We start from the raw sequence: 144,179 nt of genomic DNA, 5'->3' as shown, positions 1-144,179 counted from the left end.
AGTTTTAGGACGTTATGTGACAGGAAGTTCACCTTGTTGTCCGTTTGCTGTTTTCAGTCCATTCAGGCTCACATGGGGGAGGAGCTTCTGCAGGAGTTCATCAACTTCTGTCTCAACTATATGGCAAAGATCAAACTGCCTAAAAAAAGGTAGCAGCATAACTGCACCATGATCACTTTCTAAACATGTATTTTCATCTATTGTAATAGGAAGTATTGATGTAATATCTCATGTTTAACAGGGGCACATTCATTGAATTCCGCAACGGCATGTTGAACGTCTCCCCAATCGGACGCAGCTGCTCGCAGGAAGAGAGGAAAGAGTTCTATGAGCTCGATCAGGTAGAACACATTCACTCAAGATAAATCATTTACAGCTGTACGTGTTGATATAACATGAAGTCTATGATTGAAACATGGACTTTAAACATTGAATGCATCATTTTGACTTCTGTGAGGTCCAGTAACTCACATTGAATGCAGGTTTCTGCTTCTGCTGGATGTGAAACTTGTGTGACGGAGAATCTTTTTCACTTGCTGATGTTTCATGTTATTTTTAAGCATCTTCTTCTCCCTCTTAGTGGCCATATTTCTTTGATTCTTAGCTTAACATGCATGTCCATCTGTCACTGACGGGATAGCAAGACTGTTATAATATGTACATGCAAAATGGTTTTTAGCTTAATTTATAACGCTGCCACCTAGAGGTGATTTTCAAATGCATTTTTTATTCTCTGCTTGTTTCCTGCATTTGTTTTTTTTCCTTATAACAGGAGCAGCAACGTGTGCAAATAATTTCTGTCTTGGATTTTAATTAGTTTTTCCTTTACAGAAAGAGAAGATTAGAGAGAAGTTTGTGTCTGTGTTGAAGAAGGAGTTCAAAGGAAGAGGGCTGACATTTTCAATCGGTGAGTTATGAAACTAGAAGATACCAAACCTTTGTTAGCAGCTTTTGGACTTGTGTCTTTAACCCGCCCGGTCTTAAAAACAAATACTGTTATGCCATACAGCGTGAGGTATCCGGTGACTTGTTTCTGTTTCTAAAGTGTGATGCTGTATTCGCTCTCTGCAGGAGGCCAGATCAGCTTTGATGTGTTTCCTGATGGCTGGGACAAGAGGTTCTGCCTGGGGATCGTGGAGAAGGACACCTACTCAACCATTCACTTCTTTGGAGACAAAACCAAACCTGTGAGTATGCTAACAACAGCAGCACGTAACAATCAGGCTCATGGCTTTAGCGAGTACATGCAGATTCTTTACAAGGCTTGAAACAGGTCAAACAAGCAGGTAGAGGAAGAAGATTACTTCAGAGAGGAGCTGGGGGAGGAGCTACCAAATTTTTAAGGGCAAATACACCAGATCAAATAACTTTTGATAAGAGTGGGCTGTTTGTTTTTACAAAAAATATCCCCATAAGAGAGACACCATTTGCAGAAAGAGGGTCGTGGAGCAAAAGCTCTTAAATGATCAAACAGAGGATCTGTTTATTTCACTTGGAACAGTTCTTTTATACCATGCACATCATCCTTTTTGGGCAATTAAATCACTAAGCACTTACAGCATGTGTACTAAATAAAGAACATGATCATGACAGGATGGGTGTGTGTATGTACTGTATTTGGGCAGGCAACTGGTTTCATACAGGATAGGGTGTTTTTTGAAAGCCTAAAATTATCTCTTCAAGGATACCAGACTCCATTAGAGAAACAGTAAATGAATTCTACAGGACACAGACGTTGCTGGGTTCAAACTGCCTCGATACATTTGTTTGTATTGTTCTGTGTTTTTCAAAGCTGTTTTTTTTTTCATCTCAAACACAAAACTCAGCAGATAAACCTCAACCCCTCTGTTCTGGTGGTTAAATACCTGCATGTGGTCACAAGAGTGTTGTGGCATTGAATAGTTCATGTAAATGCTGCTTCTGTTAGATGAAAGCATCTTCCTGTGAGACTGAAAATGAACTTTTCTGTAATGTTATAAGACACTTTGTTCACAATCTGAGCCTATCAGTGGCAAAAACAAGAACTTTTAATAGCAGCTAATACGGCTACTGGAGCAATTACAAAATATTTTGCACTGGTAAGTCACATAGACCCCAAAATGTGTTTAATAATAATAATAATAATAAAAATGGAATGGGTGTTAGGGATGAGGCTCAAAAAGTGAGAAAATGACTGGCACTCTCGCAGAGCCAAAAGAAAGCTGAATATTAAATAAATAATAATTAAATGTGTAATAACAGTGAGAGAGAGATATTTATAAAAATCCACTAAAGTCTGGGAACACTAAGGGAACCCTAGTGTCATCACTGCTGTTATAGAAAGGGGTGTTGTCTTGAGTCTGTGTTTGGAAGGCCAGACAATTGCAGTGAGTGTCTGCATGTTGTGCTGGTGTGAGAGTAACCACACCAGTGAAGAGGGCTGTTCACACCTGATGAAGGATCATGCTGGCTGACCATGTGGCTGACCATGTGGCTGCCCAGCACCTCCATTCATAAACATTTTCCTTTTCATCCAGTATGGTCAGAGCAGGCTGCTGTGAGTGCAGAAAACTCACCGGTTTCAAACCCAGCTACCCCGCATCGGTCTGATACTCTAATGATTCCTTACCAACAGCTTTACTTTTTATCACAGAGGTATTTTTAGCATTTGTGTTGTTAAAGGTCTGAGAGACAGATGGGCACAAGGATACAAGACTTTTTCAGGTGTGGAGTACATTAATTTTGTCCCCAATGCTGTCATTTCTTTGTGGAGGAGTGACTTTTCATGGACTTCTGCTGAGTCTCAGTTTAACTGTACATTTAAAGTAACACAGAGGCTTCACAGCAGAAATCAGAGCTTTGTCAGGTCTGTCATCTAAAGAAGAAGAAAACAGCTTTGAAACTGTTTGGTTGAATGAAGGTGATATTGATCACTCCTGATGGATTCAAAGAAGTCTGGAAATCCACTCGTTAATTTGCTTTTGCGACAGTGTTAAGTGTCTGCATCGTGTTTCTTTCTGTGCATCAGGGAGGAAATGACTACGAGATCTACAGCGACCCTCGGACCATCGGACACGAAGTCTCCTGTCCGGAGGAAACACAACGACTCTGTCAACAGCTTTTCTTCTCATGAGGAAGAGGAAAAATAAGTACTGCTGTTTTTTACTGCACCTTGAATATGAAAGGAATGAAATATGTCTAATACGATCTTACCTTGAAGTTAGTTAGAAAAAAATGATTCATAAGAATGATTCAGTGTCATGGTATCTGTAATGAAATAGTAGGGGATTCTGGGATATTTCACAAGTTTTGAAGGGGAGCTGTTATGGGTTTAAATGTGATTCACTTTTGAAAACATGCTTGTGGTCGATATTAAGTTTAATCAAATTTTTGATTGTAAAAACAAAAGTCAGCTGGGTTTCCCCCCCCGATCTTTTATTCCACTTCACCCTTATTCTGAATCTGCTTGAACATAAACCTCATGTTTCTGGATGCTACTGTGCCTCTGACGTCAGTGACACAAACACACACAGGACTTATTGATGAGCTGCTCATGTTACTGTTAGTCAAGCCAAGAGATTTGAATGCAGCTTTGTATTTCCTCACAGATATATTTGTCAGTCAAATGTGGCTTATTTCTCTTTTCATTTTATAAATTGTCTTTTACTCACATTTTAAATCAGTTTACTATCATGTTCATTTCTTATCAACACACTTAATATGTGTATGATACCTTTTAAAACTAGGAGTAGCCTCTTGGTTTTAAAAGAGCAGCCAGCTTACTTCCTTGAACCCATAATCTTTATAATGGCCAGCAGGGGGCGCCTCCACTGTCGGAAAAAAAAAACTTGTCTCAGATGACATAGTTTATGGTCTTAATCTCTAGTTTCTGTTATTTTCAGTCTATAGTTTCAATGAGGTCTCCTTTATAAAGTTTGATGTTTGTGTTACCAGCTCTATGTGATATAAGACTTCCTCAACCATGCATTGCCTTTGTTTACAGTTGGCAATGTGGGAAGTTGGAATGGACTTGTAAATTATGTCCTTGAGGAAAATTGCTGGCTGCATTTGCTACAAAAATGTTTGAAAACATACAGTATATTATAGTTAAATTGTTAGATCACAACTGATGGGAGCCTGGATTGCTCCCATCTAACTTCATTTCATCATTCTGTGTTTTAATGCAGACTTTGTTGGTTTAATGCAGACTTTGTTGTTTTAATGCAGACTTTGTTGGTTTAATGCAGACTTTGTTGTTTTAATGCAGACTTTGTTGATTGAGAAATGGTTCCATTTAGAGTAAAATAGTCAAGAAAGCTTGGTAAGTAATGCTGCAGCTTGCTAACCTAGCTGTAGCCAATAACTTGACCTCTGTCCATACATTGTTAGTCCATTGTCTTTACTTACGGTTATTTTTTAAACAATAGTCATCATTATTTATTTAAATCCTCTGAAAACCCAATGATGAAATGGTAGCCTACAGTCAACAACAAGAAAAATACAAATAAAATCAGGCAAATACTACCGGCATACCGGGTCTGCCAAGTCTGGCATGTTAGCTTAACTCAGTAATTAGCTAACTAGCAAGCCAATAAACTAGCCTGTGTTATGAACCATGGGCATAGACTGTTAAGCTTTGATAAACGTAGCATTTTTTTTTAGATCTTAAAGAACACAACATAAAACTGTAATTGAGCGTCAAAATGTAATATTCAACTTTTCCTGCTGAGTCACAGCAGACGTGTTCACAAAGTCTTGGCTGTGTCTGAAACTTCTAATTAAACATAAGGATGTTGTTTGTCAATGCATAGCACTGATTACATGTGAAGTATAAACCTGAATGAAGAATGAGCTGTAAAATATCTGTGAAATAAGAAGGGAACAAGTCTGTGATTGGACTTATAAAGTCTGTGTTCATGCTGAAAAGATGGAAGGTAATGTTGCAGTGAAAAAGTATTATCACAATTAACTTCCACTGTTTCTTTACTTAAAGCCTCAGCAAATACATTTAAATGTTAACTGACACAACAGCAAAAAATACTGCTTTCCTTCCCTGTGGGAGACAGAGGCCCTCTGGTGGTCCAAGTGTGTAATGCTGACACAGCACATTCAGTCTGCGTTTGTTTAAATTGGGCAATAAAATAAATAATTTAAATCAAACTAAACTGTATGTACTTATGGAAGCTGTTTTTATGTTTGTTGGATGCCATGTAAAGAAATACATCAGACCAGGTATATTGCATTTGCCTTCAACAGTGCATTTATTGATAGATCATTTACATGATGAATACAGAACATACACACACACACACACTGACATACACACCACAGGCTACAATGAAATTTACAAGTTTCAAAGGAGACAAGGTCAGGGCCTCCAGCTTTTAGACACCAACACTGTCTTTTTAGGTTTTTCTCCAGTTAAACACGTGTTTAAGTTTCAGTGCTTCACAGCTTTAAAGAGAGAGACTTTTCTAGATGTAACAACAAACAAATCCTGGCTCTTATTTCCTAATTTGACCAAATGAATGTGTACATGATTTCAGACTAAAATCCACGCTTTGAAAACTTGGCTACATGATAATACATTTGATAAATGATTGCCACTGCTCAACAGTGAACACAAACTGTTATTATGTTTAAGACTGTTAGCATGTGTAAGACATACAGTGTTTTCTTTGCTGTCTTTAAAGAGGGAGTTCTTGCAGCAAAAGTCCGTTTTCATAAAATACAAATACACCAACATAACCAGTATTCCCTAATATATCAGTCAGTACTTGTTCAAATATGGACTGCACTTCCAAAAACAAACTGAAATAGTATTTTAATCTCTATGGACATAAAGTTTAAGGGAATGTAAAAAGTTAAAGACACCTAAAAGGAGATCAACTTTTCATTCTTCAGTTCTTAAAGCACACATCAGTCAATCATAGTGTTCCAAGGACATTAGAAACATTGGTTATCTGACAAACTTTTCTGAGCATAAATCATGAATATTGTTGATAGACAGTTCACTGAAACAAACTAACTAATGGCTTTAAAATAATATATTGCACACAAGAAAAGAAAAAGAAAAAGTTCAGCATTTGCTTGTAAACATAAATATTTTTGTTCACATTTTGTTCTTATTCATCCCTTTTTTGATAACTACCAAGAGGTCAAAGTGGGTGAAGAAGAAGTCAGACATTAAGTCCCGCTTTGTTTTATTATCCCGTACAGTTCAGGCTAGGAAGGAGAAATGATAAAAACCCAGGGGAGTAATTCATCTGAAAAGAAGGTGTTTTCTTCAGGGTTGTGAAATGGCCATGATTCTGTGAATGTGTTACCTGTCACTTGTTTGGTGTGTCACTAATCATCGATGGAGTATATAAACCCTGTTGCATCCAAAGGGCAGTGCACTTGTAACAACATAAACAGTTTTTTAAAAGTCAAGGGAGATTTGTTGTCACTCAAACTATGGGACAAAGGTTTTAATGTAATAAACTACCTGGTAAGGTCAAGTAAACATTCAGGTTTGGGTTCAAATGATAAGAGAGGATAAAAAAAGGATATAAACAGTGATCTCTTGTATCCTGAAGACATATTTTTCACAGTCGTTCTAGCCAGTCGCAGCCCCAACAGCAGGATTAAGAACTTTATTTCGGGTGATAGCCAACTATATGTTTACCTCGTGGTGTTTTCTTTGTAGCCAGGATGTAAGCCACAATGTCACATCTGAACTAAGTATGTTGTGTTTGATCTCCAAAAAGCATAAACACTAAATACTGACCCCTAGTGGCAAACAGTGTTAAATAAAAAACAAACAGAAAAGGTACGAGAGAGGAAATAAAAAGCATCAGTGCATGACTCAGCTTTATGTCAATTTAGGTTCAGAGTAGATTTTGGCTGTTGGCTCATCACCCCCCCAGTGTTTAAACTACATTAAATATCATTTTACATTTTCCCCTGAAACGTTTTATAGCACTGTTTATCATGATGAGACTGAAGACCTGTCATGTCTAAACACCCTAAAGCTCTCAGGAAACCACTCTCTCCTTAATTACCGGTGACTTAAAATGTGATTTTCCGTCCTGTAATTTATTTGGATGTCGATCAGCTTTGTATCACACTAGAACTGTGGTATAGGACTTACCTAAACCTAAAGGGAAACACTTAAGTACTAGTAAAACATATAGTTTTCAGTAAGAGAAAGGCTGACAGAATAATATCAATGAACAGATTTTCCTTCAATTTTCTGGTTTTTGATTGGGTTGAGCAGAGATGTGTTATTTGAAGAAGTATCATAATAAATATGAACCCATGTTAAAGTTTGTAAGACTCTCTGAAGACTGTTTCCCTTACCTCATCACATTAGAGTAAAACCGTTCTAGATTTTTCTCCAATCTTTATTCAAATGAGTGGTCTCTTCATTTCAGAAATTACATTTCCAGCTTCAATTTTGGATTTGTATTGCTTTTCTTTAAAACCCTGCTTGAACTCAGATTAACTTTGCTTTTGCTCCAAAAATGGCCTCTACTCGGAGATTCGGTTTTTTTTGCCTTTTAATTGCACATGAAATGCTTCTGTGCACTTTTTTTGCGCATCGACCCTTTAAAAATGGAAGAACTCCAGAGGACTGTTTGAGTGCGTGAGCAGGGTTTTGAGGGAAAGCATGACAACATTTCATGCTCTCAAACTGAAAGACCACCCTCTTGCTTAAAGACAAGAAAAGATCCCTGTACATAATCAGGCTGCTTTCATTAACATTCATCCTTCTCAGCGTGGCAACTGTGCATTTGTTACACCGAGTACAAATTATGGAATTGTGCCTAAAAGCAGCATACACGTATAAAAAATAGCAACCTTTCTGCAAAAAAAAGGAAATTAAAAAAAGTTAAATAAAAATTCTCAAGTAGCATCCTTTAGTGCCTTCATCAAACAGCTGAACTGATAACAGCAAGGGTTCCCTTTAGACTAAAAAAAAAAAGAATAACTCCAACAGACTCAGTCAGTCAGCCAGCAGCCATCTTTACCTGCTCACAGCCTCTCCTCCAGGTGCATGAAGAAAGATTTCTTGGGGGGGGAAGAGAGAGAGACAGCCAGACAGCAGGGTTCCCCTTTTATTCCAGTCAGGCAGAAATGAAGGCGGTCTCATTTGGGTCAGAGTCCTTGCTTTCATACCCGCCACTGGACGAGCGGCTGCTGAGGTCGGCCACCCCAGACTCCAGGTCACTGCAGGCAGAGAGGTCATCGGTGTCCTGACTTTTGAGATGTGTGTACAACCCGAGAGGCAGGGTGAGTGCGGGGTCCTTGGTCTGAGCGTTCTGATTGAATGGTTTAGAGAGGGCCTGGTCGTTGTCCTGTGCACAGCTGGTGATCGGGTGTGTGTAATTGGTGGGCGGGTCCGGCCCGCAGTGTTTCTGCCACAGGTGACTAGTCCTCCTCCTCGGAACCTCGATCTTCTCCCACGTGATTGGCTTCCCCGTCAGGGCTGCAATCCTCTGCAGAGACAAGAGAGAAAGAAGACAAAACGCTTTCTTAACAGAGCTGAAAGAATTCAGTAAATCTTCACTGTGTCTGATGAGAGGTTAGTAACAGTGTTTCTAAAAAGGGGTATTACCCCCCTCCCTCCCCCATGGATGTTGAATAACTGCAAGGGTACTTCAGATTTAAAAAATGATCATCAGTCATGCCTCATATCTTACGTTTGACTACAATAAGGTCAGTGAAAAATCTAAGATTGAAAAATGGCACTTTATATTTTTCATCCAATGAATTGATGTTATTTGTTAACTATCCCATGAGTTTTGTTTGTTGTGTTTTTATTTGCACTAATAAAGTAATACAAAGAAGTGAAAAACAAAGCCAGTCAGTGTCAGGAAGGACTACAAATCAATGCTTGTCTAAAAAAAATGTGTGCAGGAAGCGGGCATAACTCATGAAGTGTTTTCTGTAACTTGAAAAAATATATTAAGTTCAGTTCAATTAGATCGAAGAAAATTTCTCCCAGGCTTTAAGGTCTGACTTTCTGGACCTGTGAAGATCTCCAACTCAGAGAGAGATGTTCTTATTGATTTTGGAGCTGTGTGCTAAATCGGGGTTATGGTGATGTCGCATTAGGGGTGTCTTTGTGAGTTGTATGCCTTGTCTGGAGCCCAGGTGATGGTGGTGGTGGTGGTGGTGGGCGGTTCCTCCTGGTGGTACCTCCTGGTGATTGGTCAGCTCCTCCTCCAGCTGCTGGGATTCCTCCCTCACTGCAGTCAGGTAGTCTGAAGGTGTCTGACGAGGGGGCGTAGATTTCTCCACGTGGTTATAAAGTCCCTTCCACATCCTGGTAACGGAGAATACAGGGGTTAGATTTTCACCTCAGGAGCTCTCTTAAGAATAAGAAGGTTTTTGAATAACTTAGTCTAGTCTTTTAAGGATTAGAAACATTAGAGAGAGCTGTTTATTCCCCCCCCCCCCCCGAGACATTGAATGTTAATTTTCGATGACTTGCACCAAACATTAACTCCTGAACTAAGAACACCATCTTTCTCAGGGAGTGAAACAATGTGGTGTCAGTGTGCTGCAGTTTCTCACTTGAAGCAGTAGGGGGTGGTATTGGGTCTCAAGACACCCTGACTCTGGCTCAGCTCGGCCTTGTAAAGAGGGTTGATGTACTCAGCCCGGTCCTTCCACAGCTGAGGCCACACAGAGTGACTCCGTTCATGAAGCCTGCAGTTAAACAATGAAGAAAACAACAAACAATAAAATGAAAAACACAATGATAAAAATCAACTATGTGATGCTCATGAAGTCAAATAATTCAGCTATAGGCTGAGTTTTCTTCAGGCATGGAGCCAAAGATGTGTTCAAAATGTCTTCATTAGTTTAGTTTTATGTAAATTACATTTTGAAAAATTAAACAGAAATGATCCACCCGCTTTGACCTGCACTTGTTTTTCTCTTGGAATGGCTACAACATTTAAATTTAAATTAACTCTTAATGTGACAGACGGAGGCTAGGAGGCTGATGTACATCTACATATCAATCAATAAATACACAATTTAAATGCATTATAGAAAATATGGAAACACAGTCATAGTGGTAATTATAACCATTACAATAATTCAATAAAACATCATAGTGTCAATGTGTGTGTGTGTGCTCATGTCTGTGCTCATGTCTGTGTCAGTACTACCTTAGGTCTCTGCGTTCCTTTTGGCAATTTCCGAGGAAGGTCCCGTACTGACAAGAGTAGACATGTGTGTGTATGGCGGTGAGGAAGCGCTCGTTGAACTCAAAGGCACACGGGAACTGCTCGGACAGCTGCCACACACACTCCAGGAACTGATCGATGACCGGGGACACCTCTTTGGGATCTCCGTCCAGGTGGGAATACCTGCAGGGACACCACTCTGTCTTCACTTTGCTCTCTAAAGTATATAGATTCTTTTTTCACAAGTGTTCAGAATCGTGAGGCTAGAAATAATCAATCTCAACTCTAAAGAGACAAAAGCAAATCTAAAAACCTAAAAGCACAACAAATGGAGACTGCATCACAATTTGTTTAAAAAAATTCTGATTTTTATAAACAAGTTCTGATTTCAAAATACAACCTAAGAAAACTTGATCAGTAACATAAAGGATCTGCTCTATCTGTACTAAACTGAATAGAAAATGTACAAAAACAAAATGACTAATAATAATGAATAAAATCCTCTTAATATAATATATTCAATATAATAATAATCCATTAAGCAAGAATCAAAAACATAATTGAACACTTAATACTATTTTTTTTATCATTTAATTAAGAAAGAGCCTTCAGTCTGGTGACATAAATAAATAAAATGGAATGAATTTGATTAAGTGAAATATAATGACAGGTCTGCAAATAATGCAGGAAGTTTATGACTCCCTTCCAGATGTAGGCCTGGGAGAAGTCATGCACTGGGTCTTATGTTTGAATGAAAATGTTGCCTCAAGTGAAAAGAGAAAAGCACTGAAAAACAAAGCTGTGAAACAGAATCTAAATGCATCACAGTGGGTAAACTCTAAAGAATTTATAAACACATCCACAGCTCTGCACAAACAAACAGGAAGAAGCCAGATTTAGTTTAAATTCAGCCGCATCTGCGCTTCATCCCACCCGCTGCTCTGCTCTCCGTCAGCCCTGATAACAGCCAGAACACAGCTTCATACTCACAGGTCGGGATATACAGACACCTGTCTAAACCTTTAAGCATCAATGAAAGATCAATGAAATGAATCAATGAAAGAGCACAAGATTCTTTTCAGGTTCTTTTGCAGAAAGACAAACTGCTGGTCTGAAGCTTGTGGACAGTAAACAGAGGGCTTCACCCCACAGCACAATAACTGATGCCAATGAAATGTCCAAAACATCTCTCTTCTTCTGCTTTATGAATAACAGTTAGTGGGAATATTGAGGTGTAGAGAAAGAACATACTGTAGGCTTGCACGCTTGCTTGAATACCACAAAATAAGTTATTTAATTTAAATCGATCGAGAGGTCTTCTTCATGTGTTAACATCCAACCTTATCACCTGAAACAGTCTGACCTAATTGCAGCATTGTTAAGCCAGTTTACTCAAAAGAAAGACTGGGTATGGTTATGCTGAACTCGCTTTGTTATATCTTTGTGTAGCCTTAGGTTTTGAAACAGGTGTCGTTAATATTTGATTTTAAAACTCTGCTGTAGGGACAGCCTGAGTATATTCACACCTAGAGCTCAACAAGCTTGTAGAATTAGTGATACACAATCTTGGCTGTTGATTGTCTATTGACTGTTTTATACTGATACTGAATGCTAAGCAACATGACGCCACACAATCAGTGCTGTGCATGTGCAGCTTTCACTAGAGGTGAGAAGGAAACGAGATCACTCTCATCAGCTACTTCCAGTGAATGTTTATTTAAACCTCTGTCCAAGCAGTGCAAGTGCAGACTTTACAATCACTGTTGAACATCTATCTGTTGTAATATTTTACTTGTCGAACTGTCTAAGACACTGGGGGTGACATTTGGCAATTATAGGAACTCATTTTATTTAAACTTTTAGAACTATGTGAAAAAGAAAAACAATTGAAGGGATTTTGGTTCTGACCCAAATGCGTTGCCCTGAAGTTTTTAAACCTATTGTTCTTTCTTCTTCTGCCTGTCACAAACTTAGACTTAGACTTTCTTTATTGTCATTCAAACTTGTACTTTACAGTGCAGATAAGAACGAAATTTCGTTGCATTTGGCTCGTTGTAGTGCAGGATAAAAACAGCAGCATGTATTTACATATAAAAAATAAAAATAAGGTGCAGATATAAATAGATATAAAAAGAAAAACTATGAGTAAAAATACTATACAGATAAATATATTGCACGTTATATTGTATTTTACAGTCCAGTGAGGGTCTGTGTCGGGGTTTGAGGGGGAATGGAGGGACAATCTCAAGCATGGTGTCATAATGTTCTTTCTGGTGTCATCAAGATTGAAAAAAACCTAACCAAAAGGGTGATCCAAATTTGAGCTCGTTTGACATTTTTGAGACTGTGAAAGATAAAATATCATGTTTCAATCTGACTTTTTCATAATGAAAAGAAGACAATGTATGTATTTAAATGTATTTAAATGGAAGATATTCCATTTGAGAGTGGTTGTTGGCCATGTTTTACAAAATAAAATGCACAAAATGATTCATATTTTCCATGTTACTAACCTGTGGGAGAATTTGTGACCAAAGGAAACCCAGTCTCTCTCTATTAGCACCTGAGAGGGAGGAGAGGAGGAGAGGAAGCAGAACAAAGAGAAGGGTGGGAGGAGAAAGAAGAAACGATTGGAAAAGAGAAAATTAGAGATAAGAACCAAGACTCTTTCAGAGTAAGAGGCGATGAGTGTTGTGCTTGTTACCATGAGTCCTTTGATGGTTCTGTAGAACGGGTCTAACAGTACACTGGCTACGGAGCAGGCCTGAGCCGTCCTGTCCCAGCCGTCTGAACAGTGAACCAACACGCTGACCCCTTCATCAGCAACTGCCTGGAGACAGAGAGAGCATTTTCATGAGTAGAATGTTGTAAATATGAACAAGAATTCAATGTGGGAATCTCTTAATTGTCATTACTGAAATGAAGATGACATTATTATTCATTTATTTAACAGAAACACAAACAATTAACATTGTGTCATATGTAAAATACAAAGTAAATGCCATGCATACATTTTTCTAGCCATTATATATATAAATATAAATACCGACTTTATAATGCAAGACAGATAAGAGACTAAAATAAGGACTCTATTCTTCCTCCTTCTACTTTTCCTCCCTCTCCTCTGCCTCTTACCCTTCTTGTGTATTATGTGTATCAGTTTCATTATTGTCTATTATTTCTAATTTGAGTGTGTAAGCAATCAAGAAAACTGTAAAAGACAGCAGCAACTTAACCCGGCATCGAAGCAGAAACAATTCCTGTGTGTGTGTGTGTGTGTGTGTGTGTGTGTGTGTGTGTGTGTGTGTGTGTGTGTGTGTGTGTGTGTGTGTGTGTGTGTGTGTGTGTGTGTGTGTGTGTGTGTGTGTGTGTGTGTGTGTGTACGCACCCTGGCTATGAAGACCCCAGCTTCGAGTACAGCTTTTATGTGTTTCAGCCAGCCGGAGTTCTCCAGACCCCACAGGAAGTCAGTCATTGATGGAGCTTTCATCTCACCCACTGCGTGAAAAGAGGAAGCGAGAGGAGATTTACTAAGACACACATACAAACAGACACACACACTTACTCATAGAGGGAAGGACAGCATCAGAATGGGTCTGTGTATGTCCTGATAGCAGCTCTGTGTTTCCATCTCAGGCTGCTTCTTCATCATCATAGACCCTTAAGAAGAAGTGGACATATACTCTGGGCCTAAAAAGTGAAGCCAATGCAGAACAGAACTGCCTTGTAAAACATTTTTTTCACTGAACAGCAGGAAGCGACTCCCCTGGTTGCAAAAACAAAGCCTATTGTGTCCGAGCCAATGAGGAATTAAGCGTACCCTTCAGTGTAGTTATTATCCAACAGACATTCTTAAATGATGGTCTCGATCTATAGCCACCGTTTTACTTAGAATGGATGATAAAGCGGGTATACTTCAGGGTGTACCTAAAATATATAGTGTTAAAGTTTTAGTTACACTAAAAGACACTCTGACGACTCAGATGTCGATTTTCTGTGAAAATAATTCTGTTTTAGCCTGTTTTTTACTTTCCAAAAGAAAACTTTAAAATATCAGATACAGTAAGCTATGGATGCACCCTGCAACTAAAGCAAGCTCTTAATTCAATAATTACTTACTCGCTTGCTTGGTACCTCATCAAACTAACATCCAACAAGAGAGTAGAGGAAATTAGATCTTCAGTCCCAGGATCTATTCTTACTGTCTGTTCCAAAGAACTGCTCCCTTTACGTGGAACACATTAAAAGAGACCTGTAACTAATGGAACTCATTGGATGCTTTTAATGTGGTTTTAAGTACAAGATGGTGATCTGGCTGTTTGCTGGTCTAACTTGTTGTTTTATGTCTTTATAATGTACTGTAGTCATGTATCCTGTTGATTGTATGTTTGTATGTATGCTCAGGGTTTGAGTAAACTTTGTCAGGTGTCCCGCCTGTCTTGATCAGAACACTCTCGAAAAAGAGCTTTTTTCATCTTAACAACCTTTTCCTTAAAAGTCAGATTAAATTAGTTGCTAACTTGAAGTCACTTGAACTTGAACTCCTCTCCAGCTCCAAGTTATCTTCAAAATATGGTCACTTCTGTCTCATAAAAACAAGATGGCAGCTTAAACCCAAACTCTAACAGATCAATGGTGGATGTGACGGTGGTTATATTCTTATATTACTTTCTTTGAACATATAAACACACGCACTATTCTCACCATCAATGATTTTCTGCTGGCTGCTCCTCATCACGTGAATGTTTTCGATGCCGATGAACTGCAGCTTGATGTTGGTGTAGTGGTCCTCGTTCTCGTAGCCTTTACCAGCAGCTCGGTTTGCCATGGCATTCAGCTGGACACAAAACAGATACAAAACAGTGTGAGAATTTCATAGCTTGCTGTTTATTTGTCTGTATTAATCAATGTGAATATACTCGATATGTGAGTAACAAAGTGTGTGTTTGTGTGTGTGTGTGTGTGTGTGTGTGTGCATGTGTGTTACCTTGGGCCTTGTGTCCACCACATAGATGAATTCACTGCCAGGGTTGGACTTCATCACAGCCTGAAGCATCATCTCGTCCTCCTGACAGCGTCCACTGAACCCTGACAGCGGCTGACTACAGCGGCACACTGCTGCCTGTGTGATCGATAAACATGATCATAATCACTTCACCTAAAGGTACGTATTACAGATCCAGTCATTTGTAAGCTTGTCTTGATGTGTTGTTCTGTGTCAGCTGTATAGTGTATGAACTGTGTGGAGACATAATAAAGGAGCAAGTCATCCTGTTTAATTGGCACAAAGATTAAAAGTAACACAAATGTTTTATCTTTTTTTTTTCAAACATATATTACTGATGAGTTGGATAACTCAGCAAAATGTAAACGACATTAAGGATGAGTTGATTGTCCTTTTATCAAATGAAACCTACAGTATGTTAGGATAAATGTCCTGTGTGGGTTTGAGTGTGACTGACCAGTGTGTCCTGGTGGAAGTAGGACAGAGCAGGAAATCGTCCTCGACTCCTGAACCTAGAGCTGCCCACGATGATGGCGGGTGTAGCTGACTTGGGAACAAACAGCTCTGATGGGTAAGTGTCACACACCTGGAAGGGTCATACACAGAGACATGCTAAGTGACAAATACATCAAAATTCATATTTAGCTTTTGTTTATCAAATATGCATTTATTGTCAGTTTGTGGCCCAACAAAGAAAAAAAAACAGTCATTTTGTGAGTATTCTTAGTGTTATTTTTGAATTCGTAATTTCCTGGAAAACAAAATGCAATAAAACAAAAGGGAAAAACGATTGTGAAGTTGTTGACTTAGTGATCTGGCTTTGAGAGGGCTGCTGTATGCTGCTCATGTAGAAGGAGGTAGCTAGTGATGAATACTTAGTCATGCTGAGGGGAGGCATTTACTATTGTATCTGTTACCTTGTATATGCCTACAGTAGAACAGATATGTAACAGCAGCTTCTGATTAAAAAGCATCTTTCTCTTTAAAAAAAGGTTTTCTTTGTATGGAGGATTAGGGATATATTTTCTGGTACTCAACATTACAATCTAAAAACCATGAACTTTCAGAGTAGACATATTTTTGTCTTGCACATGTACACTTTATAAACAAGTCAAAATATTACTGACCCTGTATTCACTGTTAGCTGCTGTATGGACCCAAAGGTTATTAGGAACTCCCATCCTCTTGTAGTCAGCCATGACGTCTATGAAGTTCCACGACTCCTCTCTCTCCTCTTTGTTCACATTGGGATTAAAGGACAGACAGTACAACTCGCTGTACTTCTCTGAGAGGAGAGGACAGGAGAGGAGAGGAGAGAAGAGGAGAGGAGAGGAAGAGGGTTTAAATGTGCTTAACACCTGGGTCCATTCAACATACATTTAACCACTTGTACACACATTCACACATACATACCTGGTCGAGACAATCTGACCAATGAGGAGTAGACGTCCATGCAGTCTCTCTCCTGTGGAATCAGGATCTGGTAGACCCGGAAGTTTTTACAGCGCAGGATCAGCTGACTTCCTGCAGGGATCGTGGGCGGCCTCTCCACACTGCTCACCATGCTGTGCAACACCTGAAACATACAGAAAAAAAACACAAACTAATTACAACCGTCTGTGATGTCAGTCAGAGCTCAAAAAAATACAACCAGCATTAACTCGTGCCGTAGCGTTGTGTAATCCGTCTTGTGATCTAACAGATTCAGGAAGGGGGAACCTCTTGGGCTTCTCTTGCATATCATGAAGAAGGAGAAGTAGACAGTAGCTATAGAAGCCTTTTTTTTAATCAACACAAGTTTAGTAGTCTTCTTTGTTGCTGCTAATCCAGCAGACACTGTCAGTGCCTGTTGGGTGAAATCTGAAACCCCCTGGATGCCTGTTTTATCTAGTCAGGTCCACAGGGATGGGGCAGTGTCCTCCACCACCTCCTGCAGGAGATTTTTAGGGGGGGGGGGGGGGGGGGGGATGGGATGGTATCTCTCCTTCCTGTCTCTGGAAATTCACATTTTTACACTGATGAGATGAAACAAGCTTTATAAAAACACTGGGACTATGATAATGTTGCCATTGTGCTCATTTCAGATCATAATCGAGTTCAAACATGACCAATTTATTATGACCCTGTCCCCATGATGACTTACATCTCATCATTAAAATTCACAGATTACTTACTATAGAGTGGTCAATATAGTGCATTATTATTATTTGATAAATCAGGCACAAGGTATCTGAGAGTTTTACTGCCAAACTAATTCTTCACTGCAGATCATATGTCACAACCACTCTTCACAGTAATAATCAATTTGGTGCTACAAATCTGTGTAACCACATGAATTTCACCCTAACAGCAGAACTTTGTCTTCACTAAATCACTTCCCTCTGTTCACTGAAGAGATCTCAGGGGAGACTGATAGTGGTGCAAAATGTAAAGTGTAAAGTTTCACCCTTTCTTTACAGCAAAACTCCATTACTAACAGTCAAGAAATATCCAAATGTTCTGTTTCTTAAAGGATGTACTGATGAATACTTGAACTCAGGTCGCATTGGAAAACAAGAGGAAACTGGTTGTTTTAGTCAGAAAGGCATGGAAGGAGGTCGGGATTCACTTTGGACTCAGTTATCAGAGATCTAGAGAAGGCTGTAGTGTGATACTGATGAAGACAAATACAGCATTCCTATTGGCTGTAGTATAAACTTTTGGGGACAATATTACTGATCAGAGTACTTTCAGTAAAAGTGTAGATTGTTACTTGAACTGCCTGACAACTTTTAAGAAATGATTCCTACATAAAAATACAGTTTTGTCAATATTACCCGTACATCCAATGTTCAAGCAGAATCAGCTGTTTGCAACACTGTTGTCTTCCCGACCTCCAGACTACATAAACCAAAACACTGAAATGACCTCACAAAACACTGGAGTTGGAGGTCAACAGCTGCTTTGACTGGTGAATTTGTTTGTAATATTACATTTTGATGAATCACAACCAGCCTTCAAATTTCAAATCAACACATTGATACACACACTATACCAGCAACCCTCTGTGTCCTGAAACATGAATTCACTGTTTTTGCCAATGGAGTCTGTAAGCTTTACAAATAGCTATACAGCAGCTGCTCCTGTTTAAAAAAGCATCTTGATTATTAACAAAAATGGCATATCTCTGCAAGCATCCTTTCTGGAATGTTGTCAGACACTTAAAGTTACATTCAGACTATTTTCATTGATACAAGTTTACTCATGTGCTTTTGACCTCAAGGATAAAGTTGCATCCACTGCAGCCTGTCCTGAGAGTAGTGTGTCACACCACCTACAGGGGATTTCCCAAAACTTTTCAGACATTTCAGTCAATAACACCGTATTACTACAACAAACAGAAATTACTTCCAGCTTACCCATGTCTCCTTGCGTGTCTCAGGGTTGTTCTCTACAAAGATGGTGTGTGTGGCAGAAAGGTAGAGAGTCCCAGTGCTGGCCTTCCTCTGGCCCGATGACCGGTCAATGAGACGCACATTTTCCACCTATAAGAGCGATCGAGGAAAAAATATCAGAGACAGAAATATTAACAGATCCCGTATGATGAATATTTTGGAAAATAATATCGCTTTGATCCCCGAGGCCTGCACACGAAGACAAATCAAATATTAACGTGTAAAAACACCTCACAGTCTTCTGCCATGACTCAGCACATAACATCCACTGAGCTCAAAATACAGTCTGTATAAAGGTCATTCAATAACTGTCTTTTATGACTATGTGTATTTAGAACAACAGGCATATATTCCTCCATTGGATGTTGACTGCAGCCTGATGAATACAAGAATTTCAAAGTCATTACCAATACTGAATTAGGAGTTGAAATGTACCTACCAATATAATGAATGATGTGATATTATGCAACTTCAGCTCTCTGTGTGTATTGTGCACAGATTTTGCACTGATACAGTCTACTGTCTGATAAAGGAATGTATATTACAAGGTTTAATGCTTCAATTCATGGGTGATTACAAATGATACTGTGATTGCTCTACTACTTTATATAAACATAAACAGATACACAATAATGTGGTAATGAGAAAGATGGGGTCAATATGAGGCCTTGTATGCTTGTGCCAGCTTTGACAGAAGAAATATGGTGGACACCAGCACACTGTTATGCTGTGTCATGTTTGGGTTATATTAGGGCTGGGAAATATATCAAGTTTTTAAGATATATCGATATATTTTCAAACAAGATAACGGGTAAGACAACATCGTTAATATGGATATAGTTTATGTTGCATTAAAATAACGGTCACCTTTTTCTCATCTCACTGATGATGACTGTCTGTCTCTCTTAACCCTGCTCCTCCTCTCTCTCTCTCTTTTATTGTATTTAAGGAACATTTTTATTCTATGATATTACTTTTTAAATTCACAAACAGGTAGTTCATTTTACCCATATACAGATTGATATATATCGAGTATCGCCATTCTGCTAAACAATATTGAGATATGAGTTTTGGTCCATATCGCCCAGCCCTATTTTTATTAGTTAACTATATCTTACTTAACTAAAGCAATGAACCCTATTCAGTGGTTGAATCCATTATCGATAATGTCAGCTTCACAGCGCTTGTTTCTATTCATGTGTGTGTGGAGCAGGAGATACATTGGTCTGGTGCCTGCACTACACAAGGTGTTTTAAATCAATGGCGCCGCAAAATATTATCCACTGTGAGTGTAATGAGATGACGTCCTGCAGGCTGTCCCATAACAGACAGGTATGTGCGTACAGTATTGATCAACACAGTGGTGTGTAAAGGGATGCGAGGGAGATGTGTTAGGGACATAATAAACCAATGTGTGCATCAGCAGGGGACAAACAAAGACAAAGCAATGTAAGAGACATGTTGAAATGGAAGCTTTGAGTCTTACCTTGGGCGTCCGGATGTGCTCCATCACTGACAACCAAAATGGAGGAGATGGAGAAAGAGGAGGGTTGTAGCCGTAACCCGTCAGCGATTAAATTCCCTGTTCCACCCGAGTAATGGAGCTGTTTCCTCTGTGGCTGCTGTCGTCGACCTGTCCTGCACAATGTCCCATGATTTACGTACCTCTGTATCCTGGGCTGGCTCGGTTTAACTGAATGAAAAGGGGTCCTACCCTGCCCGTGTATAGCGGTACCCGAGCTTTGACGGTCCCTGTCTCCGTTAGATAGTGACGTCGATAACAGCTGCGTTCATCAAGGTAACGTCATACAACACGTCCGCTCCGGTTTTCTTGTTTCAAAATAAAACATTTTCCTTAAACGTAATTAATTCTTACATTTTGTTTTACATTTTTTGACAAACGTGTACATTTTTCAGTAATTGTTGAATGCATTTTTTTGCCAAACGAAAAACAGCTGTATGTGATTTTATACTATATAGTTTATAAATTAAACCCCAAGCTTTATTTTGATAGACAAGACTGACCGTTTTTTTTTTAGAGATTTGATTCGTTCACAGCTAGTGCCAAGGATCAACCAGGACTGCGCATGTGCAAATTCCATCGTCTCCCGCCTGTCTTTGAATGCAGGAGATAGAAAAATATAAAAACTGTAAAAAGAAACAAAACATGTGATGACATTATTTTTTCTCTTTTTGGTTTAATTTCTACAGTAAAGTCGAATTCTAATTATATTATATTATATTCAATTATAATTAAATATATTATAATTATAATTATAATCTTAATTAATTATAAGTATTGACAATTCTTCAACCTCTGTCATCAAATTATCATTCATTAAAGAGGGTTTATCATAGCCTACATTTTTATGTTGTTTAATTTTAACAATTTTAAAACTTGGCTAAAATAACGTTTAGGCTATGTAGGCCCTATGCATAATTTATCTATAGAGTCTAGTGAGTGAAGGAGAACGAAGTAAGCCACGACAAAAGGTAAAGGTGAGTAATCAACTAAAATCAAGGAAGCCGTTTTATTATTCACATTTCTCATCTTCCTTGGACTCAAGCAACAGAGTGGAAAACAAACCTGAGCATTAAATAGATTTTTCCCTTCCAAGTTATTTCACCATATTTCTAAAAGATAATCTAGCTTATCTTCATTACAAAAGACACATTTCAGACATTATTACATTTGGGCCAGTAGGGTTTTTTCTTTCTTTTGTTTCAAAAGCATTGTGGATCAGAGCCATTATGTAAAATAGTTCTGCAGTCAATTGTCCCATGTTGACCCCCTCAGCCTAATTAAATAAGAGCAACTTGTGCAATTAAATATTAGGCTATTTTTTCTAGTAACTCCAGTAATCATAACAACAAAGAGGAATATCCACTTATGAACAAGTAAAGGAAACACTCCCAGAACCGGTTATGCCAGACTTGCGAAACTTTTTTAGGTTTTTGATGAGAACATGGAAAATAAAGTGCCAGAATCAGGAAGCTTGCAGTGCAGACCAGTTTCATGGACTAATATGTTAAAGTGTGAGATGCAGTTGAATTGGCAATTCAAAATTGTATCCTTTAAACTTAACAGAGCAAGATAATTATTTTTTCTTAGAAGTTAATTTTATGTGACAAAAATATCATTCTTACAAACTTATTATTTGATAGTTCACAAGTGGTTTGAGCTCTCCCATCTTGTGTCTTGTCATGAGTTTCTTAGCAGCACAGAAATCAGATGGCAGATGGAAGTCACATTGCAGAGTGACATGCTTTAGTGAGTACGACGTTGAGGTCATTATGAAACTTCTTATCATGCAATATTTCAACCCATGCCGAACAAAAACAGGAAGAAGAAGGAAAGACTGTGGACAAAGTGGTCATACAAATGTAATATTGTTTTGCTCCTTGTCCTTTTTTGTCTTTATTGCAAAGTTTAAGCAGCATTTGTTAATGGCTTTCCATGACACTAAGCAGTGATACTGATGCCTTAACTGTAATTACCAACGTGTTAATTAATGTATTTTATTCATATTTTTGTTTGTCTGATTTGAACATGTTCCTCTTTCTGGACTGTAACAAGACAAAGAATCAGAAACAGGTTTAATTCCAAGTAGATTTACACATACAAATAAGTTTTCTTGGTGTTTTTGGTGCAAAAACAAACAACATAAAAGTAGAAAGCTATAGGCCTATAGCAAACAACATACTGTTGACTTCAGTTTCACTGAATTGACCATGGAGCTAAGCTCTTTTACCCTTATCATGCTCAATTTATTAGATTTATTAAACAGTTTTATAGTCACAATTTTATAAATGCATTAATAAACTGTTAGCACAATTCCAAATGGTTCTTGGTCGCTAAATGGACCTGTGCTAACATTGTAATTGATTTAAGTCATGTACAAGTGGAGTCAGTGTTTCATTGACCACTAGATGGCAGTGTTACACGTGGAAAAAGTCTACTGACGAGGCAGGTGAGGTAAAGGTGATCTGAGCTATTTATTTTGATTCGCAGTCATCTTTAACACTCTGTGGAGGTTAAGCATCCATTAATCACACTCGGAAATAAGCAATGAAATAAATATTGAAATTAATAAATACAACCAGGTAGGCTTAAAAAAGTATAGTAAAATGGAAAATTAATATTTGGATCAAGTTTATTTTGTATTTCTATTAAAATAAATAGAATAAATAAATATTATAGCAACATAAAAATCAGTGTCAAATAAAAACTAAACTCCCCCCTCATGCTTTCTACTTTTAGATAAACAATCCTCTTTTAACCTTCCTCTTTTTTCTTTTGATCGTATTTCAGGTTTTCATTGTTAAATCGGTTGTTCCAACTTCCTACTTATTTTTGTGTGTAGCCTAAATATGATGAGGATTATGTTTTGTTAAAATTGCAATGACGCCATTAATACTTTGTTAAATAAAATTAGAATAAGTTAATAAGTACTATAAGAAAAAAAGAAATAATAACCTCAGGTGCAATAAGAGATGTAGAAAGTTAGAGACAAGAAAACATATTTATATTTTCATTTCATTGTACAGTGTTCCCCTTTGTTATTTTTTTGTATTATATCTTTGCTTTAATACAGTGTATAACTTCTGTACAGTTTATTTTAAATCACTTAGCTGTTACTACAACTTATTTATTTTTTACTTTTACTTTTTTTGTACTTTTCTACTCTTTTTTTTCTTATAATGTTATTATATTTTATATATATAATTTTAACTTTTTTTGTAGACGCTGACTCAGGGAGAAACGCCCAAGAATTCCAATGTACCTGTACTGTCCTGTACCTGTACCTGTACTGTCCTGTACCTGTGCAAATGGCAATAAACATCTATTCTATTCTATTCTATTCTAATAAAGTAGCTCGTTAAAATGCCTAAAATGTTGGAAGATGAAAAACAACTTATTTATCTAGTAGGCTAGGCTATAAAAACAGCATGAAAAATCAACCTGAGTAAATGTATCACTTACATTATGCCTTCATAGTCCCTGAACACGTGGGTAAAATGACTAATTTGATTCATTAAGTCTTAATCCACAGGTGCACGTGTATGTGTGTGTGCGTGGCTCTGTGTGTGTGTGTGTGTGTGTGTGTGTGTGTGTGTGTGTGTGTGTGTGTGTGTGTGTGTGTGTGTATGGGGGGGGCTCCGTCGTGACTCAGCTGACCAGACCTGTGGGCTGAAACAATCACTGACCATCTTAAAAAATACAAGTCAGTTTAAGAACTGCATTTGCGACCATGCCGATATCTTTGAAGTCATCTACAGAGTCTGCAGTATCCTACATGATGTGAATGCGTTAGCAGTGATCCGGGTGTTTCCAGGTGAAAGCAGCGGACAGCAGGTTGATCTTTACCGACGCAGGCTGAGCTACGATGGTGAGTTGAAGACAAACTCCATATTATCAACTCCAATTTGTCATTTTTTAAGTGTTTACATTGTCTTGTTCAATCGTTCATCAGTTTTGATAAATGCTGTTGAATCTCGAGCTTTGTGGTGACGAACTCCGTCAATAATTCACAGTGTTATGTTTGTTCGCTTAACCGTGTAAAGTAGGTACTTCATTAAAACTAACTTCACACTTTCCTGGAGTGGCCACACTGTGCTGGAAAATTCGGCATTATTGTGAAACCAAAAGCTCATAAATTTAAACTTTAAAAATGAATTTTGGTTGCTCTATATTAAATTCCTAAACAATGTAATGATAGTCTTGAAAGGTTAAAACAATTTTGTATTGTGTAAGACTAAAGCAACAGCAACACAGTCAAAACAAAAGAGTCTGAATTAAAAACCGAGCTCGGAATTTGTAGCCTACCTTGAACATTAGTGAGGTTTTCTTCCTGCAGTAGCCCGCCACATGTTTTACGGAGTTTGGCGTCACCTCCTGATCACCGCAGAAAATGACCACATTTTGGAGATGACGTTTCTCTTTTATAGTTTATTAATATAAGAGTGCATGATCAGTTTAAGCTTAGGGACTACAATGTTTTGGGAATAAAATGTGCCTTAACATACGTCAGTCTGACTGAATACTTCCAGTTACAAAAATACAATTAAGAAAATTACTGTAGGCTATGTTATTGGTGTGTGTGAGTGTGAATTGCTAAATGTGTGTACAGTTGGATTTTTAGAAAATCCTACTGTATGTGTTAAACTACTTAAACAGGCAGACTGTGTGTGTGTTTGTGTGTGGCTGTTGTTTTAAAATGCACAAACAATTCATTCATGTCAGTCTGCAGTTATGAGTGGCATTGTGCAGGAAGTACTGCTGCTGCTTGTGTGTGTGTGTGTGTGTGTGTGTGTGTGTGTGAGAGAGTGTGTGTGCGTGTGCGTTTGTGTGTCCACTGTGAGTGTCCATGCAGTGAATTGTGCCGGTGTGTTTAATGGACATTTCTGCTGCAGCAGCGTTCTGGGTGTTACATAACAGGTTGTCCTCTGCATCATCCTGCAGGGCTGCCCAGGATTAAATGAAGACTTAATGCTTCTCCTTGGCGTCGGGGAGCACTTTGTGTGTGTGTGTGTGATATGAGCGTGTACGTCTCTGCTGCTTTCACAATGAACACACTGAGTGCTGTACTTTTATATGATGGAGGATTTCTATCCAATAGGAAAAAAAAATAGTGACGTAAGACTCTTTTTGATTTCAGCCTTTGAAAAGCGACTTTGTGGCCTTGTCCATGTTTTAGATGAGGGACACTTTAGTTGAGCCAAAAGAAAATGAACGACATTATTATATTACATTATTATTAGCCTACCCTTTTCTTATTTAACATTGTGTTGATAATGTTTGATGTATAATGTCGACATACTGCACACACACAGTCTTCTAACTACTCAAAGTGTTTTCACACCGCAGGTCACACCTACACATTCACACACTGATGGTAGAGGCTGCAATGAAAAGTGTCCATCAATATTAACCTCCCATTCATACACATTCACACGCCGCCGGCGAAGCAGCGGGAGCAACTTATGTTTAAGTGTCTTGCCCAAGGACACATCAGACATGTAGCTGCAGGAGCTGGGGATCAAACCCCCGACCTTCCAGATGAGAGATGACCAACTCTACCACTGAGCCATAGCCCAAGAAGTAAGCTATGACTTCCGTTTTTACTTCAATTATCTTAAAAAAATGACATTAAATCATTACATACTTTTATGACTTCAACTGTAAAAACTCAAAGGTAGCATCTGTTGCATTTTTATTTCAACATATGTTCTGGAAAATAAAACTTGTGTAAAGGAATAAAACTCTTGATTGTGCAGCTTCTCTCCTGCACATTTATCCTCCCCTCTGTCCATTTGAGTTGATTAGCCCTCAACAGGACTCTTCGGTTGACTTCACATTCTGAAGCTATCACATTTCAAATCCCTGCTTTGAGCATGAACACTGCGTGGCTCCTCTGCAGAGAGCTGCAGCCTCTTCTGTTTACTGTGCAGAATTTGCTTTAAGAAGCTAAAAGCATCAGGTGCCAAGTTTCTGCAAGTCTAATCCAGCCACTCCTTCATTCATCAGAGTAATTGTGCAGTGAGATGAGGCTGTGCTCATGTGTACGCAAAGGTTCGTCATGATTGGCATTTTTGTGTGTGAGGTATTTAAACAGATTCCTCTGCCCGGACTTGTCGTTGGGATTCACATAGTGACATGTTGTAATTGATGGAGCTGCTATCCACAATGAATGGAGCAACACTTGTACTTATACTATTACAAAACTAGGACTGTGAACTGTCAATCCAGTAAAGTCAGGAAGGATGGTTCTAAACATTATATATGAGAACTCCAATTTTAAAGGCATTTTTCAAAAGATGTATTTTTTTTCATATGAATCCCAACTCAATACTTTATAACCACTTGACCAAATGGGGTCATTTTCAGTTACTTACCTTTCAGCGGCTAAAAAGGTACACTTGACAGAAAATCTAAATACACTTGAGAATCATTTATTTATGTTTTGTGATACTATATCAAGTCTCAAATCACCATTGAATATATTCTTGATCAATAGTTGAGTTTGGGATCAAGTGTTACTATGAACTAAAGGGGGGTCTGTGGGTCTGTACTGTAATTAACCGAGTTGTAGCATATATTTTATTTTTAATGTTCAAACATTGAAAGTTCCAAATCCAATGTTTTTTCATTGAACAGCTCTAAACAATGCTAAATGTTTCCATTTACACATGTGGGATTGTTTGCTATCAGCTTTGCTAACAGGTGTCCAAAAGCATTGAATGCAGGCTTTAAATCACTTGTATGCTTTGGCACTTTGACATGTTAGAACATGGCATAATGTAGCTCTCATTTTAATAAATCATCTTAATAGCTTTTAATTCAGCGTGTATGACGGATTGTAATTAGTTAGACTGGTTCCCACTTAAATCCATTACAATTTATGACATTTCTTCTTAGTGTGAGTCAACAAGCCGAGTCTATAAAAACAGAGGAGCGCTTGAATTTCTGGAATGAATAGTAAAAGTAAACACAGCCCAGAGTTTAAGGACTGCTACTCTTTAAATGTTATTGAGCCTTATTAGTGATAAAATGACTTCTTTTCTCGCTCCAGCGTAGCTTATAAAGCTAGAGGATAGTTTCAATTTGTCAAACGTACACCATTTGTGCCATTAAGAAAAAGACATTATAAAGTTTAGATGCGTTCTCTGCATTTGAAATGATTTAACTTGTAGCAGATGGAGGGCCCACACTCCTCACACTTTCCTCCTCAGTCTGTGGCTAGAGTCTATTTATGGGTTTTCAGTCTTTCAGACACAGAGCAGCTCTTCTCTGCAGGCCTGAGAGTTAATGTAGCTCAGTTTATGCTACCTGGAGGAGGCAGCGATTGCACATGTGAATTTATTCAACCACTGCTAGATAAGATGTTGTTTACCTAACAGTCTCTGCATTACCTTTTTAATGGCACCAATTTCATTTGTGTCTTTAATTCAGTTATTGTGAAAAAATGCAGTTTAATACAACATTCCTGTAAAAAAAGTATCACCTTCATAAAGATTTCTTCATACAGTTGTGTCAGAGAAGTATGAATTCACTTTTTTTGTTTGTTACTTATAGTAATTTATACAGCCTCTTCAAGGTGTGAATGTTGCAGCGTTTTTCTGTCTTGTTCTGTATTTAAGGTTGGAAGACTGAATGAGGGAACACTTTTGTTCTTTGAGTCTGTAGCTGAAACTGTTACCAAGGCCAGTCCATGTGTTTAAAGTGGGTGATCTAGTTAGCAGGTAATTTACAAACAGAAGCTAGCAGCTAAATCACATTAAAGTCAGAGGATGAGATCAACAACCATATAACAGAGATAGTAAATAACCATTATAGTTATAAAGCAATGCTGCACCTCAAACCAAGTCATAGATTCAGACCAGTCACTGGATGTCACTGGAAGACGTGTCCAACTCCTTCCATTGTACAAAAGGGAAGACAAAAAATGTTATTTTAAAGTTCGACCCATGTCCCATCTGTTAACATGGAGTAAGAGGAGCTTTTGATGTGTTCTGCAGCCAGTCAGTAGGGGGAGCTACAGATGTTTTGCCAATCTATTGAGAGACAGTGTTTTATTGCAATTCACTGCAGCTGTGCCACACTCACAATTCCTAGATTGCAGACTTTTTCATGCCTATTTTCACTATCTCAGCTTTCTCCTTTTGTATAATGCCATTCTGTTAGCAGAATAGCATTAAAGCAGCAGCAATGCGTACTTTTACACTTGATGGTCACATGCATTTTTGTACACCCCTGCATGCATCCTACCAACTAAACAGCAATAACATTGAACACAGTTTCGAATTGCAGGGTTTATATATCCTGTCCTAGATGTAGTACTATGTCTGATTTGGTTCCATATTGAATTTGGAAATTTAGTTTTTATGTTTTTCCAACACAAAATAGGAGGTGATTAAAATGAATGTAGAACCTTTTTTCACACATACAGAAATCTCCTGAAAAACTCTGGAGATTAGTCTACCCGGAGGTTCTTTAGGTTATATGTGAACGCAAACAGCCGCATTTTTCGTGCAGACTTTACCCAGAGTTTCTCCGGCCAGACCCCTAGTTTTTTTTCCACAGAAAGTCTGAGTGAGCTGATGTCTGAACGTGGCAGCATATACTCCGGAGATTTCAACTCGAGCCAATAGAAAGAGAATGTTGTTTATATATAGTGACTGTCTAAAGTGTCTGCACGCGACCTCTAAGATCTCCGTGCTCTAATTAAACGTCTGCATTCTGTTTTCTGTTGGTCAGTATGTTGTTCTCCTCTCTTTTGTGGAGGTTGTCATTCCATTGGATTACACATAGCATTGATATAAAGACAAATATTCTCATTATAACGTTGTGCAGCGGACTCTGTTGCTTCGGCCGCTACTTCCGCGTTGTTTATTTACGTCACATCTTACTTCAGGAAATCCCCCGATCCCCCTCCCCTCTGACAGGGAAAGTCCCCCGCTGTGAGGAGCATATGTGAACGACTAGGTCGGGAGAATCTCCGGAGAAGTCCTCCTGTAAATATCTAGATATTATCCGGAGTGCATATGTGAAAACGGCTTATGTGAAGCTATGAGCACCACAAATTAAGTACAGCCACAACATGTCTTTCTATCATTGCTATAAAACTAATAATACAAGCATCTCTCTCACTTTCAGCCGCCGTGGTCTTATACATTTACTCACTCACTGAAACAGCTGTGAATTAGCAGGAATTAACAGACGATGCTGGTGACTTTGAACTGTTTCAGTTCATTCACAATCTAAATCCACCTGATAAACAGAGCTGCTGTGGTGCATCTAAGAGCTGCTGGTGGAGACAGTGCTCTTTAAGAGACTTTGTTTATCATGACAGCTAAACAATCGCACTCCCCCCCCCCCCCACACACACACACACTTCATGTGTCAGACAGGCAGGAATTGATAACTATCTATTTCAGTCTAAGTTTCCAGAAACTACAGGGGCTGAGGTTATCTTCTGTGGACATACAACCTCAGAGTAATGTACTGTGTTTTATTGTGCATTTCTTTTACTTCTATAGAATTGTATATTTAAAGATTTTCTTCATTGCTGACTAAATGCATGGACATTGATGTGATGATAAAGTTTGTTCGATACAGCTTTGTTCTGTTCTATTATTAAATTAACATTACAGTTCAACACATTTTTATTTACAGCTCAGGAAAAAACAAGACACCACTGACAATGTTTTTCTCTTGTTCCTATTTACAGGTTTGTTTAGTTGTATTCAACATTTCTCCAACTTCCACATTTTCCTTTACTTATTTCATTTGCTGAATATAAAAGCAGGTTAAGATCACAAGATACTGTATTTGTCAGACCAACTAATATGATAAAAACTATTTAAGATTAGTTTTTAATACTAACTTAAAGATACAATATGTAAAATCCACCACCAGGGGGCTTTCAATCAACACTACAATAACAAAAGATGACATCGAGGCTAGGGGGCAATCACGGGAGTTCTCTCTATACTCCCCCTATGCCTCCCCCCAACAATACAGCAGCTTTCAGTAGCAAATCCCACTTCCTTATGTAGGCGTCTTTGACGTAACATCAGGTGTTTCCACAGCAACGATAAAGATTCTGTCTGTGATGGCGGCTCATCGTGGCGGCCGCCTCGACAAAACACATCCTGCTACAACTATACAATTACGGGAATATGTTGGAAATATTTTAGGTAATGTAAGTATGGGGTATAATAAACTTTTAATTAAGATATTTTACTTGACATTGTCATAAAATTCTACATATTGTACATTTAATTAAGAGTTCATGAATGAATAAGTGGTTTAATAAACCTCTGCTTTCATGCATCTTGGCATGTCATATTCAAGTCTCTTTTATTGCCGCTGGGTGACTTTATAATAGTCGTCTTTGTTCGATGGCTTGTGATCACCAAATCAGCACAGACACAGAATAGAAGGGTGTCATTTCACACAAATATGCTGATGTAAGGAAAAGTTAAAACACTTGTTTTCTGTTGGTTAAAAACTATTATTAGTTTGTTTTCATAACATTATTTGTGTTCTGATGAAAACTGTATCTTTTTGTTATCTCAACAGGTCGTCATTTTCTACTAACAAAATACCTACATGGATATTTGTTTTGGAAGTTGGATGGTGCATACATGCAGGAACATGTTTGAATTCTTTTATGTCTCTGTTCATGTCAATTAAGATCAGATTTGACATAAATAACATTTTAGTTTTAGGGTTTGCTTTATCTCTGAACGTGTGTGTGTTGTGTGTGTGCATGCCTGTACCTACATGTGTGGTCCTCTTAGCCTCTGCATTCTAGGAAAGCTTTAAAATTCAGCCCACGGGACCATATAAGCTTCACTTGTGGAAGGTTTTTTTGTTACGATCTAAAGTTAATCTCATTATTGTGTTCTGTCTGGGAAAATTTAAAGTCAAAGAAACATTCCATATTTGTGTTGGTTGTTGGCCAGGTTGCATGTTTATGGCTTGGATAGACAACCATCGCAAGATTGTTTTTTAGTTTTAATTTTTGTTTAGCTATGATGCATGTTGCTAAACCTTCGCAGATTTGCTGTTCCATCATGTGCAGTGAAGTTAAAGGTTTCAGGATTTACTTCACTAAGCTACATCATGTGCTGTATAATGACTTCTGGGGTTTAATAAACTTAAACCTTCGCTCATGGCAACTTTACTCCGTCCCAAATTTCTTACCATGTGCTGTATATAATGGCATTTCAAATATAAACTGCTAAGAAGTAAATCTAGATACTTTTTATTGCTGCCAAATTGGCCAAAACCTTTAAAAAATGATGATTATCTAATATCATCTGATGTAATAATTTTTTTAGTAGAACATTAGCTTTGTTTGTTTGTTTGTAGGTCACGCCTGCTTGAAAGCCTTTGGTACACAAAGTGCTGTTCTATTTGAGATTTTAAATTCGGAGGCATCTAAATGATATTATGAACAAGGTAATGCAGACTTTATGTAAAAATAACTAAAGGAATCTGTATGAAAAATCAGATTTGATATCAATTTATTTTCAGTTTTTGTAAAAATTAATTTGACCATGTGTCACATAATTATGACCTTCTGGATTATGTTTGATTATGTATTTTTTGCTAGTCTACAAATAGAGTTAGTCCATTACTGTCTTAAAAAAAGTACACGGCTTATGAACAAAGGCTACTTGTATTACGAGACGGTTGTAGGACTTCTGCAGGGCTAAAATAGTACAGAAAGAAGAACTTGAAGTCCACTTGTTTTCAAATGAATGCATCACTGTATAAAAATGCACATGATCAACACTAAAATAGATTCAAAGACGCAAAAGAGAGCACAATCCTAAAGCCTAATTTTGAAGTGGTGCAGAAAACCTACAAAATTGTCCAAAAAAATAGATCAGAATGTAGGGAAGACATTTCTGGTGCTGGGGGAGACCTCCAGACCACCAAAACAAAGCGGTTTTCAAAAAGACTAAACCTATTAGCACATTATACGAGGAAATATGTATGGTTAGCTGGTCAATAACTTGCAAATTAGTCTTTAAGATCAGTATTAAAAAAGATTGTGATAAAATTGTGGTTGTGATCCTGCCATGAAAAAATGTTGATATATTTTTCCATATCCCCCACCACTACTTCTAACTGAATCTGTGAGGTTTCAAGTTTAGTTTCTCTCCTGTGTTTTTATAAGTCGATTTCTGTTAAATTGCAACTGCTAGAAAATACCCCATTTCCTGATAAAGCTGATGCACAATAAACGCCTGTCATGGATATTTAAACTTATTTAAACATCGAGCGAGCGTGGCTTCAGCAGAGCTACGATTAGTGGTGATAATCGAAAGCGCTGCCGGGAGTAACAGTATTTCCGACCATTTTTTGACCATGAGTCACCACCACAACCCACATCTTTTAATCATGTTGGACTTTATACAGCAAGGTGTTCAAACATGCGCTCAGCAGGTAGAGCCGCTGAAATGGAGATGCTAATACATGCTGCGTACAGCTAAAGAGACACAGATTCAAGCCATTTCAGAACATAGCCTATCATTGTAAACTGACCCGAGGCGGAGCCCTGTGGGACTAATGTAGGAATGCTTTCTCTGCTTAGAGTAGAACAAGGCGATCTGGATTCAATTTATGTTGTTTGCTGTCACATTCACTCTGTTACCTTACTTTCATTTACCCGCCACAATGACTGAGCAAATCATATCATATAGCATCGTCTAGCTGACTTTGTTTATCTGCTGCTGCCGCATGTTTTTCTGTGTCGCGTCTTACCTCAGGAATCACCCGTCTTCCCCTCCCGTCTGACAGGAAAAGTCTCCCGCTGTGAGGTGCATATGTGAACAGCCGGTCAGGAGAATATCTGGAAATTATCTAGATATTTTCAGGAGTTAATCATGATTGAGTTAAATTAATTGCCAATTAAATTAAATTAAATGATTATTTGGTCGATCCATCACCCGCAACTGCCATCACCGAAATAGATAGATTGCTCTTCATACTTCTTCTTCTGCTAGTTTAGTTTGTCCAGAATTTATGCAAGACAGGTAGAGTACTAAAATCAAGGGTTAGACCACTGAACAAGCTGCAGTTTTTTTTACCAGTTGGGAATGAGCTGGTGGCTGTGTTAAAGACGTTTTGCCTTGGATTAAATCACAGTTAAATTACGAGCCCATGGTACAAAGGCTATGATCCCTGAAGTGGGCAACCCAAGTTAGACTCTGACTTACTTCACTTTGCAACATGTAATTCCCCTGTCTCTCATTTCTGTTTCCTATTGATCTACTGTCCTCTACAATTAAGGCATTTCTTATAAAAAAGAAAAAATCATCACATACAGCGTAAAACTCATGATTGGAAATGTAAACGTCTAATAGGATTTCTTGTTAACCTGCATATTAAAATATTTGATTGTTGCATTTCAGCGTTTAAGTACAGGTAAAAAGATTTCTATAAACATTAGATACCCATTTTTCCAAGATTTCTTGTTGAGAAATTGTATTTGTACAGTGTGACACCCTCCTTCCCATATCATTGTGATGGACATGAAGTGATCTATTTAACTTTACTGGGCCAGTGGATTGTTCAATCAACCGTGTTCAATAGACCACAGCTCTTTTCCAAGAGGAGCTTTTGCTGCAGGGTGTCAGTGGTGTGGGATTGCCCACTTCAATTATGCAATCATTGTATTGAATCCCAGTTTGGCTCCTACTTACTAACAGACATGGACTTGCATATAGACAAGACAACAACTCACCACAGGTTCTTCTTTAAGTTATGATTGAACAACAGACAGCTTATTTCTACATTATTAGCAGGTTAAGTCCGAGAGACTGACTAGAGATGACACACAGTTAAAGCTTTATTAATAACCCGACAGACTCTGGGCTTTTGAAAAAACAAGGCGTGCATTTTCTGCTATTTCTCTTTCTGCTCACGTCAACTGTAAACGGATATCATGATAATCCATCCCAGAAATATTGAATACGAGAAGATTGACAACAAAAATCATCCAGTAAAAATACCCAACACTATAGTGAATTGTTTCTTATCCAATCCCAATATTAACAATGTATTTTTGTTCCATTTCATTATCCATAATCCACTCGTTTGATCACTGAATGACATAAAACATCAGAGGATTCTTGTTCACAAAGCTATGAATACAGTGCTAAATGACGGCTACATAGCCAAGCTAGTGCAGTATTATTGGAGTGGTCAACACTCATCACTAGCAATGCTTTATAATGTGCATTTGGATTTACACTTAAAGGTAAAGCCTAAATGACATTGTAAGAAGGCTATTATGGATTTGGAGTTTTGCTGGTTTTGTCATATTTTTGGCCATCAACACACAGTTTTTTAATGATAATGGTAAGTTCAGTGGTTCAGTGAGATCAGGTTGCCTTTTCTTCAGCCTCACACTCTTAGGGAGTGACAGAATTAGTGCAGGAATCAGGGCCAGTGTGTCTCTGTGTATGTGTGCATAACGGTTTTACTTCTCTTTTTGTGAAAACAATCAGGGTTTTAAACCGTTTTGGCTGTAGAAAAAAATGCATTAAGAATGTTATGTAAAGGGTTTGCAACCGTTATTATGTGAATAGACTACCAGTACCAGTCTAGGGCTCGGATTAAGGCCTTTGCCAATCTACTTTGTTATTGTTAAGTCTATTGGCAGTACATATTGTAATCTTGCTCGAATTGTTCATCTTATTTGCCCAACAGGACCTCCCTCTCCTCCCTCTCCCCCTTCTACTTCTGTCGTCCTCTTCATCAGATTACATGGGCTACTTTTTACACTAAACTCATTCCCCCATTTTCTTCTTCAGTCCCTCTCTTTTCTCCCCCAGACTCCTTTAGCTAATAGAAGGGAGGGAGCTCAGTGCAGCTTTTGCAACAGCCAACCTCTGTGGACCTGGCAGTATTCGCCCCTCTCTCTTTTTTCTGGAGGTGGAGAATGCCCCTGACCAGAGTAAGGTTACCTGGCAGAGACAAGCCAGCTCTCTGTAAACACGGACTGACTGTCCACTCCCACACTAGACCTTGAAGATGGTGTGTGTATAAACATCACCCAAAGTCAAGTCCCCTCTTAGCAACTTCTTTAAAAATGTAAAATCACATTTGAAGTAATCTTGTTGATGGGGACGTCATGAGGAAATATCTATACAATTTTTTTTTTTTTTTAAAGATTTAAAGCAGATGTCCTCTGTTGGTATCATGGGAAAGTATGTGTGCATGTCAGAGTTTTTGTGCTAGTGCAGTAGTGTCATGCTTACAGACCTTGGTAGCGAGGTTTTTTATTGTATTTTATGTTCTGTAAATTTTTTTTTTAAATGACCAAAAGCTAATGTCCCCACTTGGTATCATATAGGTGTTTGTGTATGTGTTAGTGAAGGAATGTTTTCCTTTTTCTACATTGTGTCAAGAAAAAGGAGTTTGCATTGACTGAAACTGTCACACACACACAGTCTGTTTCTCGTTACTGCAGCACTAAGCAGTGTGCTCGTGTTTCAGAACCAAAAAGGGAGGTGTATCCCCCTCCCTCCCCCTCGTCTTGTCCCTCCCTCTCTCCACCGCCGTCACAGCCTGCATAGTCCTCCCTCGTTAGGGCTCACATTTACACACAGCAGAGATGGGATAAGATACTACGCATGAACGTGCAGAGCAGTGCAGTGTCGGCGCATGTGTGTGTGTGAAGAGGTGGATGAAGTGTGTGTGTGTGTGTGTGTGTGTGTGAGAGAGAGAGAGAGAGAGAGAGAAAGTGGACTGCCAGTCCTGCCAAATGCATGCCAGTGTGAAGTAACTAGAGTGAGCGAGCTGATGTAGCTTCCATGACTCTTTTCCTGGATGTTTTTTTTCAGCTGTGCAGCACGAGATAGAGACAGAAAAGTAAGTAATGCCTTTGGCAACAGTAAATCATGTGTGTGTTTTCTATAGTTGTGTGTGCATAGGTCTCCTGGAGAGCGAGTGCACTTTGAGTTATTGGCTGGTGCAAAACCAGTCAATCATTTAACACCAACTGGTACCATAGTAGATCATTTGCACAAAGATGACTTGAATTATAGCACATATAAATTCTAATCGTTTAAGATAACTTAATTTATAACATACAAATGTTCTCATATATAATAATTTAAATCATAAAAGACAATTGTAATGTGTTGATGGCATCCAAATGAGTCACATTTAAAGACAAAGCTGAGTTTCCAGTTTTTCAACTTTTTAAGACTTGCTGAGAAAACAAGTTTCTGTTATTGCTGCTTGGACATGCTCCTGAACATTGTCATATTAAAAAAAAAAAAAAAGAAAGGGAAAAAAGAGTTTTATTAAATAAAATTAAATGGTGAAGGTGCTATTGCCCAACCAAATGTTTAAAGCAGTCGTGGGGCTTTTCCCCTGATGGTTGGTTTGATGGCTTCCAGATGCTTTGTTGATATAATTGCACATGAAACTAAATCCCTCCACAATGTATGCTCGTACAGTCTCAGCATTGTTTCCCCGAGTTGCATGAAAGGGATTAGCATTAGCCTTTGTTTGAATACTGCTTGCAGAACTAAAGTTAAAAGCTCACAGTAGTCATTTTGTGAAATCAGTGTTACTTTTGCAGCTCGCCGAGAGCTGGGAAAATGTAGCTGCAAATGTTTGAAAGCAGAATATTTTTGAATATGGGAGTTTATTTCAACATCTTATATTCAAAGATTTAAATTAGAATATTTTTAAGTTGTGATCTTAAGTGTCAGACCTAAATACATTGAAGTCTTGCTGAGCTCCGGTTTTGTCACAATTGAAGGCAACCTGCTGTATGACAAGCTAAGTAAAGCATCCATTAGGTGCCCCAGCTCTACAGTGGAGCTAACAGTCCAAAAGGGATGTATAAACAACACCACGGATGACATAACCTGATGAAGTTTAGCAGTCGGAGTGGAGGCGTCGCTGGTATCAGAGGAGGCTCAGTCTGTATAGACATGATGAAACAGCTTTCATACATATAACAGGCCACATAGAGGCATAGAGAGAAGCTTTGCCGAAGCAGTTTTAGAAACTTTGAGGAGATGTTTGTGAAGATTTTAAGCCCCAAGTTTCCCAGATTTATTTACTTTGCAAAAAACCATCACATTTTGACCTGTCATGAGCAGAGTGAGTTAAGTGAGGTCGTTTGTTGCAGGATTTTTGGTTCATGAAGTGAAATGACTACAGCTCGGAGTCGGACTGTGGTAACATTTCTGACCATGTATGGACAGATCATGTGGTTGGCTCCTGTATTTCTGTATATTTCATCCTTTAAAAGCCTTTCTGCAGCGGTCTTCAGAGAGGAGAATCATACTGGGAAATGTTTTAACCGTTTGGACCTCATATCAATACCAAAACATATTCAGTACCAAAATAAGCGTATTACTTGTGATGTTATTGATGACAAACCTCCCTAGTAGGGACTCCCTTTTTTGTTTAAATTATTTTCAGGTCGCAATAAATAATGGGTATTAAAAGTTTCAGGTTTGTCCAGTCGACCGAACAGTCGCTAATGGCTGCAACATAATCCTTTTGGGTAAAAAAAATAAAAATAAAGCACATCAATGCTTGTAAGTTTAAAGTCCAAAATGAGTAATCATTCACTGCAATGTTTCCAGTTATTGATCCATAAAGGATGTGATAGTGTCAGAGCTGGAGTGGGACAGCTAGCTAGTTATATAATGGCTCCAATCCACCATGGCTGTTGGACCCCAGAACCAGTTCTGATTGCCCTGGTAGCGATCCAATCTGCTCCACCCAGCACCTTCATTGTTACTCTCCATTGGCATCACTTTCATTGCTCTGAAGCTTTCTGTGTCAGAAGTAACTCAACAGATTACTTACAGTTTCTCTTGTCAAACATTGACGTTTGTTGTGTTTTTAGCTGCTTTAAAGGTGTAAAATGGCGTTCATATAATACACCGACATGATGGTGATGGTGTCAGTTTCTCTTGAGTCGTCACTGTCATATCATCACTTTTGTGTGTGTGTGTAAGTATATAGTTCTTTACGTCATCTGGACACACACACACACACAGTCAGCAGTGTCACATTTCCTGATTTGACCTTGCACAGTGTTTGTGTCACTCCAGAATACGATAAATAAAATGTTTTGTTATGTCACACACACACACACGCACACACACTCGCAGTATCTTCACTCAGAATGACTCAGCAGTCGTTTTATTTCCATGGCAACCATTTCTACTGCGTTGGGGATGTCCTCTCTCTGTGTGATGCAGCAATATAATGGTAATAGTACAAGATAATAGTACAGATGCCTCTCAATGTGTTAATAATCAGCTTGTGTTGTCGGCCTGGGTTGTGCTATGTCCTTTGTGCGCGTATTGTGTTCAGTGATGCGCATGTGTGTGTTGCTGTAATTTGATGCAGTGGTGATGCTCTGCCAAGTGTGTGTATGAGGGAAAGGTGAGCCTGCAGTCTCCTGCCTGTTAACAAGCTCCCTGATTGGCTGTTTGCCCGAAACAAAAAACCATCAGCACAGAGCTGCAGGCTTTTTTTTTCAATCATGAATAAAGCAAATGGGTTCAGATCACATTCAGTTCAGCAGATATAGATTATGGATTTTTCTTCATAACAAAAAAGCATGGAGATATTGTGGTATTCTGTCAGTTCATTGGGCAGTTTTTGTCCATGCCTTCCATTGCTTGCAGAATGACCGGAATTGGCCGATTTTCAGGCTGTCAGTCGGTGACTGGCTGATTCTGAGCTGATCTCAGACTCATTAGTACAAGTTTTTCATGCTATGTCAGAATTTGGAAATTTGAATCATCAAAAATTTGAATCATTATCATTGATAATTCAGATCTGAGTTCCAGGGTCTCTCCTGTTGGATGTAACCACCAAGACTTCTTAGTCAGCTTGTTAGTCAGGCCTGCCCTGCGCAGAACAAGCACCCCCCCCCCCCCCCCCACAACCCCAACTAATCAGACTGGTTTCTTTTATAAATATTACTTAGGAGTAATGAACATCCACTGTTTCCGACTAATAGACTTAACCTGGGCATTACACTAGGCATATCTACGATGGGGGGACCACTGGGCCTGAAAGAAAATTCTGCTGCGGGCCCAACTTTGGCCGTGAGCTGCCCTGTTGTTGGTAATGAACTGGACAGCAAGAAATCATTTTTTTAAGAGCATCAAAACAGTAAGGCTGAGATGCAAAATTCAGATATTGATTTATCAGATTAATTTCTATGTAGCAGAAAACTCCCACAATGTTACTAAAAAAAACAACAGCCCTAATTAAACATAACTTTAAGCTTGACTATAAATTGACAGTTTGGTTGGTTATTCAAATGTACCCACATTATGTTTTTATTTATAAAGAATTGAGCTTTAGAAACCAAAGTGTTTTCTTTTACAAAGCTGTAACCATGTTTATTTCTGCTTTTTGAACTTTGACATTTTAACATCGGGCTACAAGGGGATTAATCACTTTTGGAGAGAGCATCTAGTGGCCATTTGCAGTACTGCAGTTGCAGTGAACCTCAGCTGTGTGCGTAAACTCAATCTTTTGTCTGCCTTGGTTGATGGTGTCTCCTAGAATAGAGCGTACAAGATAAAGTGAAGTGCTCAAATAGCTTCAATGAATGCCTAAAAACAAATTATGATTCAGATGTTTGATTACATTTCTACATGACAACTGAGACCTAACAAAATGAATCACAATCTTCCATTTACTTTTAGAAAACTAAAAGCTACCCTTTGTTAAATGTTGCATGTTTTACAGCAGTGGTGGCTGCGAGGCTCATATCTCTGCAATGTCTACTTGATATGAATTAACTGGCTTCACAGATTTCGCAGGAATTATTCAACCCCACTGTCAGTGTGTGTGCCAGTTAACATCCAAAGCAACGAGAGAATGAACCAAGCAGGGCTTCCCCCAAAGACTTGAAATCACCAGAGTAGAGACCCAAGTCAAGTCACATTATGTCACATGAGTACCACCCTTTCTTTTAACTCTGTCATTGTACACAGAACAATGTCGGATCAGCAGCACTGCAAGATGTTAACTTAAACATCCCTAATCTCAAAATGATGCAATTTGTTCACAAGGTTTAACAACTCCCTCTTTTTCAGTCGTTTGGACTGAACCTTCAAATGGTGTCACCACAAAAAGCTTCCAGTGCTGTCAGCTGTATCTGGCACCGCCACTCTGAGGTTTATCTCACACGCACGCACACACGCCCATGTAAATCCCCTCAATCTTATCACAGAGTCAGGTTAGTGGCCTGACTTTGATTTATTGTGAAGGACTACAAGGCCACAGTGAAAATCTTTGACTCAGGAGGCTCTGATGTTTGAGTTCTGACACAAACTATGTTAATCTATTGTTTGATGTTATACACATCAAATGTTTGTAAGGCATGTTTTCATCTGATACATTAAATGTTCTTAAATGAAGAGAAATGTGATAAATAAATGTGGAAATTCAAAGAAAATTAAAAAGGAATAGTTAATATGTTTTGCCTGTATAGGGGCAGGCCTGTATGGCTGCTAAACATGCTAGGAGGAGTTAATCTTGCAAAGGATCCCTGGATATGGCTACTTGGACCAATCGTTTTACTACAAATTCACCTTTTTGAGCCTTTAAAGGCCCCAAAAAGTCTGAATACATCAATTAAGAAACAACATACACCTGTTAAGAAAGGAAATGATGTAGAAAAGGAAATGAAGAAAGGACTTTAAGACTCCAATGTAAGACTTTGTTGTTATTCTCTCCCTGGGCTCTGAGTCCTTGAACAGCTGTAAACAATAAGATACCCCCCCCCAGCAAAGATAGGTTTGTTGTGTAAGAAAGTGTGGTTTTCATTATTTTCATTTTCCTTATTCTCTCTGTATGCAAGCCCAAGGGCTGCCCCCCTGAACAAAACAAACACCCCCTCCAGAGCTTCAGAGCCTCGGGAGGGGTGGCAAGTTGATTGCCAAGAATATCTGTAGTGAGTTTCACTTCAGAGCTCTTGTATGTATTTTAAAGTTAGTGTCAATGTAAGCCGTACTTAACCAAGTTTTCTTGTGTAAACTTTTTCACAATCAAAAAAACACGTTACTAAGTGAATAATGAAAAGACAAAACAAAGAAGTACTAGTTTATAACTCAAGTATTAACAATGAGGACACCTACTGGTACTCTAAGAATAGTTAGATTCTCGTATTTTTAACTGACGTTATTATTAGTGGGTATTTCTACACTTGGATATTGCACAATAATGAATGAACTTTTGAGTGGCTCAGCCTGCTGCTAAACAGATCTGGACTACAACTCAGCTCTTTTCTTTCTGTTTTTAAAAACAGCCATTTACGACTTAGTTCTGCTAGTGACCAAACTATAGCTTAGCATTAGCAACAGGGGCGGTCTCTCTCTTTCCTTTGGTCTCCTACTTGATGTGTCAGTTGTTAGCTACTTTTTATCCTCTCACGGTCACAGTGGTAAATGCGAGGCTTGGTGATTTTGAAAATGCATATCTGCTCTATAGAAATTGAAAGAGCCCATATTCTGCCCTTTTAGGGGTTCATATATTTAATCTATGTACCTACTTTTGTACGTTCACAATAGCTAAAGTCTGAAAAAAGTGTCTGTTTTCATGTCCTTGCTCCCTCTCCGCTCTGAGTCCGTCAGCTACACTCTGCTGAGCCCACACTGGTAGACCCCACGTGGGCCAAGTCTGATCTGATTGGTCTGCCGATCCGCTCTGTCATTATTGGTCAGTTGCTCAGCACGGTTCTCGGAAATGTCCCGCCTCTTTTACCATATTGGGAATGCAGCCACTGGCTCCGTCCGAGGGGAGCATAAACATGAGCACCTTAGCACTACTGTGCTACCGCAGGCTACAGCATATCGTGGGCGTGCTACAGAAGTTAACGGGCGTGCAACATGAGCTGCAGGGCTTGCCACAACGAGCCAATGGGCTTAGATCAGTGATCTCACACTGACAATGACGTCGGACTGACACATTTTTATCCAGGGGGGCTAGAACCGAGTGTTATATGCAGCTAATGCTACAGCTAACAGGAGGACGTAGGAGAAGCCGCGTTTCTGTGGATTTTGAATTTTTGCACATAGATGTGCCTAAACATGCACAGGACACTTGGAAAACACACTAAAGAGCATATAAAACCAGAAAAAGCAGAATATGGGACCATTAATTATTACCTGCCATAACTAGCTCCCGTTAGCTGGTACAGAGCAGCCTGATGACATGTAGCTGTCTGCCAGTCAGCCGCCCCCTGTGGAGCTGAAAGTCCAAAAGTCTGGGTGGCTTTGTGACCGTCAGAGGAAGGATGGTACTAAACTGATACTTCTGCTTCAAATCTACGCCATAGCGTACACTGTAGGTTCTTTTAGCCCTGTACCTAAAGAAATGCCTAATAGCCTGATGTGCACCTCCCATACAATGTTAATGGATTAAGCCTGAGTGATGTCATCTATCTGTTAAAGGTTCATTGGCGGCAGCCCCCATGTTGGAAAATCTTACTTTCAGTCAACTTGATGACAAGCTGAGCGCCGCCTCCTGACAAACCGTTACACTGCGCTCACCCCTGCTGCTTAATCACAATCAGAATCTAGTCTTATTGCCAAGTACATTCACACATACAAGGAATTTGTCTTGGTGTATTGGTGCAGAAACCGTTAACAATTAATATTAATCCTCTACAACTCCAGCGTTATGTGCTTGGGTTTCAGTCACCATGGTAACCTGTGCATAAACAAGCAACTGAAAATTGGCGATATAGCAATCTTAGAAATCTTCCATGTAGCATTTGTTGGTGAAGTATCGCAGAGCTACACAGACACACCAACTCAAAAGTATGTAGTATGTAGGCCACTATAGCCTCTATGAGTAGCCTCTATGAGTAGCCTCTATGGTGTAGCCTCTATGGTGTAGCCTCTATGAGTAGCCTCTATGGTGTAGCCTCTATGGTGTAGCCTCTATGGTGTAGCCTCTATGAGTAGCCTCTATGGTGTAGCCTCTATGAGTAGCCTCTATGGTGTAGCCTCTATGGTGTAGCTTCTATGGTGTAGCCTCTATGGTGTAGCCTCTATGGTGTAGCTTCTATGGTGTAGCCTCTATGGTGTAGCCTCTATGAGTAGCCTCTATGGTGTAGCCTCTATGAGTAGCCTCTATGAGTAGCCTCTATGGTGTAGCCTCTATGGTGTAGCCTCTATGGTGTAGCCTCTATGAGTAGCCTCTATGGTGTAGCCTCTATGAGTAGCCTCTATGAGTAGCCTCTATGGTGTAGCCTCTATGGTGTAGCCTCTATGGTGTAGCCTCTATGAGTAGCCTCTATGGTGTAGCCTCTATGAGTAGCCTCTATGAGTAGCCTCTATGAGTAGCCTCTATGGCATCAATTTCCAGGAGTATAGACCAGGAGTAAGCTGAGGAAAACCCTGTCCGCCAACACTCAAAGTAGTTGCTCTATTTGAAACATTCAGCAATTTTCTTAATTTTGTTATACGTGTTCTTCTCATCGTGCAAAATCAGATTTCTTGATGCCAAATGCTTCAAAGCTGTTAGTAAATATTTGATGTATTGCATTTTCTTTATTCATCTGTATTTGTTATTTCTTAATCTAAGAGGGAAACATTTAGAATTTCTAAAATCAAATGGAAAGACATCTGTTGGTTTATTCTCACAGAATAGGTCAGCTTGAGCACTAAAATCAGGAATAAAATACTATAATAGATGAATGAATTTGAATGCACTTTAAATGCCTCCTGTTTACAGGCCTCCTTTTGTAATTGTCGAACAGTGCCTCTTTAATCTCGTTTTCACTCGTGTCGCTCTCTTCCTATTCTTGTTTCCTCTCTTCCTCTCTGTCCAGCTCTGATCAGAGCCTGTTTGACAAGCGTGTCTTAATGCACAGCGGTATCCAACCGCTCAACAATAGTCATTAAACTTGTGGATTAGCCCTGTTATTCACTTCAGACTAACTCACTCACACGCTTGGCCCCAGTGAGGCCCCGCAGGCCGACAAGGAAGCCGATCGTAACAGGAACGGATGAGATGTTTGGCTGGTGAAGGGCAGCTCACACGTTTTTTTTTTTTTTAAAGCTCACAAGTTTAAGCCACAGAGAGTCGTTTCATTTGTCAAGGCTTCATGTCAGCTCGCTCTGCCTGACAGTATTTTGGGCAAGGTTTTGCTCTGTACATTTACATGCACACTTAAAGGTCCCATATTCTGCTTTTTCTGGTTTTATATGCTCTTTAGTGTGTTTTCCAAGTGTCCTGTGCATGTTTAGGTACATCTATGTACAAAAATTCAAAGTCCGTGAAAACACAGCTTCTCCTACATCCTCCTGTTAGCTGTAGCATTAGCTGCATGTAACGCTCGGTTCTAGCCCCCCTCAAAATAAATTTGTCAGTGTGACGTCTTGTCAGTGTGAGATCACTGATCTAAGCCCATTGGCTCGTTGTAGCAAGCCCTGCAGCTCATGTTTTACGCCCACGATATGCTATAGCCTGCGGTAGCACAGTAGTGCTAAGGTGCTCATGTTTATGCTACCCTCGGAGGCAAAGTGGCTGCATTCCCAATATGTTAAAAGGGGCGTGACATTTCCGAGAACCGTGCTGAGTGACTGACCAATTACGGCAGAGCCGACAGGCCGACCAATCAGATCAGACTTGGCACAGGTGGGGACTCTGAACGTGGGCACTTCAGAGCCTTAGAGAGAGAGTCAGAAGCGAGCCGGTGCATGGAGCGGCAGTACATGAAAACAGACACTTTAGAACTTTAGCTATTGTGAACATACTTCAGTAGGTACATAGATTAAATATATGAACCCCAAAAACCTCTAGCTACTGTACGGTTAAAGCTTGATTCTGACATTCATTTGGTCTACAGAAGTTGTCCCATTATACAAGAATCAATTTATTGATGGAAGTATATGTACGTGACAATATACCCTCTTTCAAGTACTGTTGGGATTCTTCCAGTTGACCTTGTTAACAAACAGGGACAACTTTACAGCTCTGTTCATTTCGAACATATTCTACACTTTTCTTTTGGTACTGATGCTATCCCTCTAGCTTATGCAGAAGTCTTTTGTTTTACATCTTGGAGACAACAAAGCTGTATGTGAGAGAAGATGCTTCGACCTGTGAAACAACTTTCAGATGTTTATTTATTTTAGCGTAAGTGTTCTCCTTCATGTTTCCCGTTGGTAGTGTTTCCCTCGTCCTCGCGTTTTTCTTACAGCCTTACTCTGAATGATCGCTGCCTGTTTTTGAGCCAGCCTTTAGCCTACTCCCGATTTGTCTTACAGCTGTTTTTGCCTTGTTGTGTACTGAATGTTGGACTTCTTTAAAACAATTACTCTTTTGAACGCTCCCTCTGAGTCTACATGTTCATCCATAGTGTGCTTATCTTTGTGTCAGGAATCAAATTCAAAACTGTTTACAATTCTGTAGGAATTAGATTTTTAAAATGTTGTGGCTAACAGTTTGGAGATGACATTAAGAAGTTGATTGTGAACTGAAGCAGAAAATGCAATAAGAGGAGGTTGATTAATTGTTTGACTTCTTCCGAACCCCTGAGCACATAAATAAATTTGGGCTACAAAGTCTTGTGACTGATTAATTTTAAATCCAAAGTTTACCTCTATTGTACCTCCATTCATTGGGATTATTTGCATACAAAGCATGAAAAGGTCTTTTGGTACATGGGACTGAATCCTTCTGCAAAGTCTGGTTCATTTTCATGCATGGGAGGGAAGGTTTCTTGCCCCCCCCACACTGACCTTTTTGCTGTGAGTTTGAGTTGTGATGTTTGTAGACGGTCTGAAAAAGCCCTGTGAATGCCTGAGGGCGGCCATTGCTTTGTTTCCAGACAAAATATTTTTTCATAGATAGAACAGGCCAGCTCACCTGAAAGGAATTCATCTCAAGTGGAGGCCCAGCAGCTCCAAAGTCTCTATTATTGTTGTTTTGATCTTTGAATCACATTGATTTGTTGTTTTGTGCTTCAATGAAAACACCTGTACACAAATAGAACAAACAAAAATAGTCTGGTACAAGTGCAGTGCCTAGCTGTTATGTTGGTTTGCCAGTGTGATATTATTTTTGCTCAGAACATGTCCTTGCAGAAACAATATTATGAGTTATTTTAGAAATTGTATCATTGGGTGCTGGTGGTGCAAAGTGCATGTGCCCCATGTAAGGAGGCAATAGTCCTCAAAGCAGGCGGTCAGGGTTCGAATCCGACCTGTGGCTCCTTTCCCGCATGTCATTCCCCACTCTCTCTCTCTCCCTGATTTACAACTCTATCTACTGTTCTATTTCCCCAACAAAGGCACAAAAAGCCCCAAAATTAATTGAATGATTAATATATTCATTCATTCAGTTGTATCTTGCTTGCAACACTCTACATGAAGGACTGCGCCTTCTGTTAAACATCTGACATTTGCGGACATCACCACTGTCATTGGCCACATCCTGGATGGTTACAAGTCCCTCACCCCTCCCTCCCCCCCACCATACTGAACAGCCCATAGTCTGCTGTGGACTCCTTCAGGTTCATGGGATTCACAATCTCTCGGGGACCTGAAGTGGTGCTCCAGCATGAACACTATTGAGAAGATGGGCCCAGCAGAGAGCGTTCTCTGTGAATCCCTGGAGGGTCTGATAAAACGATCTGTTAAAGGAAGCAGCCTTCTGGTACAGAGCGCCTGATGATCTGATGAATCTTTGATACTGGCAGTGACTCAGGTCAGTTGTGTGTCTGCTCCCGGGAGGTGAAGCTGACACAGAAGTCTGCAGGTCAGTCAGACTGCATTGGCAGTGTTAATATTTAATTTAGGCAGGCTGCCTGCCACCTTCACCTCAGAATACCACACAGTAGATGCTGGTAGGATTTAAATGAACTCTTTACAGTAGGGAATGGATTCTAATTGAAGCCAAATCCATTGGCTTTCCCTCCTGGACGTTTATTCATCGATGGGCCACCAATAGCTGCACTGAACTCCTCTTTATTCAGTTGACTTGGATCTTATCTACCTCTGCCAAACACTAAGTCACGCAACAACACACTTACTCTAAAATAGAACTGGGTGTTGGTGTAATCCGGGTTTGCAAGCTAGCAAATGGGAAAGTGGTGGTTTTGTAAGTCGTATTTAAGACAACTCTACAGCTCTGTACACTTCACACAAACTCAATGCTCAGTGATCTCTGAAGACAGATGACAACAGGACTTCTGCTGCGCCGCGCTCTTAGGCAATTTGAGTTCCCAAAGCCTAGCGCAGGGACTGTGGAGCATGTGCAGAACGCCTAGACCAATTTGGGTCCGATTAGGGTGTTTATATGAAAGAGACGAGCTGACCACGTTATGAAGATGTGTTAGTCCGTCTTTGAGAAACCATTTAGTACCATTTCAGTCGGACTCGCATGTTTACATTCATTTTAAATTCTGTAACATGTACAGCCGTCTCCAGATTTAATCCATCGTTTTTTCTTTATTAGTGAATTTTCTGTGGATCTGTTGGGTCTCTCACATTTTCAGCATTGTGCACATGGATTGAATGAATCTTAGTGTTGGCCAGGTCTTCAGTAAAGTGGTTTGTTACAGGTGTCTTCAGGTGTCCTGTTTCAGTGAGGCAATGTTTTCCGGATCACTCGTCCTCCTTCCTCCTCTCTTTCCAATCCGTCTGTGTGTCTACCTGAATGCACGTTAACTGTGTGTGGCACAGGGGCCCTGCTGTCATTACCGGATAATAGGAGAGAGAGCGCTGTCCTGGATCTGATCGCCTTTATTTAGCTGCTCCTCTCCTTTCTCTTTGTCCCTGACCTACATACACACACACACACACACACACACACACACACACACACACACACACACACACACACACACACACACACACACACACACACACACACACACACACACACACACACACACACACACACACACACACACACACACACACACACACACACACACACACACACACTGCAGATGTCAGGCACACTCTTTTAGACAAACATACGACAGATATTTGACCCTCCTGCAATGAAAAAGGTTTTGATTTCTGGTATTTTAATGATATTGCTGTTTAAATGTTTCAGCTTAAAATGAAATCAAACCATCAGTCGTCTATTTGAATGTCTTACTTAGGACGCTTTTTGTTTGGAATTAAGTTTAGAAGAAGTTTGTTAAACCAACGATTATTTTAAGAGCGTGATAACATATCATAAGCTACAAAAGACTTTAAGAATTTGTACAAACGTTGTCACCTCAGTGAACATTCTGTTTTTCCCTCTCAAAAAACAGAATATTTAAGCTAATACATTTTTTTTCTGTCATTTAACCTTTAATGCATGTTTTACAGTCACATTTTTAAAGGTTTGTGTTTATTATTTTATATATGTTAAAGAATCGCTCGCAGCACTAATATTTCAGCACCAGTAGAAAAAGTTTGAAATCATATAAAGTTTCCTTCTTATGAGTCTGTCTCTATTTCAGACAAAATGCAGCTTGTAAGAAATAAACAGTGAATATTCATCTAAAGCTGCATGCTAGCTCTTAATGCTAATCTGGTTTAAGTAATGGTCTAAACTGTTGGCAGAAAACCTGAAGCACTGTAACAGGAGAGCAGCTCCTCTTTTTTCCCCTTTAATTATCCAAAAAGGCACGATTGTGAAAAAAATATTAAGTCTAGAGTATATTGTAGGCAATAATAAAGTATAATATTAAAATGTTTTATGGAGCTCTACGTATTCTTTTCAAATGAATTGAATCTTAATGATGGGCTTCATATGCCATCATTAAGATTAATGCCAAATACAACATGTTAAGAAAAGTCTCAATTACTCAAACTGGTCCTTCAACTTGTTTCACTGAAGATTATTGAGGCTGTTCATCATTAGAAACACTTCCTTGGATGTATTACAGTATTCCTTGTTGTTGCACAAGTACTGCAAGTTCTTAGTTTTAGCCTGCAGGGGGCAGCATTTCTTAACTCTTTCACTTTAAGTCTGCAGGTTGAGGGTTGTCCCTGCAGCAAACAAACTGTCAGCTGAGCCAGAGGAAATCTAAAACATTTATCAAACTAATACCGACTAAAATGTATATTTATTAAGATTATTTTGAGTCTTGCACAACTTAAACATTTGACTTCAGCAGCCGACTGATCTGTCACAGGAGGAACACATGACGTCATGTCACTGAATATTTCACTGAATGTCTTTTTACTTACCACATTGAAGGGTAAAAATGAAAATAAATACGTATAAAGGTAACATTTATTCCTTATATCATTCAGGATGTCTTTACAAATAGAATAATTGAATAAAAAAATATTTGAATGAATGTGTTTCTTTTTCCCCCCGCTTTTTAAAATGAAAAAAACAACAACTACAAAACGTTTCCATTCATTTTACCATTCTTAAATAATGTTTAGAGAAAGAGTGCAACATATTTTGAAGTTATGTGAATCCCCAAGATTAAATGAATCTAGTTGTGTATTTTTATTGAAGTAAACATTTAAGGGCGATTATCATGACACACCTGACCTGGTGGATCTTGTGTCCTTAAACTAAGTCTTGGTTGTTTTCTTTTCCACCCTCATCTTTCATGTATCTCTTTAACATTCCTAATCGAAGAAATGCAATAACGTGTCCAAAATAATGTTAAGAAATGACATAAGACCTTGTGTGGTGACTTTTGGGGCAAACAGCGTCACTTGTCCTTTGAGGCTAAGTTTAAAAGCCGATGGGCTAAAAGCATTAACAAGATTAAAAACACAACATTAAGCCTGAATTGAATCAGCAGGTTTAGTGAGATTATAACATCTTCAAGCAGACTGCTGTCCAATGTGAATGAGTAGAGTTGTAAGTGCATAGTTTCCAGTCAGTTCTCAACAGGAGGTTTGTGTACAGGAGGATATGAAAGAGGCTATAGCTTCTGGGAAGAAGCTGTATTTGTGCAAACATTACATTTTCTTCTTTTCTCTATTTCCAGATTACGTCGACAGCCTGTCCTTTAAATGAGGAATATTTTCTTCATGTATCAAACGAGGATCCTGGCCTTTGAAGGAAGACTTTTTTAAAGTTCTGCACTCGCAAGAACAAGAGGATTGTTTTTTCTCTCCAAGATATGATGCAACCTTTAAAACCTAAACCTGAGACTCTGTGACGTACTAAAAGATTGAACAAAAAATATAGAAGCTGAAATAAATGCAATACATTACTACTATTGACATTTTGTCAGATGTCAATGAAAAGAGTATAAAGAAGACATTTTTGTGCGAACCCAAAAAAAAGGAAACGAAAGGTGGACCTTCTTCCTGACTCAGACATGAGTGTTTCACGGCCTTCTGAGGGTTTCTCTGGCCGGGGGAAAACTGGATCCAGCATGAGGCTCCCTCTCCACAGCGCAGGAGATCACAATGGAAACGCTTTCCCAATTTCCTCCTCCTCCTCCTCCTCTTCCTCCTCCTTTCTGGGGGAGTTGTCTCCTGAGTCCCTGCGGAGTCTGAGCAGTCTCAGCGGGGGCCGGACCGACAGCCCTCTGGATTATGACATGTTCGAGGTCACTCTGGTGACCACAGTGATGACCAAAGCGGATGAAATGACGGGTGTTGTCGTTTCAAAGTGGGCGCCTGAGGAAGAGGAGGAGGAGGAGGAAGAGGAGGGGGAGAGGAGTGAAGTGGATAACAGCGAGGATTACTCTGCAGGTAAGATGCAAACAGCAGCAGAGGTGACAGAATCCAACGATAACTCTGTGTCCATTTACCTGGACGCAGACGGTGGCGAGTCACAGTACGACACCTGTAACAACAAAATGATGCTCGCCCTGACGCTAATGGCGAATAGCGGAAGTGAAAGCAGCGAGAAGAGAAGGCACGGCTCCTCAACGCCTGACTCTGAAGCAACAGAAATCCCTGCAGATGATGATGACGATTATGACGATGAAGAGGAAAGTTTATTTCTCTCTGTGAGTTCTGACGTCGGTGTGCGGAGAAGCAGCATGACATTCACAAGCCTCACAGCTTGTGAGCTCCAGGTGGAGGGGACTGCGTTTGAGAGTGTTGCTGAATGTGAGAGGTCAGAGACGGGGTTAGAAGAGCCCGACGTGGTCTCTCCTCTCTGTACTGAGCCTCTTCCATCTGAGGCTTCAAATGAAACCATTCAGAGTCCAGCTCCAGAGGTTCATGAAGTCACATCACCTCCAACTGAGGAAGCTGAAAGATGTGAAGTATCCACCAAAAAAACCCAACTGAACACCAGAGCAGCAAAAACCAAACCAACAAATACAACTTCAAATGCTCCAAAAACAGCAACATCCACAGCGGCCATAAGATCCAGTCAGGAGGCAAAGAGAGTCTCCAGACCGGATCTAACGAATGTAAAGGCCAAAGTGGGGTCTCGCTTGAACACGTCTCCTACTAAAACACCAATCAAGGTACTGTGGTGTCACTGAACTGTTGACCAGCCTTCTTCAAAAGAAGCATTGAAAAAGGATAAATACACTTTTTAAGTATGAAGAAAAATAAAAAACCCAATTAAAATACAAAACAAGCACAAGCTTATTTCATTAAATGTTTTTTTTCTAAGATAGTGTAAATATAGAAAAATTTATACTCTACCACACATTGGAAATGACTTTACTCTGGCTTTACTGTGGCTTAAAGCGTTGGTGTGTGATGGATTATTTATTTTCTAATTGTATGTTCATATTCGGGTACAGTAATGAGGTTTTGAATTATTTTACATTTTTCCACTTAATTTCATGCCTGCATAGTACTTTTCATATTCTTCTTTTTTATTTGACGGCCTAGCTCTAATTAAAGGCTTTATATGTGATTTTTTGATCCAGCAGATGTCGCCCTTGAGCACCAGCATGAAACCAAAACAACTTGCGCTGCATTGTTGTGTTAGCATGCTAATGCTAGCGATCTTTATTATGCTCGTATCTTCACACTGCATGTAAATTTACCTGAAATGAGCGTGATCTAGAAACACAGTTAAGCAGTGAGTACAGTATGTTATTCTTCTTTTCTCTAGTCCCTCAATTAAACAACTTTTATACACGAGGGGAGGAGTCAGCCGGCCGTCCTGGCGATGTAAACAAACTGAAGATAGAACTCTGAAAACATCACAGACAGTGGGACTCATTGTAGACAGTCATGACTCACAGAGTTATTTTCAGAGGATATACTTGATTTCTATTATATTTAAGTGTGAAAAATCACATAGAAAGCCTTTAATCTGGCTTCTCATTTTGAAAATATTGCATAGAAAGCATGATAAAAAAGTGTTTGCAAGCTAAACTCCTGACGATGAACAACACAAGTTTCAGGCCTCTTTTTGTGCATGCACAATGTTTTTAAATGAGGCCTTTGGCCTCGATCTTCCTCTTCAAAACCCATAGGAGACCTAACATTTTGTATAAATACAACCTATTTAGTAATATATGAATTCATGAAACTCTATTGAAATACATGTAGATAAAGATATATGGAAATAAATACGACAATAAATGAAGATGGGTGTCAAATATCTGAAGCATATTTTCTAATCATTCTCCAAAAAGTATAATTTAATTATTACTTTGCATATTTCTTAATTTAACGTTTGATTGATTACTTTTTATGTTTACACATGGAAGTTTATTTTCTTTTTTTGCCCTCCTATGACTTCATGGTTCTCTGTCTAACTTCTTTAATTTCTCTTCTATCAGCAGAACAAATCTGCTCCAGCCAACTTGAAGAGAGTAGCTCCCAGGAAGGATGAAAAACTTAAAGAGGAGGGCGAGAAAAAACAAAGATCGTCAGCAGGTCCAGTCAGAGTTGCTGGCGTGATGAAATCCGTCAGAGATAAAAGCAGCAGCCTCAAAAGCAACCAAAGGACAACGTCTAGTGACTCCGCTCAGCCGGAGAAGAAGAGTGTGCCCATCAGTCAAAAACTGTCTGCCTCTACCAGCTCTCTGGGGTCTGAGGAAGGACCCCCAGGCCCCCACAGGAGGGCTGTCCAGGAAGTGCCTGATAATGAAGGTGTGGGGACTAAAAACAAGATGAAAGATTCTCATGGAGAGTCTGCAGTGGAGAAACAGAGGACTCCTATCAGGGTGAGTACTGTGAGCCTGTTCTGGTGTGTTCAGACTCTTTATGAGGAGAAAGAACTTTATTTGTAGAGCACCTTTTAAAATGTGCTTGGACAAACATTAAACCACGATAGGCAGCTGAACAGAACCCGAACACCAGATAAAGATGAAGTTAAATCCAAAGGACAAAAGCTGTAAAACACAGTGAGAGGAAACAAAGAATAAAAAGAGATGATAATATAAGAAAGAGGAAAAGGAAAGCACATTGAAAGATTAACAAAAGACAGTTGTTCATCCTCTGATATCTGCTTCTACCCCATTCTTGCATTTCAGGTTATAAACTGTGTCTCTATTCACAGATTCTGCTTGAAAATGCACACAAATATTGGTATCTGAAGCATTCAGGTTTACATTAGTAGTCTGAGAATAATGTGTGGAGAGAAAAGGTGCAGAGCAATTTCATATTACATTCCTTAATCCGATTTGCTTTAACCCGATGTCAATTCAGCTTCGAACTTCAAATCGAACTGTAAACAATGCAGCGTAATAAAGCAGGTCTTGATCAGAGGTTCCTTTTATTGTTCTGGAAGCCACGATAAGTTTGCTCTCACGTCCAAAAACGTTCATAAACGTCAGACATTAAGACGGGTTCAGAGATCTGACACACTGTAAACCATTCCAGTCCTGGTGTGGACCAAATCTGGAAATTCCACCCTCACCCCACCAGCTCAGGTGCGCATAGCATGAGTATCATATCTTCTTCACTTGTTTTATATAAGCTGGGTTTACACTCTTCATGCCTCATATGTCTTTAATAGCTGCTGACATAATAATATGATGTCATTTTTTTTTTATACAATTGCCAACGAGGCTGCATGAACAGTTCTGGCTCGAGTGGCAGGTTATGCAACGGAGTCGTTGTGAAACAGAGGTGTTACCTTCCCTGGGAACACTTTATACGTGACATAACCTGTGTTTGGAGGCAATTATTGGATTAAGAGTTCAATTAAAAAAAGTGTCTCCAGTATTTTCTTTTATGACGTGCCCTGGTTAGAAATGTATTCAATACTTTTATTTCTTAACTTCCAGCTCTGCAGATAACATGAAAAAAAAACAATACAGGCATGATACTTTGTCAGTATCATTTAGGAGATGTCAGGAAGGTTGGCGTTATGTCAAGAATGAAACAGACTGATGATGCACATGTCAGAAGAGTGAGATTTAGTGATCTGATGCTCTGAGCCTTTTGTTATTTAGCATATTTGACACACAGTACAGACTGTACAGTTGCTTAAAGTGTGTTTTAATTACAGGAGTGGTACATGTGCAGTGTGCGTGTCTCTGGTATGTGTTTTTTAAAGATCCAGTAAGAAGGTGACAGGTTTCAAACCTGCCCCAGCGTATTCTCTCACAGGCAGCCTCAAGGGCTTTGTGTCAGCACAGGTGAACTGCTCACACATGTACAGCAACAAACACCTACACTAATGTAAATACAGGCTGTTTCTTTGCATCAGACTATTTTAGAAAATTGGCTTCTAAAAGTCAACACTTTAAGTTATCCATCCAGAAAGCTAAACGACTTACAAAACGGACAAGAAAAGGAAACTCGACGGCACAGCAGAGGCGTCTAGTGAATGTGAGGCTTAATGAAAGAAAGAGAACCAGACAACAATACCGCATCTTGACAGCAGTTTAAGAGCAGCAGAGATTTTTCATTCAATGCAGTGTTTCCCCTAGGTTTACAGCTTTTGGGTGGGGGACACACGCCGACACAAACACTTGAAGGAATCTTGGTGTTCATGCGTTGCTTTTAATGACAGATGTCCTTTTCTATCGTAAAGGTATCCTTAATTGACTTCTTCCCCTGATGTCCGATTCTATCCACTATCATATCTCTACAATAAAGGCACAAAAAGCCCCCCCCCCAAAAAAAAATATAGACCGCCCCCCTAATATAATGGTAGGGGAAACACTGCAATAAGGAAAGTCTGATTATGTAAATTGCAGACACATTTATATTCATAATTTACAGTACAGTCATACAGGGCTTTGGTTGAAAAGAAGTTGTGATTTTAAGTTTATCATGGCCTGAGGTTCAGTTATCTTTGCACAGAGCAGCTGGTAGAAACATCCTTCAAAAGGACACGTTTTACTCTTTTTACTCTTTTTACTCTGCGACTTCATATCAGAGCCTGGACTTTATAACCAGCACTTCTTTCCCCCTCACTTCTTCTACAAAAGTACCTCTATTTCAGTAAAAGAATGCGAGTGCTTTGCAACCTCTGCAGAGTGGTGACGAGGAACAACAGTTCAAAGTTTGACTCTGAAATCTCTTCCACAGACGTCAGACCCTCATCCACAAACTGGCTCCATGTGTGCTGGCGTTTAAAGAGCCAGAGGGGGAGAAACGTGTGTGTGGGGGGGGGACACTAAAGCGAAAGGAGGGAAAATTGGCCTGGTCTGAGTTGGGATCCTCAGGGGGAATGTACAACACAATAGCAACTTTTTTTTTTACCCACTTGTGGCTGCAGCACACTCCCAGTTTTTTCTCCTCCCTCTCTTTCCTTCTCTCTCTTATTCTCCTCCCCCCTCTTGTCTCAACACTCTCTCTCTCCCTCACTCCTCCCCTCTGCTCCTTCACCGCCTCCCTTGCTTCCCCCATTCCACATTTGTGACTCTGAGTGGGGTATGGCTAACACCATGGTCTCGGTGCGCAGCTCCGAGCTGGGGCCCCTGGGCTGGGACGCTGTCACTAAACGTCAGCTCTTCCTGCAGAAAGTCTCATCCAAGCTGGGGCCCAATGCCAGGCAGCAAGGGGGTAAGGGGACCTCTGGACAGTCTCTACCTCCTCCAGGGTCAGGGACTGGACCTCCCGGGACCAGACAGACCCAAAGTGAAGGCTCCACGCTGAAGGAAGGAGGACAGAGCGGCGGGGGAGGATCTCCAACCAGACGGAGGCCGAGTCACAGTCAGAGTCCGGGTGAGTCTATCTGGTCTTAGCGGACACGTTTACTTCATGAAACCTGAATGTAAACACACAGCGGCTCAGATGCAGCATGCAGTGTGGGCATGTTTCGTCAGCTTCTCTGTCTGTGTACATCTGTGTGTGTGTGTGTGTGTGTGTGTGTTTGTGTGCCTCTGTGTGTGTTGAAGAAAAAGTGTTCTGTCTTTGCAGCAGACTCAGGAAATGAGCAGGCTGACACTGCAGTTAAAATGCCTTCCACATACCTCTACACCGCTCACATGTACTCATACACACACACACACACACACACACACACACACACACACACACACACACACACACTCACACTCACACTCACAGAAAAAACACACTGTTTTGGATGCTCAAGAACACACTGTTGGATGATTTCCACACTTGGTCACATACAGGGAGCAAGTTGTTGACAGGCAGGCATTTACTGCTTGTGTGTGTGTGTGTGTGTGTGTGTGTGTGTGTGTGTGTGTGTGTAAGTATGTGTGTGTGTGTGAGATTTTCCTCATGTTAGAATCTCAGCTGCAGTGTTGCATAAGAGCAGAGTTTCTTGGTCTACATCAACACAACCTATTAAAAACTTTGCTGGACACTCAGACTGTGCGTGTGTGTGTGTGTGTGTTTGCAGAGTCATTTGACTCTACACCTTGTTTGTTTTCAGGGGATGTTTGAGAACACGAGTAACAGTTTTCTCTTTAACCACATGAAAACAGTCGAGGCTGCGGCTCTCGATCGGTTGTTTCATGTCCTCTTTTTTAAAACATTGAAATGAAAACACAAGGGGCTCGAGCTGTCATTCATTTTGCGGCAGAGTGCTTCAGTTTTTCATACTATCACTTTCTGTGGTCATCATGACATTGTTACACACAGTTAAAAAACGTGTGCAGGGGCGGGTTCTGACAGTTCAGGCAGAAATCGTCCTCTCTGTAAATACCTTTTTTTTGGACTCAATTTCAAGATTTGAATGACTAATTATAGTTTGTTGACTTTAACAACCTCTTTGATTGGGATGTGCAGATTTCTTGATTAAACTGCAATTGAATAAGAAAATGATACCATAACTACAGCAACACTGTGGTTTTGTTGCAGATTAAAGTATCAAAACACTTCAGCAGAACTTTAGTCAGACAAATTAGAATATCTCAAAGTAGGAGTATATACTCTATATATATATATATGTATATGTAAAAATGTTTTTGTCTGACATTCAGACATTTGTTCTTGATCAACATGTTTTGGTTGTTAATACAGCAAAATCCCAGAAGACGTTTCTATTATTGATTTTTTTAAACTTTGTGTTTGTGTTGAGAATGGTGACATGAAGACGGAGTGTTTGCCGTTAGGACAGTTAGCATCCAGACATTGTGTTTGTAAATATAGTCTCTAACACTGGTGACGAAAACACTCAACTTATCTCCTCTCTGGTGTCCTGTAATTCCACTCCTGTCTGTAAAGAAGTGTGTGTGCACTGTGTGCGTGCGTGCGTGCGTGCGTGCGTGTACTCTGTGTGGAACTTGACCGTGGTTTTCCACAATCACTGAGCTGCAGTGTGTCATTTACATAGAGGAACTTCTGTGTCTCTGTGGATGAAAAGTATATTTGTGCTATGGGGACTTTTAAAATACATGAAAACCCTGTTAGTCTGACTGAAAGCGTACTGCGTCAATTTTCTTGAAATCCAACTAATGCACATTGTCAATGCGTCTCTGGGTCATTGTACTCTTGCATATTTACACCTCAGTCTGCCTGACCCTCAAAGGCATTCTGTCCACGCTCCCCAGTCTTCACCGGGCTTTGACCTGGAAGTTGACACTTCGACATACAACCAGTTTGCAGCTTGCTGACTTGTTTGTGGATTGTTTGGTATGTGACGTAATAAGTCAACTGGATGGTCCAGTAACCCATCACCACCTAACTTAACGCAGTCAGTTCTCTGCTGGTGCTTGTATACTGTGACAAGGAGTCCAACTAACTGTCCTAATCCAGCTCGAACTGAAGCTCGACTTGACTGTGCTGTCGTCAGCTCACAATGACTGAACTGTAGTGTGTCATTATAGAGCCGGAAAAGCTTCTGCACATTTTTTCTGTGTGCGTGTGTGTGTGTAAAACCAGATCTTTCTCTTGATAAAGGTCACATTCTGCTGGACAAAAGCTTGTCTGTCCTCTCTGCAGGAACAAACGGACGCCTCTTGACTTCTCTCCATTAAAAAGACTTCTTTGAGTGTGTGTGTGTGTGTGTGTGTGTGTGTGTGTGTGTGTGTGGGGCATAGAGCCGTTTTGAATATGCATTGATTACGTCTTTACACATCTTTTCCGTTACAGGTTAAGTGGACATGCTCAGTGTTTTTATCTCTGCTCTGATGTGCTGGTCTTTGTAAACAGAGCGGAGTCAACCTCACTTATAGATTATTATTTATCACGGGGCTCAGCTGAAGTCACATTCTGCTCTAGCAATGCAACTCTTTTCAACAGATGGTCTACCTGGTTCGATATATGTTATCTGTTAAAAAGCTTAGCATGCTACAGTTGTATGATACAACACAAGTATCTAAAATACATCTAATCCAGCCTTACATGTATGATCTACAAAAACAATCATCTTCATAGCCCTGAAAATAAATGAACTCGTTTCACACCAAAATGAATTCTTGTTTGCAACTCTAAAACAGAATCCCACAGAACATGCTCCTTTGCTGCAGCAAGCAACTGCTGAGGTAGTAATGGAGACCTAATGTCAGGCACACACTGTAGGATACTCGGCATCACAAACAAACAGGAGCATTATTAGGAAGATAAACAACAACAACAACAAATATTCCATGTCATTCCAGCCAACGTTTTCGACGAGTTTCATGTCCTGTTTTTAACGAGTTCTAAGTCTTAATGTAGCTACCCAGTGTTTTGTTATTTCATGTTTTTGTTAAAAAAAGAAATGTTTTGTGGCGGCTTTTGTTTAAAAAGCTGACAGAAGATCTGTAGTTTTTTAAAAGGTTCTGTCCTTTTTAACAATTAAAGAGTATTTAAAAACAGAGGTAGTATTGTTTCAAAGCACATGGTATTGAAAAGTGTGACAGGTCACACACTGAGGGACATGTTTAAGATAGTTCTTGTGTTAATATAAAAACTGTAGATGGACTAGACCAGATGGATCAAATCGTTGTCTTGTTGCATGTGTTTGTCTGGTCTTGTAGGCATAATGTCATGACACAAGAAAGTCTGACTTAAGACAGCTCAGACTGAGTGTTATCACCTTCTTACACCAAACACATGAGATGACTGGAGCGCCAAAAAAACTCCTTCAATAGTTGTTAGTGAAAATGAAATAGCTTGAAATATAAATACAAAACATCTGAGGGAACACTTAAAGGTCCCATATTATGCTTGTTCTGGTTTTATATGCTCTTTAGTGTGTTTTCCAAGTGTCCTGTGCATGTTTAGGTACATCTGTGTGCAAAAATTTAAAGTCCGCGAAAACGCAGCTTCTCCTACGTCCTCCTGTTAGCTGTAGCATTAGCTGCATGTAACGCTCAGTTCTAGCCCCCCTCGAAAAAAAAATTGTCAGTGTGAAGTCTTGTCAGTGTGAGATCACTGATCTAAGCCCATTGGCTCGTTGTAGCAAGCCCAGCAGCTCATGTTGCAGGCCCACGATATGCTGTAGCCTGCGGTAGCACAGTAGTGCTAAGGTGCTAATGTTTTTATTCCCATCGGAGCCAAAGTGGCTGCATTCCCAATATGTTAAAAGGGGCGGGACATTTCTGAGAACCGTGCTGAGCGACTGACCAATTACGGCAGAGCCGACGACCAATCAGATCAGACTAGGCACAGGTGGGGACTCTGAACGTGGGCACTTCAGAGCCTTAGAGAGAGAGTCAGAAGCGAGCCGGTGCATGGAGCGGCAGTACATGAAAACAGACACTTTAGAACTTTAGCTATTGTGAACATACTTTAGTAGGTACATAGATTAAATATATGAACCCCAAAAAGGGCATAATATGACCTCTTTAACATCATTTCAGGTACAAAGTTTCCCTTGTACCTTCCAGCCATGCAAATCAGAATCACCGTCTTGTTAGAGCTCAGCAGAGATCTCATCGGTGACTTTCTTTAACAAAACAAAACATGGAAGGAAAACAAAGAAGAGGAGTATTCATGAAAGACAAGACGTGACTGTGTTCTCTGCTGCTGTTTGTTTGGAGTCAGATGTTAGTTTACAATCAGGTTATATGCTGCATTCAGGTGCTCCTCAGACGGTCCATGTTTCTGAGTTTTGAAGTCTTTCGTCCGACTTCAGTGTGTTCACGTGCTTTCAGTTCAGAAAGTCTGAATGTTGTAACGATGACAGCGTGGAGGCTACGAAGAAGACGTGTGAATATCTCTTTCACAAGTTCTATTTAAGCAAAAAGTCGATGTGCAATACTTGAATTCATCAAAACTCTCTTAAAATGAACAAAAACTATTTTACCCCCCCATGTTGATAATGAATGACGTCAACTGGGCAAGTCGGGCGCCTAATTCTTTCCCCAGTTTCCGAGTTGTTGTCTCGACTTGAGCAGGCAAACTCTTTTTTTCCCGACGTGTCCGACACCACATGAATGCAGCAAAAGTCCTGGATAACAAAAGGAATGTGGTCATTTAAAGGCAGAGAGCTGTGTGTGTGTGTGTGCGTGTGTGCGTGTGTGCGTGCGTGCGTGCGTGCGTGCGTGCGTGCGTGCGTGCGTGCGTGTGTGTGTTGCACGACGCAGTGAGCTCTTACCTAATAATGTATCGAAGGTAAGAGACTCCAGCTGCTGGCTTTTCATCAGAACTGAAACCAAACGAAGCCAGATGTTTCCTGCTGGCTGCCTTCACAGTACAAGTTTTACTGCTGTTCTACCTCCACCAACAAAGACTGTGTGTTTGAGCGTGTGCGTGAGTGTGTGTGTTAATGTGAGGTAATGTAATTGCGGTGAACACATGTAATCTCTTTTCCCTCTCTTTTTAAAACAAGCCCTCTTTTCTTCACAGTTCTTTGTGCTTTCTGACTCCCCCACCTCTCTTTGCCACACAGAACTCGAGTTTGTAGAGAGTGGAGGTCAAATCTGATTGAAACTTTAATGATCTCTGGGGATAAACAAGGTCGTAGCAGCACAATGAGATTCAAATAACAGCAAATTGTTGGCTGTAAACATACAAAGCCCCCAGTATTTCAAACCTTTGCCTTATTCTTAAGTCTTGGGGTCTAAATGATTGAAATCCATTCAACTTTATGTACCTATCAAAGTGCTTGTTGTTGTCACTGACAGGCTCATATTGCTATTCTAAGTGTGTGACTACAGCACAGAGAGGATCCCGTAAGAGATGCGCCTTTAAGTTGAGGTGTGAGATTTTATTTTAAACCAGTAACGGCCTTTTCATTCCTCTTTTCAACATCACCTGACTCCATTGGTAGAAGCAGAAATGTATGCCACAGAATACAGCAGTCGTTGATCTACTTTGTCAAAACTTGTTTGTCTTCTTTTCATGTTTTTGTGTTTAGAACAAATCCTCTTCTCTGCAGATCTGAACTAAGCTTTGAGAACTCCACAGTCACAAAATAACACAACAGTCAAACTGACCAAAACAACACAAGCAAGTTAGGCGATCTGAGGGGTAAAATTATGTTTTTATCAATGAAACCTGGTAGCTGAGGACAGAGTGATATAATGGTAAATGGACTTGTATAGCAGTCTTGTAGTCTTCTTTACACGGCAGGTCACACCTACACATTCATACACTGATGGTAGTGACCATCAGAGGTAACTACCGGTAATCACATTCATATACATTCATATGCTACAGGGGGTTAAAGTGTCTTACTCAAGGACACATCGGACATGTAGCTGCAGGAGCTGGGGATTGAACCCCAAACCTTCTGGTAATGAGATGACTGACTACCAACTGAGCAACAGTAGCTCGCGGTGATTTGGCCTTAAAGAAACCCATAATGACTCAACAACATGGTCTTTTTATTATACTTTCTGTAACATTGACAGACACTCAGAATAACAATCTGAACCTGTCAGCTGCAAAAAAATAAAAACAAATTGTAGATGTAATTTGATTGGGGGGATTTCCATGCAGTGGCTCCATACCATTTCCAAACCTTTGTGCCTACACTTCTTTTAGAGCCCTTAAATATGTGTAAATGATTAAAATTAGCACAGTTGATGAATGAGGAGGGGGTAGTAGCTTGTGTATCTACTCAGTATATTGTTTGGACTAAATGTGGTCCTGTAGGTACCTCCTCCACTCGGCTTTAAAAATAGTGTGAAGATTTATTTCTAATGTCTAATATTAGATGATACGCCTGTGCATGTTTCAGATAGAGGAGCTGTGATTGGAGGTCCTGTCAATGCTGAAGTCTTACTTGTATGTGAAGTATTCAGTCCATCTGTCATACATGTGTCTGATCTTTAGGTCTGTCTGGTCGGTCAAAAATTTTTTTTTAGCAGAAGATAACCTTTTTGTTTCAACATAGATTTACAACAACAAAAAAAATCATCAGTCTTAAATGTGTTTTTTTTGTAATGAAATCGGGGAGAGATACAGAAGGGAATGACATGCAAGAAAGGGGACATGGCTGGGAATCAAACCCGGACCGCCCACTTCGAGGGCAATAGCCTCTGTACATGGGGCGTGTATACTAACCACTAGGCTTCTGGCGCCCCTGTTATCTGTTTTTTTTTTTTTTTTTTGTTGAGTTGTCATTTTCTTAACTGATGGTCCACAAGTGCAACATTTCTTCACCCTTGCTTTGCAATATTAAGATGCTCTGTGATGTGTCGTTTTATATCAACTGTAAAATTTAGCTTTGAGTGACTTAAAGATATAAAACAAATATTATTCTGCTGTTTACTGTAGGTGCTGTGTTTCTCTCTTTTATGAGAAAAATCGATTGATAAACTCTCCAGGTCTACCAACAAAAGTGTGCGGAGAAAACTGAATATACAGTACAGTACGTAAGACATGGAGGAAGACCAGCCATTTTATTAGTACCCCCCAACACAGAAATGGTCTAAAGTCATCTGAAGGGATCTAACCCCGGTTCCATAAGGACCTGGTTCTACATTTTTTCCAAATAAATAATTTATTATGGGCTACTGCTGCTGGGGGACAGTAACCTCCAGGTGTGCTCTTAGATTATCTGGAGAAAAAAAGGACTGTGAAGCCATCCCCTCAGTGTTTTGAATCAGCAGGTGATGTAACCTAATGTTATGTCACATTATATAACATCAGACACTCTCCACTCTATATCCATTAAATATTCATTAAAACACCATGCACCTATCAGCTGTCAGTAATGATCACACTCCACATGTGACCAGTCAAGTAAAAGACAGGTGACCAAAATGTACCTCCAACATGAAATGTTTCACATGTTGTGATATTTCAGTTTAAAATGTATACACAATACAGAAGACCAATAACTGTAAATTATTGTTTATTTATATTTTAAGCTTTTTTCTTCTTTTACCCATGTTTTATTACATTGCAGCTACTCCTAACCTTTTCCTATGATAGTTTTTGTATCTGCTCTCTTGTCGTCTGTAACTCAGCAGCAGTCGATGTGTTTTCAGAGGAATACAATGATTGAATAAATGAGGTAACTTGTATTCCACATCCTGACAGAAACAGTACCACCTGAAACTTTAAGCTCTACTGTAACTATATTTAAGTCTTTGCAGCTAATTGAGGAGGTACGGTTAAAATAATCGAGTGAAAAAATGATAAGTCAGCGCTATTAAACACAAGTGTCACAGCCCAGGCTCAGTGAGCTGGACGAGGAGGGAGACCACAAAGTTTTAAAGGGATTTTAAGAATAATTTATTGAAACTTAGACAAGCAGGAGTCAGGGAATTGACAGCAGGAGGAGCGCTGACACAGTCAGGGGTCGTCACAAAAGTAACAGTGTCAGTAGGGAAAGGGTTTCTACTCAACACTTGTCCCCTTACATCTGGTGAGGAAACTTTGGAAACTGATGCTCCCTCTCATTGCATCCAGCTAAGACAGTGTTCATGTCCATCGATGGACTTCATAACTTTAAGACAAGAAGAAAATCATGTTGCACTTTTTTTCTATGCATGGTAGCAATAATGATGTATGAAGACAAGTAGGACTGTCAGGACCTCCCTGCTCAGCTGGAGATCAGGTTGCAAGTTCGAATCTGTAAAAAACGTAAAACAAGCATGAGAAGTAAGTTCTATGCCTTGGAAGGCATGTTTGAAAGTCAATAAATATGACTTGAATCAACTGTTACACAGTTAATAATTGTTGTTCATGAAATGAAATATGTATTTGTTGTAAAGGCTGTGGGATGAAAAGAAAAGATGGTTGAGATATAAAAGATGCTTGCTCTAAATCTTTTATTTTATGTCCCTCACTGATACTTTTTTGTCTTCACCTCACACGCTCAACTCAAAAGCTCTTTCTGAACACACACGCACACACAGATCCTAAGCTCCTCGTGTCCCTCCTCTGGTGTGAAGAGGACGGCGTCACAGCTCTCAGAGGAATTAATCCTCCTTTGGTTTTAGAGAGGAATGTGTGATTCAGAGTCATACTCCACATTTCAACAACTGGAGAAGAGCCACATGTTCCTGAAAAATGTTCACATCCTCATGGTTTCAGCAAAGGTTTTATTTTCTTCTTTTATTCATATATATTTAAATACACTAAATTCAGTTATTTTTCAGAAAGGTTCAGCCCAGTGAGAACTTTTTTTTCCAAGTGTCAATGTAAGGAATGATGATTGTATCGGCATTTCTCTGAAGTTGTTTCATGGGGCTGTGTAATATCCCAACTATGCATGGATGCAATTTCAACACATTAGATTTCTTTATGGGCTGTGTGATGTTATCAAAACGTATCTGAGACGTTGTAAAGAGAGAGCAGACTGTATTATATGGGATACAACTTTTTTTTTTAAATCACCATTTCTGTGTGTGATTGTGATCAACATAAATCAAAATTTCTGTTAAAAAAACACATATTTTTTCATCAGTAGAAAAATGTTCACTGGGAGGTCTTATAATTTGATTTATTTTGTCCAAAGAATGTAACTGAGCAACTCGCTGACTGCTGGTTGAACGTTTTTTTTGTGACTAGATTCACTCAGTAAGGCCAAATCCTCTAGAGTATGAAATAGAAAGAGTTGAGAGTTTAAGTTGAAGTTTACTTCTTCCTTCACTCACAGTAACACATGTACAGAAACGACAGTAGTCATACAATTTAGCTGTGTGTTTGGGTCTTGCTGCTCCTGTTGTCTCGACATTAAGATACTTTTATTGTGAAACCAGGAAGTTACACTATCCTGATCTCAAGGAGTACAGTGACTTAGCACTGAGTCACTTTGTGTTTGTCGTTGGGGCTAGAACGTCACAGTCAAGTATTAGTGACAGGTAAAAGGCGTGAACATGTAACAAACTCAACATGACTTGTATTTAACTATTGTGCAGCTTCAGGTGAGCTGAAGGAACACTAAAGAGGGCGTCCGTGCTGCGATGTCAGCTCATCCCCTAAATGTACAGAACATAAATTTAACAGTTTTTGAAAACAAAGGGTAACCTTAACATGTAACTTTGAGGCCTTTTCTACAACCCCACGTAGATCAACATCAACGATCATTGATATTATTTTCTGTCTTGTGTTTGGCAAAGGACTAAAAAGCTGAAATATGAGTGAAAAGATTTTGAGCATAAAAACTACTATCCTGCATTTTGGTGAATTCTCTTTTTGTCCCTTTTCTGTCTTGAGTTTTCAGCGTACTAAAGAGTTTACAGACGGGTGTAATCGGAGTGACGGACGGGTAGCCTTCCTGTAACCATAGTAACTCACTGTTGCCAGCCTTCGTTCAAAGAGAGGAGAGAGAGAGCCAACAGAGTATACTCTGATCATTATGTATAAGAAGTAATAACAACAATTTCCTGATTAGATACTTCATGGCTTATGGCAGCTTTTGGAACAGAAACATACAAAAACTGGGCCAATCAAAATACTTTTTACCCTTCCACATAGCTTTGTCGATAGATGTTGGCTGACATATTCTTGTTATGTTACTTGGGAGTACAGCACACAAACAAACAAGACAGATCATCCCTGTTCCTGAAATCAGCAGTTGGGTTCAAGCTGAGCATCAGCCATCCTCCTGATAGATAAACAAATCACATCCCTGTGTGTGGTTTCTGTAAAGGGGATTGAAGTTAATATTTTCTGTTTTTATCTCCTCTCTCTCAGGTCTCCCCAAACCTCGTACAGTAGCAGAGAAAGCATCCACAGCAGCTTCCCCTAGTCCCACTACGACCAACTACAAACCGACAACCAATCAGCAGCCAGCGCCAGGGACGGGTGGCAGACCTGCCGCACCGCCCGCCGCATCAAAACTTCCTGTTAAAGGATTAACAACAAGTCTCAGCTCCTCCTCACTGGGAAGCAACGAGAACAATGGAGGCACAAAAGGTGAGGCGGTGGGAAATGTGTGTATAAGAACACGCACGCACGCACGCACACACACATTGTATCATTGGAGGAGGTTTTCTTTGGTGTGGTTTCCCTTTCCCTGCTGACTTAACTTCCCTCTTGTTCCACTGTGTGTGAGTCAAACACACAAGCACACACACGCACACACAGTCCCACATGAACAGTCCTCTGACATTGATAAAGACTCTTGTAAAAACAAGCTGTTGGAGGGAAATATACAGTCAGATCCTCTCTGCACACTCTGTGAGATTTCAGAGAGTGTGTGTGTGTGTGTGTCTGTGTTTCTGTGTGTGTGTGTGTGTGTGTGTGTGATCATGCATGCACAGAAATCTGCCCACTTCCTCTGTGGAGGTCAAGGAGCACATCTAGTCAGGATTCAGAACACAGGGTGTGTGTGTGTGTGTGTGTGTGTAGAATCTGTCTTTAATCTATTATATCTCATTAGTATCATATTAAGTTTGAACCAAAACTAAAAAATCTGTGCGAGTCAAAACAAGCATTTCTGAGTTTAACATGTGTCACAACTATAAACTGAACTTCTTACTGCCCTTTTGTTCTCTTACCTTCACACCCACACACACACCTCTCCTCTCTTCTCTTTTCTGCTGCCAGCTGTGTTTCTTGTTTTGTTTCTGCTCTTTAACAACATTCACCAGCAGTACACTTTTTTTAGTTTTTAAAAAAGGTTTATTTTTGGACAGTGGATACAGTCAGAAATCAGGGAGTGGGGAATGACATGTGGGAGGACAACAGCCTCCGTACATCGGGCACTGCCAGTTTTTAAAGCTGCTCTAATAACACAACTTGCTTTTTTAAAAATGTTTCACTTGTTATTCCGATATCACATCAGGTAAACCATGTGTGTTGAGGCTTATTGTTGAACAGCGTAGCATGTCATAACAATGATCCTTATGCATGATAACATCAGGAGTGAGCAGCTGCAGAAAACATATTCAAGCAACGCCATTAGAAGCTTCACTTTTAACACTGCACTCCAGTTGCTGCATTTTATGGTCCAGAAAAGGACTACCAAATTACAAGTGCTTGTAATGGGAGTGGAGACTACATACTTTTGTCCACAGGGGGCGCAAACATCCACAGCATCGGGACCTCTGCTGGGATTAAGTTTAAACACAAACTAGAGCTTTTATCCAAATAAAAGGCATGATTGGGTTAACTGATATTATCCGAATAAGTAAAACCATCTGATTTCAATATTTGATCAAATGGTGTAGTTTTGAATCTGGTCACATTACTTTAGATCACACACCACCTGTCATGTATTTAATATAATATTTTAAAGAACCTACACACAGCTCTGTAAACATGTTTATACCTGTTCTTTAGTGCGTAACACGGGTCAGGTAAACATACAAAAAAATGTTGTTTAAAACCTTTTTTTTTTTTTTTTTTTACTTTTTTACTTCACTTTTTTTTTTTTTTTTTGAGAAAAACAATACTTCTGAAAATTTTGATCTGTAAGAAAAAGGCCCTTTCTCTGCCACTCTTTTGGACTGAATATATTGTTACCATGGAAACCCAATGTTTGGTTCTGAGAGAGCTTGGAGATGTTAAACTTTTCACCTGCTGTTTAACGTCTTTGAGAGTTAGTCTGATCTGATGTTAGACTGGATTACTGAAGTGAAGCTAGCAGCAGAATGAAGCACAGAGATATAAGTCAAGATGAATCAGACTCTTAAACTACACATACAAACAACTGGATGCAGGAAAAAAAAGGAACACTTAAACAAGAAAAGAGGAAGGCGGGAAAAAAAGTAATCAAGTTTTACTTGATTTACGGTCATGACAATTCTTTGATTTCAGTTCCATAATATTAATTCCAGTCAGTGTTCCACTCTGTACTGCATGCTTATATGTAATGATATCACCTTATAACATTACCACACATTTTTCTATTTAGAGCCCGGCCTGGCTGATTATAAATGGAGTCATATGAGTGTCATAAAAATAAGTGAATCTTTAAAAAGAATGTTAATGTGGAAAAAACCCTGTGAGATTATATAAAGGGGAATTACGAAACCAATTAACAGGAAAATAGGATTATATGAATAGAATATAGATACATAGTTAAAGGTTTTTTTGTACGTTGTTGTGCTTCTGGATGGCAGGCCAAAAAAAGGATCGACAACCAGGATGCAGGTTTGTCGGCTGAACTAGAAATATATTTGGGCAAACGACAGACACACACAAAATGATGATCATGAGGAATGTGCTCCTTCCTCTCGGCCTGGACATTTGACCATTAGAGACAGTATACTATGCTCCATAACAATATCAATGATTTGCCTACCTTTCATGGGTTTCTTGTTAACCTGACGTTTCAAAAAAGCTGACCCATCAAACAGCAAACCCATGGTCTTGGGTTTTGTAAAAAATGTATGTTTCCTCTTTCTTGATTCTTCCAGGACCAACAGGGACAAAGCCAGATGAGCGACCCAGCAGGAGCACTCTCCCTGAGGGCAGCCAGAGTGCAGCAAAGCCCCTCGTCTCCACCAGCACCAGTACTCCCAGTGAAGCAGCTCCCAGTACAAACAGTGGAGTCACTGCAGCTCCAAAACTTCCTGCCATGAGGAGCAGAGCTCTGTCTCTGCAGGCCAGGTCCCCTGCTACAGGTGAGCCACATAAATATCCTTCACAACAAAGCACATCTACATTTCACCCTGTTGACTTTTTATTCTTTTAGTTTTATTTAAGAATCAATTGTTCGTATTGCATTTATAAAAAGGAAATTCTTTTTTGGCTGAATCATTAGGTTTTAAAGAGACAACACTCTTCATTAAAGTCGAGCTGATCAGATGTTTGATTAAGATAAACTCTGCAGAATTCACTCATTACAGCAGCTCAACAGTCAGAGAGAATAAATATTACCAACCATAATAAAAACAAAAATAGAAAAATAAAACTATATTTAAAACACTAAGACCTTTTACTGCTATACAAATGAACATGGTGTGATTACTAATTGCACTTAAATGGTCCCCACAGGGTGTGCTGCTTTATGTTATGATTAAAACTCAACACTAAAGCGTAGGATTTTAATCCTGCAGAGATGAAATGGAACTGTTTGTGCAATAAGAAGTATTACATACATTTATAAAGTTGTAATGCTCTTCTCGGTTGTTTTAATATAATGAATAATAAGTGTTCTTATACAGCAGTGGAGATGTGAAGCTTTTACTAATCTAACTGTGTGTTTTTAAAATGGAACAGAATGAGAGTTTAATGTTTTAAAGCTGTGAACAACTTTGCAATTTCCCTTTCATTTCTAAACTGGATAGCGGGTTAGATTCTAAAAAAACATCTGACTTGAGTACTTTGCATGGGAGGGAAAACAAGACAGCTGTTGCATGTTGCCTCTTGTCTGGGTCACAAACCGGATAATACACACTGGATGAGTGCAATAACAAAATATAGCAGAGAACAAGGGAAAGACGGCCAATGATAAAAAGATGGACAACAACTTCTTGGTCATGATCCGGCTTCTCTGACTTCAAGTATCTGTCTTAGTAAATCCAGCTAAGTGTTGCTTTCATTTCAAAGTGACAAGCCCCTCTGTAGAACTTATACGATGGACTTCTTCTGCATCCTCTCTCCAGGTCTGAAGGCCCCGTCTGTCACCAACTACATCACGGCAAAGACGTCAGCCACCAGTCAAACGGCAGCCAAGACGCCTTCTGCCGCCGGGCAGTCGCTCGTGAAGCAGGCATCCCAGAATCCCTTGCAGAGGAGGGGCTCGGCGAGACTCAGTCGACTGAACAGCACAGGTGAGGGAACAAGAGAATATGAAATGTTTGTGTGTTTTGGTGAGGAGAGATGTTTGTGTGTAAAGTGCTTCAGGTATGTTCGGCAGTAATCCCAGGATTTTTGGCAACTGTTGCCACGGAAACCTTCCCGCGTTATCACAGCGTTCTGTGTGTGATGTGTGAGCTTTGATGTGTGTGGGAGCAACTTCAGTCAAATCACCTCAAGCTTTACATTTTTTTCTTTCTTTCTTTCTTTCTTTCTCTTCTTCTTGTGACATTCTTATTGGCTCTGATTTTCAATAAGGTGTTGGAATGATTTGTCCCTTCAGTGTCTCATAAGAACCAGTATTCCCACCTCGTTGTCCTGCAACAGCGCTGTTTGTGTGATGTTGTTTTACACGTAGTGTTTCTGCAACGCTGTAATGTACTGTGAAATCACAGACTGGGACACCAATATAACGCCATAGCTAAATCAATATGAAAGAAACTAAGATGCCCAGTAATAGCAGAGGTTCGATTCTGCGGGATTGCAATCTGACCATACTCCTGGACTTGGTCGTGTCATCCATCATCTTTGATTTCCTCAGCATCAGTATTTTTTAAATCTAAGACTCTGCAATCTCTTCTGCGCTCCCACCTCCCTTAACTAGACCGAAACCCAGCAGATATTTTCAATTCTAGAAAATGAAAGGATTGTCCGTCCTAGAATTGCTTCAAACTGCCGGGAGTTCATAAATAAAGTGTTTTTCTACTAATATTATCTGTAGTTTTTTTAGATGCACAAGTATCAGAGAGAGGTGGCCAACACTCAAGTCCGGGTATCTCTGTCCATATTGGAGAATAAAAGCTGGAATTGAAAAATCTCGAGAAGTCAGTTATATGAAGTAAGGGTCATTTGAGACAAACTAAAAATGTCACCTGCTTGGCAAATGTTTAAGGACTTACATACACTTCTATTTGACAGGCACCTCTCAACAGGAAGTCAATGAATACCAACAGACTACCAGTCTCACTGTACAGATTAAATATATAAATATACATTAAACATCCTAGGGCCTCTTGTTAACACGCAGCCACAACAGCTCTTGAGACACCTTTAGAGTTGACTCTATTTAAGAAAAATAATATTCCAGATACGCAAGAAACAAAAACATGTCCTGACATAGGAATCACATCTTTTATGAAGTATTGCTGGTGTCCTACATGTAGACCATGTGAAGCTGAGCCCAGTGGACACAACCCCCCTCCCTCCATGTGGTGTCTCTGTCTCGGAGGCTGGTCCTGGAAGAAGTTCCTTTAAGGACCGCATGGAGCCAGCGCTCAGTCATGCTATCATGGCCACACACACACACACACACACACACACACACACACACACACACACACTCTCACATAAGCGCCACACATCAGAAACTCCACTCATGCATTTGATTCATGCTCCTCCCTCTGTCATTCACACACACCGCAGCAACCCTCAGGCGACAGTGGTTAGCAGCGAGGGCCCCAGTGGCTTTCTTGAACTCTTCTCGTCTGTCTTTAACATGAACTTTATTGACTTGACTCACACATATGCACATAAAAACACAAACATACACCACTCTGATTGTCCCATGAATAGTCTTTAAACTCTGGGAGTTTAGCTTTTAAAAGTCTGAATTAAAGTTCAGATTTCTGATTTTTTTTTTTTTTAAACTGGCTGTTACAATAGTTGTTATTTAATGATTGAAGCTATTCAAACACATTTTTCTAAACCTACACCATACCCAGTAAAACTTAAATGTGTACACAACAGAGAATGCAATACGATTTGAGCCGTGTTAAAACTTTTAGTCCCGGGAGCTACTCTTTAATGATATCTATTTTAACATAAACTACATCAGCAGAAAGGCCTTTGCTTATTTTAACTAATAAAACCTCTCTCTCTTCTAAAAACAAAACTGAAGCTTAATTATTAATTTGACACCAGAGCACTGTATATGTCACAATTTAGGAAGTAACATGAAAGGCGAAGCCGTCTCCTGACATTCGATGAGCTAAAACATTAGCTCATTTTAACTAGTGCTCAAACCAATGCTGTTTACTGCAGCTTCACACATTCTTTTTATTCTTACTACTTTTAGTTTTATAGTTTTACATTTTAATTTATGGCCATTTAAGTTGTTAATGTCTGATGTTTTTTTTAATGTATTTCTGTGTCTAAAGTTTCTTTTGTAATGAACTTGCGTCCCGTCGTACATAATGAAAGTTGCCTCATATTAGGTTTAAATATATTAATGGGGTTTACATTATAACAAACTCCTGTCATTAAATTGTAATAGAAATGAAAAGCAAACACAGCTTTAATAATGTTTTTAAAAAAGAATCAGGATTGAGGATTGTTATTAAGAGGAACCTCAAAGACTGACTGCACACATGTGGAGAGAAATACAAATGTTGTTGAAACCCTGGATGTAAGACAGTATGTTACAATGAAACAACAGAACAAGAGAAATAAAAATGAAGTTCCTCTGCAGCAGTCAGTTATAAAATAAAAAAAAGAATGAGCTTAAGAAGAACAGATTAGCTCTTTGTATAAAACAAAGACGTCTTTTCACTGAGCGCATGTGTTTAGATGACTAGCTTCGATACGACACCTGCTACTGAGGGATGAAGCAGACGTGTGTGTGTGTGTGTGTGTGAGTGAGAGAGAGAGAGGCTCCTCCCACCCTTGCAGGATTTCTTCTTCATCGGGGTCCTTTCATCACATCTAACCTTGACATGATTCATCTTTGACTCTCTCTCTCCTGTTTACATGGACCCAGAGCAGGCTGAGCGAGGGAGCTGATGATGGAGAGAGAGTGAGAGCGAGTGAGAGGGAGTGAGAGGCTGAGTGAAGAAGATAGAGAGAGGGAGGGAGATTATTTAAATCCCACCCACTCCCCCTCCTCCTCCTCCCCTGCAGCATCCCTCCCTCCCTCCCTGCCTGCCTTTCTGTGTGTGTGAGAGCATGTGTGTTTGTGTGTTTGTGTGTTTGTGTGTGCGGCACTGACATAGAGGGAGTGTGTAGATGCATGTCTTTGTGTGTTTGTGTAACAGCACTCAAACGCACACACACCTCGCAGATGTGTGTAACGGCAGAGAGGGAGGACTTATCATCAGCAGTGTCCATGGTTTTCTCTCGCCCCTCCCTCCCTCACAGTACGACCTCTCTCTTATTTCCCTCCATCTTTACCGTTGGATGATTTACTACCACTTGGTCGACGGGGAAGCACGCAGCTTTTTTGGCGCCATTTTCTCTTCTTCTTCTATTTGCATCAACAGAAACTGGCTTTTCTTATTTTTTTTGTTTCCTACTCTTAAGCAGCTTGATGGACTCCCCCCCTTTTTTGTTTATTTAATGCTTTCATTTATCTCCCTCGAGTTAAAAATTTGATTTAAAATCCAGTTTTTGTCCCTTTTTTTTTTTCTGACTTTCTGGAGGATTTCTTGGAGATGTGAAGCAGGAATTTCAACAGCAACAACCTCTAAGACCGTTTCTCTCTTTTTCTTATACGGAAGTAACATCGCTGGTGAAAGAACATTGGAACACTTTCATATCCCAGAGAGTTAAGACTTCATGAAATATCGTGTATCATTTTTGTTCAAGACCACTACCGGTGTGTTAGGATATATTGGATATCATTTCCTGCCAGTGAGAGTGGCAACACTGGGAATCCTGACCAAAAGAAGTCACACTGTCGTTTCCTTCATCCCTGGGTTCTTGTGGAAGGAGCAGAGAAAGAGCTGAAATCTAAAGTTTTTTTTACACACCAAAAACCCACGTTGTGAAGAGTTTTGGATTACAATCAGAGACGATGTTATGGTCTCCCAGACTGTCGCTGTCCAACTTCCACGTGAAGCTCACGGCCAAAGGACTTTTCCGAAACCTGCAGCTGCTGTCAGGATGCAGGAAGAACACCATGGTTTTCCACGCAGGTCTGGATGTTTCCCCAACACCTCCACAATCCTCCCATCTTCATCCAACCATCAATAGTTTAATTTTCTAAACACATCCATCTTTTCACATGTTGATCAAAACAAAGGTTCATGCTGACCCATTTACACCAACCCCTCTCATCCATCCATCATCTTTCCCCAGTTCATCTTCCAAACACCTTCCCTCGTCCTCCATAGATACACGTGGCAGGGTGGGGTTTAAATGGGAGGCTACCACACCCTGGTAGAGGAGAAATGTGTTTTTAAAGACTAATTCTGAAAGTATAATGTTTGTAATGTTTTCTTTAATAGCTCTCCCTTTTTTTTTTGGATCAGGAAAAATATGAGAAAAAAGAAAAAAAATTATAATGATGCTGTCTTCAATTTTGTGCAGCAAAATGAGCAGGATGGTACTGTGAAAACTACCGAGCTGCGCCTCGTGCATCCGTCTGCCTTACCAAAATAAAGTACTTGATTTTTTTTGGGGCTTTTTGCACCTTTTCTAATTACTACCCTCCTTGAAATATTCTGATGGGTGTGGCTGCCTTTAAATAAAGCTTAACATTTTGCTTCCTTGGCCTTTTTAAAAAATTTATTTAAAAAGCTTCTTCTTCAAACGCCACCTAATCTTCTCACCCCCCCCCCCCCCCCCTTTCCCCACTCCTCCTCCTCCTCCTCCTGTTTTCCTGCACGGCGTTGGCGGCCATTGTTGCCTCCGTCTCTCCTCCACTGTGGGGGCTTTCAGTATAGTATGCAAACCGGCTTCCACAGCCACCACGCACGTCTCTGCTTACAATGGGGCCATTAGTTGTCTTGTGTGTACACAAGTCTGTGTGTGTGTGTGTGTGTGTGTGTGTGTGTGTGTGTGTGTGTGTGTGTGTGTGTGTGTGTGTGTGTGTGTGTGTGTGTGTGTGTGTGTGTGTGTGTGTGTGTGTGTGTGTGTGTGTGTGTGTGTGTGTGTGTGTGTGTGTGTGTGTGTGTGTGTGTGTGTGTGTGTGTGTGTGTGTGTGTGTGTGTGTGTGTGTGTGTGTGTGTGTGTGTGTGTGTGTGTGTGTGTGTGTGTGTGTGTGTGTGTGTGTGTGTGTGTGTGTGTGTGTGTAAGCTTTCTGCACGAGTGCCTGAGCAGTGGCGTGATGAATCGCCATGGCTGCAGGCTCCTTCACAGGCGCGATACCCTCGCCCAATGGGGGCTCCGATCACGTGACTGGCACACAAACACAAACCAGAAATAGAAGCATCATTGAAAGGCTTCTCTCTGTTCTCAAAGCATTCTGGGTAACATGGCAGAAGTCTTTGTTTTTATTTCTTTTACACAGGATGAAGCCCATGAAGCTTCACACTCCTGAGTCACTCTGAATGTTTGTGTCTTTATGCAGTTCAGAAAAGTCTTAACAGAGATGATGTCATGAGGATCAGCTAAACAAACAGGACCCATGCTGCCTCTTTTCTGATACTTCAGTTAGAACACTGTCCATGTAGTACACCATGTACTTCATCATGTTGTCACAAATATAACACAACAGCTAACTTAAATACATTAGAATTTCTCTTTGTCTTCTTCTTTTACTTCTTTTTGTTCCTCGTCTTCATCTTTTTCGTATTTGTCTTCATTTTTGTTTTATTTTTAATATTTGTCCTCTTAGCATTTGTCTTCCTCATCTTCTTCATTTTCATTGTAGCTATTTTTCTTCTTCACCATTTTTTTCATTTAGTTCATGTAGTAATTTTCTCCTTGTGTGTCTCGTTCCTTTCCTTATACTGTACCAATAATTCCTTTTTCATCTTAGTATTTTTTTTTCTTCTGTCTTACTTGTCATTTTTTCCCGGTGTTCCTTCTTGTCCCATTCCATTCATTTCTTCTTTTGATTCTTCTTCCTCTTCTTCATGTTCTTCCCTTCTCTTTCTTGTCGTTCTCCACCAGCATGTTTCTCAAATTCTTCTCCAAACTCATCTTCTCGTCCTTATATTTTCTTGTTTTCATCTTCTTAGATGTTCGTCCTCATGTTCATCTTCTGCTAAGTGTTTTGTTTTCTTTGTGCTTTTCTTCATCCCCATGTTATCGTTGCGCATGCCGTTCTATATTTCTATGTCGGCCCAGTCCTCTGTTTGTTTTCTTCTCCTTCTCTGCCATGTCATTTTGATCTTCTTTCTTTCTTCTCTCTTTGTATTTGTAATGTTTAGAACAGCCAGGTTTACACTGATTGACATCAGCTCAGTATGTGTTTGATGGTCTCATAACTGTGAGTGGCTTTATTTATGTTTTGTACAATGTGTTAGTTATCTGAGCTGAAGATCTCTCTGCCCTCACCGAGACCATCAAGGTCAATAAGATTCAAAGTTCTTTTCAACCAGGACCGACAGCCGACGATCTCCTTAAGTCCTGAAGAGGGAGAACTGAAGCTGTGACAGTAGAGTTTTGTTGTGCATGGATTGAACATTAGTGTTCAGTGTTAGCATTGGTTTAGCTGCTTTGCTAGCTCTGCAGTCTCACATGAAAACAAACTAAGGCAGTGAACCAGAGCTGAATATTTAAACCCCTCAGAAAAGCTGATTCAGTGTTTTTAAGACGTTTTGCCAGACACGTGCTGTGTCAGAGGCTTACAGTAAGTCAAGAAAAATCATCCACTGCCAGACACTTAATCAGAGTTCTGATCAGTGAGGATACAAGATGTAGAAAGTATTTCACATGTGGGATGTGCATGTGAAAGTGATGAAGCGGGGGCAGATGTCAAACAGAGACCCCAGAGAGTGGAACACTGTTTAAAAGGAGCAGAGAAGTTGAGACAGATTTTCTTCAGCTTGGCGTTTGTTCTAACTTGTGTGTTTGTCAGCTTCATTACACCTCTGGGTTTATACTCAGCAGCATTCATTTCTTACATGTGTCTCAGCTCAATTACTGTCAAATCCTTCTTAATATCTGACAAACCACTTTATTCTTTGAAGGTCTTGGTTCGCTTGTTTGTTCAGCTGCGAATGATCTACAAATCAGCTCACTTTCTGCAGGCTGTGTTTTTTCTTGTGTGGTCGCTGCTCACAGAATCATGTTCCTCCCTCTTCTTTTATTCAGCTCAGCCTCCTCACTCTGCCATCATGATGTTCCTCTCTGACTGTATTCCCCGCAGGCCCATCTGAGCCGAGCAGCACGTGTTTGGCTGCAGCGTGTTTGCTCCGTCTGAGCTCCACAGACCCACTTCCCTGCTGCCTGCCATCGCTTTGAAATATAGGTTACAGCAGGCTTTAGTCACCACATGTGCGCGTCTGCACACACACACACACACACACACACACACACACTCGCGCACAGCGGTTCAGCTGAGGCTGGCCACTCGTGCAAGCTTTAATCTGATGTGGAGGTTTCTGTTTTTCTCCTCAGTTTGAGGGCATTAGGGGCTGATTCTGCTGGAATGGTTTCATAGATTTGAGCTGCGGTTCACTCTAATGCTAGTGAAACTAGGTAGAGATGTTCTCTTTGCCGATCAAGGACAGACATGTGCTGTTTATGTTTCATCCACATCTCTGATCCACATTCAGACAGATCTAGAAATCTCATTATGACTCTGAGGCCAGAATCTGCTTGGTTTTTCACTCAAACAGGCGGTGGTTGAATCGGTCGACATGACCTGAGCATTAATGTCACAGCAGATGGAAGTATGTATCTATAGATACTTTATTGATCCTGAGGTAAATTCAGGCATCCAGTACAAGTTTATAAGCCACATGACATGAAACATCTCACAACCCCCCCCCCCCCCCCCTCAGCTGCTCCATTATGGGGTCAACAATGCTGGCTTGTTGGAAGTGAGAGCAGCTAAAGGGACATAACATCCATGGTATTGGAAAAAGCGCTTCACTGTGAGTGACGTGCAAGAAGTTAAAAGTAAAAACAAAAGAAAAACAAGACAGGTGGTTTTATAACCCCTCTCCTCTGCAGTGTTACCCATTCATAAGGTCATCTGGAGCCACTGGGTTTGTTTGTGACTGTCAGGTCAATTTGAGGCGAGCCTTTCAAATGTGGCCCAAAATAAAATGCAAATGAGAGAGGTTTTCTAGGGAGAGCATAGCAATGAGACTTTAGACCTTTTAAAGCGCAGACGGATTTAAAGACCTCTTAGATGGATTAGTGTTTGGCACTGTTTTTAAGATGGACAAAAATCAAATGAGGAAAAGCTACATGTCAGGTGCAGTAACATCCAACAAAAGAAAACACTCAGCCAGCAGGATGTGTTAAGAGTTAACATCAAGCATGGTATGGATGTTTATCTCATCTTGCTACCTGACAGACCCACAGGTGTCAGGCTGACGGCCTGTAGACCAGAGGTGCTGCTGAACTCAATAAAAGTCTTTGAAAACATGACAAACAACCCTAAAGAGATGCAAAGCAACTATAAATATATACTTAAAACAAAGATGCACTAAAAAAAAGAATAAAGAGACACAATGTCCTGCAAAGATACAGAAACAACTACAGTGAGGCAAAAGACATCAAAGAGATGCAACACAACCACAGAGATGAAGTAAAAACTACAAAGATGCAAAGGACTACAAATAGACCTGAAAACTAAAGAAATGAAGCACCACAATGAGAAATCAAAAAGACAGTAAAGATGTACTTAAGCATAACACAGGTTTTCAAAGGACAAAAAATGGACACATGACTACAAAGAAATTCAACTCAACCACAGAGAACTCAAAACAGTGCATAAATATCCATAAACAGACACAAAGGATTACATAACAAATGAGCCTCAAATGATATCAGCATTATACAACGAGGTAGAAACTGCAAAAAAAAAAAAAAAAATAGAGATGCGTAGGACAGAAAAGAGAGACATACAAATGACTACAAAAACATGTAAAAGGACTACAAATGAACACAAAATAACCATCAGGACAATTCGACTGCTACAATGACAGATGTCAATAGACAGCATGGGTCCATTGTCTCATTGTTTATTCAACATTTAATATTAAACACATCCCTTTTTTTATTTTCTACATAAAGACTTCATTGTACATTGTTTAAAATACTGACAGCTGTGTCAAGACCTCTTCACTGCTCCTTTTGAAACTCCAGTTTGCATCTTTATACTGGAAAGAAACCAGTAACCAGTAACAGTTGATCCAGTTTTGTTCATAACACAGTACAAACACCAAGCTGTCTCTGTTTCTTAGTCCTGTTGGATGATATGTTAGACGGGTGTTAGAAAAAAGAACTCACAGGTTGTTGCTAGGTGACAGGATGATCTAGTTTTCAATGAAAACGGGTCAAATACTGGACGTATACACTTGTGAACAGTGACATGTTCTCGCTCTTGTTTCCATGGAGACGGTGATGTGGGGGCTGCATCTCCAGTGTAGCGATGATAAAAATCTATGTTTGTCCCTTCTCCTCAGCAACATGTTTCCAGCCCTTTAGTGTGATTCAGTGAAAGTCTCTGCTCATGTCCTCCATCCATCCTTAAACATCAGCGCCTGCTTATCCTCTCTCGTCAGCTCTGTAGTCGTGTTGCATCTCAGTCTAGTTGTGTTGTTGAGAGTCTGCAGCTGAGTGGAGAGGGTACATGGTACAGTTCCAAACATGAACACAAAATGATACCTATACTGTTTGGGTCTGTTATAGAATAATATCCATCGGTATGAAGGTCTTCTAGAAAAAACAGTGTTTTTGTCCAATACAAAGAAATAGAAATTATAAATTTTATTGTCCTCAAAAGGAATGTCATCTCGGACTCACAGACATCCTGAGCACTATGTCATCGTGTGTGTGTGTGTGTGTGTGTGTGTGTGTGTGTGTGTGTGTGTGTGTGTGTGTGTGTGTGTGTGTGTGTGTGTGTGTGTGTTGAGCTGTGCTGTCCTTGTGTGTCCTGCTGTGCTGGCACACTTTTTTGTTCTGCAAACACACATACAGTAATCCGTTAATCTGACTCTGAGAAGGTGGTGTTTGATCAGACCTGGCCGTGCAGTGAGCTCACAGGTTTCTGCTCCAATCGGCTGTGATACGTTTTTAATACCATTTTCATACTCAGAAGTATGGAATCATCTGCAATTAAAACAAAAGTATAGATAGGAAAAAAAAAACAATAGTTAAAATATATATTTTTTTTTAAATGTAATTCAATTGGTGTAGATATTGCATGTTCTTATTCTAAACTTCTTTTGTTTTTATCTCTTTCACAGATTTAGATATTTATTTTTATTTGTATATAATCGTATTTTATCCACTTATTTTTTTAAGTATTTATTCCGAGTTGCATTCCTCTTTTAAATTGCAGATTTGTTTTCTGATTATTATGTAGATTCATCATTTTTAAAATCACTTGTATATGTTTGAACACACAACATGTCAGTCTTGTGGAAACACTGGGTGTTATATGTAAGTGTGGTTGGTTGAACACTTCCATGAGGAGCTCTGTCAATGAGCGAAAGTAAAAACTTTTTATGTTTTCTAAAAAGAAAAGCCCCCACTCCTCCTACACTGACCCTTTTTTATCCTTCCTCTCTTCCTGTCTGGTAAAAGATGATCTGATGGAAAACAAAGCAGTCAGTCATTAAGTGTGATCATAAGACTGTACCAAAAAGATGGCTGAAATTATTATTGGCTAGACTGACACAAAAGTTCCTACAGCACATGTTTTACAGATTCTTCTGATTGATAATGGAGGCCATCTTTCTGTGTACTGAAGGAGTATCTCATGACACACTTCTGGCTGCTTTCCTCATGTGACGTGATGTGCATGCTAATAGTGTTGTTTCTCTCTCAGTCTGGGCTCAGCAGCTCTGCATGACTGCTCTGCAGACTCCAGGTACAAACCCTCATCACCTGTACTCACACACCACATGTGTTACTAAGGGCAGCTCCTGTGCAGTTCCAGTAGTAAACATATTAAAGAGGGGTATCTTTACAACCTGAGCCTGATTTAATTTGATATATTTTTTTTTTTTACTTTTTGGATTTACTCCAGTCTATTGTTTCAGCCTGACTGTTACGGCTGCAATGTAATCCCCTGAGATTATTGTGGGGATTAAAGAAGGTCTATTAAAAGTTCTTTGTTCAGCGCTAACAGGCTCAGATTGTTATCTAAATGTCTTACAACAATGAAGACGATATCCCCCCACTGAAAGAAGTTGCAATTGAGGTAGGATGCTTTTTTTAAACAGGATAAAGAAACTGTGACGTCGCTCAAGACTCCAAATGACAAAAACATCACTGTTTTTAAATCAGTTGCTTTGTTTGTGAGTTTGATAAATATTGAATTGGATTTAATTGAAGTAGTTGTGTCATCCAAAAGTCACACAATAACACAAACTCACTCAGTAGCAGAGGCAGCGGGTGACCAGAGAGTGATGTAAGGGTTAGAGGAGGGGTCTAACCTCGACAAAAACAAGTCTATATCTGGTGGGATTCTTTCCATAACATGAACATCTAGAATAACAATCCGAGCCTTTTAGTGTCACACTGAAACATTTTAATTGGACTTAATAATCAGACGCAGAACTCTGGAGTCAAACGTTTTGTTCCTCTCAAAAGTTAAAGTTAAATATGCAAAAATAAAGCCCAGGTTCAGAATATGAGGATTCCCCTTTACATAAAGTTTTATAATAATATGAAATAAAACAGATATTTAACCATATTTGTTGAAGAAAATACATATACGTTCATAAAACTATTTAATTAATGGTGTTCATTGGTGTTCCAATGTGATAAATCCAATCTGAGGCATAGATTTATTCAACATGTTCTCACCTCCCTCTCGTTTCTGCACATTTTCACACATTGCATAAACCATTAGAACATTATGTTCTGCTTATACGGGAATTCAGATTTGATTTAAGTCGTCACACACTCCAGCTGTGTATAAGTGATGAATCTGTGGTTTCAGTGATCAACTCGTCTGTACAAAAAGTAAAAGTGACTCCTGCTTGTCCTTCAGCGTGTGACAGCTGATGTTCTTTAGAGCGATCAGGATGTTTGTTTCTGTCAATTGTTGACTCATTAATTAGAACCTGTGTGTGTGTGTGTGTGTGTGTGGGGGGGGGGGGGGGGGTGATTGACAACGTTAAACGTCTAATCCCTCTCCTGCTGAACATCACAGCAGTTGAAATCCATTTCAATTAAATTCAACCTTTCTTTTTCCTGACCTGTGGGATCTGTTCTCTCACACACACACACACACACACACACACACACACACACACACACACACACACACACACACACACACACACACACACACACACACACACACCAGCATGTTGTGCTCGCTGGTTGCCAGTAGGTGGCAGCGTCTTTAAAGAAGTCATTAAAGGCTCAGGGCGATGTTGACCTTTCTGAGCAGCAACACTCAAACACAGATCAGAGCTTTTCTTCAGTGGATTCTGGATTTTAAATGAATATTTTGAGTAAGGTTTGTAATAAATGGACAAATACACAGCCTACACTACTCCCTAATGGTCTGAGTATTTAATATTATTTACAGACACTTTATTTCACAAAAAAAACTCAATACAGCTTAAAAAAAATGATCGTACCAAATGTATCACTCTATTTAAAGTTGCCAAGTTATGGAGGACAGTTTTGGCATCAAAAAAATTAAAATTCATTGTTACTTGTTGTCTTTGAAAACCTTTTTCATGAATTGTTGAGTTATTCAGAAGCCTGTGAGCCGGTGTGATTTGTCAGTCCGTCTATCTGTGGGGGAGGATGGACTGTCAGATGTCTCTGTTGCTCTTGATGAGCTGAAGTGTGATTTTAGTAGATATTATTCTGTCTCTTTCATTTGTCAAGTCAATGTTAGCTGACAGGGTTGGTAGCATTATAGTCTGGTATAAAGAGGGTTTCTTGTATTTTCTAACCTGGGCCGCATATTTACTTATTTAATGATCTGAATCAAGAGACAAATGTTTGTTTCTACCTCAATACTAGTCCAACAGAATTACAGAAAGTATCCAGAGAAACACTAGAACAACAAACAGTCTTTTCTCTCTTCAAAGTCACCATTGACTCCATTGACAGTGGAGTCAAGTTGAGTTTATTTTTTCCCTTGCATTGATACAAGTTTCCCTAAAAGATTAGTTTTAAGTGATATCATTTTTGAATGAAGCATTTAAAACACCAAAGTCACAGGTGACCTTGTAGTTGACTTGGCAGATCATGTGTACTGAGCTGCAGCTCTGGCTTGATTCCAAACCTCGGCTCTTTGATTGAGGTCATCCTCTCTCTCTTCCTGGTGCTTCCTGTCTATCCTCAGGTTAAGAGCCAACAGAAGAAGAGATGGCCCAAACATCACATCACCCAAATCTAAAACCCTCCCACAAAAAAAACTAACCAGCAATACATTGGCAACTACTTTGTTTTGTGAGGTCAAATTATTGTTGTCAATGTCAATTAGGTCTGGTGGGTTTGAAGAGATTGATGTAACTACTCAACAAAAAGGTCTAGCTCTGCAGGGATCCTTTCTGTAATAATGTCAGAGAGTTTGAAGAGAGAATGTGAGCCTGAACCTGCAGTAACAACACTGTTTTTTGTGGATGTAATTTGATCAGGCCCTTATTCCCTAACATAAATGATGTTGCAGCCATTACAGCCTGTTTCAAAGCTGCAGGCTGAACCAGTCTACCAGTGCACTCAAGACTTTTTGTACCTTTTACTCTTTAACTCTCCAAGTATTTGAATTTCCCTTTTAAGGTTTTATTCCTCAAGATTTGAACACCGTATCTTCCAGTCAGCGAGTGATGCTGAATGATGACAGCCAGCAAATGAAAAGCTGGACGGGTGGAAGGAAAACACTAGAGAGAGAGAGAGAGAGATAGATAGAGGCTGAGAGAGAGAGTGTAAGATGTTGTACAGAGAGGACAGGAGAGCTCTCTAATTGCTTTGTGTCTGGTAATGCACTCCTTAATGCACATTCAGGATCCACACACACACACACACACATGCACACACACACATACACAGAGACTGGCTATCATCACCACACAATCCCATGATGCATCAGTCTCCTACAGTCAGCAGGGCGTGTTCTCGTTTACCCGATGAGCGAATGTACGAGTTGTGTGCAGGCTGTTTGTGTTTTTCTTGTTGTTGTGGTGTTTATATGATTTATCCTGTTTTTTTAAAGTTATTTTCACACATCTTTTTGTTTGTTTGTGTATGAAGAGGTCGAGTGAGTGGTTGTAGTTTTATGTTTAGACCCTGCTGTGGTGTGTTTCGTCCTCTTTGTTGATGGGCTGACTGAGTGTTCTGTGTGTGTGTTTGTGTGTACGTGATACCATGTTGAATGTTAGACCTGCCACCCACACACTCAGATGTCGCCGTTCTCTTGCAGTGGACAAAAACAAACCTCGGGAGGCTCCTGCAAGACCCATAAACACCAGCAGCGGCTCACAGGGAGCAGAGCCTGCAGGAGGAAACAACCAGAACCATCAGCAAACTCCACCAGAGGTAGGTTTCTTCTTCTTCAAATTGTGAAATGCAGATTCAGCTCTGTTGTGTGTGAGACATTTCACAAGGAGACATTACTGAGTAAGATCTGATAGATGAGACATAGAGACAGAGTGTCCTTTGACAGGAAGCTTTGACACAAAATTCAATTTGCTTTAAATGATTTGTCTCCATCCTTGTTAATCCTGCACCACTGGTTTTCACTCCCATTTATTAGTATAACAATATATCTCTCTTCTAGTTTAGATTTCTAAAATGTGTAAGGATTCGCGGCATAAGATAGGACACTAAAATCCTGGAATTCTCCTGTAGACATGCTGAGCAGTATAGTATTGTTATACTACAATAAAAAATGTCCTCCTCAGGGCATCAGATGGCCTAGCGGGTAGGTTGTGTCCCAAGTATGGAGGTTGTTGTCCTCCAATGGTTTGGCCTGGGTTCCAGTCTGACCCATTGTTCATTTCTGGGCGTCATTTCCCGCTCTCTCTCTCTTTCTCTGTCCCTGATATCCAACTGTGTCCCCCCAAAAAATGAGTCCTTTCAATTGGTGTCCCTGTATATGTGATATATGATGTGATGTTTTCTTTATTTGTAGGTACCAGAAGTGGTGAAAGCTAACACACCAGTGACACCAGTACCTGCCGCTGATACCACCACCACCACTACCACCGGTTCAGGAACCACCGGAGCCTCTGGTCTGGGGTTCAAAGCCAGAACAGGGTCACGGTCCAGCCCCAGAACTGGATCCCGACTGCAGACTTCATCAAGGCCGGTCTCAGCCGGAGCTGTTGTTGCGGGGGATGGGGCGGTGCAGACTAAACCAAACCAGAGCAAAGAGCAGGCAGAGAAGAAGAACCAGGCCATCAACCAACTGAGGAAGCTGCTCATCCAGGGGAACAAGAAGGTGGAGGCTCTGGCTACAGTCATCCAACATCTCTTCACTGAGGTACACCACCTACAGTGTTTATACTAAAGTTAACCAATCAGAAAACACCCCCTCTCCAAATGGATGAAAAATATTTTTTTTAAGTTTTTTTTTTTTTATGTTGTATTGTATGTTATTATAACTTTATATGATAATAATAATAATTAGTGGTTCACATTACTTACTATAATGATCTGCTATAAGTTCAGGTTTTATATTATTTCATATCAAGAATTCCTGCTGGTAATTTTAGAGTTTATTTCTTTTTTCTCTCTGTAGTGAGTCAGGAGTCAGGGCAGAAGTAGATCTGGACATTTATTTGAGTAACTTTTTATTATAGAATATTTTGAATCCAGCCTGTACCTTGTACTTCCTTTAAGTGTTTCTCTCTCTGGATAATCAAACCCTTTTATCTATATGGTCGATTATTAATATTACTTAGTGCTAAAGGATCCTTTACTCTCCACTCTAAAGGCATATGAGTTGGATGTGTTTGAACATGTAAAAGCTCTAGTGCAGCTTCAAAGGGCCAAACAAGGGGAAACAATCAGTTATCAGCACACCATCCTCCCCCTTTGGCAGGACAAAACCAAGCCTATAATTAAAGCGTCGCTCTGTTGTTGGTGTTGATATGGAGGTGTTGCTTTTTAAGGAGCGTGATGAGATAGTTTGCAGAGGAGGAGAGGGCTGATAATGGCTGTTTTTGGGCGGATGTTTAGAGGCAGACATGTCTGAGTGAACAAGAGTTGCTATTGACAACAACCACAACAACAATGTGTCATGATGACGTGGAAACATCCTGAGAGTGAGTGAGTGAGTGAGTGAGTGAGGAGCTGCTCATTATTTCAGATTATTGTGTGTTTGTTTGAGACTGCAGTAGGTTTTTCTGATTGTGAGTGACTGTTAAAAGTACAGATGGGGAGGTTAGAGACCGCCTTATGTATATGCTTATGACACATCTCTCAAAATGCTTTCTCAGGTGTGACAGGTTTCAGTCAGACTCACCAGCTCTCTAATCTTGTTTTTCATGGTAAAGATGAACATTTTTAAGTATGAGAGTAGTTCAGTTTTGAATAAATAAAGTGGAAATTTGAGTATCAAATATTTTTACATTGTCTGTCAAGATTTAATTCTGATGTTTTGGTCGTATATTTATGCCAGGCTAAAAACAACAATAACAAATAACATCAAAGTGTTCAAAAATTCTCTGATGTTTTTCTTTGTATGTCCGACACTTGAACTGAAAGTTTAACTTTATTCCCCACATTTGGACATATTCCCTTCAGTTTCCAAATTCCAGAAACAAATGCTGTCTTCACACATGCACTCCTGAAAAATTGTCATAGAATTTCAGAACACATGTCGCTAAGAGTGTGAAATTATCTCTGTGCACGACAATAACAGCAGTGGTATGATATAATACATCAACTCTGCACTCACACAGCTTAGCTGCCCCTAGCTTAGCTCAGTAACCTACTAAAATCCTTTATTTCATTATGATTCATTATACTAATTTGAAAATTAACTCGTGAACTTCATTAATGTATGAATATAACGACAACTGTGTCTAAAGATACTAAAAAAGTGGTCGGCTGGAAATGTTTTCATGTTTGATTGTGAGTCAGCATTTATGGAAAAAATCTGAAAAAGTGCATCAAATAGGCTCCCAGAGAAGTTTGGTGTGATGACACTGAAAATAAATAAAACATAAAGACATTTTAAATGTGTGAATGTCCTTTTGGTTAACTTAATGAAATAAATAATAATACAATCTTGACTTAGGCATTGTAGATTCAAGTAATGACAGACACTGTATTTAGTTATCTTAGGACTGAAGTCAGTTTATACTGGAGTGGGCTGGTTTATCCCAGGCTGAGGGCAGCTGCTGATTGGTCCATTCAGGCACCAGGATGTGTCAATGAAAGAGTCCCGGACATCGAAGGCTGCTAAATGAATATTTGCTCTCTGATTAGTGGGATGAGTGATTTTCTATTTTCGGAGTCATAATGCCAAGGTAAATAAAATATCAAACACAGACACGCTAGTGGAGCCACAATAGCTTTCATTAAGCAGGGAACACTTTAACAAATAGGTAAACCCTCTGAGACTCTAATCCTCTGTGTGAACCAATCTGTGAATATAAATCCATCATCACTCTTTTCTTCTTTTTATTTTTCATCTCTTCTTTTTGTCTGAACTGTTTGGTTTCTCTCTTGCCTTACTTTGTGATAGCTCATTAATTCATTTTTATTTTTTATCCCTGTTTTGTGACTTTTCTTTTTAATAACTCAAAGTTGATATGAATCGTCAACATAACTTGCTCCAACAGATTCTGTCCAGTTAATAACACAACTAAAGGTCATAAACTTCATTATTTATGTTAGGAAATCGAACCCAGGGCATGCAAACTAACCACTAGGCCACCGGAGCCCGTCTTCATCCTTTTTTAATTTTCACTTTAAGTTTATTTTTCTCTTAAAAGTTTTGTATTTTGTACAGAACGTCTCTAAATTGATACTTCAAACAGCATTTTCTTTACAGTTATATTTCTGCAGGAATAAGATCGACTTCCTGAAGGAAAAGAATCAGAGGCAAACTGTTACAATGTTAAACATATGAAGTAAAATCTTTAAAATCATAAAAAGAACCTGATGTCCTGTCAGTTGGAAAATTTGCACAAGATTGAATATGTTTTATTTATTGTTAGCTTATGCTGTTAGCCGTGTAGCTAGCTGTGTGTCATTCTGAGTGAAAGTGGCTCCTTATCTTTGTGTGTGTGTGTGTGTGTGTGTGTGTGTGTGTGTGTGTGTGTGTGTGTGTGTGTGTGTGTGTGTGTGTGTGTGTGTGTGTGTGTGTGTGTGTGTGTGTGTGTGTGTGTGTGTGTGTGTGTGTGTGTGTGTGTGTGTGTGTGTGTGTGTGTGTGTGTGTGTGTGTGTGTGTGTGTGTGTGTGTGACCATAAACGCCTTTTTATAAGTAGTTATTTAGCACCACCTGAGAGAGTGTGCAGATGTTCACAGAGCCGCAGCCTGCCTGGTTATTGATTAGACTGAAGGCATGCTTTGCTGTAAAGGGGGGGGGGGGTGTGGAGGAATGCAGCAGCTGCAGTTTGAGCCCTGCAGCTCTTTGACTTGTGCCTCTGAGATAATGTGTGCATGTTTTTATCTGAAGCAGGAATACCAAAGTTATCTTATCTGTGCTGCTAAAGGTGACGGGTGAAAATAAACTGCTCCCTCCATTGACAGTCTGCTTTCCCCCTGAGGCTGGGGAGGGGGCTCTTTTTTTAGGAAGGGTGGAGGTTTTAATATGGGTGGGTAATTTCATCCTTAAATTCCATTCTTAAAACTAGTGCTTGTTTGTTCTTTTCACTTTGACTTCTTTGTCTGTGATTGGGTCATGTGAATGGCATCAGTGATAGCAGCAGGTTTCTATAAATGAACCTACCAGCCTAGATTAGAATAATGGAGGATTTATACAACAACAACAACCACAACAAAAAAACAACCCAGACATACTGAAAGTCAAGTCAAAAATAACACAGTCTCTTTGAGCTGGGTTTTATTTTACTTTTCAATCAGCAGACGGCAGAGTTGACCACATATCACATGATGGAAGAATAGCTTCTCGCTGTGCTGGATCTAATGGGGATCCAAATAAACAAACAAACTAGTTTGAGTATCGTCCGTCAGGTATTCACAACTATGCCAGACAACTCGTTGATCCGATAATAAAAACCATTAATCTACAGAAAAAACAAGAGGACAATAAACATCCAAGAACAATGTGGTGCTAGCATGCAGTGTTGTAAGATGAACATGAAAACATTTCCCCATCAGTATTCTTCCACCTGTAATATTTATAGTTTTCACTGCAAATGTCAGAGGATTACTTGGTTTCAGTTATTACTTAAGTCTTTGTGTCAAAACAATTATCAGGAAGGAAGAAACATCTCCAGCAGACAGACAACAAAAGTAATTATAGACAAAAACTCAGCCAGAACACTGTGGAACATGAAATGATGATGATGTGATAATAATACACTGATGATACCCTTATGACCACATCATGATAATAATGATATTACTCAATGACTCTGTACACTGAAGATACAATCATATGATAACAATATGATGACCATAGCAAAGTAATAGATTACAATCAGATCGTTGTATGATAACTATATAATACAATACCTTTATAATAACAATACGATCAGAATAACAATTCAACATACCAAGATAACTAACAACAACAAAAACAACATGATAATGATAAGAGACGTTACTGATGTGATAAAAATAGAATAACAATACGTTAATGATTCAACAATGGGCTCAGAGAACCGTATGATGAATGTTGTGAAAACATCATGATAACTACATGATAACAATAAATTAGCAATACGATATTGTTAAGATACCTAGACAATAATGATATGATACTGATATGACCATCACATGATAAGAATACATGAGAAGTACGAGAACAATGGGTTAAGATGCTAAAATAATGATGTAATAATAACGATATGATAAGGACATGATAGTGATAATGATTCACCTAAAAGTCCCCGTGGATTCATTTGTTCATGATTGAATACTGTACACACTTGACTTTACTCTCAGTTGTATTCATTAAACGTAAATAATAATAAAATGTATGTAAAGGTGTTTTCCAAAAATGCTATTTGAAGACTCTAGTGGGCGCTCTGTGAAACATGTGTGTGTTGACTCTTCTCTTTAGTGCTTTACATTTTTACATGTCTAACAAATAACGTCCTCAGGTGAACTGAACTGGTTCAACGGATAAGTGGAAGGTGTTACATGTGAAGTTACATAAACTTTAGACAGAATGGAATCAAAGGCGACAAAAAGTCAGATAGCAGTTTAAAGTGAGGACGAACAGAGCCACGAGTTAAATACAGATGGGCTCGTTTTGTTTGTGGTAACGACTGAGATAGGAATAAAGATATGAAGAGAGGAAGGAGGCGCAGAAATAACTCGCATTCTTCTAATGCTCAGTACTCAGGCAGGAGGAGGAGGAGGAGGAGGAGGAGGAGGAGGAGACACAGAGGGAAGGAGGAGGACAGGGAGCTCTGTGGTGAACAGGTAGAGAGTGGGAGGAGGGGCAGAGAGAGCAGAGAGAGAGAGAGAGAGAGAGAGAGCGAGCGAGCAGAGAGAGAGCAGAGAGAGAGAGAGAGAGAGAGAGAGAGAGAGAAAGAGAGAGAGTGTCCCGTCTAGTAGGAGGGCAGAAAGAGAGAGTGTGGGAGCGTGTGTGTGTGTTCTGTGGAGCTTGTGTCGTTCTTTGGTAATCGAGCGAGGAAGGATTTACTGACAGGAGAGAGGAGCTCAGTGTTTTTTTGTGGTTCTGTGTGCGTTTGTGTTCACTGAGACATGGGCTCCTCGGCCAGCAAAGCGCACGCAAAGCCGAGGAAAGCCCTCCCTCAGCACCGCAAGAAGAAACGCAAGGTGTGTGTTTGTGTCATCTTCTCTTTTGTTTCTCTTCTCTTTCTGTTGTTTTCAAGTGAAAGCTGTGATAATCTCTCTTAGCAGACGTCCGGGGATTAAAGGGAGGGAGTTTACCTTAAGGTCACTTTACAGGATTTTTGCCAAGTGTATTTTAAAAACCCTGATTGACACGTTGATCACATTAGCTGCTGGTTTTCAGCCCAATTGGCCTTCTTATTGACGGACCTTGGATGCCACTGAAGTTATGACATAACATTCCTCATGCTGAGTTATTTCTTTGACTCATCCGTCATATATCTGCAGATTAACATCTCCCTTTTGGAAAACAGGCGGCCAATATTACAAGCTGTTTTTTTTTTTTAAACCTTTTGCTCTCTTTGTTGCCTCCGTCTCTGCTTTTTCACTTAACTGACCCCTCAGACAACAGATGGACTTTATGGCTCTGGGTGTGTGGTAGTGTGTGTGTTGATGTTGTGTATTTCCATTGTAAAGCTGCTGCTATGTGATGTGTGAAAGTGTGTTTTTGCTATTTGAGTAAATGTTGTTGTATTCGCTGTACACGGTGTTAACTTCTCCTCATCAGGTCCGTGTCGTTTTCAGGTGTAAAGGTCTGATAGTTTGTGTATGTGTGGTAAAAAAATGAAGGAAATAAAATGTTTAAAGAGCTTCTCTTATTACCTTTAATCTGAGTATGAATGTAGAAACATGGGATAGACATTAGCTTCACGTTATCATGGTCACTTGTTGTGGTGGGAATATTTCTATTGTTAATATTATTTTCCAGATATTTGTTTTATTTTTTTGCATAAAGCTCTGAAAACTAATTAGGTTGTGTCCCTAAGAGCAGGTTTAGATGAATGTTGTTTTTGTTCAATGTTTCAAGACGAGATAGAACTCGGCCAGCCCGTGTCTATAAACTTTAGTAAATATATTATCTACAGTATGTATGTGCTCACAAGAAATGTACAAAAGTTCCCTGTAGTCAAAGGATTATTCTAGTATTTTTAAACTGTCGCCCTACACTTTTTATATAGCTCTTAATAACTGGTAAGTCACTAACAACATTCAATGTGGGATCCTGCAGAGTTAACACATTTTTCTTTAGTTGCTTCTTGAGAGTATAAACAGCTTTTCCATTTCTGTCTTGGAAGCCAAACAAACTCATTGTCTTGTTTTGTTTTACAGAAGTATTTGATTGGCTATATAGCATTGGTTTTGAAAAAAAACTTAAAGATGAATTTATGATGATCTTTTTTGGTGACCAGCGTAACAAACGACTGTAGCCTCTGTATATAAGGACGCCTGCTCTACCAGCTGAGCTCAATCAGCACCTCAAACCATTTCTTTTCAACCCACAACAGGACAAACCAACCCCCTTTTAGATCAACATTAACTTTACTGTCCCACAAAGTGAGAAACTTGTCTTGGCTTCTTCACCCATTCTGCAGCCATAAAAAGACACTATTCAACAGCATTAACATTAAACATATAACACTGAATATTAATAAATAATGTCAAAAAAGATATAGTTACCATCAGGTTCTAGAAATACCAGTTCAAAAAGCACAAAGAGAAATCTTCATCAGGTGCCTGTCCTGCATTATTAGCCAGGCAGCAGCTCGTACTCAGCATGTAGAACATGGGATGGGTCACTGACAATCTACGGCAGAGTGAGACCAGAAACCTCTTTATTTACATCAGTTTTTGTTTCATAAGACATTTTGATCATTTCTAGTGCACTGAGTATCAATTCTATATGAAATGAAAATGCCTATAAGTCGTCACTTTACAATAGTGCTCTACTTATATGTTCACTATTTGATGCTTGAACAAAAATCTATATTTTACCTAAATGGTCGTAGTTTTGTGTTTCACCTAACACACCATAATCCCTCACAGTGTGTTCTGAACACTAAATCATTTTTGGACACAGCCTCGGTGTTAATTTTCTTCTTCTGTTCTTTGCAGCGTGAAGAGTCCATGAAGCAGAAGAAGGAGCTGTCACTGGAGCTGGCAAACCTCCGAGATGAGCTGGGTACGATTTTTACACATCAACATCCACACACACCCATAAACCACCAAATGCTAATTCATACATGTGCTTGCCCTCTCTCTCTCTGTGTTTCCCTCTCTCTCTCTCTCTCTCTCTAGTGTATTTGCATGATGCACATACACACATACAAAGCTTATCATATGGCCGGGTCAACTGCCATTCAAAACCTAGTGTTATTTCTGTTGTCGTACTGAGCTGCAGCTGCTCCTCGCTGCACATTACACTGGTGTTTTTATCCTGCCAAGAGGATCACTAGATTATACAAGTGCATCAGTAAGTTGTTAGATTTACAGTTCTGAGACATTAGTGTGATCAGAAGTCTGTGTTTGATTGACTTTGTTGCTGTCTCTGATTTGCATTTGGAGTTAAATCTGTTTTTTTGCACATACAAGGAATTTGACTTTGTGTTTACAAGGAATTTGTATTTTTGTCTTTTTTTATCTTTGTGTTTTGGTGCAAAACAGTTAACAAAAGAAATAAGGCAAAAAAATAGCAAGAACTTCAATAAAATCAAATGAAATGCTTTAGTAACGTGCCTCACCCTGCAGCTGTTGAATTGGCTTTAATGTGTGCGTAATTAAAGTCTGATCATTAAAAGCTGCTGTATTTGCCACAGGCAGGCTCCTAATGTTATTTTGAATGTCTGGTTAAAAAGCCATTATGTCACTCTCTTCTCACTTACCAGACTCCATTGACAACACAGTGAGGAGTTGCTAATAGCTTTCTTGAATGCTTAGTTAGTTAGTGTTAGTTTGTGACTTTGGATCAATGCACCATTACATTAAAAAGACAAAGCGATCTGAGCAGCAGTACTCCGGGAACTCAAGAATTCTGCTTGTAAAATTAGTACTTTCATCAATGGAATCTGGTGCCTTTTAAAGACAGCGATGGAAACCCAATCAAAAAGTAATAATAGAATGTTTTCAAATACTCTAAAAACCAAACACACTTGATAACTCTTTAAGAGAAACAAGTCTAGCAGTGTGAGTATCAACAGTAGCACTGAAAAGCGGCAGCCCTTCATCTCCGGTAAAACCACTTCAGAGGAAAGTGTTTACAGCCAGTACAGCAGACCAGTGAGCAGTAAACTATAATAATGCATGTTGTCACCTGGCACTACCTGTGACTTCTCAGAAAACAATTACGGAACAGTTTCCATGTGTCATTTTTGAGTGTGTGTTCTGGGTGTGTGTGTTTGAGGTATGTGTGTGTGTTTGAGGTGTGCTCTGCTGTGTTTGGCAGTCGGCCATGTTACTATAACTGAGACAAAACACGTGTTCAAGCTTAATAGTTACAAAACAATACAGACAGGAGAGACGGAGGTGACACCTCAGACATACATGAGATATTTCAGAATTATGTCTTGTAAGTTGATCTTAAAGCAGTGGATGTTTTCAGGATCATTCACTTTCAGATACAATTCAGTTCACAATCTTTTACAATGACTCTTTTTTGCATATGTGTGTCTAACTAGGATTTTTGGAAAATTTCCCAAAATGTTCAGTGTGATCTGCATGTGTTCACACAGCAGATAATATATAGAAAATAAGAGCAGGGGGGGGATTAATGTTAATAATAATGGTGTTAATAATCTGGTTAATTCTCCTTCTTTTCCACTCATTCATTGATACTGTGAACATGTCCAGTTACTTGTAGCAGTGATATATAAAGGCGAAATTCTGTCCTTTGTGTCAGACTCTGTCGCTCAGTCTGCCATCTTGGATTTTCACGGTGTCTTTATTACATCATGTCTTGATGTCCCCCCTGAGACTCTCCCATATGACAAGGAAACTTCAGGATGTGAGGTACATTAAGCGTGTCATTAAGATATTGGGGACAGGCCGTCCTGCACATTATCTAGAAATGTTCAGGAGTGCATGCATGTGTGACAACAGCTCAGGAGACGATGTATTCACAGAGGGTTCTTCTCATCAAAACGAACATTAATGAAAACGGATAAAAACCACATTCAAATAAGTTTTGTGTAAAAACACATTTTTTTCTCCTACAACACTCTGGAGTAAGGATTTAGGGGCCCTAGCCGAGCTGCTGTTTACATTAGCTGCTTTCTTTCAGTCTAGGGATACATTTACCTTTTCAAACTACTAAAAGTGATGAGTTTTGCTGAGTAAGAAAGCCTCCAGCTGGAAATGTTTTAATATCTACTGGTTTCCAACCTTTAAACTTCAGACTGACTGGATGTTAGCACGGTTTTACTGCCGTGTGATTGGCTGCTAGTTTTGTAGATATTGAGGTAAAGTGCCAAAGTTATCATTGTTATCTACAAACATTTTATGGGCATGTTGTCACAGGACCCTTTTTGACCTGAACACACACACACACACACACACACACACACACACACACACACACACACACACACACACACACACACACACACACACACACACACACACACACACACACACACATACACACAAACACACTGGGCACTTATATTTCTTAAGTTTGTCCTTTATATTTGTATGTCTATGTGTGTGATTTATAACCAGTTTGTTTTATTTCAAAATAAAACTAAAATAATACAAATTAAAAATAACCACACAACTGTGATTCCTTCAGAAGTGAGAGGATCACCGCACATTTGCTCTGGATGCCATGTTATATCTGGCCTCCATGTACACACACTCAAACTACCTGCACACACACAAATACTTGCTGTGGAAAAGCACATGCTGTTCACCATCACTTGCTCTCTCTCTCTCTCTCTCTCTCTCTCTCTCCCCCCCACCTCCCCCCTCCACTTTCCCTCCATCCGTCACTCTGAGCAGCAGTGACTATAATCTTTTCTTTTACTGCGTTTGACCTTTGGCTCGTCTCTTTACACACAGAGTCGAGGAATGTCAGCGATGTATAGACCCCTGCTGTCACAACACACACACACACACACACACACACACACACACACACTGTCTTCACCGTCTTCTAGTCAAACTGAACAGGATCAGCCTGTTTGTGGGACTTTGACTGTGTCTGGCTGTTTAATAGTTTTCTTGTGAAGATTTGCAGCACAGAGTTACTCTGATAGAAATGCCAAGGCCTCCGTTTTATTTTATCTTCTTATGAAGTCCTTTCTGGGATTATTTTCTGATGCTTCATATCCCTGAAATCTTGACAAACTGCTAAAAGGTCAATAAACTTTAACAATCAAATTATTTACATTTTTACATCAATAAGAGAAATTGAAAAAGTTAACATGTTTTTTGCCATTGTGGCATTTTTGGGATTCCTTTAGAGAGTTTCCTCTACCACCACATACGTCCTCTGAAATGAACATTTGGAGTTTAGTCTTCTACCGTCAGAAGGAATGAATAGATTTCTTAAGAAGTTCGGCGTGAGAGAGATTTACTCTCAAACAGATGAGCAGCTTAAAGTCTCTTCTGACATGATGGATGTTTGCAAATAAAGGACATATTTGCTCCTGAGGCGCTTTAAACCTGAACCTGTCACTATGTGCTGAGTGAATGTTTTTACTGTTTTCTATCAGTGACAGGAGAAACAATGTACAATTACACAGATTCCTTTAAGGCTAAACTGTCAGGTGCTTTTAGTTATCGTGGTTGCACTGACAGTAAATCTTGCTGTATCTTGAATTGGGACCTCCCATTAGTACACTGCTGTCTTTTACACTGTGCTAATCCAAGTTCTGTTAAAATGCACAGTGTACAAAGTGTGCTTGTCTCAAACCTAACATAGCGGTTGTGTACTTTCTGGTCAATTGCGGCATTCTTCTTCTGTGGCTTACTTTATGTAATCTTGATCGTACCGTGACTAATAAAACTAAAAACAAATGCCACTGTAAGTTCCCTGTGTGTGCCCCGTGTTTAACACAAATTGAATGTTCTCCCCATGCGATACAAACACAATTTGTGGTCCAGGGTAGGAGGTTTCCTGGGTTTCACACTTCATATTTTAAGTCTGAAGTATACAGCATTTGAGTTCTAATCCTGGCTGCATTTTGCCTTATAGATCCGTTTAAAACCTTTTTATGCACACAGCATGACAAACGAAAGTAAAGCAGAACATTCCCAGTGTCTGAAGGATAAAAAAAGAAAGCCACCTCAAACCCCGCTGACTATAGATTGGGTAGAACATGTTTATACTGAGTAGAAGGCAGAGTGGCGGGGGGGGGAACCCCTGGAATGATGTCATTATTTTGCACTAACACCTGCCATGCACCTGCTGTTTCAGTGTGTGTGTCGTCCGGTCAGTGACAGAGAACAAGTTTAGGTCTTACTGTCTCTCAGCTGTCGTTGGCTTTTTGTCTCCGTCACCACTGCGACAGGCGGCGCTTACCCTCGCTCTGTAGAGCTCCATTCAGGGGGAAACAACACGTGCCCCAGCTACAGCCAGCTGTTACCACACATTTATATCACAGACAGAGTCGATGTGTGTGTGTATTTTTGATGTGGTGAGACTTTTCCCAAAAGCAGCGAGATGTCTTTTGTTATTTCAGGTGTTCTCTTAGTCACCTGGATATCATCCCGAGATATTTCAAATTGTAAATGGACCTTAATCAAAGTAGCGTGTGATGACAGAGGGAGTGACGGAGGGGAGCGAGCGTGTGCTTGTGAGGATTTGAATAAGTCATGAAAGGAATGAGTCTTCTGCATACTTGTGAGCTGACTTGCAGATGTTTCCAGGGTCGGGTCTGGAGTAGGAGCAGCATAACTGGAATGAGACTGTCTCTCTCTCTCTCTCTCTCTCTCACACACACACACACACACACACACACACACACACACACACACACACACACACACACACACACACACACACACACACAGTCTGTTGTTCATTACCAGTTCAGACTCTGACTGCACCAGGCGTATCAGCACTGACATATGATGGTATGTTTGTGATGTTGTGTGTTTTAAAAAGACACTGAAACAATAGACGCTCAAAATAGAAGTTTCAACATGGCTCCACTTGTGCCCTACAATATATTTAGTTTTATGTGTAAAACAGCTGATGTCCAACCTTCTGACCTATTTTGTCTTCATTTTTTTTTTTCTTTGCAACAATCCCAACCTGCATTTCAAACACAAGGGTATAAAACAACACTGATACACTTACTGTATGTGGGGATGTTTTGTTTTGTGACTTTAAAATCAAATGAAATGCAGAGTTTTGTTTGTTCATTCCTGCTTTTTACAGGAATGAACAAACTAATAAATACAATTGCAGATCTTTTAACCCAGGTTCTATATTGAGGTCAAAATCATGACTATAGCAGTTTTTAAATTAGACTCCCTGGCTTACACACTCACAAAATACTTTGACTCATAACCTCTGAATATTAACTTTATCATCATATTCTTGACAATTAACAGTCTCAGAAAACATTGAACCAATTAGACGAGGTGGCTACATGGCTCATGTCATTGAATCATTGTAACACATTTCAAATCAAATTTTTACGGAAAAAGAAAGAAAGAAAAGATTGAAAAGATTCACATTTCTGAACCTGACTTGCATTTTGTGTTTCCTGGTCCTACACTGTTCACTGGTTAAGTAACACCTTTGAATAGTGCGTGCAAGATAATGGTAACAGTTAAATCACACTACAGTCTTAAAGTACCCGACATCATTGATTCAGAAATCTGCATCATTTTTTTATTAATATCTCCTAAAACTCTTTGAGGGAGGGATCTCATTGACGCGGGTGAAGAGTAAAATAGTGCAACACATCACAGCTGATAACGGTTTGAATCACGTGATCTGGTAATCGATGGTTAATGTGCCATCTTTGTGTCAAATAAATGTACTACTGCTACACCCCTGTGCAGTCTCAGTGAAAAGAAGCCGTGTTTGAGTAATGCCTGTAGGCACCCTGGAGATCTGCTGTACACATAGGAAGACGATTCAGTATTAAAAAAATGTTTTTACGCTTGACCCTGAGAAACAGGTCATGTTGACAACTCATCATGTGTGGTTGCTTTGTATCAAACAGTGCTTCAACTTTTCTCCTCTCCCTCTCACCTTGTCTGTGTTTATCCAGGAAGTATCAGCTGGTGGTTACAACAAACAACATGACAGATAAAGTAAAGAATAAAAACACAAAGATTGTTTTATAATCTTTAATAAAAGAATAGAACACAATCGATTGTAAATTAAAACACTGTTTAAAATCAAAGCTCGGCTATTAGCTATGGAATTGTTGGAGTTATGAGGTCATCTTTTTGAAGCATATTCAAAGCATGTGTAACACAGAAACAGAAAGTCATCCTTCATAACTCTGCAGGCTGAGCCATGATTTCATATTTTCTAACAGTGATTTTAGTCCAGAGTCCAGGTCTTAGGGGTATTTCATTTAAAAACTTCAAACGAACTTTCCCTCTCTTTCTTCTTCTCTCCTTTCAGTGGCGTCAGCTCAGTGGTGCAAGCATCTGCAGAAGGAGAAAGAGGAGGTGCGTGCCAGCCTGGAGGAGGCCCTGAAGAGGCTGGAGGAGCAGCACAAGGGGGAGCTGGTGCAGCTGGAGGACAGGTGTGCCATTCACTCATACCTTAGACACTTTAAACTATAAATACAAAATATTTACATGAATGTTGTTTGTCAAGTCTGCATAGGTTATGTTTTTGTCTGCTTGTAAGAGTCTCATTTTCTCTTCTTCTGTGTCAGATTGAGGAGTTTTTACCAAACAGAGTGGGACAAAGTCCACCAGACGTACCAGGAGGAGGCCGACAAGTGCCGCCTGCTGATGGAGCAGCAGGTCAGAACACACACACACACACACACACACACACACACACACACACACACACACACACACACACACACACACTCTTGTGTGTTACAGTCACTTCTGTTGTGTGTACACACGAACAAGTATGAGCCCGTTAGTCTCGTTAAAACCGTTCCTCATCCTGCGCATCAGCCATAAAATCAAGTTTTATTATGAGAAAATGATGCAACAGGTGACAGAAACAATATAAAAAATTGGCTATAGTTGATAGATATGTGCTGCTGTACAGCTAACATGGCTGCAGGCATTTTTTCATAGCTTTCTTGCTACGGTAGGATCAGTTTTAAATGCTGTCAGTGTGTGTTTGAACAAATGTGAGGCTGCTTCTACATTCATACTTTTATATCAAATCTATGTCTGACGTAAAATATTCTAATTTTAGAGGAGTGCTTTGGAAATATTTTCAGCCCTTACTAAAACGCTGGAAAATACAGAACACATGAAAACTCCCACAGCTGGAGTGACCGTGGTTTTTATTCTTCATGTAGGTGGACGAGCTGAGGAGCCGACAAGAAACGGAGAGGAAGAACCAGGAAGTGAGTCACAGCAAGAACATGGAGTCCGTAAAACTGGAGTATGAAACATCTATAGGAGGTGTGTGTACAACAAATACACAACAGTCACAGCTCAGCATGACAGTATGAACACATGGACTCAAGTGACAATTTAAAGAGAGAGTTGTAGAAAAAAAAAAGCCATTTGTTATTTTAAGTCAGTATTATCATTTAGTAAGTTTTCATTGTTTAACATCAGTAACATAATGGAGTTTGGATTGTGTTTTTTTTGCATGTTATTTCTGTCCTTATTTTATATTTCATCATCATTATTATTGTCTGTTTAATCAGTCTTCTTCATTCCTATATTATTATGTTTTTTTTAATCTGACTGGTTTAGCTATGATCAAAATATTCCCCCAGTAATCACAATTGTATTTTCAATATTTATATTGTTTCATTTTTTTATCTTGATAAAGTCTTCATTATTGATTTATTCAGTTAACTATGTTGCTGTTGTTTGTAATGCAACAGTCAAGTATTTGTGAAACATTTTGGGATCACAGGTTACTTCTAGAGGAACAATATGAGTTACCCTGATCGAGTCATTGTTTTGTTGCTGTCGGTGATAACCTGTGCTTTTGTGTGTGTTGTTATTTCGCAGAGCTGAAAAGGATTCATCACACAGATCTGGAGAATCTTCAGAAAGCGGTGAAGGAGACTGAAGCGTCGCTCACTGTGAGAGACTTTTATTTATTCAAATGAGCGCTCAAATAAATCAGCTGTAATGTCTCTTTGGAACAAACTGAAACTCACTTTGTGTTGGCCTCACAGTTCAGTAAAACAAATATCAAGACCTAGAAATGGACTGTTGTTTACCATCAATTTAACCGTTAAGTAAAAAAGCCTCAGTAAGCAGAGTTTTTAAAGAGTGACACACACTGCAGCTTGTTAAAGGTTGTGCTTGTGCCCAAATAAAAACCAACCTTTCCGGTTTTGTTAGAAAAAAATGCAGTTGTTGAATAATCAGAATCAGTACTGGACTCTGCATGTCGGGCTGAGTGCAGTCAGACAGAATAGCCTTCTTGAGTGGTACCGACTATCTTGGAAACATGCCTGCCAAATTCTCTGAATCTTAACGGCAGCAGAACAATAACAGTTATTTTCAGATTTCTGCAGGAAGTCTTTTTTTATCAAGTAGGCTATCAAGAACTTGCTACAGTTTTGTGAGATTTGTGAGAAAAAAACAACACAAAACCAAAAACAATAACTTCTCTGTTCTTCTTTGTCATCCTAACAGGAGAAAGTATCGGAGCTGTCGGCAGAAAAGGATGCTCTGAACGAGAAGCTGAAAGCAGAAGAGGAGAGGAGGAGACACATACTCAGCGACAAGAATCTGGTACATCTCGTTGCTGCTCTCGTACTACTTTTCTCTCACTGTGACTCCAGACTCAAACTCAAAAACACAAAAACAAAAAAGTGGTTGTTTTGTTGATTAACAGCCCAAACAAGAGACTGAAAACTGTCAATCAAAAAAAGTCCTGACATTAGGGGTCATGTGAGGTCATGTGAGCAGTTTTTGATAGACATTCTCACAATACATCAAGATAAACAACCAGAATTGCATCTTTCCTACCATTAATGCCATAAAATATATTACAAACAAGCAGCCATTAGTGAGGTAAAGGGGAGAGGAAGGTGGTGTTCTTCGTTTATTATTGTTATTTTTGGATCACATTTAACAGCAACCAAGGTAGCAACTACTTTTCCTGGGGTCAACACGTTACCATGACATTAAAATGCAAAGCAGTTACATTCTTAGAATTGCAAGGTGAAATAGAAAATAAATCATTGTGATAATAATAAATATAAAATAACCTAACCAAAAAATCTAGTCTTGCTTTCCCAGCATGCTTTGTTAGTAGCTTTTGGCGCGCACCAGGATCTTCCATTCAAAGAAAATGATTAATTATTCAGCAAATAAACTTTGTAGCCCGCTTGTTTTTAATGAAAAGACAAAATGTGAGCTGGGCAATGCTCTGATGTATCCACACGTTCAGAAGGGAAACACCTCTGTGGTACTGAAAACCCAGAGTTCACCCTGAAGTCACCTCGACAACCGCAAATACTGCTTCCTGGTGTAACCTGGTTTTGTGTGCGTGTGTTTGTGCAGAAGGACTCCCACACGGTGTACCTGGAGCAGGAGCTGGAGAGTCTCAAGGTGGTGCTGGAGATCAAGAACACCCAACTGCACCAGAAGGACAAGAAGCTGATGGAGATGAACAAACTGGTAAGAAGCAAGATCGGTCTATTAAATCATTTTCATCATCTAAGAGAACTATTGACCTGCTGTGGTCTTTAATGTGGTTATGAGTCACATTTTATGGGTAAAAATAATATTAATAATAATAATAATAATAATATATGTAATATACTGATGCTTGGCTTTTTGCGTGCGCTGTATGTCTCAGGTGGAGACTAACGTGAAGCTAGAGGAGTGTTTGAATAAGGTCCAACAGGAGAACGAGGACTACAGGGCCAGGATGGACAAACACGCAGCTCTCTCCAGGTACGTACTCCTGCTGCAGCTTGTGTGTACCTGTGAATTATCTGTCAGCTTTCCTGAGACTCCATCAGTCTTGGGTTCATATTTAGATCAGACCTGTTAAGATGTGTTCAAACCAAAAGTGAATAAATACAAAATCAATGTAAAAATGGGTTAGGGTAGAATTTCATGAACCAATATGATTTTTTTAAATTCAAAATAATATATATGTATTTTTTGATTTATGACACAATTCCAACACTGGTAGATTTTTATTGATTTATACCGCATAACCTTTCAGATTTTAGGGATTAGGCATTTCAAAATACTTCAAGATGACATCACAATAAGCAGAAGAGTGAATTCATTCATGGGCTGACTTCCACAGTCAGTTCTCACTGTCCAAACATTGCACTGTGATTCTGACCCCCCTCAGTGCGTCTCCCTGCAGCCCTCTGTAACAGCTCTCTGTCTCCCCCTGCAGGCAACTGTCCACAGAGCAGGCCAAACTCCAGCAGACGCTGCAGAAGGAGTCCAAGGTCAACAAGCGTCTGTCCATGGAGAACGAGGAGCTACTGTGGAAACTGCACAACGGAGACCTGCTCGCCAGTCCCAGCCGCCGTCTGTCACCCACCTCACCCTTCGGCTCACCCCGGAACTCTGCCTCCTTCCCCACAGCTGCACCCGTATCGCCGAGATAACCCCGACAAACGATGAACAGCATCCCATCCCTCTGCTCATTGACCTCTTGACACGAAGACTTCCGTCTCAGCGGTGTCGTTGGATGTTGGTGTTGAACTTGTAATTAAGAAAAGAAATTATATTAAAGACTCTTATTTTGAAAGTGAAATGACATTGCAGTGGCACCGATGCACTTAAGTGTGAGCGTGGGACTAGCCTTGCGCTCTATCAAGAGCCTGTTCTCCTACAAACTTTTCTTCTTTTTCTGAAGAAAACCTAAACAACAGGCACATCTCAGGGTCTGTACATATCGCCTCACTCTCGTTGTGACTATCCTTAAACGTTTTATTTTGGTTGTTATGTTGTAAAGTTAAAGCTCAGCTCATCCTGATCTCTCATTATAGCCTTTTTTGAAGGCGCAGGGTGAGAACAAACCTTGGATTTGAGGCGTTTGTGGAAACAGACTCTGAGTTGTTTGGGTTTGGTGAATCATAAGGCAAAAAAGAAGAGGTACTTTTGGTGGAGTAGCATGGATTATTATTTTTTTTGCCTTTTTCCTTCTTTTAAAGAGGACGTTATTTCTCCCCAAAGAGCGAGGCTCAATCATGGATCTGCTTTGTATCTCTGGATGAAGCATAAGGACTTGATGTGCTCCTGTTGGAAGAAACGAGAACAAATATTCAGTTTGTTGATCCAAGGAACTTTCCTGAATTACTGACATGAACCTTTGATCCAATGGATGTCTGTTCCTTCTGTGAGCTCCTCACAACCTCTACCTTAATCTACTTTGTGGAATGTAATCACCCTTGGATGTTAAATCTGAGCAGGCCAGTGCAGACTCACACACACACACACACACACACACACACATCTTCTCAGAGCCAAATATGCAGTTTATTTAAGTGTTCATCCCCCTCCTCGGCTCTTATATCCCTTCATCTCTTTTTAGTAAAGACATACAACCCCACACATCCTCTGAAAACGCCTTGTGCCCAAAGAGAAATAAGACAAAGTTGAACCAATGACTGATCATTTATTTATCCGTCTTTGCTTTGGGTCACTTATTCAATCATCAGTGATCGTTTCCACAGAGAAATCTCCCTTAAACCAACACTCTGGTTTGACTAATCCCAACAAATAAAACTCTGTGTGTCTGGTGTTCATCCTGGAAACCTCAGATGTACCCGTATTGCCTCAGTGTACCATGTTCTGCTTTACTTTGGACACAGAATAAATACAGTATGAAATATGATTAATGAAACATTGTTTTATTACTTCAGTGAAATGCAATGGTACAGACTTTTTCAAAAAGTCCAACAGAAGAATTACAGGAAAGAGTTGGGTTAGAATGTTTTGTTTGTGCCAGGTCAATATTTATTCATAAACTGGCTCCTCCTTCTTTTTTACATATCGACTTATAGGTGACTTTAAGGTCGGCAGCTGTAAGACATACATTCTGTTATAATTTCCTTTCATTACCCTGACAGGCTCAGATAGTTACTCAAAGTTTTTAAGAGCATTACAGAAGAGTTAACAACAGAGAAAGAACTTCTGATACTTTTTATCTAGACACAGCGGTTAATTTGCTCTCCTCACTGTTACCAAACATCTTAGACAAAACAGATGTTTTATCTTTTACAATTAAAAGCTGGAGTTTCTTGTCTTCTGTTGCTGAAGTTTTACGTTTTTATTTGTAATTGTACTAGTGTGTGACTACAGTGATAGTGTTAGTTCTGATCCAGCACAAACAAACCATTTCAGATAGAGGTGGATCAGGGACCTCAGTGTCCTGCTCAAATCAGTCTGTCAGTGGAGCCTGTTGGCTTTAATGAGATCAATCTAATGGCTCTTACAGGAACATTTCGGGATTCTTTCTGTCATCTTTTCAGAGAGTTTTAACAAACATCTGAGCCTGTCTGAGTATAGAAAGACAGTAACGTATAGTAGTAGTCCCTTAATGACTTTATATGCAATTTTTTGATCCAGCAGATGTCGCCCTTGAGCACCAGCATGAAACCAAAACAACTCGCGCTGCATTGTTGTGTTAGCATGCTAATGCTAGCGATCTTTATTATGCTCGTATCTTCACACTGCATGTAAATTTACCTGAAATGAGCGTGATCTAGAAACACAGTTAAGCAGTGAGTACAGTATGTTATTCTTCTTTTCTCTAGTCCCTCAATTAAACAACTTTTATACACGAGGGGAGGAGCCACACTCATTGTAGACAGTCATGACTCACAGTTATCTTTAGAGGATATATTTGATTTCTGCTACAGTTTAGTGTGAAAAATCACATATTCTGCCTTTAATCAGGCATATTTTAAAAGATTACATTGAAGCTATTACAACAGGCTTTGAAGCTGGAGACAAAAGAAATCCATCTACTAGAGCAATTCCAAAACTTCTGTCCCCTTTTAGTTATTAGGACCCCAAAATATAGGGTCTAACAGTGAAAATGGAGCCGGGGCAAGAAACAAAAACTGAATAACCATTTAAGTAAAAACTGTAAACAAAAGGAAAAAAGAGCTTTCCAGTAGGAGATACTTGTTGCCTCCCCGCTTGTTGTTAGCCTACTAGCCTTGAGGAAGATAAGATAATCCTTTATTTATCCCAAAACGGGGAAATTTACAAGATCATCAACCTTGTTGCCTCCTGCTTTGCCGGGGTCAAGTTCCCCGGGTAATGAGGGGATGACTGGCGGCGGATGTTCGAGGTCAGCAGCTCGTACCATCATGACGACAGATTTGATGGAGTACCACCATCCGTGCCAGGTGTACCACACCACCCCGTCATCGGCCATCGCTTTGTATGGTCCATTGTAGTAATGACCATTCAGGTTGCCCGAATCACACCTGTGGGCAGGAAAGAGAAGAATCTTAGCTACATGTACTCTATTTATGAAACACATATATTAAACATATATTAAATTCTCCTGTATTAGTCCATTACCTGCTGAACCACCAGCCCGACCTGCTGTGTCTGATACATCTGACATCCTCATTCTCAACATCACCAGCAGCATCATTCAGGTGGTCATAGGTGCTGAATTTGACCCCGTTTGACCCCATGCCTGGACCGGTCCATTTTTGCTCAGCAGTAGGGGGGCCATTGGTGTCAGCCAGGGCATTCCCAGCAGTCCCAGTGTACTCCCCCAGATGTAACTGGTACTGGTCCTTTAAATCAGCAAGGGAGTAAAACCATTTAAAATCTGTCAATTTACAAAAGAGTTTCGGTTTGTTTCAACTTGTATGTGTTTCTTCTTCTCACAGTGTCATTCCACCATGAACAAGCTTTCAACTGCTTAATAGTAGACCTCATTAAAAGTGGAATTATAATAAACAAAACACGTTTCACAGTTTCACGCCTGCTGAGGTTTGGTTCCCAATAGAGCAGCGCCACTGCAACATGAGAATAGGAAAGATGGAGGGATGATGAAGACAAGAGGAAGAGAAAAGAAAAGGGCAGGGTGAGGCAGAGGTCTGAACAGAAGAAGAAGACATGGAGAGCACCTGAAGGAACCTGGAGCCAGACGTCCTAGCTCTTATCGAAGCAAAGGTCATAAACACAAAGAACATACATAGTCTAAATAAGAACCTGGCTGTTTTGGGAAATGAAAAGAGGGCAAGGTTAAAGATATCAGGGAAGAAAGTGACGAGAGGATGATGAGCTGTTATTAAAGGATAGAAAAAGATAGCAATAGAATATAGACAGACAGAATTCACCTTTACAACAATGTATAAAATTCATTAGGCATGAGAAGTTTCTTCAAATGTAAATAATCGATATCATAAATCAAGCACAAGGAGTCTGTTTTTTTGCAGTAATTCCTTAAAAAAAGTCAACCCAGACAGAAATGCCAAATGAAAAATTTATCCAACGGATGAATCTTTCACCGGTTAATCATAAATTCAATACAAACATTGAGGTAAAAGCTTGAACAAAGTAGTTTTATATAAACAGCACTGAGTTTATATTTATGTGAGAGAAGCTCACATCAACTGTTTGTGCATGAAGCAGTCACAGAACATATCAAATACTGAGTATGTATCATACTGTGAGTCAGCTATTAATTCTCCTTCATACTACAGGTGTAGTGAAAAAAAGAAGAAATAAGGAAGAAGGTCAAATAAGTAAATACATTTAAAAAAAAACAAACAAACAAACAAACAAACAAGCCTCAAGTGGCTTAAAACAATGAGATCTGGTAACCCTGACCTTAACAAGACGGTACAGTCTTAATGACTCTTTTCATTTTAAGATTTTTTTCTATTTTCTTTTCATCGTCTCATATTTACCTTTTCCTCGCCAACTTTGAAGTTTTTGTATTCTGCAAAGCGCTGATTCCCCTCAAAGTCTTCCATGTTGATAAGCAGGTCATAGTCTCCTAAAAGGTACAGAGTTACACACCACACACACACACACACACACACACACACACACCACACACACACACACACACACACACACACACACACACACACACACACACACACACACACACACACACACACACACACACACACACACACACACACACACACACACACACACACACACACACACACACACACACACACACACACACACACACACACACACACACACACAACCAACCTTTAATGTATGAGAATGAGAAACACACACACAGACACACTCTCTCTCTCTCTCTCACACACACCTTGTGAGGTGAGATAGTGCAGAGCTTCATTGCCCAGCCAGAATTCTCCATTAGGAGAAAATAAATCACCAAAGCCATTCTTGTACTCCACCCACGCCCTGCACACAAACACAGAGGGGGATGTGCTGATTAGACATCGCACACATCAGGTCAGTATGCATTTTAATGTGTGTTGAACTGACATGTACGCACCTGTCAAAGCTCTCCTTGCCATCTCTCCTCCTCTGGAAGACTGTCCACCCTCCTCCATTGTTCATGTCACAGTAGACGCTCAGAGCGGTGGAAGAGCCGTCTGGACGTATCACATACAGCCCGCTAGCCACATTACCATCTGCGAACACCTCGGAGCAGTCTGAACACAACGGCACAGAGATACATAGGTAAATAAATCAGCTAGTTTAACACACAGAAACACAAGCTTAATATTTCTGTGAGAGTCTGAGTCTATTTTTTTTACCTATAGCATTGAAGCATCTACAGGCAGCTTGAATTGCTGACTTACCAATAAAATACTGACCACTGATAGGATGATTTAAAAGGAGTCTGGTCCAATGTCACCATGTGTTTCCAAGAAATAGGTGAGAGTAGAAAATAAGCCAATTTGACTCATATCCACGACTAATTTGGGCAGGACTCCTCTATGTTCTACACTGACCTTTTTCAATGTGGTTCTAAATTTGACATATTTTAGGGTCTAAATGAGTAGAGGTAGAAAAAAGCTTGTGAGTTGCTTCAGCTAGAAGGCTGCAAAAAAAAAGTCAATAATTGCTGCAATTTAATCAATGAGGGCTATTATTCAACAAAATAATACCTCCACCAATACGTTTTGTTTTGGCCACTGACTGGCTCAGATTGTTTTTGTCTGTTTTGACAAAAATAACAGAGAGATTAATAAGCAAAATACCTTTTTTTGAAACCACAAATGATTCTTTCCATCTACTGTATGTCTTTAAAGCCACCATATTCCATAAAACAAAAACAGTCATTTTACCCCTCTGAACAAGGGAGTTGCTTGTCTTCTGCTGCGACGATTGGAAGTTTTTTTTTGTTATTGTGCCTTATTGGTGTTGATTTGTTTGCCTTGTTTTAACACAAGTTATCTACTGGAACAATTCCAAACCTTTGTATCCATTAGTCATTAAGACCAAGCTTGTTGTCTTGAGCAAACTGCTGTTTGGGTGTAATGTACTGTTTTATGGTCAGTTGGACTCTACCTCTGTAGAGGTTGTCAGGGCCCAGGTGAGAGTTGGGTATGTGCTCCAGCTGCTGGGCCTGGCTCTGTTGGAGCTCCTGGATGTAGTGATGCTGGTCGTTGATGACCTCCCTCAGTCCCTGGATCTCGGCTTCCAGTCGGACCACTTTCTCTTCACATGGCACTGGGGCCTGGAAAGAAAGGAAAAAGTAAATACAAGAACAGTAACACAGAGGATTACATTTAGAATCAGATCTATCCACCCTTCAGTATGTTTGATGTTGAGAGGCCACAACTATTTCTTTATCAGCCAATATTCAATTTATTTTCCTGGGTATATTTTAAAATAGGATTTCATTTGTTAAAACACATGTTCTGCTTAAATGTGTTAAATTCTTTCTAGTTTTGAAACACTCTCAAACCAAAAGTAGTAGGAACAGAATAAAGGGTCAAGATGAAACTAAAGCTACAAAACTTTTTCATGTTTAGATAAAAGAGTCCTGGTTGGCTTTGACTCTGGAGTCTAAACATGACAGAATGCATACTCTGCTTTCTGTTTTTTCTTCATAGTTTTAACAGTGACTAAAATCCTTGTGCCTCACATTCTTTCTAATAAATTGATGATGCTGAGCAATAGGGATTTTTTTTTCTTTTCAATCCTTATATAGTTTTAAAATGACTCCTTCACTTCTCAACAGCAAATTCTTTGCAAGACAAATAGTTCCAGAAAAAAAAACCGAGCTGCAAAACATAGTAGATAAAAAAAACAGTTGAAAAAGTCACAAAAAACAATAAATATTTGATGGTATCAATTTATTGAATGTGAGGATTTGACGGTTTTGCTTTTGTCATTTTTACAGTAAATAAATCTGGTTCTACACACTGTGGGAAATTTGATAAGCGATAGAAGGAAAACAGTTTCACATAACCTCTTTTGAGATCAGATCTGCCTCAAAACATGCACACATACTCCAAAAACCACCTGCATGAAAGAATGTTACAGCTTCATAGCTTATTAGGATAAAAATACAATTATTCTGAATGTCTTACCGCCAGGGAGGCAGCCAGGTGGAGCAGAAGGGCCACCAATGTCCTCAGCATTCCCATCATCACAGATCTGCAGGGTGTCTGAATCAAACTGTCTGTGAAGTCTCAATCAGACTTCTCTTCTCTCCTTGGCCTGACCAAATGTTTGAAGTTGTGGGAAACTCTGCTGATTTTCTCTCTGTTGTGTTCTCTGTCTAGAGATGATCACACTGTAAACTGACTGACTTTATGAATTAGCCTCCATCTAGTGGTTGGAGAACTAATTCACAAAGGTTGGTTAGAATCATAAAATAATCCCAAAGCAACAACTTAATTGTCCGTATAATAATTATCTGAATGTACGATAAAAAGTTAGAACTGTATTGATGTAAATTAAGGAAAATTTGAAAAAAAGAGAATGGTCTATACTTTCACAAACCTGTACATGACAAATATTGAAAAAAAATTAAACTCTGAAGTCCATAAACAAAAAAAGGTGCAAAATAATTAAATGAATGGCAAATATTGTTTGAAATACTAGTTAGATTTTTTTTTAACTGTTAAGGAAAATCAATTTCTGTGATTACTTTTTTATTGGTTTCTGTATGTTGTGTAATTAGACAATAAGTAAATGAATAAACATGGCAGTACAGAAATTAGTAAAAGCAAAATTGTAGTCCAAGATTTGACAAATTATTTATTCATTTCAGCAAACACAAATAAAATAACACATTTGCATTTTATTAACACTTTGTCCTTAGGGTTAGTCCTGTAAAAATGAAATGCAGCAATAAATGTATACATCAATTCTGGGGTTTACGTATTGCTATTGTATCCCATGTTAATTCATTTAATTTAAATTAGCGATCTAATTTTTTTCTGTGCAAGGGGAATGACCTCTGTGAACCTCCATAGATTATGATAAATCGGTTTTCATTTTATTTTGTATTTATTATTAACTTCCCTATTTTTTCTTATAACATTCCATAATCTCACCTGACCTTCGTTAAAATCTATCACCCAATCAGAGCTCAACCCACTTATCAGAAACATCCGATACACAAGGTCAATTCCTCTTACCTCATCCAACTCATGCTGGCACGAGAGGGCGAAATTGTTTGTTTGTCCAAGACGGAAAAACAATTAGATGAATTAGCACTCAGCGGTCAGGTTTTTGAATGTGACCACTCCTTGATCGAGATGGCGAGCTAACCCAGCTAGATCAACTCAAAACCCCTACAAGTGTGGTAGGATTACGACAACATTCTGGATCACGGATCATCTGAAAAGTTTAATAATAAATCATTTTATGAGAACATGCACAGAAAAAAGTAAAACATGCCTTTAAATGCACAGAGGCTGGCTTGATAACTGTTGGAAATATTTGAGATAATGTAATTGGCCTACTCAATGATAAAATATACATTTTTAATTAATTTAGATATTTGAATGTAAACATTGTCATTAAATTCTACAAATTCTACCTTTAAATTATTTACAGGTTAAAGGGGTCATATTATGCTTTTTCTGGTTTTATATGCTCTTTAGTGTGTTCTCCAAGTTTCCTTTGTGTCACGGATCGAGAAAACCCACCCAGATGCAGAATTAACAAAAATTATTTTATTAAACAAAAAGGCAAATAAAAGCTCACTTCACAAATCCAATCAGGAGAAAACAAAGAGCCACGAGTAAACTGACATACTAACCGACAAACGACATACAATGAACTGACACAGAAGGGAAGAAACACTGAGACTAAATAGACACAGGGGTAATCAAACACAGGTGAGACTAATGACACAGGTGAAGACAATGAGGGCAATCACACTGGAGGGAAACACACAGAGGAAGGAATGGACACAAGACAAGAAACACTGAGGACTAGAACTACAACATAAAATCAAGAAACACTAAGATACACAGAGAACTCAAGAAAGTAACAAAAACACACTAGAACATAAAGAAACACTAAACACTGAAAAACAAAACAAAAAAAGACCAAATCATGACACTGTGTATGTTTAGGCACAGCTAAGTGCAAAAATTCAAAGTCCGCGGAAACGCGGCTTCTCCTACATCCTCCTGTTAGCTGTAGCATTAGCTGCATGTAACGCTCGGTTCTAGCCCACCTCGATAAAGATTTGTCAGTGTGAAGTCTTGTCAGTGTGAGATCACTGATCTAAGCCCATTGGCTTGTTGTGGCAAGCCCAGCAGCTCATGTTGTACGCCCACGATATGCCGTAGCCTGCGGTAGCACAGTAGTGCTAAGGTGCTAATGTTTTTATTCCCATCGGAGCCAAAGTGGCTGCATTCCCAATATGGTAAAAGGGGCGTGACTTTTCCGAGAACCGTGCTGAGCGATTGAAGAGCCGACAGGCCGACCAATCAGATCAGACTTGGCACACGTGGGGACTCTGAACGTGGGCACTTCAGAGCCTTAGAGAGAGAGTCAGAAGTGAGCCGGTGCATGGAGCGGCAGTACATGAAAACAGACACTTTAGAACTTTAGCTATTGTGAACATACTTTAGTAGGTACATAGATTAAATATATGAACCCCAAAAAGGGCATAATATGACCTCTTTAATAGTCAACATGTTTAACTTTAAAAGATAAAATACAAACAACAATACAGTAACAGTGGCATGATGAGTTACAATTCGATATGCCAAACAAATTCATTAAGTGATACACTGATTTACTTTTATTAATCTGAATCTCCCTCATCCTCATTCTCTTTTGTAGACTTTTCTTTTCCTCCTTGCATTTTTTTCCTTTCCAATAGATGCCTTTTGTTTACCTTTGATGTTTCTTTCTGCTCATGTGGACTCAATTCCTCCTCCACACTTCCATTCTCATTTCCTATCTTTTCTGTTTTCTCCTTTTCTGAAAAGTCACTCGTCGCTTTGGATAAAAGCATCTGCTAAGTGAATTGTAGAAAAGAGCGTTCTCTTTACTTTTGACAAAAGTGTCTTCTCCTGCTCCTCCTAGAGGGAATTCCTGACTGGTGTGTCTGTTAGAATTGCAGTGGATCTCCTTCTTTTTCTTGTAGCTTTCTTTCAAGGCCCTGCTTTTGGGAATGGCCTCACCAAGACAGGTGAAAAGTCCTCGAGGAACAAGGCAGATGTTCCCGCAGCAGGCTAGTTGGAGACATTGGAAGGCCCAAGCATAAAGGTAGAAGCAGAGAAAGACCTGGGAGTCGGAACATCTGAGGCAATGTTGAGTGGCATAGAAGAAATTGCACTAGAGGCAAAGAAGGAAGCCCCAGGTGCAGACAAGATGGAGGGTGTCCCAGGGAGTGGAGGAAGGCCCGACTGCAGCCAAGGTGAATGTGACTGAAGGTTGTGCAGTGTAAGGCACTGGGGAAGTGATGGGGTCATGTGCAGTGGCAGAAGGTGATGCAGTGACAGGCACTGTGGAGGTGTTGGATGATGGTTCAACAGAGGTGTTTGACAGTGACTGATTGCTCACTGGTCACACCTGTACAAAACCTCTTATTCAGTACGACACAGACAGCTCTGAACATAAAAATAAAAAAAATATATATTGTTCTCCGACTCAGGTCACTTGTTTTTCACAGGCCAGTCAGATCTGTGCTCTTTTTGTCACAGCATATTTCTCAGGCATGGTTGGAAGCGATGATGGACTGTGGTGGATTACCGATGTGGCCGCAATAAACAACGTGGTTACGTGGGGCCACAGAAGAGCAGCTTCCAAAACCGCTACCTGCAGCCAACGCTCCAACCAGCATTGTAAATGCTACCGACGCTCCTATGTGCCTGTCACGCGTGCAACTCAAAGGTATTAGCAACTACAAAGAGCCAGGCTTTAAGCCTCAATTATTTTCACAATGATAATTACAAAACAAGTACCCCAAGTACAACACACAAAAGTGATGTACAGAGTTAGTGAATAGAATTAAAACCACAAGTAAACCACCTAATTTAAAAAAAAACCCATTAATTTTCATCAAAAATGTCAAAAGAACTTTGAGAAGTCAGAAAAAAATCAGACCAGTAGCTGAGGTCAGCGAGGATGTCCTGTCTGTAGGTCTCAACAACAGCCACAAATGTCACACCTGGTTATCACAGCAAAAATGTTCTTCCCCAACACCAAAATTAAAGTACCTGTAATAAATTTTTCTGAAAGATTAGAGAGAGATAAAAAAAATATACCTAATATACTCTTTCAGGCGGGCACCACAGCTGAAGCCGTACTAGACCACTGGTTGGATCAGTTAAATATGTGAAGGGGAGTAAGGTCTTAAACGACCATCCCCACAACCATCCAATGTCACGGTGCTCTGCTCCTCATACCGCCTGAAACGGATAGAATGGTTTTAGAAAGAGGGCTGACCTTCAGACCGACCCCCTGACTGACTGGAGCTCTGCAAAGATTTACAGATACTATATCACAGACAGCTAAAACTACTAGATCAAGTTATTTATGAAACGGATTTCACAAGGTTACCTTTCACAGAGCCTTCAACCTGGAAGTCTAAATTAGAGACCCTCTCGGAATCAACACGGTTTTTTAATCAGACAAGGATGAGATGGCCTTTGCTCAATTCCAGATCCCTTCTGTCAGAACACTTGGAATCTAGAATCATGAGGGACCAGAGACAAGCCCTCACAGCTTTAAGCAAGCTAGATAACATCATCATTAAACTGGCTGACAAAGGGGGGTCAAATCGTGCTCCAGGACAGGCAGGCGTATATTATGGAAGCAAATAGACAGCTTGAGAACAGGAACTATTACATCCCTCTTCAAAATCTATGCAGACTGAAACACAAGACATGATTAAACCTGTATGAGCTAAAATACATCACTTTTAAACATTTGCTTAACTATCAGGTCCCCAAAATCCCAGAGCCAGATATATCTGCTGCCTAAAATTCATAAAGACCCCGAGATGTGGTCTGTCCCTTTCAGGACACCCCCGGGTAGACCAATCATTAGTGACTGCGGGTCCTACCGCTGGCTCAGAATCCCCCAAGCTATATCAAGGACACGTATCTTTTCTTAAGTAAACTGAACACGTTACAGCTTCCTGCGAACACTTTTCTTGTTAGCATCGATGTAGACTCACTATATATCGATACAGAGTTGGGTCAGGAGGGCTTTTTCACGGACGCATCGACCCGACCGTCCGGACGACGAAATCCTTAGACTACTGGGCCCGTATTCACAAAGCCTCTTGAGTACGAAGAGTTGCTCCTAGTGACAAAATTCTAAGAAAATTCTTAGAATTGTGACATTTTCTAAGAACTTCCCCTCAAAGTACTAGATCCTAGTAAAGATGAAAGTTATTCACAAGGTGTCTTAGACCTTAAGAGAGCTCCTAAGGTGTCAACTGTTAAGAGTAGTGAGGAGGACTTTTAACAGGCTTCTTAAGAGGAGAAAATGGAGAAATGTTCTGCCAACAGGACATGAACAATATTTTTGACTCATAGTTGGGTAGAATAGACAAAAACAATTTGTGCAGACATTTCAAGCCAACAGGGACTTTTTCCAGTGCAAAGTGAGACATGCGTGTTGAGCTTCTCTACATGTGCTCACCTCCACAGGTGCATCCAATCACTAATTAAGACCCTTTACCTGCTGATGTAACGATCAGCATGTGAAGAAGCTGCTGCACAAGTGGTCATGTGATTTCAAACATTTTGTGGGCTTTACACTTTTAAAGTACATAATGTCTGACTAGATTCTAGGTTTGGCTTTTTATCTCCATTTTATTGGATCAACCAGTCACAGCTAAAAAAAAGTTTCTGTCCATTCCTTGCTCAGAGTTGCTCCTAAATCACTCCTAGGCTAAGACTCCTTCCTCTCAAAGAGGATTCTCAGAATGTTTGTGAATACGGGCCCTGGAGATTATGCTAACTCGTAACGATTTTAAATTCAACAATATGTTATTTCAACCCCATTTAAAATACCTGCGGGCCAACCGAGTGTGAGTGACTGTGGTTCTGGTATCAATCGGTAAGCTCAGATTCACCCCAGCTATGTGAAGGACAAGTACAACTTTGTTCACTGGATTAACAGTACCAGCAAACACATTTAATTTATTTGATAGATGTAGACTCTATGTATACATATAGATCACGACCTCGGCTCCAGGCTGTCAGGAAAGCCTTTCAAATGTCTCCCCAGAGAGACAGACCAGATGAGGAGATCCTCCAAAAACACAAATGGCGTGCGCACTGTTATGTGCCTGTTTGACATCATGAAGACTACCTGAATGCCATACATCCCCTAACTACTGATCTACAAAAACCAGAGTCAAGCTCCTCCCTACTCTCTCTCAATCTGCAGTCAGGACCAGCTACCATTTCTCACTTCCTCTGAGTTTAAATTGAATCTTGTAAGGAATAAATATGACTTTTTGCTGATCATGTGTTTGACTCCTTTATGTTGCGTCCCCTGAACAACTCTTTTCAAAGTTGAGAAACATCTCTCAGCTTCAGCTGTTGTCATGGGAGTAGTTATGAGGATGTTCAACAGACTCAGAATGTCTCCTGGAGGTTGTAGCTCATGTACAGCAGCCCTTGAATTCAGGATTCCTATAGATCAGAGACAGTTCTGTTTTGAGCTTTGCCTTTTTCAGCATGGGGTATGCCTCAACAGCAAATGAATCACAGTACCATGCTTTGAATTGAAAGCTCCAATATTTGGAAAAACAATTAATTTTACATGAGAGTTGATGAGAGACCTCTGGGGCGAATTTCAACCTGACTGAAATCGCCCCATACCATTTGAAGCACGACTTTAGTCTGATTGGACAATGACATTTTTGGCAGATCAAAGGTCTAGAACACTGGTAAGGTCTGCTGCTGTGATAGAATTGGTTTAAGAAATTCCCTCATCAGGTAGTGTGTCGCCCCAATACACAATCCACCCATTGGTGGGAGATAGATTAATGTAATAGTTATTACTATAGCTGTATCATTTCTGCATAATCTTTTTAATTTGAACTGTATTTTTTTATGCAGTAAACTGATATAGGAAAATCATGATGCATTGAGAATTGTTTGATTTCTCTGTTTGATTATATACCTCTGTATTCTCTTTCTGTTCCCAGGAGAGCTGATAGGTATTGACTACCTGTGCTGACAGTCAGGATGGGAAATGCAGGATGTAGACCCTGATATAGAGGAGAGAGTAACTGCTGGAGGATGTGGCTGCTGAGGAGGAGCCAGAGGATGAGGGTTTTGAAGATGGCAGACATGACCCCACAATTGACATTCTCTGTAAAACCCTCAGCCAGTCTAGCCACCCAGCTCACACCACCAGCAAGACCTCTGTCCCCCCCTGTCATGATTTGGTATTATTTAGTTTTGTATTTCAGTGTTTAGTGTTTCTTTATGTTCTGTGTGTCTGTGTGTTTCATGATTTAGTTTGTAGTTGTCCTCAGTGTTTCTTGTTTTGTATTCCTGCCTCTGTGTTTCCCTCCGTGTTGATTACCCTCATTGTCTTCACCTGTGTTTGATTACCCCGTGTCCATTTAGGTAATCCTGCATCTGGCTCCTCCTCTTAGTTTTCTCGATCCATAACAGAATGAACTGACCATACCATGGACCCAGCAGGATTATTTTCTTTGGAATTGCGTGAGGTTACTTATAACCTCACATGCCTAAAAAATGACTTGAGATATGCTTGCTGTAGCAAGGAGAGACTGGCAGCCATTTCCACGGCTCAAGAGGAAATTCTTTCAAGACCATGGCTCAAACACTTACTCCCTGAGTGGACTAGAGACTTTTTCTCTACGCCTGCTTCACAGTCCTATACCTCTGAGCCTGTTCGTCCTTAGCAGCCGGTGAACCAACCCAGGCCTCTTCATCCATGTGTTCCTGTTCCTGTTACAGCAGAGCTGTGCCTGTACCTGCTGAGCTGCGTCTGACTCCCCTGTCTCCGTGGGAGGTCCTGCACACTTCTGTGTCCTTGTTGAACGTCCTGCTGAGTCTGCCTATTTCTGTGACTCTGCTGACTCCGCCTACTACTGTATCTTCGTGGGAGGCATGGCCTCTCACTGGTCCCCTGTCGTCTGGTCGGCCTCCCGGCCGCCCCCCACCCCGAACTGATCTCAGTGTTTAGTCGGCCTCCTGGCCGTCCGCCTGAAGGTCCGGAACATTCTGAATGTTTAGAATAATTATATTTTACAGGCTGTTGATAAGCACAACAGGCCAGTGATGGACAGGGTGGACAGAATGACAGAGTACCTGGTTGGGCTCAGAAATGAGACAGTCCTCACCCTCAGCAACCAGCACCATTTTGTCCGTGTGGCAAAATCTCCTGCCCTTTGACCAGCAGCGGGTGGTCTATGCAGCTAGGTACCAGGAGAGGCTGAAAATGGGGTACTTCAGGTCTCCAAAAAATAAGATGAAATTCATCCCTGGTGCGGAGAGCATGAGGCGCTGTGTCCTGGGGTCAAGTGGATCACCTGCACAGTGGCCTGACTGTTGTCAGCTTGTGGAGGCCATCTTTGTCAGGCTCTGTCAGCTCCACAAGAGCCCAAAGAAAAAAGGAAAGGGCAGCCTGACAAGATGGTCTCTCATGCTGAAGGACTATCGGAAGGTTAGGCAGCTGGTGAGGGATAATGGAACCCTAATGAAGGACACCACTCTCCAGCTTTATGACATGAACCAGACCACCCTCACACAGTGGCATAATCAGAGAGTGAAGAGGCAGTCCTGCCTGCCCCTCTTCCTGTAGCCCCTGTGCCTCTGCCACCAGCTCTAGGGCGCCCCACCTTTGTCCCTCAGCATATCTACAATCTGCCCAAATCCACTGCAGGACAGGCACTTTTAAAAAGAAAGCATGCTGCGCCACACAGTGCTGCTCCAGCTACTGTCCGGCCAAAGGTGCCCATTCAGAGGCAGTTATTTCCCCTGCCTGCACCTCTGCTTACAGCTGCTCCTGCCAAGGCCCTTGTAAACCCTACCCTTGCCCAAAGCCCCTTGTAGGTAATGTTTGCTGTCCCCCCTGCTGGCCCTCTTCCCCCCTCCACCCCTACAATCGACAGGTGGACCATAATAAATGCAACAAAGACAGTAGCCACAGGCAATTTCACGGTTACATTTATTGCCCCACTTCCGCAGGGATGCCACGAGGAAGAAATGATGCATCATTCTCCCCTTCTGTCTGTCTCTGTTTCAATTCCAAATTGTTTAGTAGTCAAGATTTTAAATATGTCCCTTTAACTTAAATTTTTTAATAAATGTGTGTTTCTGCTACAATTCTTTCATTTGACTTGTTTCTTGGAGTGATTCAGAAACACAATATTACAATAATATTTCCTATTTTTTTTAGTAAGAAATAATGTCTTACAGAAAAATAAACACAATATCAATTTCTTACACATGAGTGCTTAAAAGAATCAAGTATTGATTTAATTCAACATAAATATGGATAATTGTTTTCTTATTTCCAATTACTTTTTCATCCGAACAATCCAAAACACTCTGGCTGAAGTTTGTTTGGGTCCAGGCAGGGTTCGTACCGCCGACCTTCCGATCCAAACTTCCCTTAATGAAAACTAGAAATATTCCTCATTTTGGGTAATTTCTGAAATGTTATGAAAAAAAGTAACTTTTGACTTGGAGAAGGGCCATTCAGAGATCTTTTTTCTCCTTCCCCCTTCTTTCCTCTTTCTCCTCCACGCTATACAGATTATTGTTCCCCAGCTTCACCCCAAGTTATACTCTGGTTGGCAATGGAAATCTAATACCAAGTTCTTTGTTGGTGTTTATATATACACACAGACAGCTAGAGAAAACGCAGGGAGAACCTCTCACTACCTCTGAAGGTGAGATGATGAGTCAGCACAGAGCACTGGAGACTCATTATATAAAAGCTCTGGAAGCGACTAGTGATCAGAATTCAAATGAAAATGCATTAGAAGAAATGCTTTATAAGTTTCAGAATATGGGTGTATTATTTGACTATTATTATTATTAATAATAAAATGATTAATTTATCTAATTTGCATTTTAGTTTTCAACTACAAAAATGCACAGTCTTTGACTAAATTAAAATGAAGAATATGACATTTGCTTTTTCAATTTCAAAAAATGTCCTGCTAAATTTGTATCATAATTTATATGAAATTGTTCATTTTAAAATGAAAATGCAGTAAAAGAAACATGTTTTAATTTTCAGAATATAGGTGCATTATTGGACCTATATTTAAAATTAATATTCAGTCATCCAATTTGCATTATACTTTCGCTCTGTATGTATGCATATTGTATGCCATAATTCAAGGTCTTTGGCTTTTCTTTTTCAAACTTGACATGCTAAAAAGTTCTCATAATTCAAACCAACTCGAAAATGAAATGGCAAAGTGGACGGCGCAGGAAAGTGACGTCAGACTTCAGCTCCCAGGCAGAACCGTAATATGTACAGTCTATGGGCAGAACGTGCACGATAGGTGGTGGGGTGAATCTTTAACGCTGGTACAAGCTCCAAACTAGATGTTGCCCTAATTTTGGAGTTGAATATTCTTTTAATACCTACAAAACAATCTCTGAAAGGGAGAGAGAGCTCATGCAGACAGTTGAGAGGGAGAGTGTGTGCCATTACACACAGAGGAGGCGAGACATTTGTGCACAGAGCTGGACTGAATTTTCAGTGTGACGTTTGTTAGCTGTTGACGTTTTAAATGTTTGAAACCTGTTTGAGCTAAGTATTACTAATAATTAGTACTGATGATTTTTACATTATTTACTAATACAGCCTGTGAATTTGCGTAGGGACTTTATCATTTAGAATGACTTTTCTCATTTAGAATGACTTTTCTGAAGTGAAAACTGTCAACATGTCATTCAGAGAGCGTGAGGGAAACAGATGCACACCACGATTCTACGTAGTTCTCTTCAGTTGATTTTGAGCGATTATTGTGAATGCTCTGCTGTGCCTGATACTCTGTACATTTTTTAAGTATTCCGTGACTTTTTGTCTCCTCCTACCCCGCCACAGTAGTGGCATGGTGTCATGCGTGAGACTTGGCAGCTCTGGTTATAAAGCTGCTGCGTCATGCTCGCTGAAAGTTCAGTCTGCGGTGAAAAAAACACTCAGATCGCCACCTGTTTCATAGTGGGAACTTAAATCTGCACCAGCGTTAAAGATTCACCCCGCCACCTATGGTACTGCGCGTTCTGCTTGGGAGCTGAAGTCTGACGTCACTTTCCGTCCTCTTTGCCATTTTCCTTTTCGAGTTGGTTTGAATTATGAGAACTTTTTAGCACGTCAAGTTTGAAAAAGAAAAGCCAGAGACCTTTTCATTTTCACTTGAATTATGTCATACAATATGCATATATAATGCAAATTGGATGACTCAAGTCCTATTAATTTTAAATATAGGTCAAATAATGCACCTATATTCTGAAAATGAAAACGTGTTTCTGTTACTGCGTTTTCGTTTTAGAATTATCATTTTAATTTGAATTATGATCCAAATTTAGCAGGGCATTTTTTGAAATTGAAAACTAAAATGCAAATTCAATAAATTAGTAATTTTATTTGAGTCAAATAATACACCCATATCCTGAAAATTAAAAAGCATTTCTGTTAGTTCATTTTCAAATTAGCTTTTCAATTCTGATCACTAGTCGCTTCCATATATAGTGAGTTAGATGAAGTGGACCATCTAATTCTATAATACACTAATTCAGTAAAATTAAAAAACAATTTTGGACACTACTTGGCTCAATCGCCATCCACCGACAGTGCCATCATTATTGAAACGTGCCGTTTAACAACGATAATTAAGAGCATACATTTCATTGATAACTGAAATTATACTGACTGTTTTCAAAAAACATTTATAATGAATAAATATAAAATGTTAATTTTCTTAATATATAATAAAACATTTGTGCTCACAGACTCTGGTCTGTTGCCTGTAATCATCTTTAGGCAGTCCTTTAATCTTTAACAGATCAAAGACTTCAATAAATCACCCCAAATATGAAATCTTTGTGTTTCTGTGTTCACACTGTTCCCTCCAGTCATTCCTATGAGAGCAGGCAAGCCACTTTATGCTCGTGAAAAAATCTTCAAACCACATTGCATTGATGGTATGTTTCTCGGATAGTGACCATCAGCTATACACTACTTTTCCCAACTTTACAATAAATGAACTATATTGGGTATGATGACGCTCACTCAGAATTCAGACACCACTACAAAATGGCATGTTCACTTCTCTACATAGTGAATAGGGAGTGAATTTGGACACAGCCAGAGACTAAATACTGGGGGCAATCAGACACAGGTGTGACAGACAAGACACAGGTGAAACTGATGAGTGCAATCAGAGAGGTAGGGAATAGGACTAGACAAAAAAAAAAAAAAGGAAATTCAAGCTAAACTCTAAAAAAAACAACCAGAAAAAACAGAAACTCGTGACATGTACATTAATATTGATCCCAGGATGACATAATATTGGTGCCCAGTCTGTGAATTTCCATTGCATTTTGGCGTTGCAGAAGCACGTCACAATGGGGGCTCCACATAGACACACAGTCAGACACGCAGGCAAACACAGCGCTGCACTAAATCCCTCTCACCTGTGTAACGCCTGTGACTAACTCCGAAGACGGTACAGAGGGTGGATCACTTCATCCCAAATTACAGATTGAAGGCGAAACGGGGCATGGAGGGGGGGCTGAGTGAATAATTGCACTGAATTTGTTGGTAATGTGGCAGGGCGCCAGGGATTAATCAACTGATGGTAAATACTGGGTTAAGCCAATCAACCTTCTCACAATCTTAGATTCTATTTATCAAAATGTTAAATAAAAAAAATATACATTTAACCTTCTTTCACTGTGTATAGATGAAGGCAGGCTGCAGGGCAACAGTTTGACGGCCTGCATGAAAAGATGTATTAATGTCCCACAGTGGCTGACTTAAAGCCCCAATTTGTAACTTTCCAGTTTTGGTGCGCTTTGGCGCCAACAGCAGGTCTCTGACTGCAACTGCACTGTCGCAAAACGGTTACGCTTCCTGTCTGAAACAACGTGCATTTGTTGACAAGTAGAGAGTGAGGAGACGCTGAGAAGATAAAGAACCATGTCGACTCAAAAGGTACAGTATTATTAACAGATTTTGATAAAACCTGAATGTCTGCAGTCCGTTGTTTGTTATGAGTATGTGTATTAAAATGTTACCATGATATCTATAGGTGCAGAGAAAAGTTGGACTACCTGCGAAGAAAGTACCGTGATAGCCTCAGAAACAATAAGAAGACCAGCTCAGACCCCATTAAGTGTCCCTATTTTGATGAAGTGGACGCTGTTCTAGGTCAAATTCATTGACACATCCAGTCTAACGTTACCTAACCTAAGTTACAGTAGTAGCCATAAAATGTTGTCTGGTCACGCTGGTCAGCTAGCTAGCAAGTAGTTTGTTAGCAATTTCACTAACGTGTATGGAAATGCAACTTGTTGATCTGTAGCAGAGTACATAGCTTTACTTTTGTTTTCAATTATGTTTTGATGTTGCCAACCTCTGAACAATCCAGGAGACATCAGGATGGATAACGGGGATTTCAGAAGATGAATCTGAGTGTTGTAAGTGCAACAACATATATTGTACATTTTTCATAGATAAGTTGGCAGTTACACCCAGAGAATAACAGTAAAGCCACTGAAGAGCAGCCAAGTCGCTGCTCTTCTTTAAGAATAAAACCATCTTCCCATCTGCACATATTTTCATATCTTTAATTTCACTGTTTATAACACATTGCGTTTATGCTTTTCTAGACAGACCGCTTAAAAAAAGAGAAAAAAAGGGGCATAAATTAAGAGTATACTCAGTTTTCCAGGCACCACTACACCAATGGCTATACTGTATTATTAATTTATATGTAGATGTAAAGTCATTTTTTCTTTCAAATTTAAAAGCTGATTTTGCTCTTGAGTGAAAGTTGAAGAAATCAGATGGTTAATTATGGTATAATGGTATAATACTTTATTGTCAGAATATGACGAATTACGTGACGCCCAGGCCTACTTGAAGTAGAACACTGTACTATCCTTTTCTATTTATAGTAGTAGATAGGATATCTCACTGGGGCAATGACAGGGATGTGTGTGCCAGCACACATGGGGAATCCCGTCTTCTTCTCATAACCTGTTATGATGGCTTGGACTTCTGGGACAGTTTTTGGCCTCTTCACAAAAACCCTCCTGAGTTTGCTTAGTGTCTCACACACCTCCCAGAAGATGTTACAGGCTGTGCTGGCTCCAATACCAAACAGGTTTGCGACATCCTGGAGTTCAACATTATATTACTTGCAAGCTTGTAGATGGTAACTGCAACCCTCTTCTCTAAAGGTACTGGATCCAACATGTTTGTAGTTTGGGGGTTGACGTATGGGCGCAGCTGGTCACAAAGGATATTGATGGCCTCTTTGGGCATTCTGAAGTTGACGTACCAATCTTTCTTAAGGAATTTCTGGAGCACTTCTGTTTCCAGGAAAGCATGCCCTCGCTCCCGTGGTGTTCTCTCAATATACCATGCATTTACTATAAAAGGGAGGGAAGGCAGTCAGTACAAACACACTGTCATTTTGCAGTGTTGACTTTTTCTGCACATTTCTAAGGCACAGGGTTCATGTAAATTGGTGTTTTGAAGGTGGCTACAGGGACGAAAAAAATTAACATTCAATTCATTTAATTCAGTGGTAGGCCTACATTTTATTGCAAATGAAAGTACTGAAAAAATGTTGGCATAAGAACAGTGTCATTTCCAACCTATTAAGAAATCTTAAGGGATAACATAATGATTTGAAATGTAACTAAACCCAGTCCTGACTGACACACACTGTCACCGACCACAACTTTAAAAGTACTAGAAAACAGACGGCTGTCAATATTGCTTGTATTTGCCATCAGGAAGGTAAGGTAACAGCTAATTAATAACTTGATAATAGCATGTGTGATGAAAGATAAAGCAACAAATATTGTTAACATTAAAAAGCCCTTTTTATCCCCTATTATTGATTTGTCTGGTCTCTGTGTGTAATAATGCTTGTATAACCTCAACCCTGTAATGCAGTTTTTTTTCAGGACAACCTGGGCTATCAGAATATGCATTTTTTTGAGGAAGTCACGAGAAATAATGATAAATAGAACATACTTTTACGTACAAACCATATATCACACCATAAGGCAGGATTGGTAACCTTTTAAATGTCTCATTTCATTTTACAATATTTGTAGGTTTTTTTAGTGCACCGTTTTTTACTACTGCTGCTAAAACACATTCTACAATAATCAAAAAATCAAAAACTTTTAGTCTATTATATTGTTGGCTATATTATATGGAAGCGATTAGTGATCAGAATTCAAATGATAAAGCTAATTTGTAAATTAAAACACATTAACAGAAATTCTTTTTAATTTTCAGAATGAGTGTATTATTTGACTCAAAAACAAAAATGATGACTAATTTATCTAATTTGAATTTTAGTTTTCATCTTCAAAAACTAAATTAAAGTGAAGAAAATTACATTTGCTGCCTTTTCATTTTCAAAAAATTCCCATCTAAATTTAAGTCATAATTCAAATGAAAAAGCTCATTTTAAAATGAAAATGCAGTAACAGAAACACATTTTAATTTTCAGAATATAGGTGCTTTATTTGACCTATATTCAAAATTAACATTCAGTCATCCAATTTGCATTATACTTTTGCTCTCTATGTATGCATATTGTATGACATAATTCAAATGAAAACGAAAAGGGCTTTGGCTTTTCTTTTTCAAACTTGTGCTAAAAAGTGATCATAATTCAAACCAACCCAGAAAATTAAATGGCAAAGTGGACGGCGCAGGAAAGTGACGTCAGACTTCACCCATATTCTGAAAATTAAAAAGCATTTCTGTTAATGGATTTTAATTTTCAAATTAGCTTTATCATTTGAATTCTGATTACTAATTGCTATGCAATTTGATAAAAACACTGCAAAAAAAGAGACACCAAAATAATGAGAGGAAACTTTTTTTTATTGATGCTTGTCCTCCTCTCTGCAACTGGGTTTGTTTCCCTGACACAGAAAATCATTGAACACACACACGCCACATGCACGAATGAATGAACAGGTTGTTGCCACAATGCAGGTCGGATTGAAAACACTGGCAAAAAACAACAAGGCTGTCTATGGGCATGACAAACTATATACAAAAGTAACTGCAGAACTCCGTAACAGTTGCAGTGGCGAACAAACAAACAGATGAACATATGCCGCGGCACCTAATGGCCAACTACCACCAGACGCGGGGCCCGTCCGTGAGGTTTTCATTTTATTTAATGTGTGTGCTTCCACTGGGTCCGCTGTGCTGTGGCAGTCCATTGCCCTCGGCAGCAGATACGCTGGACTTCTATTTTTGCCGGATGCCGAAGCCCGACTCATCAATTTAGCACAGAAAAGAACAAGCGGGACGGGAAGTCAAACACAGATACAACATTAAAACATCTGGTTAATTTTCAAAATGAAACACTTCATTTTGACGGTTCAGAAAAATGACCGTTGGTGTGTTTGTTTATATCGAGTTTTATACCACATACATGGTATTATCTCATGCTGTTGCGAGTGTTTGTTTTCCTTCCTTCTGTTTTCTGTTTTTTTCTCTTGCAGTGTGTGTGCAGTGGAGGGTGTGACTGGCTGAGCTGGAACGAGGAGCACCTGAATCTCATCAGGTTATCAATCAGGCCTGAAAGACAGATCGAGCCTCACCTCCTTGCTTTGGATTTCTGTTTGGCCTTGCTGTTTTTTGAGTTCTCCTACACCAGCCCGTCCTCTATTGCCACCAACTGCCTTAAGCCTTTTATTTTGCTACAATTTAATTAAAACGTCTTAAAGACTGACTTTTGTTTCCGTGTTCTGCATTATGGGGTCCAAACCCTTAAACTCAAACGTAACACCACCAGCTTCATCACCACACTCTCTCCCAGACGTTGATGAGCTGGTCTCGTGTCGTCTTTGCCGAGGTATGGGAAAACATTCAAAAAGTATTTGGTCTCCACATCTGCAGCTAACCAGAACTTAATGTCAAATTTGTCTGGCTTATTCGCCATATATATAGTGTAAAGCGGCACCGTGCTTTGGTGGGGAACAGCTGCTTGTCCACAGTGATGCACGCCCCAGGTTTGTAGCAGGCAATGCTGTTGCTGACAAATCTCCACTTCATCTCTCAAGGTAAACTGTCATCAATTAAATTCTTGTCATTCAAAATATATTATTTTCCCGTACTTAGATTGTTCATTGTGGTTAGTTTGACTGAATATATACAGGGTAAACGATCGCTAGCTAGTTAAAGAACTTTGTCATCCAAGTTTAGCGTTAATTCGACAGTGTTGAATAACTTGACGGTAAAAAGCCGGCCAGTCACCTTGGTTAACACAGAGGATATCTTCATTCACTAAAATGATGGTTGCTGCCAGAGTCAGAGACGTGCAAGTTATGTTTGTATCATCATCATCCATAGCTATCTTTAGATGGGAGAGATTGGCTTCAGGCTGAGTCCTGCATCGGGCCACTTCATCTAAAACAGAATACTCATTCTAATTCTATATAACTAACTTAGTTATAAATAAATAGAATCGCCCTATTTAACGAGCTTAATGCGAAAAGCAGATGTATTAGTAAAACATAATGCAGAGTTTTGTTGTGCTAAGCTAAATGAAAATAATTGTGTTTATCAATAGATTTCATAATAGCCACAACTGAATAACAGAAAAACTGAGCGGGAACCAGAGAATGAGTGGAATTTACCCCCACAAACATGTGGCTGTGGTTTCCACACTAAGAAGGTTTTTTTAAACTTGACATCAAATTGTTGTGTGCACATTTTTGTTGTTGTGTCGTTTGCTTGAAATTACTTCAAAAGTTTCTGTACATCTTTAGCCTTCCAGCTCAGTCCCTGTCACCCCATTTCCTCGTACCACTATTGGCACTGGTCAAGGGCAAGGCCCTTCAAGCACTGCTGCTGCCTCCTGCTCTCCATCAGCATCTGCTGGACTTGTGCAGAGTCCTAAAAGGCCTGCTTTGAATTTGGCTATGGTAAATCTTAATTCTGTATGTGGACTGTGGATGCTGTAAGAAGGATGGGGAGGAGACCAAGCTAAAAGCCCGATTTGGTGGATGGCCAGATGTTGTGGCCAAGCTGGACATTTACCATTTCATGCGCCGGTTGGCATCAGGATGCACCAAGGATGCCCATCCCCTTTACCCCCATCTTCATGGCTCGTCTGTCCTGCTGCATATTTGAGTGGGATGCAGGTGATGTCGCCTTGCTGCGCCGGGTCAAGAAGGAACAGCGGAAACGGGAGGGGGTTCCTGGCATCATTGATGACCTTGTGAACCAGAACATTAGGAAGAGTGAGTTGGCACTCTACTGCAGAAGGAGGACAAGAGGAGAGAAGGAGATCTCAATGATTGACCTCCTTTTGCACAAGCTTATGGGGGAGAAGGGCAGTGACTTCCTTGGTGTGCCACTCCTGGACAGGGATAGGATGGCGAACATCTGGGAACAGGAGAAGAAGCATGCCAAGTGCATCCAGGATGAGCGAAGTGTTCCTCTCTACACAGTGACAGGATCATCCACCAAGGAGGGCATCATCCTCACCACCTACAGGTGTGCCAGGGGCTCAACGTCACTGGAGTCCTTCCACTGCCACCTGGCCAGGTTCATTCCAGGTCAGTTTCAAATAAGTATAACCTAGCTCTTTGACAAAGTATTTAGCATAAAACATTGTAACCTGACATTGTACAAATAGCTCCCTGTATGAATTTAAAATATGTTGTTTTTATTTTAAGGAACGAGTGCCAACAGTCTGAATTTTCAGCTGTACCTCCTGGAAGGCCTGAACAGGTGGAACCAGGACCGTGGTGCTGCGGCGCTGGCTGTCAAACCTCCCTCACTCCTCACCTACTCAGGGAACCTTTTGCGCTGTGTCAACACCTTCAGTGTCAAAGGGCTTGGAAGGAAACTTGCCCCCTCCTTCCAACCCCCTGCAGTGTATACTGGTGTGTGTGACTTTCCCATCATAATTAATGTTTTTATTTCATACCTTTTAGATATCATTACTGAGTGAGTTTGATAATAAAGTTTAACAGCTAACTCAGAGTAGGGCTATTGAAAATAATAATTTTTCCGATGCATCGCGATGCAGACATGAACGATTCTGCATCGATGCAGTGAGGGGACGTAATCGATTATTATTATTATTATATAATATAATATTAACGTTAATATAATTAACGTTAAACTTGGCAGGCCTCGTCTTTATTCCATAGACACAAGCGTAGCGAGCTAGATCACAACTGCAACAGCTTTATGGCAGCCGACGGTAACACTGAAGGGACAAATTACTGCAAAAAGCAATAGCAAAAAAACAAGGAACATGGCGGAGAGTGGCCAAATTCAAAAGCAGCCAATAAAAAAACGCTCCTGGTATGTTGAAAGCGGACATCTGGGCTCATTACGGATTTTACGAACTCACTGGAAAGCACGAACTTGACAAGACACACGCTGTGTGTAAGATATGTCGCTCAAAAAGTCAAATACCATGGAAATAACACCAATCTGAGAAACCACGTTAGCCGTTTCCACCCAGAGAAGCTAATGCCTGGTACTGCTACTGGAATAGCGGACCAAGCCCAACCAAAGATAGTTGTGGTCGCTTTCATAGCGAAGGATCTACGGCCTTTTTCGGTCATGGAGAACCCAGGGTTTCGCCACATGGTATAGACTTTGGAGCCACGGTATAAGCTACCATCACGCAGCCACTTCACAGAAAATGTTATACCTGCACTGTACAACGACACCAAAGCTAAGATAATAGCGTCAATGAGCCAGGCTAGTCGTGTAGCCATAACATGTGATTCATGGACTTCTGTCGTGACGGAGTCCTATTTAACAGTTAGGGCACATTACATAAGTGAGGACTGGCAGATTTTGTCTCGTGTTGCAAACAAGAGCCGTGTATGAATCTCACACGGGCGCTCATCTGGCAGAGCTACTATCTCATGTTGTTGATGAATGGCAGCTGTCAGACAAAGACATAGTACTGGTGACAGACAACGCGGCTAACATGATCGTTGCAACTCAAGTTGGGAAGTTCCCTCATGTCAAATGTTTTGCCCATGCACTTAAAGTGGCCACGCTCTCCAGGCTTCTGGGCAGAGTCGGAAAAATATCAACAATCACAAGCTTATAACTGATGCTGCCACAAGGTGGAACAGCGCATGCGACATGGTTGAGAGGTTCTTGGAACAACAGCACAACTATAAATTGCCCCAATGTACAGCAGGATAGGCGCTGTTTAAAAGAAAAAATGCTGCGCCACACAGTGCTGCTCCAGCTACTGTCCGGCCAAAGGTGCCCATTCAGAGGCAGTTATTTCCCCTGCCTGCACCTCTGCCTACAGCTGCTCCTGCCCTTGTAAACCCTACCCCTGCCCAAAGCCCCTTGTTGGTAATGTTTGCTGTCCCCTCTCCCAGGCCTATCACCCCTGCTGGCCCTCTTCCCTCTCCACCCCCTTCCCAGAGGCCCTACAATCGACAGGTGGACCATAATAAATGCAGCAAATGTCATCAGCCCTGCAACAAAGACCACAGGCAATTTCACGGTTACATTTATTGCCCCACTTCTGCAGGGATGCCACTGGAGCAGTGGCTGGAAGACATGAGGAAAAGGGCCGAGAAGTCTGTCTCTTCACATTTTAGTCTGTCCTTAGTAATTTAAAGATGAAAAATTGTTTAATTGAAGAATATGCAACTTTTTGATCTAAAAACAGTTACGTGGAATTCAAATAAGCAGTACAGCAAGTTTTTTCTTCTTTCTCTATTCCCTGAATTAAAGAACCTTTATATGTAAGGGGATGAGTCGGCCGGCCGTCCCGTCCATGTAAATACGCTGTAGACAGGGTCCGAAATTAACACCCGCGAAGCGCCAAATGCGGGTAGATTTTCCGTTTGGCGAGTACTTTTCAGAGGGCTATCCGCCACAGTGCGGATAAATGTTTTATCAAAAAGTCATAGAAACTATGCTGTAAGTATTTATTGCGTTTGCTGTAGCTGCAGCTACTTTTCCCTGCTCCTCTCTCTGCTGTCATGACTGTCTGTGAGCATCGCGGGACACGCTGAGACACACCAACATACACTGCAGCGCAAAAGCACGCACGCACGCACGCACACACACACCGGAGCGCCAGTCACAACACGCACCTGTTTACTTCTAGTGCTGAAGTGCTGGTAAAAAAATATGTTTGGCCGGTGAGTCAGAAAGTTAATTTCGGACCCTAGCTGTAGATACTGCAAGGAAAACATCGCCCACAGTGGGACTGGAGTGTCACACTCATTGTAGACAGTCATGACTCACAGAGTCTGCTGCAGGCCTCAAATCTCAAGTTCAGAGAAGTAAAATCTACAGCATTAGGCCGTGTTCACACTTGACTTCTTTTTTCAACTGCCAGCGCTTTTTTTTATATACAAGCCTATGGAAAAATTAAAAAGTATGATGCATTTTCAAAAAGCACTGCGCCCGACGCTTTTTGCAGTTGAATTATTTCAACTTTTCAGAAAAGCGCTGGGTGAAGTCAAGCGCCTTTCTGACAGCTGACCAATCAGGACGAGTAGTAACCTACGTCCCTAGTTACCTGTGCCCAAAAACTGCAAACTTCCACCAGATATGTGTGCATTGCGTGTCCGCTCCGGTCTGTTACGGCTCCGTGCACCCTCATCCGTCAACACCCACCGGCTGCGTTCTCAGTCTGCAGCACGGAGAGCACAGCCGGACAGCTGGAGTATGAAGACAAAGGAGTTTCCGCCGTAATTTTACAGATTCACTCGCGACAGCACAAGATAATACTTTGTTCGTGGTATAAAACTCAATAAAAACCTTATAAACAAACACACAAACGGTTGTTTTTCTGAACCGTCAAAACGGAGTGTTTTATTCGGATGTTTTAATGTTGTATCGGTATCTGACTTCCCGTCCCGTTAGTTCTTTTCTGTGCTAAATTGATGCGTTGTGCTCCGGCGCGGTTGCACCGTAGGCTAGAACCCGTTAAGGTTACAGAACACTCGCGCATAAGCGCTCAAAAAGCGCTGAAAGCAGCATTTTTTTCTGATAAAAGAAGTCCAGTGTGAACACGGCCTTAGTCTGTTTGAGGCTCCATGTCTAAAACACCAAATGTGTCATTATTCTAAAGGAAATGTCCTAAAAGAGCTGCTAGCTGTACTTATTTCAGTGGTGGATTGATCCACAATTGGTGATACTGGTGAGAATTTGTCATCTTCACAAAGGGTAAGTAGAGAGTAGCTTCCAGAGGGAGAAATCTGAAGCTGACTTACATTATTTTTTATCAGGTTATTTAGTTATTTTCAGAGGATATACTTGATACCTGCTACATTTTAATGTGAAATGTGCCTTTTACTTTAATGTTTTTTAATTGAAATATTTCAATAAATGTGTGCTTCTGCTCCAATTCTTTAATTTGACTTATTTCTTAGTAATTTGACACAGTAATATAAAAATATTACGATTACAACAATATTTGCTATTTTTTAGTAAGTAAAGTCTTATATCTGAAACAATTAGATGACTTATGTCAATACCACTTAACTTCTGAGAGCGAATGAACAAACAAACACAATATCACTTTCTTACACATTGTGAATGCTAAACAAAATCAAGTATTGATTTAATTCAACATAAATATGGATAATTGTTTTCTTATTTAAAATTACTTTTTCGTTTGTTTTGGTCCAGGCAGGGTTCGAACCCTCGTCCTTCGGATCCAATCTTCCCCTATTATCCCCCATATGAAAACTAGAAATATTCATCATTTTGAGTAATTTCTGAAATTTTATGAAAAATAATGACTTGGAGTAACTTTTGACTTGCAGAAGGGCCATTAAGAATTCTTCTTTCTTGCTCTTTTTTCTCTCATTTTCCTCCTTCCCCCTTCTTTCCTCTTTCTTCCCCACCCTATACAGTCTGCTGTTCCCCAGCTTCTGCCCCACCAACTGGAGTCAATGGACTTGTTCTGCCCAATGATCAAATCCCCTCCAGGGTAAAAACACAACTTAAGAAACACGAGTGCAAGGGAGTGCAGTCTTAAATAAGGAGTGGGCAGGTGAATTCAATCTAATTAATTAGTGACAGAGTGCAATCCAATCAAGGGGGAGAGGAGAGCGTGAGAAACCATGGCCCTTTCCGAATTGTCACTGTTCAGTATGCAGTACGTACTATTCAGTATGGAGTTTCAGTATACTGAACTTTCGTGGTCATTCAGTATGCATTTTTTGAGTCCGCGCAGTATACTGAACATTAAAGTATGGATACTAACTTCCGGGTTTCATGCAGTATGGATCGGATGCGTGCTTTCAGGAAATTAATTGTCTTTTACCACCCACAATGCTGTGCGAAATTAAACGTAAATCGTCACGTCACGTGCGCTTCCAAATCAAAACAAATGAGCGTGGATTAATTTAATCAATTTTTAATCTTAATTTAAAGTCCCGACTGAAATCACTTCTTTAAATTAACAACAGACAATATAACAAATATCTGCATTATTATAAAACCTTTCCCCCTCTATTCAAATAATGATTTAACTATTTAAATGTGTCTTTATTGGTTTATTTTATATTCTTTATATTACTGTCTTTCATTTGTATTTTTCTTTATGTACTGTATGTTATTTAATCTTTTACTTGATTTACTTTGTGATATTGTTTTTTGTTTACCTGACTGTATATGCGCATTACTCTTCTTGAGTAAAGCTAAACAAAAAAACAAAAAAAAACAACTGGTGGATGCGGCCGGTTCGAGAAACGTAAATGACGTAATTTCCATACTGAATGAATCAGAAGAAGTAGGCACAAATATCTGCCTACTGTGTGCATACTGAATAGTAGGTACTAACAGTATGCAGCACGGATAGTACGTACTGCATACTGCCTACTGAAAGATTGAGTATGTACTTGGCAATTCGGATACGGCCCAGGGGTGCGTTCGAATTGTCCCTCCTATCTCCTTTCACTATCCACTTTACCTTAACCCCAGAAGCATTTAAGTGGAGGCCATGATAAGAGCCGTTCGAATTCTCTAAAAGTTAAGGGAAGGTGGGTCAATGCTTCCTTTATAACCTCCTTTAGCATAGGATACACTGGACCATCCTTTACCAAAGGAGATGAGATATGACGCCTCACAATTCCTTGCGGCCGCAACATTTAAAGCGAGTCGTGCATCCGACCGTTCACGGAAATGAACGATGATCGTAAAGTGACACAGATCATGTAAAGGATAAAAAGATAAGAGACATTTTTATCAGATCATGTTTTAGTCAACGTATTTCATTCACTTAAGAATGCTTTGTGCAGTTTTACATTTGTATTCTTAAAACATTATGTGTAGGTTATATCTTGCATTAATGTGACAATTGATTTCATACAGTCATATTTATGTTGATGTTGATTTCTGATTGGACAGGAAGGGGATGGTTTCACTTTTGTTACTTGTAGCCTGGTAGTCTATATTTCTTTTATTTCAATCCCAACCTTGTGGTAATTAGGATTATTTCACCGGTAAGAAGCCACAGGGGAAAGTTTTTTAGATGCGTTTTTTGTAGTCCATTTTCGGAACATTGTAGTTTCAACACGGCAGACCCACGTCATTAACCTCCGCCGGCCCGTCACATTTAATGACGTCGCCTAGTGGAAATGTGGTCGGATTGTCAGAGCAACGAGATCACCTTTCCCTAAGTCCTTTATGAATTCTCCTAACATCCTTCCTTAACCTCATGACGTTTTCGCAGGGTTAAGGTAAAGTGGATAGTGAAAGGAGATAGGAGGGACAATTCGAACGCACCCCAGGAAGTGTACTAAAGGAGGTGCAGTAGGAAAAGAGAGGAAGTGAGAGGAAACAAAATAGTGAACAAATGGTGATCTTTACTACAGTTTTATAGTAATGTTTTATAAATGTAATTAATGTTGTTAATTTTATTGTTATTAGTGTTATCAATGTTATTAATATGAATGTTTTATAAATCAACTGAATAAACTTGTTTTGATGAATTGATGTAAAGTTGTACGTCGTCATTTATTAGGTAGGCCCAAGGGGCAACCTCCGGTCTCGAAAAATGAAGCCTATGCGGAAGTACAAAAAACTGCAGTTCCTCGAGGTTCCGCTTGAGGCTGGCTGCAGAAGCGCCGGAAGTGCCATAAGCCCACAGCCAAAAAAGCCCGTTTTTACCACAGGAATCAACATGTTTACAGCCTGGTTCAAAAAACGAGATGTATCTGAGAAGTTGACGGCCCCTTATCCTCACACTGTGGGGGGGGGGTGAATTTTTTTATAACTCATCGGATTTTATTCTATTAAGGAAAACGACTATGCCCATATTTGGTTGTGTCAGATTTGATTGACAGCTCTGCGCGCTGCATCTGTCTGTCAGGTCAGCAGGTCAGGAGGCTAACAGCTTGATCTGTCTGATTTCTCCTCTTTCTTACTTCGTTTGGAGAGTTTGTTTAACACATATCTGACAACATACATGGCTTGCTGTGCGGTTAACAGACCATCCAACAAGTTGATGCTTCAGTTTTCTTCGGTAAGTGATAAAGTAGTGTTATATTTACTGCTTACTCGTGTTTATATTTACGGACCTAGCTTGTTTAGCGTTAGCTTGTAAACCAGTCGGCTAACTGTGTAGCTCATTATTTACATTATTTACATTATTTACATTATTTACATTATTTACGGTCAATGGTTTAGAAATGTTTGTTGTTAAGATGTTGTTGTTGAAAATAGTGAGTTTGTGTGATGTTAGAAGCTAAAGGTTCACCTCGGTGGTTATCTGACGTTATGATGAATGTTATACTCCACGATACGTAAATGTGGACATTAAAAAACAAACTTTGTGTAGTAATTATCCGTCAGTAACATAAACTGAACTGAACCTAATCTGCTGTGTAGGTTATAGAGGATGACATTAACGTTACATGGTTGATGTAGTGTCTTAAGGTTTGAGCAAACTATTAACAAATAAAAAAAACTTCACTTTGTAAGAGCATCTGTAACCATTAAGAACTATATTAATAACCATATTAATTTTCACTGAACTCATACACAGAATATAGCTGTAGAAATATAAAATATAAATAACATATGGAATGAAAATAAGATATAAAGCACATAGATATAAAGTATAAGAAATAGTTTGAAGAATACAGCCATGTACTGAGCTCATGTTAATAATAAATGAGTTACTGTATGTTCTGTACTAAAGCACAGAGAGTTGGGACCTGTTAATGATTGAAATAATTCAGGTTATATTTGTTTCATGTTAAGATGAAGTACTATCCACAATAAACTGCTTAATTTTTCCTCACAAAATCTGAGACAATTTGATGTGGAATATCATTGTGTGAGTGAGAGAGCTGAAAACAGCATGATTACAATAATGTTTATCTTCTTAACTTTGAATAGATGTTGATTACCTGAATACTGGACCTTTGTTGTCTGGGTAGTACACTGTTGAATTTATAAATGTGCTCTTACACACAGATGAATACAGAAAAATAGATGAGAACAAAAAAAATGATTTAATGAATAACTGATTTTTTCTCTCTTTCTTTGCCATCCTGAAGACCCCTCACTAAAAGTCCATGTTCTCCTGGATCCATGTCACATGCTCAAGCTTCTTCTGAATGACTTTTCAACAGTTGAAGTTCTGGTGAGAGAAGATGGCCAGCAGATAAGACAGCAGTACATGAAGGAGCTCCACAAGCTTCAGGAGGAGGGGGAGGGTTTGCACCTTGGAAGACTGTATTCATGCTGTTCAAATAAAACTAGATCTCCTCCAAACAACTTGCAATCAAACTATTTTCTTCCCATTTTAAAACCCTTTGTCCAGTTTAGATGGGAGAAGTTGATATTATGTGATATTGATCTGGGAAGACTACATTTCTAAATCATTTTTAACTGTGTTTTTATTCACAAGTTATTGATCTTATTTACTCTCCACGTATCTTGATTTAAGAATGGGGCTGTGTTTAAGGGCAAATTTTTGCAATGACTCTGTTCCATCCCACTTTCAGAAATGAACTACATTAGTATTTATCAAAAGAATAAGAAGTTGTGTAAAAGTAGACTTCCTTCCCTAAGCTATTGAGTTGAGCATTAATCTGAAATGTATACTCATAAGTAGACATAAAGGAGTGCATTTATATAGAAATATTTATTTAATCTGAAAAACAACATTAAAAAAGTCTGTTTTTACAGCAGAGATGAACATGTTTACAGCTTGGTACAAAACAAACAAATAGGTGTGATTAGCTCATGTCTCGATGGACACACACTGTACGGGGGGGTGAATGTTTTGATGACTCATCAGTTTTGATTTGATGAAGGATAAGAATTATTCACAATAAGGTGTGTAGCTGACCAGCTTGACAGGTGGGCGCGGTGTAACGGTTTGTCAAAAGGCTTAAAACCCGTCTCAGCTCTCAGTCTGTGGGTGACATCACTCAGGCCATCCGGGGGAGACCTCCCTCACAGCAAGCTGTTGAAGAGAAGCAACCGAAGTCCACCCCAGAAGAACCAACAAATACAGATGTTGTTGAAGCTCAGGTTTCTTCCTCTGTCTCTGCAGCTCTCTGGGCACCTCGACGGACCAGTCACCCATAATCCACACTGTGTCTATAGGAGAAATACAAAGGTGTTCAATTAATGCCTCAGACAAGACAAAATGTACAGTTAACTACATGTGACAGCTCAGGGTGTTTTTTTGTTATGAGCCACATCTGCAGGAATAATATTGAACAAGGTAGCTGCAACTCATCATAATAGATGCCAGTCTTAAACACTATTTTTTCTAATACTTAAAGTTTTTGGTGTGAAGCTGATACTGTCCACAGACTCCATGACTTCACGGGGTTCAATAGAAAACAAATGTCTTATAATAAATACTAAATAATTATTTTTCAATTGTCATGTTCACCTCATCGCATCAGTAGATATAAGACACAGACATTCCTCGTTGTCAGAACAGTAACATGAACTGTATGCTTTGTAATATTGATTTCTTCTGGAAGTCTCATATTTATTTACAGTTTATAGATAAAACTTTGTTAATGTATTTCTCTGCTAACACTGACAAAGTCTAACTTCTCTAACAAATAACTCATAAACATAATTGTATATTTAAAAAAGTGTAGTTTTAAGACTTTAATTAAATATTTGTGTTGAATATAATTCGTTTTAACTGTGTTGTAGAAAAGTTAAATGTTAACTTACTGTTTGTAGAGTTTTCTCAGGATGAGCAGGAATAGTTGATGATAGCAGCCTAGCTGTTAGCTATGCTGTCAAGTGGACTGCTAACGGTGAGCTGAATGGGCGGAGCTAAGTCCCGCCGGTCCCGCCTTACTGCTGTTGCTAGGTTGATCCGAAGTTAGGTTGAGACTGCAAATCCAATATGGATGCGGCCGTCGATTGGACTCATTTTCTGTCACAGACGGGTCAGGGTTCGTCCAGTAATATTTACAGTCTATGGGTAGGCCTCAATACCAGTGTTTTAATAAAATGGGACTTGGATGATATTTGATGACAATTATCCTTGCTGTAGATAAAGCAGGATATGTATTTTTGATGTGTTAAGTAATTTTCTGTGGTTGAAAAGCCATTGAAACGTTGATTTTTAGTTATGATTTCAACGTTGTTTCAATATTAATGAAGGGGGCAAAAGTGACGTTGATACAACATCAGATTTCAATGTTGATTCAACGATATTAACGTTGACACATTAACGTTAATTAAACGTTGTTTTAATGTGACTTTTATAGTTGTTACAGCGTTTAATGTTAATACAGGTGTTTTACTATATTGTAGTTTGTGTAGTGAAATATATCAATTACATTCACTGCATCATAACAAGGGTATTATTATAATCAGAGATGTTGCTGTGACACTATGGTTGTGAGGAGTGTAGTTCTTTTCCATGTTTCTTCTTAAAAGCTTTATATGTGATTTTTTGATCCAGCAGATGTCGCCCTTGAGCACCAGAATGAAACCAAAACAACTTGTGCTGCATTGCTGTGTTAGCATGCTAATGATAGTGATCTTTATTATGCTCGTATCTTCACACTGCATGTAAATTTACCTGAAATGAGCGTGATCTAGAAACACAGTTAAGCAGTGAGTACAGTATGTTATTCTTCTTTTCTCTAGTCCCTCAATTAAACAACTTTTATACACGAGGGGAGGAGCCAGCCGGCCAACAAACTGAAAATATAACTCTGAAAACATCACAGACAGTGGGACTCTGGTGTTACACCCATTGTAGACAGTCATGACTCACAGAGTTATTTTCAGAGGATATACTTGATTTATATTATATTTAAGTGTGAAAAATCATATAAAGCCTTTAAAAAGAGGTTGCTATCATACCAACTTGTGTGTTCTACATGAGCATACACCATCGTTTCACACTCAGGTAGCTCATGGTAAGTCTACCTTGGATAGTTAACTTATGATATACTTAATTCGTGCTTGCTTGAACCACACTGTTGAGCCCTATAGTATGAGCACTTACAGAGGCTGCCTGATGCCAGACCCTGGTAAATGTAAATGTATACAGTGGGGCCTGCACAATGACATTTCAACGTATGCACAAGGACGATTACAGAGTGATAAAGGAACAGCACACCAACACTTTACAGCCTACAACACCAAAACTCGGATAAAACACAAAGCCAGACAACTTCCACCAGCTAAATATTGGGAGCAGTGTACAAGTATTAAGGGGGGGGGGGGATTTGAAATATCAAAGCATGATTTTTATGCTGTATTAGTAGAGCATAATAATGAAACTTATTATTAATTAATTATTAATTATCTGTGTGTGTTATTTTAATAAAAGGTTTCGAAGCCGTTACGTTAACCGTGAGAAAATCTCGTAAAGGTACATTACAGATTGGACGAAAAATGCGACTCCGGTGGGACTCGAACCCACAACCTTTGAATCACTCCTCAAGTGTCTGACTAGAAGTCCAATGCGCTATCCATTGCGCCACGGAGCCACCTGTTGCACTTGCTAGCGCTTAGCATATTTAACCTTGTTATATGAAGTCAATCAGCTACTGGCTAGAGTTATGATAAGAGTTTTGATATTTAAACCACGACTTTATATCACGGCGTCACAATTGTTCACTAAGCCGTCAAAGAAGTTGGCAACCGAACACCTCCTTTCCGTTCGAGCCACTTATTTAAATATTATATGGATGGTTGTGGTTGCTTATTTTTTTAAATGTTTAGCGGTGTGTGTCGGTCTCTTTTACTTGCCTTTTGATGACTGAAGCTCCAGGATAGAAGCTGAAAACTGAAGCGTATTCTTTTGATAACACTCACTGTGTCAAGCAGTAAACGCAAACCCGTGACGACTTCCTCTTTGGCTGTGTATGCCTTCAAAATAAAAGCACAAATGTGTGAACGCGTCAACTATTAAAAGTCATCTTTACTTGTTGGCCTTGATTTTTTCTTTCTCTGCAAAGGAAAACTGCAGGGAGATAATACATTGAAGAGACACCAAAGAGACATATTCAAGATGGATTCGAACCAGCGCCGACAGAACAAAGACTTAATGTTGAACGATCATGTGGCGCCCCCTATCGTCCTAATTCATCCATCACTCCATCTGTTTAGTGTAGAGATTAAGTAAAAACAAATATACTCCACTTCGGCTGTAACATTAAACTGGCTTTATATCTAAAAGGTCTCTGCTATGATTTTAGAGTGACACAGTAAGTAGACATAGCATAGCTTAGACACAGATTGACACACAATAGGCCTACATCATTTAATTAAACAGTGAATTAGTTTAAAATGTGCCTGCGTAAGAATAGTTAGTAGGCTAAAGAAGGTCTCGTTGATATGCGATGTTTTTTTGTTTTTTTTTTTACTGTTTTTTGTTTGAGTAACTTGATATAGGAGTTTTTGATGCCTGGTCTTATTTTTTGCAGACTGTTGCTGATGGATCTGTTGGAGCAGATATATTTTATCCTGGAAAAACAAACAAACCGGAAGTCGTTGTGGAGATTTCGTTTTTATGACCAAAGGCCAAATTTGTTTCTGGGATTATTATCGTAATTGACTGCCTGACCGTCGCCATTATAAGACTCCCTGAGTGAATCGCACAGTTAACATATTTTTTAATATACATGTTGCGTGTGGTTTATTTGGACGTCCCCGTAATCAGCTAATGGGTTAGGGTTAGGGTTAGGGTTAGGGTTACGCCATAAATGTACGTGTGTTCAAATCATTTTTCCATTTTCGCTCTCAGAAGAGCCCGGATAGCTCAGTCGGTAGAGCATCAGACTTTTAATCTGAGGGTCCAGGGTTCAAGTCCCTGTTCGGGCGTCAGTCTTTTTGTGATCCAGACAAGCTCAACATTGGAGCCCAGTGGTAACAAAACGTCTCTTTTCATCCCACGTCGTCAGATAATTTACTCTGTGAACACTTCTTTGGCGTCTCGTTCAGCGTTTGTTTTCTTCGTGTTAAAGGCTGAATCAGACGGTAATTTGATAAGTAAAAGTAGGCCTATTGAACAGAAGATCGTAGCCTAAAGGTTATAATTTTCCACACGGGTCTCGAACTCGAGCTCTTGTCTCCTTATGGATATTTAGAGAAACCGTGATTAAAATCAAACATGACTTTCACGATGCTACTTATTTGTCAGTAGTCTATTTTGAGGAAGTTGGGAGAAATAATTCCAATCATCAAAAAAGTTACTTTTATTTAGGTATCGTCCTATAGGCCTAAATCTAAGAACCAGAGAAAACATATCTGTGCTTTGGTGTGGTAATTTTCCCCTACCTGTAAATCCACTTTATCTACTTAATGTTAATGGCCTTGTGCACATGCACAGCTAAAGGGGGCACACTATGTGCTCTCTTTGTTTCTTTGTTGGAGAAAAGGTCATCGTTGGCCCCCTGGTCACGTTGTTGCGGGAACAAGCAATAAACTACAGAAAAACTATGTATCCTACGCTTGAGCAAACAAGCCTGTGCTTGTAGGAGTGCAGTTTGCAGCTCTGTTGCTCTCTAGTCAAAGCCAAGCACACTAACAAAACTATAGATGTTGGTACAGTTCTTGGTGTAGGCTACATGATATTACAGCAGATTTAAAAATGTTTTATATCCAGCACACTTTGTTTGTCAGATGGTCTTTAGTTGTAGTTTGGTGTGTTGCCTTGATGACTGAGACGTCCACTCTACAAGCAGAAGACAAACAGTCACGTCAGTCTGCTGGTGAGTACATTTTACTGGTGACATAGTTTACTTGGCAGAGGTGTTTTTTTTTTGTTTTTTTTATAGTGAAGTCTTTTAATAAAAATAAAAAAAGGCTTTTCAATCTTCATATCCTTTTTTGATAAACTGAAATTGCTATGCTACATGATTGAATTAAGATTATATTCCCGAAAGATTAGCCTATACTGACATGATGATTTTGTATATGCACATGAAGTAAATCATTACTCTGACAGGGATCCAAACATAACCTAGTTCATGACTGTGCAGTCTTTGTTAAGTACGGAGTCCTTTTATCACTGTGTAAGACCTAAAACAAAGTTTTTCTTGTTAAAGAGAAAGTAAATACAGGAAGTTGAGGTTCCTGGCCTATTGATTTTTTAAGTACTCATCCTAAACTAGCAAAGTGCCTTTTGTCTCTGCATTTTTCCTGTCCAAAAAACAGAGCACCAGAGAGGACCTCTGTGTATACTGACTGATGATTATAGCAGCCAAACGGACTTGAGTGGATTCCCGAAATGTAAACTTTGAAAACAAAAACACTGGCTCACTTCCTTTTAAACACAACTGAAAAATATTTAGAGATACAATTTCAAGCAAACATGTAACTCAACATTTACTTCTAAACGAGGTAAGTAAATAAAAAATCAGCCTCAAATAAATGAAAAAATATAGGCAGACTGGTATGCATGAATGTATGAGTGCATGTAAAGCATTCCAAACACAAACTTTAACATGTTTTGGTATTTCTTCTGAGGTAGTAACAGAGGCGTTTTTTTTGTTTGTGCATGTCAGACTGTGTGTGTATGTGGACCTTATGTAATGGACTGGGACACCAATATTACAGTGTCCTGGAAACAATAGGAACTGTTAGAACCCTCCCTCTTTTTCAATTGATTTGAGAACTATATTATGACTTTATTCGTATACATCTTTATTTTCGTTAAATATGACTTTATTCTAGAGAGATAACCTCTTCATTCTTTTACAACTTTTTTCTTGAAATAATTAAATTTGAGTAATTCTGACTTCTTTCAATATTAAGACTTTATTCTTGCAATTATACACTTTTCTTCTCGTACAACATTGTTTTTCTCGAAATAGTACAACTTTTTAGTCTCTTACACTTTTATTTGTGTGATATAACTTTATTCCCATAATATCAGAAATTTATTCTTAAAATCTCAGATTGAAAAATGCAGCCTTAATGTT

At 39.7% G+C, this 144,179-nt stretch overlaps 5 protein-coding genes, 1 long non-coding RNA gene and 2 other non-coding genes across 12 annotated transcripts in view; 4 read left to right on the top strand and 4 right to left on the bottom strand.

Annotated features, from left to right (window-relative positions):
- The window catches only part of pmm2 (phosphomannomutase 2), a 7,116-nt gene extending 1,897 nt beyond the window's left edge, over positions 1 to 5,219 (top strand). Inside the window, exons 4-8 of the mRNA XM_020639653.3 lie at positions 58 to 149; positions 242 to 341; positions 832 to 907; positions 1,072 to 1,187; positions 3,008 to 5,219. Coding sequence (XP_020495309.1) covers positions 58 to 149; positions 242 to 341; positions 832 to 907; positions 1,072 to 1,187; positions 3,008 to 3,112 — 489 coding nt within the window. The 3' untranslated portion in view covers positions 3,113 to 5,219. The remainder of the gene's footprint in view (positions 1 to 57; positions 150 to 241; positions 342 to 831; positions 908 to 1,071; positions 1,188 to 3,007) is intronic.
- On the bottom strand, positions 5,217 to 20,379 carry LOC109988227 (myotubularin-related protein 7). The gene is made up of 14 exons (XM_020639651.3): positions 20,086 to 20,379; positions 18,564 to 18,689; positions 16,579 to 16,741; positions 16,293 to 16,450; positions 15,623 to 15,751; positions 15,148 to 15,282; positions 14,865 to 14,997; positions 13,549 to 13,658; positions 12,865 to 12,990; positions 12,674 to 12,723; positions 10,143 to 10,343; positions 9,541 to 9,675; positions 9,163 to 9,289; positions 5,217 to 8,459 (listed from the first exon to the last, which is right to left on the bottom strand). Exons 1-14 carry the CDS (start codon positions 20,107 to 20,109, stop codon positions 8,088 to 8,090), a joined length of 1,989 nt encoding a protein of 662 aa, XP_020495307.1. The 5' UTR covers positions 20,110 to 20,379; the 3' UTR covers positions 5,217 to 8,087.
- A 3,443-nt stretch (positions 20,380 to 23,822) lies between these two features.
- On the top strand, positions 23,823 to 105,007 carry LOC110001298 (microtubule-associated tumor suppressor 1 homolog). Of its 4 annotated transcripts, none has more exons than XM_065950047.1 (19): positions 23,823 to 23,989; positions 50,093 to 51,535; positions 52,814 to 53,200; positions 55,952 to 56,156; positions 66,423 to 66,644; positions 69,092 to 69,298; positions 70,283 to 70,450; positions 81,145 to 81,186; positions 84,709 to 84,824; positions 85,420 to 85,770; positions 93,184 to 93,250; positions 99,653 to 99,776; positions 99,912 to 100,002; positions 100,524 to 100,629; positions 101,194 to 101,267; positions 101,830 to 101,928; positions 102,703 to 102,819; positions 103,001 to 103,098; positions 103,559 to 105,007. In XM_065950047.1, the coding sequence occupies exons 2-19, from the start codon at positions 50,429 to 50,431 to the stop codon at positions 103,773 to 103,775; spliced, it is 3,798 nt and encodes a 1,265-aa protein (XP_065806119.1). In that variant the 5' UTR covers positions 23,823 to 23,989; positions 50,093 to 50,428; the 3' UTR covers positions 103,776 to 105,007. The 4 variants fall into 4 exon arrangements, with proteins under 4 accessions (XP_065806119.1, XP_065806153.1, XP_065806090.1 ...); XM_065950081.1 differs by lacking the exon at positions 23,823 to 23,989 and adding an exon at positions 35,725 to 35,994 and having other exon boundaries at positions 52,817 to 53,200; XM_065950018.1 differs by lacking the exon at positions 23,823 to 23,989 and adding an exon at positions 35,725 to 35,994.
- Positions 105,008 to 105,284: 277 nt separating this feature from the next.
- Positions 105,285 to 109,598, bottom strand: LOC110001293 (fibrinogen-like protein 1). Its single transcript, XM_065950172.1, has 3 exons — positions 108,437 to 109,598; positions 106,708 to 108,142; positions 105,285 to 106,610 (listed from the first exon to the last, which is right to left on the bottom strand). Exons 2-3 carry the CDS (start codon positions 106,824 to 106,826, stop codon positions 106,364 to 106,366), a joined length of 366 nt encoding a protein of 121 aa, XP_065806244.1. The 5' UTR covers positions 106,827 to 108,142; positions 108,437 to 109,598; the 3' UTR covers positions 105,285 to 106,363.
- Positions 109,599 to 137,887: 28,289 nt separating this feature from the next.
- On the bottom strand, positions 137,888 to 140,319 carry LOC136178174 (uncharacterized). Its single transcript, XR_010665640.1, has 2 exons — positions 138,961 to 140,319; positions 137,888 to 138,363 (listed from the first exon to the last, which is right to left on the bottom strand). It is a non-coding gene; the product is annotated as an uncharacterized lncRNA (long non-coding RNA).
- Positions 140,320 to 140,649: 330 nt separating this feature from the next.
- trnar-ucu (transfer RNA arginine (anticodon UCU)) lies at positions 140,650 to 140,741 on the bottom strand. The gene is given in 2 exon segments: positions 140,650 to 140,685; positions 140,705 to 140,741. It is a non-coding gene; the product is annotated as a tRNA-Arg (tRNA).
- A 1,263-nt stretch (positions 140,742 to 142,004) lies between these two features.
- Positions 142,005 to 142,077, top strand: trnak-uuu (transfer RNA lysine (anticodon UUU)). The gene has a single exon. It is a non-coding gene; the product is annotated as a tRNA-Lys (tRNA).
- A 553-nt stretch (positions 142,078 to 142,630) lies between these two features.
- The window catches only part of LOC114918072 (scavenger receptor cysteine-rich type 1 protein M130-like), an 11,195-nt gene continuing 9,646 nt past the window's right edge, over positions 142,631 to 144,179 (top strand). Inside the window, exon 1 of one of the 2 annotated variants that reach the window (XM_065949876.1) lies at positions 142,631 to 142,967. In XM_065949876.1, coding sequence (XP_065805948.1) covers positions 142,847 to 142,967 — 121 coding nt within the window. In that variant the 5' untranslated portion in view covers positions 142,631 to 142,846. The remainder of the gene's footprint in view (positions 142,968 to 144,179) is intronic. The other variant, XM_065949909.1, reaches the window with a different exon arrangement.

The sequence above is a fragment of the Labrus bergylta genome, chromosome 1 (assembly GCF_963930695.1).
Source record: "Labrus bergylta chromosome 1, fLabBer1.1, whole genome shotgun sequence".
NCBI lineage: Eukaryota > Metazoa > Chordata > Actinopteri > Labriformes > Labridae > Labrus > Labrus bergylta.
This window is presented reverse-complemented; position numbering and strand designations above follow the sequence as displayed.

Coding starts and splice junctions, on each gene's coding strand:
- LOC109988227 (XM_020639651.3), bottom strand. CDS start 20,109: ATGGAGCACATCCGGACGCCCAAG. Junction 15,283..15,622: donor ACTTCCACCAGGACACACTG/GTCAGTCACACT, acceptor TCGATCACACAG/GCAGCAGTGTGCCGCTGTAG. Junction 10,344..12,673: donor GGTCACAAATTCTCCCACAG/GTTAGTAACATG, acceptor GTGTCCCTGCAG/GTATTCCCACCTGGACGGAG.
- LOC110001298 (XM_065950047.1), top strand. CDS start 50,429: ATGAGTGTTTCACGGCCTTCTGAGGGTTTCTCTGGCCGGGGGAAAACT. Junction 93,251..99,652: donor AAACCTCCGAGATGAGCTGG/GTACGATTTTTA, acceptor CTCTCCTTTCAG/TGGCGTCAGCTCAGTGGTGC. Junction 103,099..103,558: donor AAACACGCAGCTCTCTCCAG/GTACGTACTCCT, acceptor CTCCCCCTGCAG/GCAACTGTCCACAGAGCAGG.
- LOC110001293 (XM_065950172.1), bottom strand. CDS start 106,826: ATGGGGTCAAACGGGGTCAAATTCAGCACCTATGACCACCTGAATGAT. Junction 106,611..106,707: donor TCGGGCTGGTGGTTCAGCAG/GTAATGGACTAA, acceptor TCCTGCCCACAG/GTGTGATTCGGGCAACCTGA.